The following is a 138,201-nucleotide window of genomic DNA, read 5'->3' as shown; positions in this document are numbered from 1 at the left end:
TTCCCTTGCAATATTTTTTTTTTTTTGTATTCCTCATTTCTGTTCTTTATCTCACAAGTGGGCCTGGGAAGATTGAAAGCTTTGGTTGCGACAGCACTTGGGCTGTAGAAACCGCTCTCTTGGAGAGTTTACGATTTAACTGTCAAAAACCCTCTTGCATTTTGGTATTTTAAAATAGAAGAATAAAACCAGAAATCAGTTGACTGGTCACAAACCTTAGCATGTGTGCTGCGTGGGAGTTCCTGCTAGCCTTGTGACTTTCGTAGTTTATGTTCTGAGGGATGGTCTGAGGGAAAACAGCCAGGTTCATTTACGTGTCCATGCCCATCCAAAGGCTGAGCTGTGCATTTATCGCAACATTGCTATGAGAGACGGGAAGGGCTGAAATAAGATCAGTGTTTAGTCAATGTCTGTGTTGCTTCCCCTCCCCCATATCTGCACAATATCTTCCCTTACAGCTCTTTGACCCAGAGGTTGAAGGATGCTTTGCATTCCAGCTAGCAGTTGAATGGCAGCGTGGACTAATAGAGAGGGCATTGAATAGGCCACAGAAGACTTGGGTTCTAATTCTTGACCTGCTGTGTGATCTTGGGCAAATCACTTAACCCGTCTGTGCCTCTGTTTCCCCTTCCACCTTTTATCTGTGTTGTCAATTTAGACTATTTAAGTTTTTTGGGATGATCCTTTTCTTTGTGTTTGTACAGTGCCTTGTGCAACAGGCCACCAATCTCAGCTGGGTGCTCCAGGGACTACCGTAATACAACTAGCCAGGAGACAAAAAATTGTATTATTATTAGCAGGAATCCAGTGGAAAATCTTCTTTGGCATGAAGGACATTGAGAGGCTGGGATGCAGCAGAATCTTGCATTGTGTCATACATGCTGTCGCATCAGTAACTTGCAGCCTGAAATCACTGCAGGTATGTTGAAGCTGTCCTGTGTCAAAGTCTTCAGGCTTCGCATCTTTGATAATGGTTTGTCTTCCAAAGGAGGCTTGTATGAGATGCCAAGAGCATGACACAGACTTGGTTGACCTCATGAGTTACCGTATGATCACAGACTTGCACTCATGTTTTTTATTCCATTCAGTGGGCCAGATTCATCCCTGCTATCACTCTGCTGACTTTAACTTGGCCCAAAGTCTAGAACAGTTTGCCCATTTACATTGGTTGGGCCCAGTCCATTGGCGTCAATGGGAACAAGGTTGGAATCTTAGTTTAATGAGGTAAACTAAGCCCCATTCATGGCTGCGTATAATCTAGATACTGATTTGAAACCCTCACATTTATTCTGTATTGCATTTTCTGTGACTGCATTCTCTCTCTCTATTGTCTCTGTCTCCCTGAGGTAATACCTTTATCATGCCAGCTCTACGAACAGCACATTCTAATCCCAATAAATGTTTCACATTACACAAATGAAATATGCAGACTTGTATTTAAACACATGCTTTTTAAGAATTGATTTAACTGCAAACTGTTGTTTTTTTAATGCTATTTTCAAAACTGTTGATACATCCACATGCCCCTTGATGGATCCAGTTATAATCTGTAATTATTTTCCCTTTTAGGAGCAAGTAGTGTTCCCTAATGGTTAAAGCAGGTGACTCACTGGGAATAGGGATTGAGAGGTTTTGTTTCTGGATCTGTCACTGAGTCTTTGCAACTTGGGACAAGTCTCTCAATCTCCTTACTCCTCTGTTTTCCTTCTGTAAAATAAATATAAGAAGTCATTGGGCTTAATTAGCTTTAAGTGCTATGGGATCCTGCAGTGAAAGGTGTTATAGAAGGAATAACACTTAATCCAAATTGTACAAACTGTATCCTGTACCCAACCTGTTTAATACTTTTAGCCATAGTGTTTCAGCAGAGGGAGGTGGTGGTACTGAGGGGAAGTGCTAGGGTAGTATGCTCACCTAAAGCAGAGATTCTGAGCCTTTTTCTGATTTGTCATCCCAAATCTTCCTACGTGTAACTTTCAGCCACGCCCACAGGTCCTCAGATCAGGTGCTGGGTTCCATGGTGCTTCAAAGTGTGCAGCATAGAAATAGTGGATTTCTTTATGTGCTGTTGCTGGTAGCTAAAATGGACGGGTGGAATGGTTGCATGCAAGCGGCTGAGTGAATCCATTTAATCAGACACTGGCAATGGGAACAAACTCACAACTCCTCAGACAACGGCAGGTGACCCCCTCTTGACTATCTCTGGCCTACAGAGCACTGCTGAGAAAACTTCCTTTCAAAAACTGAACAAGTGTATATACACCATGACTCCTTGGAACTTTTATAGTGGGGGGCGGGAATAGAACTTAAATCCTCCTACTCCAAAAGTACAGGCCTCCAAATCTCGTTTCCAGTTTTCGGGTCTATGATGTATAATTGAGCAGTTTTAATTTCTCCAGTAGAGGGCAGCGGCAGAATGAGATTGGAGTGATGGAGAGACTGATTAGGGTGACCACTGCCCAGATGTCCTGATTTTACACAAACAGTCCTTGTTTTTGGGGCTTTGTCTTATGTAGGCACCTATTACCTTCCACCCCCTCCCGATTTTTTACACTTGCTATTTGGTTGCCCTAAGACTGATTGATTCCTAATAATGGAGGATGACCGTTGTGGCAGCATGTGGTATATCAGCTGATGCTTTGCTAGTAAGGCAAGATGACAAAGAGGAAGTTGAATCAATGTGTTTTGGAAATGAATGTTACTTCATGTTGGAATTGTATTTAACTATTATTATTAATTGTTATAGCACCCTATGAAGTGCTAATTATGTCTCAGAACAAACAGGAAGACACAATCACTGTCCCAGAGTTTGCCATCAAGTTTTAGGCATGACACAGCTAGTAAAGATAACCAATCATAGAAAGGTAGTGTTCTTTAGTGGTTAGAGCAAAAGACTGGGAGTCAGGAGACCTGAATTCTAGTATCAGCTCTGACAAAGACCTGCTAAGTGTCCTTAGGTAAGTCACTTCTCTCTCGGCCTCAGTTTCCACATCTGTACAATGGCATTCATACCATTTATCTTCTTTCTAACGCACTTTGAGTTCTATGTAAATGCGAAGAACTAGGATTGTTAAAGAGACGGTGCCAGGAAGGGCAGGGTCAGCAGCTGGGAGTCTGCACAGCCACTCATTTTAGACAATTGTGCATCCTGATGGCTGAATTAATTTTTTAACAATAACTGGCTCCCAACGATGTTGTGGCTTTATTGAAGTGTTTGGTTTTTCATGTTGTTTTGGGATTAGGGTGAAAAGTGTGCAGCATAGACCAGTCTGGTCATTTGGCAGCACTGTCGTGAACGAAGGCCTTGTCTCTACTGGCATTTTAGCCTATGCTGGTGGCTAAAAATCCAGCATACACAAGCCCCAAAATGGCTCTCAAGCTAAACAAAAACCAAGATGTTAATGTCCTGTTAATACTCTCGATGAGATTATGTACATTTTATTGATCTGTGAGGAGAGAGTTCATTACAAGGAAATTTATGTTAAAGTTATTGGAAAGTTAAGCTCCAGTCTTTATCAGCATTGGCGTTTGTGTTGCTGGGAATTACCTCCCGATACAGGCATGTTTTCCCCATGCTGGGAGTCATTTCAATCATTTGTAACAGAGGTAGCGCACAACTGAACTATGTGGTAAAATAACATTCTAAAGAAAACCCCGGCACTCTTGCTTCAGTTACAGGATCCAACCTTTTAAATTCAAGATGAGCCCGAGCCGTGGAGTCTGGGTCCAGAGCCAAACTGGAACTTTCACAAAATTATTGGGTGACCATCACAAGCTATTGAACTTGATAATATTCACTTAAACAGCAGGGAAGATCGAGTTCTTCCAATGCAAGGATTATGGGTGGAGTTCTACGGCCTGTGCTATGCAAGAGATCAGACTAGAAGATCATTGTACGTGGTTTCTGGCCATAAAAACCTGTGTTCGACAGCTCCTCAGCTGGTGACCTCAGTGGACGCTATGGTGCTTTACACCAGCTGAGTGGTTCCATCCATCTAGGGACATTCAAGAGGAGTGGGATTCTGGTGCTGCAGTTTCTCATTCGAGCAGATCTGTTTTGCTTATCTGGTGACATCAAAATTCAGTATCTCAGGGTAGGCTGGATCAGAGCTCTGTGAGGACAAAAGATTGGCATTTTTCCTCCTTAAACCAGTGGTCTGGTAGAATCCTAGAACTAATGTAAGAGGCTTGTGGTGACGTAGCGGAGACCTAGAGATGGAAGGTGGAAGGTCCTCAAGGTTCTTGGGTAGCTGGAGACAGCTAGGAAACTGGCACAGAGCAGGGACGGGCCTGTGAAGTGAAGGAAGCTGGTACCTGAAGCTCTGTGGAAAGGCTTGGATGTAATTATTCCCCACTAGTCTTACTACTGTCCCTACCCAAGAAGGTCTGCAGTGTCTTGCTGCTGTCATTTGGAAGGGCCGCTGAGAGCTTTTTGCTACTGGTTTCCCCTCAGTGGGTCCTTCAAAGCCAGTTTGGGGTGGTCGGTGGAGGAACTGGGGGGGTCGGAGGGATGCGAGAGCGAGAGAGAGATGCTGCTGCTGCCGTGTCCCTGTTTAAGATTGCCAGGACTGTTATTAACAAGGGGCTGATGGAAGCCAGGCAGCTTCGCTGCCATGTGGGAGCGTGAACCACAGCTAGTGGCCTTACGGTCCTGCAGACCCTAAACGTAACCGTTCATCGGGCAGATAACGCTCACAAGCCTGCATGTTCCCCAGGAGATTCTTGCCTGCTCTGCTCTGCATAGTACAGATTGATTTAATTAATGTTATGGGATTAATTCGTTATTAATTATTTGCAAAGCACTTTGGAAAGCAGCCAAGTGAGAGAGAAGTGGTATTCAGTCACCCCACTCCGGCCCAGAAAGGGTTAAAGCCAGCCCTTGGAGAGGGCTGGGGCTGAGCGAAAAGCCTAGGCTGATTGGGAAGGCGGCCACGCCCCAGTCAGGCTGCAGCTGGCCCTATGAAAGGCCAGTGAGCCAGGAGCTGGCAGAGTCTCTCTCTAGCTTCTGAGAGAGGAGGACTGACTGACTGGAGAGAAAAGGGTACCTGGAGTGGGGCAGGGTTGGGGGAAGGCCAGAGGGGCTGGGGAGCTCCAGCCTGGAAAACCCGCAGGCTGCAGGCCTTGCTAAAGGCCAGAGAAAGGTACAGGGGCTGCAGAGGGGCAGCCTGGGAATAGGCAGAGGCAGCTGGTCCAACCCCACCTTGCCAATGATGAGTGGCCATGACAGACTGCAGTCTGCCCCAGTGAGTGGGGGCTAGAGGATGACTGGCAGTAGCCACTGAGGCAAGGTGGGGATAGAGGGTTGGGGGTTCCCCTGGGAGGGGAGACCCAGAATGTGGGGGCACTGCCAGGGGGCAGCACCCCAAGGTAAAGGGGCACCGGGGTCTGGGAGGGACACAGAGGCCAGCGGCAGGCAAGACACCGGCCTGCAGAGGGCGCTCTGGCTGGAGGAGCTAATTCCCGAGACAACCAGCAGGAGGCGCTGCATTGGTGAGTCATCGCCTTGCTACAGGTATCAATATTAGTACAATTATACATTACCAGACCTTCAGATTTGAAGCATTAAGCTTCTGTGTTTGCCTTTCAGCCCCAATCAAGTATATATATTTTTTCCTGATTGCCGAGGATAGATACCCACAGATGTTAATAGGGGTATTGCAGGTATGAAGTTGCAGGAGGGAAAGGGGTGTGGCTGAGAAGACAGCACTTTTGAGTTTCTCTGGAACAGTATTATGGTTTAATCTGTAGTGACAGTTTAGCCATGCGATATCATAACACAGCCCTCTTGGGCTAATAAGAATACTTTGCATGTACATAGCCTCTTTCTTCAAAGGAAGCCAGAACTCTTTACAAACATTAATTAAGCATTTCAGCACTCCTGTAAGGCAGGTAAGTGGCATCATCCCCATTTTAAAGATGGTGAAACAGAGGCCTGACATTAGTGATTTACCCAAGATTCCACAGCAAGTCAATGGCAATCTGTTTTTGGTTGGAACTGTGGTAAACCTCACAAGAGAAAATATTCTGTTACTGCGGAAAGATTTCAGACTACAAGAATTAACTGAGCTAACAGAGCTTCAGCCAAGTCGCTTTGGTTAAATGTTCAGTGCACTTAGAAGACATTATTAAACTCTTAAGTCCTTTGCATGCCAAAGCAATAGAATCTGTCTAAGCATATTGGTTGAATTAATTTCCTTACCTATTAAGAATCTTTATTATATTAATTTTACTGGTTTATAAAGTGACCTTCAAAGGTGTGTGAGATGATGTAAAAGTTTTAAGATAATAATTTGGAACAAAAGTGGCCCAGGAACCAGCCAAGCGGTGGGGGAAACTATCTGAAAGGAATATGGGAAGCCAAAAAGGATGAATAGCAAAGCCTTACTGAGCTTTGAAAATAGTCACAGCGGGGACTCCAGTTGACACACACAAGAAGAAGTCCCATAGATGGCCAACTCCCCAGTGTAACAGAAGTCACTGGAGTTGGTGGATACTGATGCCTGTCATGTACAGGACACTAACCTTTTGTAATGCTGAGCTACATCCGGTGACTGGGGTCCAGGAATAAAGAACATTCTCTTAACCTCACTCTTGACACACAGCCTGTGCCAGATTCAGCCTTGGGAAGAAGTTTAGAAACAAGTCCCGCTGTAGAGGGACATGAGAAGATGGGCACTCAGGTACATAGTTTAAGATTTTTTTTTCCTTTGGCTGTAACAAAGCCTCTTACATATTATTATCCTCTTCCCATCTAGCGTAGTGGTGCTGAGCTGGCCTTTTTCTGTGTTCACCCCAGTAGACGTGACTCCGCCTGTCTAAAAGATGTCTCAGTTCTCCTCAGGGCATCAAATATTCTGTTTTTAATTAAGTCTTGTTTTAATTCTATCAGTAAATTTTTCCTGCTGGTGGCACGTGTTGGATTGAAAGCCCTGGAGACCAAAGTGCCAGATGCAAAGAAAAAGGTAGCTGCAGTCTTCACTGACGTGCTTCAGCTCTGACTGGGAGGGGCCATGTCAATGGGTAAGACTCTCCTTGGCCTCTCTGCTGAGAACGCTACCCAGAGTGGCAGTAACTGCCCTGGTTCTGACTGATGGGGGCAGTTGTCCTCCAGGTCTGACTGAAGTCCCCTCCTCCCCCCACTTAATTTCACAGCGTTGAAAATACTCTTCTAAATAAATAACTAGGTAGAAGTAGCTACAGTGGGTTATGGATTTGCAGCGCTCTATGGCTGGATCACCCTTTCTCTCTAAACCAGGTAAGATTATCAGTGTAACCCTACCTGAACGCAAGGCAATGGGTATGATGAACCCGTTTCTTTTCCCAGCCTCTTGTCTGCAGCTCCCTGATTTGATACCATGCTTGTGAGCTTTGATACTCAGGTTGCTGTCTTGTGTTTGGATCCCAGGCATCTTCCCCAGTAAGAACCATCCGAGGCGTCTGGACGGTGGAGAACAAAATCCAGGCGGTAGCACAGCATCAGCCACCCTGGACGTGCTGCGGTTGTTCCTGGGGCTGGGCCAGATTAAACACCGCAAGGGTATGTTTGTCCCTGGCAGTCTGTGACTCGGGGTCATGGAGCGATGTCATCATGAACAGCCTGGAGAGCACATGAGGCAGATGGCCTGTCGGATAAAGCCCCACAAGGCACCCCACGTGCTCACAACAAGGCTGGGAAGACCTGTTTCTAGCTGATGACCTTCTGAGGGTGTGGGTGCATCTACAATTCGAGCTGGCGTGATTCCCAGCTCCAGGAAACATATCCATGCTAACGCCGATGGCTAAATATAGCATGTAGCCACATCGGCATGAGCCATGGGAGAGGCTAGCGGCCCTGAGTATGTGCCCATGAGTCTCAGGCAGATCATACGCCCAGGGTGGCTAGCTGCTCCTGCTGCAAATGCACTCTGTTTTTAGCGTGCAGACTCTCATTGAGCTAGTGCAAGCATGTCTCCTTGAGCTGGGAAGCGCTCCCCCAGTTTCCAGTTTAGACGTATCCTCTAGCCAGCTGGGCAGGGCTGCTGTTAGGGCAGCTGTGGGAGGGCTGCAAACCCAGCTGTCCCCGTGAAGCCAGCTACAAAGCACTGCCCCACTCTGCCAGCTGAAGAGGCAAGGTCCTGGCTGCTGCAATTGTCAGAGCAGCCAGGGAGGAGAACCGGCCATTCCCACTGCCCTGAACAAGGCCTGCTTTCCCAGCCCCTGGAACAAGGGGCTCTGCGTGAAGTGGGCATGAGCCCTGCCCCTGAGGACAGCAGGCCAGGTGGGGCAGAGGGGTTGCTCAGGAGAGCAGAGGGCCCCACTAATCTGTTCTGCGCATTGACTTTTCCTTTATTTAACATTAAAATGATGACGACTGCATTATTTGCCACGGCAGAGCCACGGCTTCTCCCATTTCCTGCCACAGCAACTAGCTTTGCTCATCACCAGTCTCCAAAGCCATCCAGCCCCATGTACCCTCTCCCTCTGCTGAACTCACAACCCTATGGTGGCAGAATTGTTCCTCTAATGCTTGAAACCCGGTTGCTTTGATGTACTCTCTGTCTAGGCCGATGTGGTTTAAAATCCTTGTTTATAAATTCCAGTGCCAGTGCCTTATTTTAACAGACATCTTTGCTACAGACCAAGTATGTGTAATTAGTGACTTGGCCCAGCTGAGCTCTCTTCTGGACATCCTGCAGCACTCGGAGACCCGCTAAGGAGAAGCTGGCACAAATCAAATGGACCTTTTTATTTCATGGGGCCGGAGAACAGTTTCGTTGTTCATCATAACAGCAGCTCGCTGCAGTGGGAAAGTGTAGTTCAATGAAGCATTTTACCTTCCACCCCAGGCTTCCCTTAGAACAGACAGTTGGCCAGTGTGGGCCTCTCTGAGGCTCAAGGAAAGCTTAGAAGTGAATGTAAGGAACCTACTCTAGGCATGCAGCAAATCTCAGCTGATTCTTCCTGCTGTATGTGCTGCTTATGCACCAAATGCCTGACTCTCTCCTGTGAAGGATCTGAGTTGGGTATTCAAATACAGAGGGGACCCTCCTGAGGGGCCCGGGTATTTGCTTGCCCACTCTGGGCATGCTCCCGGTTCATCCCTACTTTTTCATTTAGGAAATTCAGCCTATTGCCCAGGTCCTGATCCTGCAAGGGGACAAGCACTCTGGTCCAGATCCAGCAAAGCATTGAATGACACACTTAACTGTAAGCATGTGAGTAGTTAAAGTTAAGCACGTGCTTAAACACTTTGGCCTTGATCCAACAAAGTGCTTCTCACCTTGCAGAATCAAGCACGTGTGGCATACCTAGAAGAACAGCCATGTTAGTCTGTATTCGCAAAAAGAAAAGGAGTACTTGTGGCACCTTAGAGACTAACCAATTTATTAGAGCATAAGCTTTCGTGAGCTACAGCTCACTTCATCAGATGCATATCGTGGAAACTGCAGCAGACTTTATATATACACAGAGAATATGAAACAATACCTCCTCCCACCCCACTGTCCTGCTGGTAATAGCTTATCTAAAGTGATCATCAGGTGGGCCATTTCCAGCACAAATCCAGGTTTTCTCACCCCCCACCCCCCCACACACAGATTCACTCTCCTGCTGGTGATAGCCCATCCAAAGTGACAACTCTTTACACAATGTGCATGATAATAAAGTTGGGCCATTTCCTGCACAAATCCAGGTTCTCTCACCCCCTCACCCTCCTCCCAAAAACCAGACACACAAACTCACTATCCTGCTGGTAATAGCTCATCCAAAGTGACCATTCTCCCTATAATGTGCATAACTGGATTTGTGCTGGAAATGGCCTACCTTAATTATGCACATTATAGGGAGAATGGTCACTTTGGATGAGCTATTACCAGCAGGATAGTGAGTTTGTGTGTCTGGTTTTTGGGAGGGGGGTGAGGGGGTGAGAGAACCTGGATTTGTGCAGGAAATGGCCCAACTTTATTATCATGCACATTGTGTAAAGAGTTGTCACTTTGGATGGGCTATCACCAGCAGGAGAGTGAATCTGTGTGTGTGGGGGTGGAGGGTGAGAAAACCTGGATTTGTGCTGGAAATGGCCCACCTGGTGATCACTTTAGATAAGCTATTACCAGCTAGACAGTGGGGTGGGAGGAGGTATTTTTTCATATTCTCTGTGTATATATAAAGTCTGCTACAGTTTCCACGGCATGCATCCGATGAAGTGAGCTGTAGCTCACGAAAGCTCATGCTCAAATAAATTGGTTAGTCTCTAAGGTGCCACAAGTACTCCTTTTCTTTTATCTCTCTGTGTAAGCAGTGTCAGGATGAGCTCCACCCTGACATCTGGTGGTGAGGTGTGGCAAGTTGTGGAAAAGAATTTCAGGGGCCGATCTCATTTGCATAGGCACACCCACCACGCCTAGAATGAGACCATAGCTGCCCAAATGGTCACTTTGGCTGCTGTGGGATCCCCAGTGTCTCTGTTATTGGGGCAGGAAGAATAAATTGTTATTACCCTGATTATGGGAACTGTGCTTGGAACTGTACGTGGCCTTTTGTTACGATGGAGGGATTCACCATCATCTAAGTAGCACTCGCTAGGCAAGGGTCATGGGTTCCAAAACTGTGTGAATGGAGAGAGGCTGGGGACAAGTATTAATACTTGGTGGCATGGGCCCCTTGGTGAGGGCCTTACATGCTAATTGCACTTCCTCCTCTCTCCACTGTGGAATATCAGAGCTAATTTTGATTTCATTAGAAGTCTAGTTACAGGCTGCTGAGCTCACTTTGGGCTGACAGTGCACCAGCACTGGGGCTCCCCTATTATAAGCTGAATTCACCTAAGCGCTGAAATCACTGAGTGTTGTGTTAAGTAGTGGGGGAGCCTGAAGATATATTGTGGAGCAGTTTGCGGGCCGGCTGGCGAAGCAGTTCGACACGGAGCAGTGTGTGGATGGCAGGAGCTGCTTGTGGGCCGTGGAGCTGAGCGAAGGAGTTCGTGGGGCGGCTGGCGGAGCGGAGCGCAGCTGAGTGAAGGAGTTCGTGGGGCGGCTGGTGGAGCGGAGTGCAGCTGCGCGAAGGAGTTTTGTGGGGCGGCTGGCGGAGCGGAGCGGAGCGCCGCTATGGAGCTATGGGGCGGTCAGCTTCAGATCACGTAAGGTGCCTCTTACCCCCGTCCCATTTCCACCCAGGTTGGGAGGTAAAGCTCCGCCGATAAACTTTCGAACTCTGGGGCTGCCCTGACCAGGGACAGAGACTTTTGGGGCATTGGACTTTTGGGGTTGCTGGACTCAAGAACCAAAGGGAAAAGGGCATGCCCCAATTTGCCTGGGGTGGGTTGTTTTTGCTCATGGGTTGTGTTATGAATCCGGTTGGTGGTGTTTCCCCAACATAATGCCACATTGTTTCTCTCTGTTATTAAAAGACTTTTGCTACACTCAGACTATGTGCTTGCGAGAGGGGAAGTATTGCCTCTTGGAGGCGCCCAGCGGGGGTGGTATATATTTGTCCCAGGTCACTGGGTGGGGGCTCGAGCCAGTTTGCATTGTGTTATTGGAATGGAACCCCTAGATATTGAACCCGGCCCTTGTTGCTGCCAACTCTGACGGGCAGAAGGGTTACATCTGAAAGATGCCCATTTGGGTAAACCAAAGCATTTCCAGAGTTCAGGTTGATTTCGGAGAAACAAAAAACGATTTACTTTTTTAAATGTCAAAATAAACCATTTTAACAACACTGAAACAACCATTTTGATTTTTCAGGCTAGATTCACAAGGGGCTTTAGGTGCCATTCACAAAACTGGAGGAGGAGGGGGTGATGTCCCTATTATAGTCAATAGCTCAGTCACCTAGCGCACTCACCTGGCACGGGGGAGACGCCAGGTTTGAATTCCCACTCTGGAGCAAGGACTTGAACTTGCCTCTTCCCCCTCCCAGGTAGATGAGTGATCTAGTGACCAGGCTGTTGGGTACTTGGGTGGGAATCTTTCCTGTTGAAGCTGTTCCATGTGGTTTAAATTATTAACTGGGGCAGAGACTAAAACCTGAGTGTCGTCCGCCTCCCCCAATGAGCTATAGAGTCATTCTCACTTGCTCTCTGGCCCAACACCCATTCGAGTCTTTTATACAAAGTAGAGAGTCTTCAGTAGGAGAGAGGGAGAGCCCCCCACCCCAGAATAGCCGACATCCCAGTGGTGAGGGCGCTCACCTGCGATGGTAGGAGACTTGGATTCACATTCCTGCTCCCCAGCAAGGCGAGTGCCCTAACCACGGGAATATTGGGTATAAGGGGGTGCCACCACCAGTGGTTTTATGACTCTCAACCTTCATTTTCTTTACTTTTATTAAAGAAGGTTAAAAATGCCCCGAATCAAACTGTAACATTTCACCGCAGGTCAAATAGAACAATTTTTTTTCTTGTTTTCAGCTTCCCAAACGTTCCAGTTTCTGTTTGACCAGCGCTGGGTTTTTTTTTCCAGCTGGAACTGTGCCAGCGAACCAAAAAATCTGTTATTCACCCAGCACTTATTTCATGGGCTTATCGGCGCCCTCTCCTGGTGGCAGAATGGAAGATTAAGAAACACACAGCTGGGTGAATGAAACAGGAACAAACAAGAGTCCAGCTCCCTTTAGTATCTACTATCTGCCTTGCTCCTCCCAAGTGGCAGGGACAGCGTGGGAGAAAACACAAAGGGGCTTATTTTTTTTTAAATGTAACATGTGGGCATCGTGGGCCAATGAGAGGCCAGCTTGATTGTGAAAGAGAGACAATGGGGGTGGTGGAGACTGACCGTGAAGGGCCTGGAAAGTACAGACAAGGTAGTTGAGAAGCTATGACTCTGTGTGCCCTATTCAGCATTTCTGCAGTGTTAATCCCGTGTTTCTGACGTCCCCACCAAGGTAAATAAAAAGTCAGGATCTCTGTATTATTCATATAGCAATTTGGGCCTGAGTCTCATTCTGGCAGTGTACAGAGGTCTTAAAACAGGTATAAAGGTTTTAAGGCTCCTTTACATTTCCTTAGTCGTGTAAAGGAGCCTTATTGTAAATGACAGTATGGCCTTATAAATGCTTAGGGTGCTTTAATGATTAGAACTGGTTTAAATATTGGACCATAGGCGCCAACTTCTCCTGGTGCCTGGTACTCCGCCCCCTCCCTGCCCCTATTGGACTCCTTCCCCAAATCCCCGCCCCAACCCCGCTTCCTCTCCAGCCCTGCCGTGTTCCCGCTCCTCCCTGCTCCCTTCCACAGCTTGTTATGCTGTGAAACAGTTGTTTTGCGGTGGCAAGTGCTGGGAGGAGAAGCAGGGACGAGGCATGCTCAGGGGAGGAGGTGGAGGTGAGCTGGGGCGGGGAGCTTGGCTGCTGGTGGGTGCAGAGTACCCACCAATTTTTCCCTGTGGGTGCTCCAGCCCCAGAGCACCCATGGAGTTGGCGCCTATGTTTATTGTTAATGACAGTATGGCCTTATAAATTCCTATGGTGCTTTAGTGATTCGAGCCAGTTTAAATTTTTGGACTGAAAAATGTTCCTATCAAAATCAATCTTGGTGGGGGCTTCACAAAGAATTTGCACATTGCTCTCTGCTGAAAGTATTGTTTTCTGTGGCTAATCATAGGTGATCACCACCTAAGAGCAACCTTCTGACACTCACACACAATACGATTCTCCAGTTTCAAAGCACTGTATCAACTTACCCAGGTGAAGAAAATTAGCATTTGCCACTTTTGAAAGCCAGACATTCATTCTTTGTTTCTTTATGCCATAATCTTTAATGTCTTCAGTTTGACATAATCCAGCTGTGCTTTCCAGCTCTGGGTTTGTGTGCTCTGTAAAGATGAGCACTAACAGGGCCTCAGTCCTTTAGGATCTTCTGTCATGAGACGTAGGGATTGGGGAGCTGATCCCTTTTGTTACAGACCAGGCGCTGTCAAAGAAAGAGCATCCAAAAATAGAAAGTCTGAACTGTTAAAACAACCCAGATATGTGGAGAACATTATATTTTTCGTTTCTTGTGCAGTTCATCCAGGAGAAGAATTGGATCCAAATCCTTGCAGTTGGGTGGCAGTAACAATCTTGAACCTGGAGCTGCTTTTCACTAGCTTTATCTTTGTAGTGGGCTGACCCAAAATTCTGGATCCAAACATCCCCGAACTTTGGAGAGTTCCAAATCCAGATCCAAACTTTGCCTCTTCGGCATCTCTCTGCTAGTTTATAGACACTAGTAAGAGGCATAAGGGCTATTAGCCACATTCTGTGATTTTTCTGTCTTTGTTCTCATTGCAAAGGCAGTTTGTACACTCTAAAAGTTGTGAAGTGCAGAAGGTCAGAGCTTTGGAGAAAAGATGGCAAGATATGCACATGCCTAATTCTAAAAAATGGGTGGCAAGAAAGAAACAGTATCGATTTCCGCAAAAGCATGTATTGCATGATGTTGCTTTAGTTCTTGTTCCAAGCCTTCCTTTCGTCACACTGCGATGGTCCTCACACCTGTGCAGCCAACCCAGTTTTAAGACCGTTCATTCTGCCTAACCTAGACCTAAGAACTGACACAATTGTACTTTCCTGTTTGTGTGTTTGGAAGGCAGCCTTCTGGGATCTGTGTGGATATCAAGGGAGCGAGGAACCCTGAGTACTTTCTCTGGAGCAAAGAGGATTAAGAATGAGAAGGTAAAACTCCAAACAAGGTTCTCTAATGAATCACAATAGTCTACCCAGCATCATAATAAAGTAGAGAACGGGTTCCTATTTGGCTCTGGGTGTGATTCAGGATGCTGATATTATTATTGCTTTATATAGTCATAAAGAGTGGGAGCCAGTGCAAAACCAGGGCTCCACTTGAATACCCAGAACAGGGGTTAAGTGGTGCATAGCCTCATGCAAGCCCTCTGTATGGAGGCAGATTTCACAGTGAGCCTCCAAGACCATTGTAGGTGCTATACAGACAATTTAAAAAGCTACAGTCCCATCACTAAAGAGTTTACAGTGTCAGGGCCCTGATCCTGTGGACACCAGGCACATGGGACCTCAGTGAAGAGGTAGCATGAAAAGAGGCAGCAAAAGAGAGGGAGGGGGGTGGGGGATAAGGGTGACCAATACAAACTGATGAGTTCTCTTAGTGGTAGGCATTCCTCAGTAGAAATCACAGAATGGAGTTGTGGGTCGTTCTTGGCAAAGGATTGGGGTCTGCATATCTATGCATGTGTGCTCATTGGTAGGGCAACACCCTGTATGCATCCCCCTAAAACAGCATTAGGAATAGATTATTTGAGGAGGGGGGTGCTCACTGGGCTCATCATGGTTGGTATTGGCCCATGTTAACCTTGCTCCCATTTGCGAGTGGTGACTCCTGTTTCCATATGCCAGCCCTTTAAGTGTTTGACCATTTTGGACGGACTATGGCTCCCTTCTAGAAATCCTGTAAAATGTGCCATAGCCTCTGTCTGAGCTTTACTTCTGAACTGGCTTGCACAGTGGAAATGATTTCAAGGAAAAGGAGTACGATTTTGTTTTTCTTTTTTAGACTACTCCTATTCAGTTGATTTTTCAGACAGTTCAGTTGTTTTTGATTAGCAAATTTAGTGTCAACTCGATGAGTTATAGACTAGATGACCCTTGTGGTCCCTTCTAGCCCTGTGATTCTATGAATTGTTGCTTGACATAGACTGTTGGATAGATTAAACAAGAATGCAAGCAAGCGTGCTCCAGCTAAAGCCTGAAGAGATTTCAGTGTTTTCCTTTCATCGGGATTGTTACGTCGTTACACAGTGAAAATTGTCAGACCCACCAAACTGTTTCAGCTTCCAGCTGCAGACACTGCAGAATTAATGAACTTCTCTGTAAACTAGTCGGGGCTGTTTCCAGGGGTGGGGGAAAAAAACAAACCCTTTAGGCCAGTCCTGGCTGGGGATGGTGGAGGGGGATAGTGGAATTTGTAATCCCGGCCAGTATAAACATTTAGCTTTTTCCTGTCCAAAGCCCTACCCCCAAGGGTCCACTTCAGGGTTCTGTGAAAATTAACCTCTTTGCACAACTTCCAGTCAGGGCTGCCGGGCTGCAGCAGGCATGGAGATGTTGCTCAGAGAAGGGACAGCCAGGCCAGGGCTATCCCTGCCAGATGTTGCAGTATTTTAAAGGCATCCTGGTGGCTTAAACATTCAGGAGAACTGAAAAAGGCACAAAACAAAAAAAACCCAAATTTGGGCCTTTGGTTATATTCAGGCCCCTTTATGCCTCTCTGGTACTAAAAAAGGCCTTAAAGTGAATGGAAACAGTCCCCTGAGAATACCCCTCAACAGAAGGCATTCCCAGGTGGCGCAGGGATGGCACCAGGCTTCTAGTGTGAGAGATGTGTTGGGAGAATTGTAGGACAGATATTCTCTGCTTTTCTAGACCCATAGGGGCCATGGGAGCCAGTGTGTAAGTTAGTGCAGTCCTGAGGCTGCTCTACCTTACACCGTGGACTAGGATGGGGCTTGCATGGCGCTGCACAAAGATGTTTTAAAGCCACCTTTTCCGCTCCGCCCTTCCCCTGTCCCAAGCACAGTAGCGGGGTCTCTGGAGAATCAGACCCCTTGTGTTCTTATTTACTAATTGGCTTTCAAATTCAGAATCTGGGGAGGATTTTAACTCTGCCATCTCTGGCGGTCCTTCATGATACCTTCACAGAAGCTCAGCCGTGCTAACCCTCCGCCTTACCCAGAGGTCTAACTCTGGCACCCACCTTTATAAAACAGGCCAATCCTAACAAAAAGCCTTTAACATCTGAAGAGCCACGTTGACACTAGCTGGATATGGCAAAGAGCCATGAAAATGAAACTGATTTATCATTCCGCAGAGCACATAAGGAGTTTATAATAAAAATCACAGTTAATACATCGAAATAGCTGCAGGTTATGATAGAAGCAGTATTATTTAGAGCTTGCAGAGAGATCTGGCAGGTGGAGTCTGCCAGCAGCTTCAGCAGAAGTCTGGGTCTAGAGATGTCATTGCCACCCACCCACATAATAATAATGTTTAGCACTTTTAATCTTCATAGCTCCTTGCAAGTATTAACTAATTGAACCTCACAACTCTCATGAGGGCTAGGGCTAGTAGTCAGCTAGCAGCTAACTGGTTGGGCTTCTGGCTCTGCCACTGGCCCCCTGCACCTTGGATAAGTCACCTGGGGGTGAACTTTTAATTTTGGGTGTCAAAATGTTTGGGTGCTCAGCCTCAGGTAAGATGGGTGTGCAGCCTACGGTAAAGCCTGATTTTCAGAGTGCTGAGCACCTGCAGTTCCCACTGGTTTCAACTGGAGTTTGTGTGAGTTCTCAGCACTTCTTCAAAGGGGCACCAAGAAAACCGAGGCCACTTTTGAAAATCGTCCCTTTGCCTTTCTGTGCCTCAGTTTCCCCACCATGGGGCTAATCCTACCCAACTCACTGAAGTATGTGGAGGCTTCATTCATTCATGTTTGTAAGGTGTTTTGAGATCACCAGATGGAAGGTGCTATACAAGTGCAAATTATTATGTATTACCCTAGTGGATTTTTTTTTAGTTGTATCCTTAAGAACCCCGTACAAGAGTTAAGGTGGCTGATCAAAACTGGGAGATTTCTTTGAAGTCATCCACTCCAACTATGCAAGCGTTACTGTACTAGCAGGATTTTTCTGAATGTGTTTTCTGTTTTGAGGCGCTGCCAATAAGGTTAGACTGGCACAAGATGAAGGATAATTGTGTTTTATTCTGTAGTTTCCTTGGTGCGTTTTCTAGCTATAATTGATGTCAAAAGATATATTGCCTGTCCTAGTAATCATTGGATGTAGTGAACCGAAGGCTTTTGGCCTTTATATCCAGCCCAAATTGTGGCCTCAACTACCTTATTGCTAGGGCCCAACCAAATTCACAGTCCATTTTGGTCAATTTCATGGTCATAGGATTTTAAAAATCATAAATTTCATGATTTCAGCTATTTAAATCTGAAATTTCACGGTGTTGTAATTGTAGGAGTCCTGACCCAAAAAGGAGTTGGGAGGGGTCGCAAGGTTATTGTGGGGGGGGTTGCAGTACTGCTACCCTTCTGCGCTGCTGCAGGGGGCAGTGCTGCCTTCAAAGTTGGGCAGCTGGAGAGCGGCAGCTTCTGGCCAGGAGCCCAGCTCTGAAGGCAGAGCCCCTGCCAGCAGCGGCGAAGTAAGGATGGCCTGGTATGGTATTGCCACCCTTACCTCTGTGCAGCTGCCTGCAGAACTGGGGCCTCAGTCAGCAGCCGCCGCTCTGCAGCTGCCCAGCTCTGAAGGCAGCACTGCAGAAGTAACGGTGGCCTGGTCTGGTATTGCCACCCTTACTTCTGCGCTGCTGGCGATGGGGTGTTGCTTTCAGAGCTGGGCGCCCAGCCAACAGCCACTGCTTTCCAGCCACCCAGCTCTGAAGATAGTGCAGAAGTAAGGGTGGCAATACCACGATCCCCCTAAAATAACCTTGTGACCCCCCCCCCCCACAACTCCCTTTTGGGTCAGGACTCCCAGTTTGAGAAACGCTGGTCTCCCCCGTGAAATCTGTATAGTATAGGGTAAAAGCAAACAAAAGACCAGATTTCATTGGTGGGGGGGACCAGATTTTACGGTCCATGACACAGTTTTCATGGCTGTGAATTTCATTTGGCTACTCATTGCCTTCACCTGGCCTTCATGGGGGTGACTGAAGGCAGAATGTGGGACAAGGCTTAAAACCCCACTGAAGGTAACAGATGCTGTATAGTCAACTATTTCCTCCTCTGCTGCTGAGCAAGGCGTTCCTGGAGGTTGGCCCAGCTTTTGAGAAATACAGAGAAACTGGAAACTGTTTATAAAAAAAAAAAAAGAGAAAGAAAAGGGTGGCTCATGACATCTGTGGAAAAAAGTAGTATGAAACCTGAACGCCACAGCAGGAGCGGCCTTCATCAGTTCCAGCCAACTAGAAGTAGGAAACTGTAGTCTAGGAAATGTGCCCAAGTGAGTCTCTGGGCCTGATTCACTGCTGTGTTACTCCACTTCTACCCCATTGGCACGACACTGATCTCAGTGGACTCACATTGGTGTAAAATGCACTGCGGAATTAGGCCCCTTGTGTTGGAAGGAAGAAGTGTCGAAGCTGTGCTCTGAGTTACATGGATGTAGCTCACACTGATCTCAGTGGGACCTAGACATGTAATTCTGGCCAGACTGAGCCTTTAAATTGTATCATTGCCAGCCCTGCAAAATGCTGTGGGATAGGTTCTGGTCTCATGTACCACTGAGGCAAATCCAGAGTAACCCCACTGAAGTCCGCAGGTTGCACTGGGGTAACTGAAAGGCAAAATATTGCCCTTGGTCACCCAGTTGCTAAAGAAGGATTTTTCATGTTTGTCAGAACAAAACTCTAAGGAAAATGTATTACCTTTTGAGTTAGCAGGCACCATGCCCGAGCCTTCTCTGAGTTACGGTGGCATGAATCCAAAGGAACTCTATTGACTTCAGCGGAACCGTTCTGGGTTTATTGCTTTACCAGCTAGTCCTCTGGCCGACAGACTTCTCTGTGTGTTGTTCACTGCACTATATACACAGAAAGCTGGTTTTTCACAATGTGGGTTGCACCAAACCGTTTTCTTATTTTTGTGTAGGCTCGTGTAAGGGAAAGAATGAATTGAAAAAATTAACAGAGTAAGGATTTATTTTGGGGAGGAAAAGGGGAATTGCAATAGGGCCAGCCCCTAAAATCATAAGTCAGACCCTAAAAAAGTCATGAAATGGTCTTAAAAAGTCATGAGATCAGGGGTGCTGGAACAATTGTTATAGTGGGGGTGCAGAGAACCATTGACCCAAACTGTAAACCCCGTGTATGATGAATCCACTTGAAGTCCGGGGGTGTGGCAGCACCCCTCGTTCCAGCATCTATGCATGAGATTAAAAAAAATAGGTTCTTTCTATTTGCCTTCTGGTTTTTAAGCTTTTAGGGTTTGTTTTCAAGCTTTTGTCCGCAATCACTGGCTTTAATGAAAGCTGAGACTAATCAAAGGATGCCAGGAACTGGAGCTTTAAGAAAAACACTAAATATTGCAAGTCTGGTGATAAAATTGTGAGACCTGGCAATGCTAGAAATGTGTGTGTATATCTTGGTGAGTTTCTATGTTTTGCATTTTTTTGCGGGCCCCTTAGTGAAGCGTAACACTTAATGATTAAAATGTGATTGTATCTAACTAATCTCTGAAAGACAATTAATTTAGAAATTACGTAAAACGGGTCAAATCAGACATAATATTGTCCAACCCAAGCATTCTTCCATTCAAACCAGTAAACCAGAAGACCCATGTTAAAGTGGAATACTAAGAGCTGGAAACACATAGGCCACAAATGATCAACGCGTGAGTGGAAAGATCGGGAAATGAACTCTGCTGTAGTTCAAATGTCAACAATCCCTGCAGCCACCTTTGGTGGCTCTGATATCTGGGAATGGGCAAGATCTGAACAAATCAAATGCTAAAGGTTGCATTGTGGCCTCTCTCCCTGGGTTCAGCTGCAGCTGATATTAACCAGAGTTTCATGCCAGAATGTGGGTGAGTTCACCCATGACATAATGGTGGTCCAAGTTACTCAGGTCAGGTGTGAGTGGATTAGAAAATGGGTGTGTATAGGAAAATAGTATAACTTGCATCAATGGATGTGCCATCTGAGTGCAGCTTACAACAAGTAAGTATTCGTTGGGGACTAAACTAAGCCTTGGCATAAATATTGAAGTCAGGAGCTGCATATGCTTCTTATAGCCTGGCTCAATTTGGCTCTGCAAGTGATGGCGATGGGGTAGGCATACATTAGATCAGGGAGGGACTGCTCTCCCTCTGTGAGTTAAATTATCTGCTGTAACAGCCTGTTTACTCTTCTGCTTTTGTTTGCACAGGTTAACTCTGCTTAACTCTAGAATAACTCCATTGAAATGAACAGAGTGACACTCCACGAAAAGGTTAGTGAGATTAGTATCAGGCCCCTAGTGTACAGATTATTTTTAGGGTACTGGTCCAGTTTCAGATCTCAGTTTCCCTGGTGTACATCTGCACTCATTCCAGCAGCTTCAGTGGAGTTACTCTGCATTTACACCAATGTTATTGAGATCAGAGCCTGGCCCACTGAGATTCACACCAGCACACTTTGGGTTTATTTATCCTACAGCCGGAAACTGTGTTGAACCAATTTGCAAACATGGCTCTTCCCAAGCACAGTTGCAGCCTGGTTTGCCACCACTTGCACCACACTGCTGCAACTCTGTTCGGAATCTGTGCTATGGAATCAGCAGAGGGAAAAGACACAGCACGGTTTCTGCTAACTTGGTTGTTTTCTTAAGAAACCTTGTCCACAGTAAACATGGACACTGCTCAAATAGTGTTGTGAACAATTGTCAGGTACAGGGTACTTGTGACTTCGCTGCATTGTTATTTATTTCCGCAGCTGTAGCAATGCGTGAAGATATGCCTGCCACTGAATTTTGTGATAGGAAGTTAATTATCTTGCCATCTCTATAGCTCAATCTCATTCATTTGCCTCTGGAAATCTGTGGAGATGCATGGAGCTTTGGGAACTGAGCTCCCAGCTTCTTCCATGAAAGAAAGATGCAAAAACTTATCTCACTCCATTCCAACAGAAGAATGAACATGAAACCATATGAGCTGAAACATCTGATGTTTCCACTCCCCTGAGTGCAAGTAAGCCAGGCATCCTGAAATGAACAGAAACATCAGCACTGAGGTTTAGCACATCATTCTTCCCTGACATCTGGATTATGACTGCGAGGAATGCAAGAAAATGGCAGGTCATGTGACAGTCCTTCCACAAGGGGTGGAGGAATTTAGCTCTGATTTACGTACAGTTTTTCATAGAAAGTATCTGAAGATGTGTGCCTGCTATGAAATTCCTCTCCAGCTAGTATGCCTTTCCTTAAGGAACCTGCACAAAATAGACATCACATGGTGTTCTTCCAAACTAATCATTTGTCACATAGAGAACGCCAAGCTCAGCCTGCAGCCCGTGGTTCCTGTCAATTGTCAGGGCTTACGATCTAGCCCACAGGATTCTTTTCACTTTGTGGTTGCTTCCTGCTTTGCCAGAAAGATTGCTGTTTGCTTACTTGTTAACCGCCTTGCTAGGGTTGCCAGCTTTTGGAACAGGGCCTGAAGCGTCATAATGTAACGTCATGGCCTTGCGCCACAACATGAGGATGCTGTGCAAAATCATCATCGTGTCACAAGACAGTGTTGTGACTTGAAGAGATTTTGTTGGCCTGAAATAATTTTGCAGACAGTCAAATCATCAGGGTTGCCCTGGTTAAATAGGGACAATCCTCTAAAGCCAAAACAAGAGGCAATCCTCTTCTTTCTTAGTCCCACGGAGGGCAGGAGGAGAAGCAATCATCTTAGTTTGCAGCAAGGGAGATTTAAGTGAAACATTAGGAAAAACTTTCTAACTGAAAGGGTTGTTAAGCATTGGAACAGGGTACTTAGGGAGGTTTTGGAATCCACATCATTGGAGGATTTTAAGAACAGGCTAAGTGAACACCTGTCAGGGATGGTCTAGGTGTACTTACTCCTGCCTCAGCAAGCAGGGATGGATCAGATGACATGCCTCAAGATCCCTTTCAGCACTACTGTTTTTATGAGGCTATGATTATATGCTTCTGCCAATGGACATAGCCTGGAAGTCTATGGAGCTCCCTAGCTCAGGCTTCTTCTCACAGTTATGCTCTGTCAACCTGTTCCTCCCATGGAATGACACTGCCCTTTAGTGAAAGGAAGTAATCACTCTCCTTAAGAGGCTTCTGCATTTAAAAGCAAAGGCAGTTGCTATACCATCAATCATTAGCCAGGCAAGACACGCCAATTGTTCTGACCTATTTACCACGCTACAATGCTCATATTTTAAAAAGTGATATGTCAGCTGCTCTTCCATCTTGTGTGGTGTTTTCTGTCAGGTTTCAGACTAACAGCCGTGTTAGTCTGTATTCACAAAAAGAAAAGGAGTACTTGTGGCACCTTAGAGACTAACCAATTTATTTGAGCATGAGCTTTCGTGAGCTACAGCTCACTTCATCGGATGCATACCGTGGAAATTGCAGCAGATCAGCGGCACTGCTATGGGTACCCGCATGGCCCCACAGTATGCCAACATTTTTATGGCTGATTTAGAACAACGCTTCCTCAGCTCTCGTCCCCTAAAGCCCCTACTCTACTTGCGCTATATTGATGACATCTTCATCATCTGGACCCATGGAAAACAAGCCCTTGAGGAATTCCACCATGATTTCAACAACTTCCATCCCACCATCAACCTCAGCCTGGTCCAGTCCACACAAGAGATCCACTTCCTGGACACTACAGTGCTAATAAACAATGGTCACATAAACACCACCCTATACCGGAAACCTACTGACTGCTATTCCTACCTACATGCCTCCAGCTTTCACCCTGACCACACCACACGATCCATCGTCTACAGCCAAGCTCTGCGATACAACCGCATTTGCTCCAACCCCTCAGACAGAGACAAACACCCTACAAGATCTCTGTCAAGCTTTCTTACAACTACAATACCCACCTGCGGAAGTGAAGAAACAGATTGATAGAGCCAGAAGAGTTCCCAGAAGTTACCTACTACAGGACAGGCCTAACAAAGAAAATAACAGAACGCCACTAGCCGTCACCTTCAGCCCCCAACTAAAACCCCTCCAACGCATTATTAAGGATCTACAACCTATCTTAAAGGATGACCCAACACTCTCACAAATCTTGGGAGACAGGCCAGTCCTTGCCTACAGACAGCCCCGCAACCTGAAGCAAATACTCATCAACAACCACATACCACACAACAGAACCACTAACCCAGGAACTTATCCTTGCAACAAAGCCCGTTGCCAACTGTGCCCGCATATCTATTCAGGGGACACCATCACAGGGCCTAATAACATCAGCCACACTATCAGAGGCTCGTTCACCTGCACATCCACCAATGTGATATATGCCATCATGTGCCAGCAATGCCCCTCTGCCATTTACATTGGTCAAACTGGACAGTCTCTACGTAAAAGAATAAATGGACACAAATCAGATGTCAAGAATTATAACATTCATAAACCAGTCGGAGAACACTTCAATCTTTCTGGTCACGCAATCACAGACATGAAGGTCGCTATCTTAAAACAAAAAAACTTCAAATCCAGACTCCAGCGAGAAACTGCTGAATTGGAATTCATTTGCAAATTGGATACTATTAATTTAGGCTTAAATAGAGACTGGGAGTGGCTAAGTCATTATGCAAGGTAGCCTATTTCCCCTTGTTTTTTCCTACCCCCCTACCCCCAGACGTTCTGGTTAAACTTGGATTTAAACTTGGAGAGTGGTCAGTTTGGATGAGCTATTGCCAGCAGGAGAGTGAGTTTGTGTGTGTGTGTGTGTCCCCGGGAAAAAAAAAAAAAAGAGGGGGGTGGGGTGGGGTGAGAGAGCCTGGATCTGTCCTGGACATGGCCCACCTTGATTACCATGCACATTGTAGGGAGAGTGGTCACTTTGGATGGGCCAGCAGGATAGTGAGTTTGTGTGTGTGTTTTTTGGAGGGAGGTGAGGGGGTGAGAGAACCTGGATTTGTGCAGGAAATGGCCCACCTTGATTATCATGCACATTGTGTAGAGAGTTGTCACTTTGGATGGGCTATTACCAGCAGGAGAGTGAGTTTGTGTGGGGGGGTGGAGGGTGAGAGAACCTGGATTTGTGCTGGAAATGGCCCAACTTGATGATCACTTTAGATAAGCTATTACCAGCAGGACAGTGGGGTGGGAGGAGGTATTGTTTCATATTCTCTGTGTATATATAAAGTCTGCTGCAGTTTCCATGATATGCATCTGATGAAGTGAGCTGTAGCTCACGAAAGCTTATGCTCAAATAAATTGGTTAGTCTCTAAGGTGCCACAAGTACTCCTTTTCTTTCTGTCAGGTTTGTGAACTAAGCAGAGTCGCACTGAGTCATTTCTTAGATGGGCGACTTCCACAGAACGCCTCGGTAGTGTGGTGGCAGTCCTTCCAACGAGTCAGTTTTGAACTAGTTTGGAGACTTTAAGATGCTGTCTTTCAAATTAAATGTACAACCGGCGCCTATGGCTAGTACAGATCTTATGGCAGCTTTTGTCAGAGTAAACCCAGTGCCTTGATGACATTACAACTTGAGTAATTATAGTCTGCAACCTGAGTTCCCCCGGGAGAGTCCCCCTTGGATGCAGCAGTCTTCTTTCTTTCTTGTTCTAATGGTTGTGCCATGCAATGTTGCTGTCAGCTGCTGAACAGCAGCTGCGGTCCAGAGGTGGTTGCATCTCACTGGTAGGTGAAGTGAGTTGCATATAAAGCTTGTATATCCATTTAAGTTTGTAAATTATTTGGGATGAACGATCAGTATTTAATTGTAAGGCTCTTTCATGGTGCACTGAGCTTCCAGGATGAGCTTTTCTCCCATATCTTGACTCTGATAGAAAACTGCAGGCTTATAATGACCTAACTGTGGAAGAGATTAATTCAAGGATAAAGCCCTTAGTAGTTTCTACTCCATTATACACATATATATATATATATATAAACGCCACTAAAGAAAGCATTCTGTGATTCTACCACAGATAATTTTAACATTAGTCAGTGCATCACAACTTGACTGAAAAAAAAGTAAAAATTTAAATTATAAACAGTTGATTTGTACTGGAAAATACATTATATAAACTCAACTTGTTTTTCCCCTTTGATCCATATTGTCTGTGCTTCTAAACTACAATATTTGTGAGATGTTTTGCAGGAGATACCCATCCTCACAATGGATAGTTGGCAACTGATCCGGAAAATAAAGAACAATCTGTTTCCTGTTAAATGTTGCTGGTCACATTAATTTACATTGTTTGTCTCGTGTTTTACTGCTTCCGCATTGATGTTGCATTAAGATGGCTGTAGTTGAGGCAAGAAATCAAATGCAGGCACTGGCAAAGATTCTCTTACACTAATAAGGTTTTTCATGTCATCATTTTTTTTGTATGCATTGAAATACAAATACTGCAGCTGTCTCTCTAACTTCTTTAATTAGTGTGTGTTAATGCAGCGCTGGTGAAATTGCTGGATTGAAAAACCCTGGAGATTCAAGCCTCGGTACAACACAGGCGTTGGCCGTGCAAGCTTCTCCCGCTGTTGGACTTCACTTCCCTATGGGTTCATCTTTGGCCTTTCTGCTGTGGCTGTTGACAGTGGACTTAGTAAGTGCCAGTTGTGTTGATATTAGCTTTTGAGCCTGTCGTGTGTTTACTTGTCCCTGGGCAACTGAACTCTGACCTAAATTTCTCCCAAGCTATCAAACGGTGAATGGAACTTCCAATCGCTATCTGCCTTTCTGGATTTGAACCAGCATCCCACCATACGGGAAGTGTACAATATCTTATTAGCTGTCCTCTGAGTCTTCTGTCCCCCATAAGCAGTCTTGTTTGCCTTCAAACTGCAGCAACAAGTGATGGCATTGAAGGGGATTATTTCATCAGACACACCCTGCTATGTAACCACCGTTATGCGTCCTCCTACCCCAAATGGGACTGCTCACTCTGATTATTTAAAGGGAATTTAGAACGGGTGGAAGTTGCCAGTTTGACAATCCTGGAAACTAGAGGAGGCAGGTCAGTCCATGGAGCAGCTAAATGTTCATGTTTGACACTGAATGGACATTATATGCTGGGTCAAAAAATATGTGAGATAAAATTAAGTTGAGCACAGCGTCTTGTTGGGATAAAATCTGACAGGATCCAGTTCTTTTTTCTTCACTGTCAGCTTCTTTAGATTGCAGAGCTGCCTACAACCCTACCCCTGCATCTCAGGGTTCTTAAGATAAAGGCAAGATAAATTAAGCACATGGGGCAAATCCCGGTCCCATTGAAGTCAGAAGAAATTTTGACATTGACCCCTTTAAAAATGGGATCCTCGGGTTTTTAAATAAATAGGTCTTTGATCAAAATCGGCCTCTCCTCATGTGCCTGCCAGAGTCTGAATTGTCTAGTGTCCTCCAACAGCTAAACTGGTCCTTATTGTGCTGTCGTAGGTGGCTGCGGTGGCACTGGTTTGTTGGGAAAACCCAGAACTCTGAACAGAACAGGTAAGTGAAAGAGAAGGACTTGCTTGTCTGTATGAATATGTATAGTGCAGATCGGGTCTATCTGGCTGTAGTTGTTCGGTGTGTTGCAGATTGGGGGCCCTGAGCTGTCTGATGTGATCATTCATGTTGGCCGACAGGATAAACTTCTGCAGACACGTCCAATAGTTAATATCGCACCTGTGATATCTCTGTACATCACCAATAGCCTCATGCACCCACATCACCTCATTGTCTTCAGCAGAGCGTTGGGGCTTCAGCTGGTGTGGGTCGGGCCTGAGACATGCTGTACAAGCAGGCCCTTAAGTAGCCTAATGATGCCCTCCATCCCTCCCCCATCCTTCACTAGCCATCACCAGCGCTCTCCTTTGGTCCTCTTCCCTCGCCTCTCTCCTTGACTCCCCCCCACCCTTCAATCACTCCTGCTTCCTGCCCCTTCTTTTTTCTTCTTGCTGTTCCCTGGGGCTTTCTATTAGGACTCTTTTCCCGACGCTGCTCTTTCTTCTCCTATGGCTCCCCCTCTTGCTCAATTAGTCTCCTCCTTTGGCTCCTCCTCCATCCCCCTGGCTCCCTATCTTGCTCCTCATTTCCTCTGCTCTCTTCCCGGTCCCATTCACGGTTGCATTGGGTAGCAGAGCAGCACTCCCCATAGCCTTTCTCTGCGTGCGTGTGCGAACGTGTGCACCCACTGGCAAACTAGCAAGTTCCATGTAAGGGGAAATGGTTAACAAATGCCAAAGGGAAAAGCAATCACCACTTGTCACTGATAAGTTGCATTGTACTGCCAAAATGGTTGCCGTAGTCTCCTGTCCATTTTTTCTCTTGATGGTCTGACTGACTCACCAGCACTTAATATAACTCAGGTCATATGAAATAATTAATTTAGCTCATGTCTGTCTCTAGCAACACGAGTGCTGCACCTGATACAGCTGCTAACTGCTGCCAGCGTTTGCTGTAGAGAACTGAGCTTCCATAAAGAATCAACTGCTTTCCACCAGGCCCAGGTTACCTGAAGGCTGTCTGCAGCAACCCTAGAAAAGGCAGCAGAGCAAAGCCGTGATCTTGGCCCCAACTGAGCCCAAGGACTTGGAATAAAAAGGCCGGAAATAAGGACAAAAGCTTCTCACAAGCCATATTCATAAAGAGCTTTACAAGAGCTGTCAGATAGCATTGGCTTGGAAGTGTTTCTATCATTTTAAAAACTATTTTTCCCTATGGAAACATTTTATAGATTTTAATGACAGGGTAGAAACCAGTGGGGTTCTATAGAAATCTCTCTAAATCACCTATAGCCAGGGGTTCTCAACCTTTTTCTGTCTGAGGCCCCCCACCCCAAAAAAACGTGCTATAAAAACTCCACGGCCCACCTGTGCCACAACAACCGGTTTTCTGCATATAAAGGCCAGGGCTGGCATTAAGGGGTAGCAAGCAGGGCAGTTGTCCAGGGCCCCATGCCACAGGGGGCACCACGAAGCTCAGCTGCTCAGGCTTCTGCTTCAGCCCCAGGAGGTGGGGCTTGGACCCCAGGCTTCAGCCCCATGCAGTGGGACTTCGGCTTTCTGCCCTGGGCCCCAGCAAGTCTAACACTGGTCCTGCTTGGTGGACCCCCTGAAACCTGCTAGCGCCTTCCAGGGGCCCCCGGAGCCCTGGTTGAGAACCACTGACCTATAGAATGTAACAGAGAAATTTCAGCTTTCGGCAGAATTCTTAAAACAACGTATGGAGTTTAAAAGGGATCCAGTGCACAGAATACTGGAGTCAGGAGACCTTGATACTGTTCCAGACCCTGCCACTGAGCTGCTGTGCAACTGTAGGCAAGTCACTTACCCTCTCTGTGCCTCAGTTTCCCCACCTGTAAAATGGAGATAATGCTCCTTACCTTCCGAAAATCTTTTGAAAAATGCTACCAAGAGCTAGATGATTATGTTGTTTTATTAATTATATCTCTTCTTATGGACTAAAAATTGTGCCTCTCAGCTCACGAAATCTAAGGACAGAAAGTAAAATATTTACCTCATTTATCCCTCCCTGATCCCCTTCCTGTGGTGTTGATGCCAAATTTAGCCAACAGATAAGATTTCAAGTATTCAGAAAAGCTCATTGGATGCAGTGTCCAAATGATCAGAGTTTCACAAGGATATCAACATTCACATCAGAGCAAAACAAAGATGAGGAAAGGATTTTTTAAAAAAATGGGTGTTCCTCTTCTCTATCTTGTCCTCTGCAGACTTCCTCTTGTTCTCTCAGGGGATGGCCCGTAGGCGAGAACCTCACTCATTACATCAACCAGTGTCCTCATGGTGTGCATTGAAGACCTGATTTAAATAGAAAAGGCAATAAACCCTTCTGGTAATTACTGAGAACTCAGCTATTCTCCCCAATGTGTATTTATTCCTGGGCAGATCACTCCCGGGTGAGGGATGCATACTCCATGTTGAGTCTTTTTCAGAAAACTGTATTTTTGGAAATATTGCTAGGGAGCATCAGGCTAACATCCTAACATCACCCCAGTGCTCAGGGCAAGGTGCAGTTACTGAAATGCCCGTACTTGCCATTAGCTATTCCACAAGCAGCAGAACAGGAATGGCAACATCTCTGGAAAGAGTCTGAATTTGATTCTTTCATTTAACACTTGAGCTCATTCAAAAAGAGAAAAAAACAGCCTCCCCTATAAACACTGGATGTTGCATTATGAGAGGAAAATAGTCTTTGCATGCAGTTTCATCCGCTCTTATTGTGCTAATTATAATCCAGCCAGAAACCAAGCCTATGTGTATGATCACTAGTGTTGCGAATAAAGACAATGTTGTTCTTTCAGTGCTTTAAAAAACCAACAATATGTTCACACTTTTACTGTTCCTCGAAAACTAGCCAGCTAATAAAAAGAAGAGTGACTCACTGGACACGCATTGTACAGTCGCTGCTTTTAAAGGAACGTCTGTGCCTCGTAAGTGAGTTAGATGCCAGCGTATTTAGATGACAGGACGTTTTTGTTTTCAAATCTGCCTGAGTGGCAACTGGAAAGTGATAGTCTCTGATTTTTATGCTGGAGATGCTGGCACTGCAGAGTAATTCATCAGATGGCAAGCAAAGTGCAGCAGTAGGAAAAGGTTTTCACAGATGTTTCACTGCCATACTTGCAAACAGAGCTCAGTTGAATAGCGTTAAATTGATGCAAACAAAATTCCATTTCTTTGGCACTGAAGTTTTGAAACCCCAGAGCTGAGGGTGGGCCCCACTGACTAACACCCCCTCATGCCATTTCCAAGACTCAGCTGAGATCATTTCTGTATTACTGGCATTATAATTAAACTAATGGATACTTAGCTCATTAACTGGCCATTACATGTTCTACAACCCTCCATTCATCTTACATACTCAAGGCTTGTCCTGCAAAGTGCTGAGTATCCTCAGCTCCCAAAGAACCCATGGTGAACTTAGCATCTTGCAAGATGAGGCCCTTAGACAGCACGTAACTCATTTCCACCTTAGAAGGGCAGGATGGAGTGCTGGGCTGCTTCCCCTTGTGGTTAGCACTCTGCACTAGTAGATGAAAGACCCACATCAAATCTCTTGTCTCCTGGGCCAGCTAGTACTGGGGGGGAGGAGCTTTGCATAAGCAGCCCTAGAAGTAGGGGGTTCTAGAGATAGCCCTGCAGTTTGCCTGCTTGTTGATCTAGTAGCAGCCCAAAAGACTCCTAAAAGAGCTGCAGGCCAAAAGGTCTCTGTGAGGTAGAATCTTTACAGACAGAGGAGTTAAAGAAGGGGGGCGGGGAAATTGGGCCAAGGAATCTTCATAGAAAATGCCCCCCGTCCTCCAAAGCAGAATAGCGTGCAATCTGTGCACATCCATCAAGCCACATAGGCAGCTGTTTGCAAGCCAAGTATATGGAAAGATGCAAAAGAGGGGGAGCATTCACTCATGCTTTGTGAGTGGAAACATGGCTATTTATTGAACAGCTAAAGCTGCACAAAGACTGGGAAAAAGGCACAACTTCATACATCCCGAAGCACTGTACAGATGGGCGGAAAAAATCTCCTAATGAAATATATTAGATGTCTAGTTCTCCATGCCGACTCGAGCAGAGATGAAAGTTGCATGAAGATATCCATAGCATAATTATTTTTCCAGCTTGAAAATGCTAGACAGCACACGAAAAGACCAATTTTTAGCTGTCTCATATATAAGATGAGTGACATGAGATTGGGGACAGATGCAGGGATACAGAGCCTTTAGTCCAGTGGTTCTCAAACTATTGTACTGGATGACCCCTTTCACACAGCAAGCCTCTGAGTGCAACCCCCCCCCTATAAATTAAAAACACTTGTTTATATATTTAACACCATTATAAATGCTGGATGCAAAGCAGAGTTTGGGGTGGAGGTTGATAGCTCGTGACCCCCCCCCCCCATGTAATAACCTCATGACCCCCTGGGGGGTCCCGACCCCCAGTTTGAGAACCCCTGTTTTAATCTGTAGGCTGCTGGCTGTCTTGGGTTATTAGTGAGCGAAGGTCACTACCAGCCAAAGGGAGTTTGACGGTCTATGTGTCGTGAGCTTGGTGGTCTCAATCCAGTTCCTATTGAACTGGTATCCACATCAGAAAACCCATCATAACAGGTAGTGCCCCTGTTGTTGTCAGTGTGATCAGAGACACCAAGGGCTAAACAATGGACTTGGAGGCTGAACTATCCGCTCCTTTCCAGAGGTATCCTCAGCCAACAGGTTGGTTAGTATGCGGGTGCTTGCACGGCTGCTGCTCGTCAGATCTACAGATGATAAAGCAAACAGGCCTGATTCTCTGTGGCCCCACACCTTCCGCGGGATGCTGCATTTTGTGTCCCCTGTGCCAGGAGTGGGAAATTGTGCCCATGCTGTGACCTCGGTGTAGCTCTGCAGGGCATGGGATTGGAGGCATTTTAGTGTTGCCAGTACAGACTTAGCTGCCAAGGTGATCACTACGAGTTGCACTGGGCGCATAATCAATACACAAGACGGTCAGACCAGAGAAATAAAATGGGTAGCTGGGGGAAGTCATTTAAAAAAAAAAGTCCATGTGCCCCTAGAAACCAGGGAAAGACACCAACATTCTTCCATGCCAGACAGCATTTCCTAGGGTTTAATGTCTGGCAGGTTTATTCTGTCAGTAAGATGGGCTGTATTAGGCCTACGGCATGATTTGAGGCGTAGAGATGTACATCTTTAGCAGACGTTAAATGTCTTTAAGTGTGTTGTGAGGAGGTGTGGACAGATGTCCTCGAATTAATGCCTGTTGTGCCAGTTATCCCTGAGCTTAGGAGAGCATGAACACAATTCTCCAACTTTGGAGCTGATTTTTGGAGCCTGAGTTTTTCCATTGACTTCAACGGGCTTTGGACCAGGTCCTTTGGGAGCAGCCTCCTCTTCTGACTATATCTTAAAGATGAACTCAGGGTCTAGTCTCCTTGCTGAGTCTCAGGTACTTCCACTGTTTGCTTCCCTATGCTTTCTAACAAGCAGTGAGTCTTGGGGTACCCCAAATAGCAGCGCTTGCCTGATTGTGTGATTCTGGCATCTGGAGAAACCAACAGAACTTACAAGTAAGTTCCTTGGGGCAGGGATTGTCTTTTGGGGCTGTGTTTGTACAGCACCATGCACAATGGGGACCTGCTCCCTGACTAGGGCTCCTGGGTGTTCCAGTACCAAAAATAACAACAGTCCATGGCAAAGTTAGTGTGTGCACAACCGAGGGGCAGTTTAACAGGGTCCACTATAAAACAGGAAGCAAAATGTATCATTCAAGCCCCGATTCAGCCAAGCACTTAGGTGCATGCTTAACTAAAAAACATGAACTTAAGTCTATCCTTATTTGGCGAAGCATTTAAATACATGCTTAATGGAGTTGACTTAAGCATGTGCTTAAAGTTAAGTATGTGTTTGGGTACTGATTCAGCCAAGCAGTAAGACAGAGTTATGCCAGAGGCTGGTGAGTGATGTGAGCAGGTCCAGCCAAGTACGAGCGGTTCAAGTCCAAAGCAGCGATATTGGTACATATGCAAGTGGTTTGGAGCTGCTACCCTAATGCATCCTGCATCTTCGGGACAAAAGAGTTCCCTGTGCTTATCGAATAAACCAGGCCCAGTGCCAAGGATTCTCAACACCATATCGTGCCAGCACCGTCCTTCAAATTTCTGACAGCTGAGAATCTGGCCCCCTGTTCCTTAATTGTGCCTCACCCCTGGCTTGGACAGATCAGCTGCAGAGATGAGGGGAGTGGAGTTCGGTCTCTATGGACCACTCAGGCCTGGATTCTCTGCTGAAACTGACAACAGGGGCGTCAGTTGTAAGACTGTTCCTGTGCTATGCATACTTGTCAGTTAGGAACTAAACTCATATTATATAGGCCTCTGAACTGCTCTTAGATGGCAACAACTTTCAAGGGTCAGTTCTCCCCTGCAGCTGATCTTTGCTAACAGAGACCCAATCCCACTTCCCTGACTGCTCTTCTTGGCATTGGTGAATCTGAAAGCTGCAGGGCGGCGACTTGAACTTACACTGCTGCGAGGCAAACCTTCCATCAGCAGAGAATCAGGTATAGCGGAGCCTCGCTCTGCCAGCACCCCTCCATTCTCCTCCCATTTTCTCATTGACTTGAATGAAGTGAGGATTTCACCTAAAGGCTATGGCTAAACTAGGCATAGCCAAACCCAGCTTTCCTGACTCTCCCGGTCCTTTGTGTGAGCCACATGATCATTCTTCCCCTTCGCGCTCATAGTATCTGTGCATAGCATTGGTGCACGCTGTAGAACCCCCAGGCTAGAGTACTTTCACATCTGTTCAGAGGCAAAAAGAAATAAATAGTAGCCCCAGATTATTAGGTTTGCTGTCAAATAACGAGCAGTGTTTTTCTATAATTTAACACAGTGTTTATACACTGGCTTCAACAACTTCTTTGCTGAGCGTTAGAATCTCGGTTAGTATGTCTGCCTCTTGGAACAGGGCAACAGGACTTTGTGTGTATGCTGTATAATGAAACGTTTAACAGCCTAATTGACCTCTGGCTCCACTTTCACTGCAAGTGTTAATTAAGGAAGGGAAACATGGGTCAGTGTTTGGCACCAGCCATGTGCAGCGGCATTTTCATTTTCCTCTTTCCCTGGGAGGATATTTATTTTGTTTTGGAGGCACTGCTCCATTGCAGCAGACAAGCAGTCTTTAGAGGGACTGAGCATGTGAATCACAATGAATGCCGTTAAAAAACCCAACAACAGTAAAACAATAAAGTAAACTGAAAAGAGCTGTTTAATGGACTGAAGTGAACTGCCTGGCTCAGGGGACTGGTAACAGGATACTGAGTGTTTCAGCTCTAAAACACCAGTTCAAATCCAGCCCTGATTGGTTGTAAATAACATTTATTATGGCCTTCTGATGGCTGCATGGGAGCCCATGTGAAAGGAATGTATGGGCTCTGTCCAGTTTTTAGTGGACATGTGTCTGTATTACAAAAATCCCCAACCAAACACCACAATGCCCCAACTCTGTAGGTGCAGTGTGGAGACCGAATATCTAATTTCTCTTGCTACTAGTGATGAGTTCTGCTTGTCATCATTGTGTGGCAGATGGAGGAATGGCCCTGCCTGGGCACTACCTGTCCTGTTGACAAAAGAGAAAACGTAGGGATGGCAGGCTTGTCTGTACAGTGCCATTCCCCAGAGTTAAATCAATTTAAAAACAAGGCAGATTTTCAAAAGTGGCTAGAGTTTCAAAAGTGCTCAGTTCCCATTTATCATCATTCACTTGTTTGATCTGTGGTAGTGTCTCATGGCCACGCCTTCATTGTAGAAACATACAGTAGAGACAGTCTCTGCCCAGAAAGGTGCCTAATTGAAGTGGTCAGATTTTCAAAAGTGATCTGCTTCCAGCAGTGCCCTGGGATCTAGCTGTGGATGCTGAACACTCGAAAACCTGGCCCTCAGTCGATGGACCCTTTCCTAATATCAGCCTATTGCAACCTTAAAACGCCTCATTCTCTGGCATGTAAGCACCTACTGTTGCTGCTATCCTTGGTTTCTTTTTTCACAACTGCAAATAAAATGCATAGTGCCACATATTAACCCAGTATCAGTAAAGACCAATTTTGGGGCTCATTGAGGGCTCTGCCTGCTGCTGAGCTTTTTAAACACATGAATTTCAGTCGGATGTGCCTGGTTCTCCTCTCCCTTACAGCAGTGTAAACCAGGAGTAACTCCATTGACTTCACTGCAGTTACAGCAGTAAAGCTGATGCAAGTGAGACTAGAATCCTGAGCCCTGGGTATTATTATTTGTTAGTGGATAGGGTCTCATAAGAACAGCCACATCAGTTTGCAATCTGGTTAATAGTCTCAGCACATCTGAAGAAGCACAATAAAATTAATCTCTCAAAAATATTCAAGAGAGTCCTCATTTTCTACCCCTGGCAAGCAAGAGGAAAATTAGGCACACTCTTATAAATTCTTTGCGCGGCATTGGCAGCAAGAACTGGCTCATTGCTATTAATGGAAAGTATGTCCCTTCAGGCTCATAAAAGTTTTAAGACATGCTGTTGGGAAGATCTACGTTAACGTTAAATCAGATAATGGTATGTTATTAATTTTTTCATCTTCTCCTTCTTAATGGCATCAGCCAATTCAGTCATCAGCCTTTTACTGTTTCATGAGTGTCAGCTGATAGTAAAATGTGTTCCATTACTGTCTTTGGTTTTTTTTTCCACTGAATGCATCTGATGAAGTGAGCTGTAGCTCACGAAAGCTTATGCTCAAATAAATTTGTTAGTCTCTAAGGTGCCAGAAGTCCTCCTTGTCTTTGGAGTCTGTCAAAGGAATCTGTATCCTCTCACTGGGAAATTCAGAGAGTAATGCTTGTGAAACTATATTAGGGGATTTCAAATTGAAATGGCTGCATTCTGTAGGAGATGGGCCACTGAGGATGCAAATTTCAGAGTAACAGCCGTGTTAGTCTGTACTCTTTAATGATGACTAATAACCATCTTTCAAATGCTTAACTACTTAGTGCAGAGAGTGGATTTCATAGATCAGGTTTACTAGTTTTTTTATACAGGAATCTTGTTAAATCCCTCCAACCAATATTTCCTTTTGCCCAGGAACATGAATTAGGGCAGGGGACGGGGATGGGGGACGGGACATTCCCTTGCCCTTGGTCCCCGGACCTGAGCAGCCTATAAACCTGTTTCTTCTTAATATGATTCTGCAGCATAGAGTGACACTTTTGAGATGTGTCTGTGTCAGTGTATGGTGGAAATCTCCAAGTCACCTGGACTAGGACCTCTAGGGATAGAGAAGTAACTAGCACTGTGATTGTGTTACTGAGCCAGATTCCAATCTTGTTTCCTCTTCCTCGGTGGTGTAAAACCTGGCTTTATGTATAGGGTAGTGATGGCAGAATTGTGATCAAAAGGTCCCAGATATGATGGACATGTGGTCTGATTCCGGTTCTAAAGGGCAATATATCTATAAGCAGCCAGAGAACACTTGAAGAACCTTTATGATTAGGGCTCTGCCAAATTCATGGCTATGAAAAACGCATCATGGACCGTGAAATCTGGTCTTTTGTTTGCTTTTACCCTATACTATACAGATTTCATGGGAGAGACCAGAGTTTCTCAAATTGGGGGTCCTGACCCAAAAGAGAGTTGCAGGGAGGTCATAAAGTTATTTTAGGGGGGGTTGTGATATTACCACCCTTATTTCTGCACTGACTTCAGAGCTAGGTGGCCGGAGAGTCGCAGCTGTTGGCTGGCACCCAGCTCTGGAGGCAGCGCCCTGCCAGCAGCAACGCAGAAGTAAGGGTGGCAATACCCTACCATGGCTTCTGTGCTGCTACCCTCAGAGCTGGGCAGCCGGAGAGCGGCGGCTGCTGACTGAGGGCCCAGCTCTGCAGGCAGCAGCGCAGAAGTAAGGGTGGCAATACCATACCGTGCCATCCTTACTTCTCCGTCTCTGCTGGCGGTGGCTCTGCCTTCAGAGCTGGGTTCCTGGCCAGCTGCCCCGTCTCTCCAGCTGCTCAGCTCTGAAGTCAGTGCTGCCACCGGCAGCAGAAGTGAGGGTAGCAGTACCGCAACCCCCCCTACAATAACCTTGCAACCCCCCCACAACTCCTTTTTGGGTCAGGACCCCTCCAGTTACAGGACCCTGAAATTTCAGATTTAAATAGCTGAAAAAATGAAATTTACAATTTTAAAAATCCTGTGAATGTGAAATTGACCAAAATGGACTGTGAATTTGGTAGGGCCCTATTCGTGATGGAATTAAGCTCTCTTATACCAGTTCTCTTATACTCTTGCTTATACCAGACTTCTAAGAACATTTATGTGTGTATCCTTTTAATTTCATCCACCCACTATTGCACTATGCTTAGAAATGGACTGCTCAAAAGGGCTGTTTGTTTTGGGAAGTTTTTCACATCTGATTTATATGTCAGCTGTGGAACATTCAGAAGAGAAGCATTCAATGCCCTTGCAACTTTCTTTTTTCCAGGCAAGACTGGAAATGGAATGGAATTCTAATGGAATACAATGGAATTCTAAGCTTTAGACTTTTTTCACCTGCCTGTTCTATTCCTGTAATTAACTGATTGTGAGCTTGGCAATATCTTAGCCAGGCAGCACATTCTACTTGGCGTTCATAAGTATCTATTCACTTGTGGTTTCTGTGGTTGGAGCTCTTGCACTTTCTTAAAGATTCTTGTAATTCAAGTACACATTATAACTTTCTTCTTCGGATGTGGTAGTATACATTTGTAGAGTTGGTGTGGGTATATTTAGAGTAGGTGAAAACCTTTGTCATACTATCTGTTATTTTCTTGCAACGCTGGGATTCAAACATTCTAGACATCACAGTAATAGGCAATTTGTCTATAATTTTTTTTAGCAAACAGTAACACAGTTTTTCAGGATTAGTTGCTACTGGGGTGATGTTTACGCCAGCCACTTTTTGTGAAGTGGAAAACCTCTTGTGAAAAAATAAAAATGAATGAGCAGTTCAGAGGTGAATTAACTTCAGTGCTGTGATAGGTGAAGTGATTGCTGTACATGTGCCATATGCTACTTCTACAGCTTGCCATATGTTTATGTTTTAAACATTTTGGAATCTCTTGGACTGAAAAGCACTGTATAAATATATGTTATGTGATTATTACAGGAGGCTGTATTTAACAAGGTCTGAAGTAGCTGGCAAAGTTACATAATGTTTTGATATCTATTCATCCACAAGCTTTTAAACCCAAACTGTTTACCTACACGTTGATTCATATGTTTGTCCAAATCTAAATGTTGTCATCAAATTCTAGATGTTCTTCACCACAGTCATTTGCCTGTAGGCTATATTCCTGTTCATAATAATTGTGACAAGTGTCCAGGTGCTCACCCTGACCCAGCTGTTTGCTTAGATATTCATCCCAGCAAACCCAAATCCAGCTGCGTACCCAGGTGTTACATCATGGACAGATGTTGACCTAGCTGTTGCTCTAAATCCAAATGTTTTTGCCAAAACCAGCTGTTCAGACAGGTGCAGTGAGGTGCATGCTTCAAAGCCCAATCTGCAGACAGGTGTTTCACTCACATTCAGCTGTTTTCTTGGGCATTCATCCAAATCGAGAAATGTATCCAGCTGTTCACACTGATACAGATGTGCCCGTGCTCCTCCCACGTGCCGAGGGACCCTTTTTTCTCAATCGCCAGAGGGCGGCTAGAGCCACGCCCACGACCCTGGGAGCCCCTCCTACCCAGCTGTCAATCCACTGAGTCTGGCCAATCAGCCCCCGCGACACAAACCGGCCCCGGCCCGGCGTGTGGCCAATCAGGGCGTGTTTGTGATTTCCATGGCAGCCGAGCGGAGCCGCGCCGCGGGCTGAAGGGCAGGAGCTGGCAGCGGCGGGAGCTCCCCTCGGCGATGGTGCCGGCCGGGAGCAGCGGCCGGGGCTCGGCGAGGGAGGCGGCGCCGACAGCAGCAGCCGGAGCCGGAGCCGTGACCCAGCCGCCTGCCTCCCTCCCGCCTCCTTCCCGGCGCAGCGCAGGTGAGGCGCTGACCCCGCGGGGGGGACCCCGACTCCTCCCTCCGCGGCCAACCCCCCCCCCCGTGACCCGTTATTCCCAGGTCGCCCCCCTGAGCCAGCCCCCCCGTGACCCATTCCCCCCCCCCGAGCCAGCCCCGCTCGCCCCCCGTGACCGTTGTTCCCGATCCAGCCCCCCCGTGACCCCCGCCCCCATTGTGCCCCCATGACCCATTCCCCCCCCCCCGAGCCAGCCCCGCTCGCCCCCCGTGACCGTTATTCCCGAGCCAGCCCCCCCGTGACCCCCGCCCCCATTGTGCCCCCATGACCCATTCCCCCCCCGAGCCAGCCCCGCTCGCCCCCCGTGACCGTTATTCCCGAGCCAGCCCCCCCGTGACCCCCGCCCCCATTGTGCCCCCCCCCGAGCCAGCCCCCCATGACCCCGCTTCCCGTTGTGCCCCCGTGACCATTTCCCCCCCCCCCCAGCCAGCCCCGCTCGCCCCCCGTGACCGTTATTCCCGAGCCAGCCCCCCCATGACCCCCCTCCCCATTGTGCCCCCGTGACCCATTAGCCCTCCCCCGAGCTAGCGGCGCTCGCCCCCCGTGACCGTTATTCCCGAGCCAGCCCCCCCATGACCCCCCTCCCCATTGTGCCCCCGTGACCCATTAGCCCTCCCCCGAGCTAGCGGCGCTCGCCCCCCGTGACCGTTATTCCCGAGCCAGCCCCCCCGTGACCCCCCCCCCATTGTGCCCCCGTGACCCATTCTCCCCCCAGAGCCAGCCCCGCTCGCCCCCCATGACCGTTATTCCTGAGCCAGCCCCCCCGTGACCCCCCTCCCCATTGTGCCCCCTTGACCCATTCGCTCCCCCCCCCCCCGAGCTAGCGGCTCTCGCCCCCTGTGACCGTTATTCCTGAGCCAGCCCCCCCGTCATCCCCCTCCCCATTGTGCCCCCGTGACCCATTCGCCCCCCAGAGCCAGCCCCGCTCGCCCCCCCATGACCATTATTCCCGAGCCAGCCCCCCCATGACCCCGCTCCCCATTGTGCCCCCATGACCCATTTTTCCCATCCTAGAGCCAGCCACGCTCGCCCCCCATGACCATTGTTCCCGAGCTAGCCCCCCCGAGACCCTGCTTCCCATTGTACCCCCCAGAGCCAGCCCCATTTGCCCCCCATGACCGTTATTCCTGAGCCAGCCCCCCTGTGACCCAGCCTCAGATGTCTTCCCTTCCCCCCCTCCCGTGACCTAGCCCCCAGCCAGCCCTTTTATACCCCAATATGATCCATCCAGTCCCCTCCCACACCTCTGAATCATTCCTCCATCACCCCACCAGTACAGAGGCCCCTTCTCCCCCTAAAACCAGCTCCTGTCAATCACTCACTGCCTCCTCATCCCTTTTCTACCCCATATCTCCAAATCCTGGTTTAGCCCCCCCCCCCCCCCCAGCCAGTCTTCCCTCATTGCATTCTGCCCCCATCTCCACATCCTGCTTCCCTCTCTCTCCAGCCCCTGCCACCAATGTCTTTCTACTCTCCCCATGTCTGTTTTTGGCCATATGGGACTGACAGCGTTTCATCCTAACAGAATACACGAAAGTGTCAGTGGTTGCAAGGGCCAGGAATCCGGCTTGCTTGGTGTCTCTGTTTGCCTTTGGTAGCCAACCTGTGTGTGCGCACCGTTTGGAAATATAGGTGGTGCTGTGAACTCTTTCTACAGGAGGTGATTGCTCTTTCGCCTGGGAAGAAAATGTTCTATAATTATGTATTTATTATTTGCTGGCCAACACAATTTCAAAGCAGGAAAAGTTTAAACAATTTAAGATTGTTTCTTCGAGGAAGTATACAAGAGCTAGAGCTCCATTGCTGAGTAACTCTAAGGACTATGCTGGGCAAATATCCCATCTTAAATGATAAAATAAGGCTTTCTGGAAGTTCATGATTTGCAGTAGGAATGCCCTGTTGTTCTATGTCTATGTACATACAAGACAAAATACATATGCATGTTCTCTGTTTACTAGCTTTATGCTAATAAAGCTTTGTAAATTTCATCATACAATGTGTGCACATTGTCCTTCCTTTACTCACCTAATTGAAAAGGGCTTTTGGCTTTTCAACTTTACAGCCATTTCTTCCCTTCCAGAAAAGGCTGGGATCAACCATTAGAAACTGCTTTCAGTATTAGCAGAAATGCAAATGATTTTCTAACAGGATTTGGCCTCCTAGTGGCTGTCTTTGTTTTCTGTAGAACTGGTTTCACCCTTGAATCTGAATTTTATACAGCATGTTGAAACAGGCAGGAGAATGGAATTTAATGATGCTACCTTTCCATAGCTGTCGGATGCTTAGGGGGAGGAAAGAAGATATAGTTAGTAACTTGGGTCATTTTGGAGAAGGAGCTTTACTTCTGTGTTATGGAGCCAACATTATCAATTAGCAATATTGTAAGATCTCTCCTAAAATTACAGGTTCAATTCCCAAAACAGAGTAGCTGTTTATTTCTTGGTTCCTTATCAGGACAGAAATCATCCTTCCCTGACATTCTAACTTTGAATTTAACCTTTACAATTATACATAAAACAGAATATTGTTATAAAATCTTTGAGTAACCTGTATATTGCAAGACCTCTGCTGGTTCAATGTTAATACAGCAGGGAATCCTAGAATATGATACTAAATAATAATAATAATAAAAATACTCTAAAAGTAAATTGATTTATTTTAACCAGTGCCTTAGGCGTGTGGTTTTAATCTATAGGACAGATGTGACTTATTCTAATCAGGAAAAAATTCCTATAAAAATTGATTAACATGATCCTAAAAGTGCAGAGCTGTTTTAGACTGTTTGGCCAAGATTGTCAGTTAAGCTGTTTAGTAGGAAGACTGTCATATAATATTGATCTGTGGGTATTACTTCACTATCTGAAGTTGGTATAAATGTATGCATTAGGGATGTAAAAGGCAGCTTGTATATAGCTGTTTCATAATCTTTTGCAGTATTACACTTATGTGGGCATAAGTCAGTACAATTCCAGAAATTATTCATGTCATTTGTATCACTTTAGAAATGACCTAATTACAGTTACATTTATTCTGCAGACTCAGGGAAATGTACTATATAAATACAGCCCTTATAAAATAAATTAATAAACTTCTCCAGCAGAATGGAACTGTATGGTACGGTATTTGTGCACCTGGGAGCTATGCAACAAACTACAGTTCTGTAGTCGCTAATGGGTATATTGCAGGTTTACTGTTGGAACAAAATGTAATATGGGGGAGTATGATAAAAAGGAGTGTGTATATAGATGCTGCATGTAAAATATGAAATATATTTCTATATATTTTTAAATTGGCAGTAGGCAACTGTTTTAATGTGACAAGATGCAATCATCATACTATCTGATAACTTTTTTTGGAATGTAAGCATAAACAATGTGTTCTAGAACACCCAAATATGTTCCTGAGAATATGCAATATATATAAATATGAAGTATATGTAATTATAGCGGAGACTCTCACATAATGCTATAGTTAACGCTGAGTCACAAATCGCATTATATTCTTGTCTTAAATATATTAATTAAATGGGCTTATCTGCTTTCAGATGAGAAGGGCAACTCCCCCTGATCCTAGTACAGTAATCTTATGTTTGGTGCTCTGTTTGGTACTTTTGTAGTTGAATGGAGAAATCATTCGGGTTAGTTCTTCACTCTTGTTATCTGGGAACAAATAACCATAGGTAACGATGGTTGTCACAGAGTTAGTAGAAGGTAAGGGTTGTTACCATGACAGATTGTAGGATTGGTGGTGGAGAGAGATTTTATGTTACAAACTGAAAAAAAAAAAAAAAAAAAAAAGGAAAAGGTCTCACTTTGTCCTTAACCCACCGATTGACTTTTTATGTATCTATAGCATATGTGATACATGCACCTTTTACAGTCCCTGATTGTTATGGGGCAAGTTACATTTAATGGAATCTGGCTATTTCCATGTATGTGTGTGTCTTCCACAATATGGAAATCTCAAATTCAGCGGTGATATAAATTGGCAGTGGAAAAACTTAATTCAGGTTTTCCTAGTTATGGTCAATTTTCTCACCACTTCAACAATTTTAAGAAACGTTTGTCTTGAGTATAAATGTGGTACTTGGATCTCTTTTATGTATATTGTAAGAGAACTAGGAGATTAGAACAATACATAAGAAAGTGATGGAAAGAGGCCATCACTTTTGTGTGTGTGTGTGTGTAAATTAGATAGTTTTCTCACTAGGAAACTGGATTAAAGTGGTTGTTATGTACTAGTCCTTTAAGTAAACAAAATGCCAGTGCCATGTAAATGGGGAAAGAAAATCAAAAAGGAGAGACGACAATATGATGGAAACAATCATAGAGCTTGGAGAGTCTGTATGGTCTGGAAGCCTGAGCATAGCATTAGAACTCAGGATCTCCGTATTTCTAATTCTGGTTCTGCTTTTGATTTGTGACCTTGGGCAAATTACTTAATTTCTCTGTTTCTGTTACTCAATCTGTAAAATTGGGATAATACACATTTAACGGCACTGCAATGATGTAATGAGAATTAATGTTTGTATAGTGCTTTGTACATGTATAATGCAACTGAAATATTTATTTTTTCAGAGTGAAGGGGAAGGGTGGTTTATAATGTCCCTCATTGGAATGGTCTGTTAAAAGAACCTTTCTTGAAAGGAGCAATTTGTGCAGCTGTTTTAAGTGGTATACAATAAATATTTGACTTATGTTTCTCAGTGTAGTGCTATAACATTTTGTTTCAGTTAACTTGCCTATACATTCTTCTTTGTGGTGAACATACATGAAAAATCAAAGGCAGGTCAGCTGATTGAATTAGAGGATCTGTGGAATTCCTTTAAGCCCTTTCTTTAAGTGTGCCTTTTGGAAAGGTTGCTATAAACTCATACAGATATGTGATTGTTCCTAGCATTTCATTACTGTTTAAATGGGTTTAATCTAGATCAGTGGTTCTCAATCAGGGGTACGCGGAGGTCTTCCAGGGGTACATCAACTCATCTAGATATTTGCCTAGTTTTACAACAGGCTACATTAAAAGCACTAGCAGAGTCAGTACAAACTAAAATTTCTTACAGACGACTTGTATGAAATGTATGTACGTTATTTATATTTCAACTGATTTATTTTATAATTATATGGTACAAATGAGAAAGTCAGCATTTTTCAGTAACAGTGTGCTGTGACACTTGTATTTTGTGTCTGTTTTATATGTATGTAGGTAGTTTTTAAGTAAGGTGAAGCTTGGGGTACACAAGATGAATCAGACTCCTGAAAGAAGTACAGTAGTCTGGAAAGGTTGAGAGCCACTGATCTAGATCACTTCCACTGATACCTGTAGGTACCTTTTAAAAACAATATTCCAAAAATATTTTTGTTTCAAAGGGATTTCTTAGGGATCTTCAGTATTTCTTGCAATCCTAATGGTCTTACTGTGTGGTGATTCCTTATACAAAATACTGAGTCAATAGTAATGATCTGAGGCAAAGTAGGGAAGCAAAAGGCTGGCTGTACAAAGGTACAAAAATAAAGAGCCAAGTTCCAGAAATGAAATGGCTGAGTTTAAACAAAGTGTAATTTGGATGAACGTTTTTCCTTTGGAGATGTGTTAATGAGTTCTGGGGAAGGGTGAAGCATGGTGGGCAGAAGAAAACGTGTCCCAGTCCAGTATTTTACTTCATGTTAAAATGGCTAATGCTTGTAATTAAACTCTTTGTAGATGTACTAGCTCAATACAATCTACATTTTGGTTCACCAGGTAACATTTTTGTTACATTAGCTCGGTGGTTTGAGCATTGGCCTGCTAAACCCAGGGTTGTGAGTTCAATCCTTGAGGGGGCCATTTGGGATCTGGGGCAAAAATTGGGGGTTGGTCCTGCTTTGAGCAGGGGGTTGGACTAGATGACCTCCTGAGGTCCCTTCCAACCCTGATATTCTATATTCTATGAACTTGTTAGTAATTTTTTTTGCCTATTGATTAGTCTAGTGCAGTGGTTCCCAAACTTTAACAATCTGCGAACCCCTTTCACAAAAATACCAGACCTCACGAACCCCATCCTAAAAATGAATATTTCCAGGGATTTTCTCCCTTACTTAAGCATAAATGATAGAAGCAGTGATCTTGGCAATAATTTGTTTTTTTTATGACACGCTTATTACACACTGTTTATTATTATTTATCATTACATTATGAAAACGGCAACACTCTTCCAAGATTTCACTTTTGTAGCTCATATCACTTTGATTAAGCCTCCTACATGTTTCATCAAGGAGTACCAGACGTGAAACAGCATGAAGGTATTTAAGAAGCCAACTCAAATAAAGAGTGCCTCCCACAAGCATTTGGGTCTTGAGCAGTCCAGGCAAACAACGCATGACTACAACAAAGCTTAAACTTGTTCTGCAAGGAAGTCATGGTCGCGGAGGTCGGACTGCTGGCCTCCGCGCCCAGAGTTCCTAGGGACAGTTCTATACGCCATTACAGAACTTTTTTCTGAGAACCCTGTGATACATTTCACAAACCCCAGTTTGGGAACCACTGGTCTCGTGACTTCTGTAGTGCCTGATTTCCTGCTGCCCACACAGTATTTGGTGGTGGGGTAGAACCTTTGTTCTGCACAGGAAGGTTTAAGAATCCTTTACAATAGGTTTTTTGCTTGCAGCTTAAAGGACAAAACTGGACTTGGGCGGGACTGGAAGAAAGGGTATGATCCAAGCGGCTGAGGAGCCTGCCAATTCTTCTGTGTTTGTTACCTCAGCTAGAGGCAGGTTTGACTAGATAGGCTTCGGCTCTTTAAGTAAAATAAGCAAGGGCTGTCCCAGCCAGGGATTACTTAAGCCTCCCTCTGTTGAGCAGGGAAACAGGCTGGTTCAAAGAACTAAGTGTCAGCAAAGCAGAGGCTTCTGGGGATTCCTATCTCATTTCCTCTCCTGCCTTCCAGGAGGTCTGGCAGAAGTAAGTTGCTGTTAAGTTGGATGGAAAGAATGCATAACTGCCCAGGCATATATCATCAGCCATTGCTATCCAACCGTCTCTTTTCTTAGCTCCAGAACATGGAGGAAAGGGTGGGAAAGCAGCTTGGACCTGAATGACCAAATAATTGGGGCACTTGGCCCAGCTCATCCTTTCAATCCACCCCTTCCTGCTGTATTTTTACCAGGAGATTATTTAGCTCCTTTATGATGTCACTCTCAAATGGGTTTCCTTTTACAGCTTCTATGGGAAGGTTTAGCCCAGCATCTCTGGGTAAAAGAGGTTAACTTCACCAGAATGGTCACCGGACTGCTCCTTGACCTCAGACCTTGCAGGGTTGAGATTTGTAACCTCTCGGGATGTGGATTTGTGGGCAAGAGCAAGTCCTGTTATTCCTCAGAGACACAGGCCAGGAGACTAAGGAGCAGGGGGAAGACCTCTTTCTAAGAAGGAAAGTGAAACTTTAGGGTGTGTGGGGTAGAAGTTTTCCAAGACAAAAGTAAATCCTCAGAGAAGTTGGAGAGCCCTATTTTTCCTTTGCAGTTGGAGTGGAAATCTAATAGGCAGAGACATAAACCAAAGAACTGCCCAGAACAGGGCAAAGCTATCTTGAATTGTCTATACCTGCTGAGGGAGAAACTAGTCATTGTTCTCCTGCCTCAGTCCCCTTTATCTGAGTCATATCAAGGGAATGAACGGGCTCCAGGGAAAATGACCAAAGGCTTGGTGGCCTGATAAAACAAAGCCAGATGCTATATGGCAAACCCTCCTCCCAACAATTTTCTTCAGAAGCACCTTGCCAAAAAACTATAAAGCATACCACTCAGGAAAAGCAAGATAAAACCCATAGAAATCTAAACAGTCATAGACGGCAAGTTATATGTCGTTCCTGTGCTCCACCAATACTTAGGAAAGTGGGCCCGGCTCCACCAATGTTTGGGCTTACCACGCTTCAGGGGGACGCAGGTTCCAGGGCGGCCTGGGGGCACTAGTGGGAGGCCTGGCGCCAGCAGTAAGTGACCCGGCCACAGCCCGCTCCACCCCGCCAGCTCCCAGTGTTGCTCAGGGGAGGGGGCGGAAGCTGGACATAGGTGGGGTGGGGGCTTGGGGGAAGGGGTGGAATGGGGGCAGGGAGGATGCAGAGTAGGGGTGGTCTGGGGCCGGGTCACTCGCTTCTGCCGGCACCATGCCCCCTCTAACCCCCAGGCTGCCCTGGACCCCGCGTCCCCTTGAAGCGCAGGGCCCAGGGCAGTTGCCCCAGTCTGTGCTATGGATGGGATGGCTCCGTTCTGGGCACCACCAAAAATTATATAAACCTGGTGCCCATGAGTACAACTACACTTTGTCTTTTTGGGAAGAGGCCCAGTTATCAGAATTTGATCCAGTGGTTCAAAAGAAGGAAGTGGAGGACAAGCTAACTGTTCCAGAATATTTCATAGAATCATAGAATATCAGGGTTGGAAGGGACCCCAGAAGGTCATCTAGTCCAACCTCCTGCTCCAAGCAGGACCAATTCCCAGTTAAATCATCCCAGCCAGGGCTTTGTCAAGCCTGACCTTAAAAACCTCTAAGGAAGGAGATTCTACCACCTCCCTAGGTAACGCATTCCAGTGTTTCACCACCCTCTTAGTGAAAAAGTTTTTCCTAATATCCAATCTAAACCTCTCCCACTGCAACTTGAGACCATTACTCCTCGTTCTGTCATCTGCTACCATTGAGAACAGTCTAGAGCCATCCTCTTTGGAACCCCCTTTCAGGTAGTTGAAAGCAGCTATCAAATCCCCCCTCATTCTTCTCTTCTGCAGGCTAAACAATCCCAGCTCCCTCAGCCTCTCCTCATAACTCATGTGTTCCAGTCCCCTAATCATTTTTGTTGCCCTTCGCTGGACTCTCTCCAATTTATCCACATCCTTCTTGAAGTGTGGGGCCCAAAACTGGACACAGTACTCCAGATGAGGCCTCACCAATGTCGAATAGAGGGGAACGATCACGTCCCTCGATCTGCTCGCTATGCCCCTACTTATACAATATACTTATACTTATTTGACGACACCTTTAGAAGGGCAGCAGCAATGCTGTTCCCCTGTTAATTCACCTTTGTAGAAAGTTGTCTCTGGCCAAAGAGTAGCTGCAGCAAAGGATTAAATTTGACGCTCACTTGCTCCTTTCTCCTAACTAAGGTTTGAACTTTAAAATGCACTGGACTGCTTAAATGCCTTAGTGAGCACCGGCAGCTCCACTTCTCTTAAACAAGGAAAGTATTATTTTTTAAATTGTTCTAATGTAATACAATGGGAAGTGAAACTTTGTTATCCTACTAACATTAACTTGCCATGTACTGGACTTCGTGGAGTAACTCCACTTACTGTGACTGAATTCATGACTGCACAGAATTTAACTGACTTCATATTTGTAGATATATTCAGTAAGTGCAATGTGAGAGAGTTAATCACTCACTTTGCTTTGTTAGCATCCCCTTGTGGATTCCTGGCTCTGGTGCTCTCTGTGAATAAATTCATTTATTTGTACTTCTGGCCAAAAGTACAAAGTGTGGCTAGGATTACAGGGGAGAGAGTTAAAATAAGCTCCACAAGTTTCAGCAAAAATTGTGGAATATATTCTGCAGTAGGCTTGATGTATATGTGGGTTTTCTATAAATAATATTCCAATTGAAGACACCTACAGCAAACTAATGCCTCCGATGGTTCGTATTATGGTAACCAGAAGTCCCTTAGGACAATCAGTACTCCTGACATGTAAATTAGACTATAACCTAAACCTTAAATAGCACTCATTATTCAGTTTGTGCAGGGCATTTGGCATACTATGAATATGAAATATTTTACATTCTATTTTTCATATTTAGATTTTCTGCTAATTTATATTTGATTTACCAAATCAATTGTAAAAGTACATGTAATGAGTCTCTCTATATATGTATATACATATGTGTGTGTGTATATACATAAAAACTTCCGTACATAAGAATATATTGTATATGTTCTAAAAACCAGTGGTATTTACTGGGTAATATTTTACTTACAATATATTTTTGAATTTAGCAAGGTTTAGACTATTATTAGATATAACATAGGGAGGGAAGGAGTGGTTGGAACTGAAGCCATCAGGGATCTGAACAGGCCCACACTGGCTTGTTTTAAGTCTGTTAATTGTTTTTGTTTTCTGTTACATACTTTGAAAGACACATGATATTTAACTATAGATCTTTTTGTATATCTGACACCCTGAGAGGCTCAATTGAAGGCATAACTTTATTCAAAACTAACCAGTATCTAATATGTATAAATAGACACACTTTGTGACTTTGGGCAAATCATCTAACCTCTCTGCACCATTTTTCCTTCTTTAAAATTGAAATAACAATTCTTGCTTCAGAGGTACTGCAAGACTTTAAAGCTAAAACATTTTAAGATCCTTAGTTGACAGACATTATATCAGTGAAAAGAGTTATTTACACTCTTTAAAATTTGACTTTCCTTCAAATTATAATCTGGAGAAGAATGTGTTCTGGAGTATATATCTTTAAAAAGAATTCTATCTGAGTATTTTACACATCTAATTGGCTTTCAAGAGTTGAGTCATAGTATGACTTGAGAAAATTTATTAGAGCAATTGAGGGGGAAACAAGTATCTAGCCAAACCACTGTTGCTTATGTACTGGTACTGCAAATCCAGCCTGGGAAGTAAAGTTTAACTGTTTGCCTGCAGGACTGGGTAGGGTCCTTCAGTAACACTGGTACTCAAACAAGAAAGTAAAAAAGAGAGCCAGTTTGTAACAGGGAAAATATCATTGTTTATCCATCTCCATTTGGTGAAATTGTTACAGAAGGAAATGATGCCTTTAAGAGGGTGTTTAAAAACTGGATTGTATAAAATACTTCAATACATAGCATGTTTCCGAACCAGAAGAGGGATTGCGCTGTAGTGCGTTAGTTTAATCTGTTTTGACAGCATTCATTTCTGTACCTTGACAAAAGTGAAATGACTTAAAAAAAAAAACAAAAAAACAAAACAAAAAGGAAACTCCACAAATAAGGGCTTTCATGCTGTCTTTAGAGCCTGGGGAGATCTGTCAGTGCTCTTGCTGCTGCTGGGCTAATTGGTTTTCTCATGTTTGTCATATGGGTGCTTGCCCGAAGATTTAATGAAAAGCAGCCATGTATTCAGATTGCTAACCTTAGGTGATGGATTTTTGGCAACAAAGGGCCCTCCTCTCTTCTTACACGTAAATAGCATGAATGTGCACAGATGTATGTACATGAAGCTCAAGATGGGCTAAAAAAAGGAAAGAACTTGCAGGTGCTGTTCATAGAGAATCTGAACATTATCTGATATATCTTATTCCACCCAGGGCTCAGCTTCACTTTCTGTTTTGGTAAAGCTTTATTACATAATTAAATATTAAAACATTATGCAAGGTTTTAGCTTTTCATATTGAATGCTGAATCTTACATCAGGATTTATTATACATTCTCCCCCTCCCTCATTTAAATAGCTGTTTAATATTGTAGCTGAACCTCAGCTGAAGTTTAATACATTCCTACTTCTGTAAGTAGTTTTTCAACTTGCAGCATGGTCAATTGATAAGTTTAACACCAGTGAGAATATAAATATATAATTTCCCTGTACATCAAGACAGAATTCAAAGCTTTGAAGATAGTAGAGGAGTAAAGGACAGATTTAAAACCTGTCTAGTGAAGAACATTTTAAATAGAGGAGGGGGAAATGACTTGTTCTAGAAGCTGTGGATGTGCAAAGAAGAAAAAAATCTGAATATTGGGGTGGGTGGAATTCTCCCATTTAAAACCTGAAAAATTATTTAATCAAGGGCCAAGTCTCACCACATTGGCACACCCAAAGTTCCCCTTGAAGTAGGATTTGAGTGCTTGTTTACTTGTTGCTGCTATGTTGGCTTTTTTTAGTGCCTGGAGGCCCCAAACAAAACTGAAGCCCCACTCTGCCAAGGTGCTAACACAAAGTAAAAGATAATCCCTGGCCTCAGAGCTTTCAGTCAACAGTATTGCAATCAATTAAGTCAAAACTTGTATTTTGTGATTATTTAACAAATAAATCTGACTCACTAGCACAGTTGGAAATGTAAAATGGCTACATATTTTCTTTATATTTAAAAGTAGTTTACTGGATCTATTATTTCCATAATCTTTTGTTGATAAAATAAACATATTTTTTTTTAAAATTACGATTTTTTTTTTGGTACAAACAACAAGCATACATTTGTAAATAGATGTGTGTTTACATGTACCACTTGAGATGGTTCCAGTTCTCTCTCTACCTCACAGATAGCGAATTAGTTAAGTTTCTTCTTCGTTGGTGCCTGAGCCTTGGTACTAAAGCTGTTCTTTGCTCCTGGCACTTTCTTTCCTGAGGTCAGAATTCATTTGCGCTGTCTGAGTCACCCGTCAATAACTTCTTCAGTTGAGAGGTCCATTTCAGATTCTCATAAGCAAAAGAATACTTATTTTAAAGTTTATGGAAATAGAGCACAAACAACAAAATAAAAATAAAGATATTTGACGTTCCACATTCCAAACCCAAAAAGAAATAGAAATATTTTTGTGGGTGTATTTTGTTTTGACTGCTTTATGAAAGTTCTTCCTCTTTTTCCCCCTCCAAAGCAGTTTTCCTGAAAGCTCTAGAATTTTTTTTAATTGCATTATTTAAACGCGTGTTTTTATTAAGGCATTTGCAACATGTAGAGTTGCATAAACTTGACAAAATTGTTGACAGTCAATTAGTGCCACTAATGATCATTGGTTGCCATTTTCTTTAAATGATAATATTAAATTTATGCTCTTTTTAATTGGGAGCATGCACTTTACGTTCAGATTGTATGCTAAAAATACCTTATGTCTACTTCTAAATTGATTTGATTCAAGCTCCTTACTGAAGTATAAAATTTAATTTATTTTTACCTGATGTCAGTTTTCTGCTGATCATTTCACCTTAACAATTTTATTTAGCTTGGTCTGTTAAACAGATATAATGCAGTAGTTTCTGTCATTGTTCGGACTGATTACATTCAAATTGCTTTGCTGATAACAGAATCATGTTATGAGCCCATTCCTGCAAGTCTTCTATGCGTGAAGCTCCCATTTATGTCTGAGCTCTCATCTTGGAGGGTTTGCAGAATCAGGGTTTTTATTTGATTTACTGAAACATAAAACTTGCTTCATTCCACACAAATTTTACTCTTCTCAAAAAGAGTAAATGAAACTTTCACATTATTTCTGTTGAAGAGGGTTTCCATTAACTTGAGGTATGTTTTAAATTTTTGGCTGATAACAACTGGTGTTGATGCCCTGGCAGCACTCAGGCTTGAGTCCAGTGTTGACCCTCATCCTGTGCCTTGGTCCCAGATCCCCACTTTGTTGCCTTACATACAGTAGAACCTCCTCGGGAATGGAGGTGGTTTGTAACTCTGAAATGTCTCTAACTCTGAACAAAACGTTATGGTGGTTCTTTCAAAAGTTTACAACTGAACATTGACTTAATACAGCTTTGAAACTTTACTATCAGACCCATGAATAAAATGCAGAAATTGAGCTTGTTTTTGGCTTAATTGGCTTGTGAGTTGCTTGTTGGCTAGTTTTTGGCTTGTAACTTGTTGATTGTTTGGCTTGTAGTTTGTTGCTGCTTTTTTCGATCTGCTCCCGGCAAGGAGGGGCAAGCAGGGGCAAAGGGCAAGCAGGGGCAAGGGTGGGAAAGAGTCAGGGATGCACAGCGGGCCCACCACAGTCCCAGACTGCAGGCCGGGGGGATCTAGTTACATAGAGTGTTGGGGTTCTTAGGGATTGGCTTGTTTTGGGCTTGTTTTAAAATGGGATTAGCTTGTTTTTTGACTTATTATGAAAGTCGGGGTGCCTGTTTATTGTGTGAAAGTTGGCAACTGTGTTTTCTATGTAGAAGAAAAATGCTGCTTTTAACCATCTTATTTTAAATTTAACAAGCACAGAAACAGTTTCCTTACCATGTCAATTCTTTTTTTAAACTTTCCCTTTATTTTTTTTTTTTAGTAGTTTACATTTAACACAGTATTGTAATTGTTTTGGGTTTTTTTTGTCTCTGTTGCTGCCTGATTGCGTACTTCTGGTTCTAAATGAGGTGTGTGGTTGACCGGTCAGTTCGTATCTCTGGTGTTCGTAACTCTGAGGTTCTACTGTACCTCAGACTCGCTTAACCTCATCTTTTCTGTTTCCAAGGAAACAGCCCCTGTACCCTAAAATCACCAGCCAAATGCAAACTATAATTGCATTTTAACAAGTCTCTTATTCGGCTTAAAGAATATAATGGACTCAGTTGTACAGTGTTGTACAGGTGTATCTCCACTGACTTCAGTGGTATTGCACCAATGTATCTGAGAGCAGAATTTATTTCCTTCTCCTTTCAATGTGTATGCAATACTCCAGAGATGCGTGGAAAGACTTCACTCCTATCTGTACTGGGTAAGATGTCTGAGTGAGTCATATATTGTATCTCATATGGTCATAAATATTGTCTATGCAGCACTCTTCTCTCTCTCTGTCTCCTGCATTGAGATATGTAGGAAGATTTTTAAAAAGCTGTATAGGATTCCATGCTTATATCAGTGGCTCTATATTGAATTTTAAAACTTTGCAAGTATAAGAACATTCTTTCCTGTCAGCCCTCTAAACTCAACATGGAATCTGAAAGTTGCATCTTTGAGTAATAAAGATGTTGCCTCTGATTTATATCTGTGCAAATCCACTGGAGGCAATGGGGTTTCACAGATATGATAGAAGGCAGAATGTATTTATGTATCTGGAAATGAGACGTGACATTACCTGTATATCTCATTCCTGAGACCACATTTTCTGCCGTTTATCCATCAAGCCAAAATTATTCTAATATTCCAAATTTTTCAGCAGCTTCCAACAGCTGGAGCCCAGTGGGCCAGCTTACCTGTATTGTATTTATTGCTTTATCCTGCTTTATTATATTTAGTAGTAATGCAAGGAACTTACAGGCTTTTATTCTGTAAGATGTGGCTTTAGTAGATAGTGTGAGGCTTGAGATCTATAACCTTTGGTATAGATAAACTTAAGTAACTCATAAGTTATAGGGAACTGAAAGTGGCATGCCAGAGGGGGAATTTTGTCCAGAATACTGACATCAGCCACTCACAGAACACAGGTGACCCCAGCACAGAACATAGCTGACACCAACATCCAGAAAGTTCTGGACAGGACCTCTGACCACAAAGCTGCCATGACAGCAAATTGACGTGTACGTTAATAGGGTAACATCATACATATACTAACCTATAGAAAACGGACAGCTTAAGGGGAAAAATACAAATAAGGACCTCTATTGTATATGCATTGGTCATGGCAGTGTCAGCGTAACCTACTATAAAAGTAACATCCAGGGGCAGCAGGGAGGTTGGAAAGATATAGACCTTGGGAGGGGCCAGAATGATGGCCACCGGGGAAGATGAGGACGATGACGGTGATGAGAAAGATAATGGTTAAGTATGAAAGATAAGGGTGTAAGTATGGACGTCCAAATGTACTTTCTGTATTATCTCTATCTGCTTTGTTGAGTTTAAGTGTGTGAATAATCTTTGCTAAATTATTAATAAATCACATATATATATATATATGGAGAGAGAGAGAGAGAGAGATTCCTATAGTGTGAGTGTTGCACCTGTGCACGTCGGGGTTCCCAAATTATATAACTTTACAATAATCTTACTGGGACAAGAACCTGTTAATCCTCAAGTTAAAATTATATTTACCCAACTTTGGGTCAGGCTACACAGCCAACTTACATTTCTATTCAGGTTTGATTTAAATTATATCCTGCTTTCCCCAAATGTGAAATTGTATCTATTGATTTATTATTTGTTTTTTATCTAGACAGTTCTTGCCTCAAGGAGCTCTCAGTTGCTCTTTTTCCCCCTTTTTTTTGAAGTACTAAGCACACTGTTAAACTTCAGCGAATAATAATGAAATACGTATTTTGAATATTTTTCCTTTCAGTTTGCAGACACTTACATAAGTGACATCTTTGCTTGACCATACCTTTTAGTAGTAGATATCCAGTGGTTCAATTTATTCTGAATATTTTCTTGATAATGGAGCTGACTATTTGTCTTACTAAACAGTGATAATACAGTCATCTGGCTGGCTGTAGACCACACACCGCTTTGGCGCTATCACAGAGAAACAAAAGAATTGAACCAGTCCTCATGGAGTATATCCACTGGAGGAGATGATGGGGACTCATTAATATAATGGAAGTACATGGTATAACATGGAATACATATTCTGTTTCAAGAATTTCTATATATGTACTACGTTCAGTGGTATTAACATCACACCATGGAACTTGTAATTTATCTCCAACTGAAATAGCTGGCATCGTGATAGATATATGTTAATCTGTAATAGTTCCTAGTGCAGTTGTAATTTTTTCTTTTATTCCCACCAGATCTTGATCATCTTGGACTATAATCTTCATGGCGTGAAAATCTGAAGATAATCCGGAGTAAAAGATTGGTTTATTTAAAGTGACTATTGTATCAAAATGGTTGGAAAACTCAAACAAAACTTGTTATTGGCATGTCTGGTGATCAGCTCAGTGACGGTGTTTTATTTGGGGCAACATGCTATGGAATGTCACCACAGAATAGAAGAACGCAGCCAGCCAGTGAGGATGGAAAGTGGGAGAACCACAATAAGAACTGTCTTTAACTTAAAAGCAAATAAAACCTTTGCTTACAATAAAGACATGCCTTTAATATTTATTGGAGGGGTGCCTCGAAGTGGCACTACACTAATGCGTGCCATGCTAGATGCTCACCCCGATATCCGCTGTGGAGAAGAGACTAGGGTAATCCCTCGAATTCTGGCAGTTAAGCAGATGTGGGCCAGATCAAGTAAAGAGAAAATCAGACTGGATGAAGCTGGGGTGACAGATGAAGTTCTGGACTCAGCCATGCAAGCCTTTTTATTGGAAATCATTGTTAAACATGGGGAACCTGCTCCCTATTTGTGTAATAAAGATCCTTTTGCTCTGAAGTCCTTAACTTATCTTGCCAGAATTTTCCCCAATGCCAAATTTCTTCTAATGATACGGGATGGTCGTGCATCGGTGCATTCCATGATATCTAGAAAAGTCACCATAGCTGGGTTTGACCTTAACAGCTACAGGGACTGTTTGACCAAGTGGAATCGTGCCATAGAGACTATGTATAACCAGTGTATGGAGGTTGGTTTTGAAAGATGCATGCTGGTACACTATGAACAACTTGTATTACATCCTGAAAGGTGGATGAGAACTCTATTAAAGTTTCTCCACATTCCATGGAACCAAGCAGTGCTACACCATGAGGAAATGATTGGGAAAGCAGGTGGTGTCTCTCTTTCAAAGTGAGTACAAGTGTTTCTTGGTGTCTTGTATCGATCTAAACTTCACTGTTTAGACATGGCTTGCATTTTGATGCCAAGTATAATTACAGGTTATTGTAGAAATACAAGTGCTGACAAGTCTCAGCAGTAGTGTATTTTCTTTAATCACTTTTCACTATGGCCGTTTTAATGTTCCTGTAGATAAAGAGCAGAATACGCTGCAGCAAGTTGGACCTAAATTCTGCAACAAAGCTCTGTGTCACCAGAGTGGCTGACATGAAATTTTGCAGCAGCTTCATTTGGATTGAAGGGTTTTACTGGATTACGTAGGAAATGAAATAACCCGTACAATTGTCCTTTTTTAGTCTTTTAATTTTGACATTAAATTCAGTTTTTTTCATTGGCCTCAAAGTGTTGTGTGCTTCAGATTTTTATATTGAAAATGCATACTTACCTTGTAGAAGATATCAAGGAAAGTTGTAGGATTTTGCTCTGGGTAAGGGGCAGTTTGGGCTTTTGACCCCCAATAAGGTATAGGAAGTTGTTTGGGATTGTGAGATGAGCATGCTGGATGTTTCTTCTAAAGGTCCCATCACCACTACTAGTACAATCATGGTTTTTCTAACCAGTTGGTGACTTGACTTGCTAAAACAAACACAGAGTAGTTTGCGCAGCAGCATCATTGTGTCATAGCTGTAGCTAACTGTATATTTGCACCTGCCATATTGCCTAACCATGTTTGTATTAATGCATTCTGGGAAAATGTAGGCAGCTACCCTGTTATGCTATACCTCAGCAAGGAATATAGGGTACCTGGACAATGCACACTGAGTGGAACCAGTGCACGTAGGTCACTACGCTCTGGAATATCTTCCTTCCAGCTCCCTGTGCAGTAAGTAGGCCTGGCTACATTGGATTACTTAGGTACAGTTATGGGGGGTCCCATCTCCACTATAAAATGTGCTGAACTGTTCACAAGAAGCTATTGTGACAGCCTAGGCCTCTGGCAGTAGCAAAACACACTACAAGATGCCACATTTACTATTACTATTTATTTATCATAGTTAATGTGAACACAAACCATGTATAGAGCAAAGAAAGCATTAACTGGTTACAAACTCAGTCAAGAATTATGTGGACAGGCTGAAATGATCAGCAAGGAAATAGTTAACAATGGATTACAGCTAAATTATTTAGATTTCAGAATTCATGTCCTTGGATGACTGAAGCAGTTCATTCACATCTCAGAGTTTTTGTTAAGGCTATCTGCAGTTTGGGAAGATTATGTATCAGTTTATATTTCACTTTCTTAATTTTAAATATTTGGATAAAAGCTGATGATGAGCTATGATTACTTAGGTATGAAATCCATCTTTGCATCGGATTAAAGATAATGCCTATCTTATTGACAGTATATACATTTTTTAAGAGATTAGTTATATCTAGGGTTCAATCTTAAATGATTTAGTAATTCCTCAGGAAGCTGAGTCCTAATGTAGAGTGTCTCAAAGAGTTTGTCTACATTAGAGGGGTTTTTTTTAACCTCAGATTCATGGATTCTAAATCAGCTTGAGTTTGTTACCACAATCCAATGTGGAAACTCCACAAATGTGTGTGGAGTGTCTGCGCTAGCCTCTACAGACAGAATGTATACCTCACATTAATTAACAATCTGTCAATTAACTTGCGGTTAAAAGCCTCTCATGTAGACAAACCCAAAGGGAAAGCTGACCTGCTCTATTTGGCATGGCATTATTTTGTAAGTAGTTTTGGTTCAGGTACTGGTTAGTATATTGTCAATACAAGAAGAGTCCTGAAGATATATCTGCCAAGAATATAATCTTTCAGGAAATTTGAGGAACTGTTGTTCCAGTGAAGTAAGACCCAGAATTGGCATACTTTTTCTTTTGGCACAGCCTTCTGAGAGGGTTAGTATTTTGAATATAAGAAACCTGTTGTAGACCAATCTTTTACTAATTGTCTTTCATGCACACTTTGCATTTGACTTCCTGAGTAGAGCTGGGTGAAGTATCCGGGTTTTGATATTCTTGAGGGAGCTTAAACGATTTAGTCTTTCCTGTGATGTCTAACTTACTCTTCACCGACCAGCTCTTTTGGTGTGTCTACCCATATGTGTAGCTGGAGTTTGAGAGAAGTGGAAACTCATTATTCATAATACAGAAAAGTCTTTTTTCTTTCCCCCTCCCATCCTCTTCCTAAACACAGTTCTTTCAATATGTGAATCATGTCTTTTTTGCTTTCCTGATTTTGCAAAGCTTTTACCGTATTATGCCATCTCTGTTGGACTGCCAGAGGGACTCTGGTTACTTTTTATATTAATTAAAAAGTGATGTCCTAGCTGTGGGATGTGCCCAGTTAAATTTCTTGGCCACAGTGTGTGTAACTACCTGTCTGTGCTCAGGTACTCTTGCAGTAGAAGAAAGAAAGAAGGAAGCTCCTCTCATAGTGAGTAGGGTCACTACTTTTTTCAGTTGATTCAAATAAACTAGTAAGATTAACTGAACAGTGGAGAGGATAAAGGCTAACCCTAAACAGTTGGGTAAGCCAACAGGCAAAATCCTCTCATTTACACTGATGAATCCTTCAAAAACCTACAGCAAAGTAATTTTATATTAAAAATTGGAAACGAGCTATTAATGGCTACTTGTTAGATCCGTAAGCCAGTATTTAGTACAGAGTGGGTTTTAAAGACTTTATATTGATTTCTGGCATCCCCAGTAAAATATCAGGCTACTGATGCTGCTGCAGAGGAAATGGTTGCCTTTGTGGCAAGGGAAGATGTAATGCAAAGAAATTCACTCTTCTGTGCCACTGTCCATACTTTTGATTGTCATCATTAATGAACATTTTATATTGTGGTAGTGTCTGAGGTCCAGTTTGCTTGTGGTCTTTATTGTGCTAAGTGCTGTACAGACATAATCAATGACAGCCGGTGGCCCAAATTGCTTACGGTCTAAAAGGTTGGATAATACTTTTTTTAAATATAAGAGCAGAGATATTTTGACATGAGCCCTTTTATTTATTAAAAAGGGTTATCATGTTGATTGGAAAGATGGGTATACAAGTTTGCAAAAACCCCGTTGGTCTGAGGAATAAGCTAGATATGGGAAGTGGCAATGGGATGTTTTGGGGAACAGGCCATAAAAAAAATGCAATGGTAAACTTACACTACCATTGAACTAATGGTTTGAGTCACTGGCATGTGGATTGCATAGGTACTCTTTGCAGATGCCTTCAGGTGGCTGATGGAGACCAGTGGTCCATAAAATGGAAGATAATGAACTGGGAAGTCCTCCTCACATAATATACAGTTGGTTCAGAAACAAGGATTGGAAAAGATGAGATTGGTATCTAAGTGCCTCATAAGTATTTAGAAATAGAAAATAGACAGCTTTCTAATGAGTCCCTGCTTATGTTGGAACCTTGGGAAGCAATTGGATTTTTCAGGCCCACCTCTGTTTGTTCTGATACACTGTAATGACTTTGAGTCAACAGTAACGTGCCTGAGTCACAAAAACTAACAAACCATTAGAACACTCGTGTCTTCAAGGGTGTTAGTCTCTATAGTGTTAATTTTACTCTAAAGGTAGTCGTTGTATTTTCTGTTGGAATAATGATTTTTAAACTGGACACTCCTAAAAATGTGGGAGGATCCAAACCAGCTTTATGTGCAATATCACTTCAGTGTACTGTGCAGGGATTGATTACTTCTTATTAATGTAAGGATTCTGACTTCTCTATCTCCCTTGCACTGATTTATTTAAAAAAAAAGGGGGGGGGGGCTCCAGTGTGATTTTTATTGCTAGTTTTGTTTTTGGGAGTAGTACTATGTCTCTTAACCCTGTTTCTTAAGAAGTATTTATACTTTATCACTTGATTACCAGTTCTGTTCATTCCCTCTGGGGCACCTGGGATTGGCTGCTGTCAGAAGACAGCATACTGGGCTAGATGGACCTTTGGTCTGACCCAGTTTGGCCGTTCTTATGTACCAACATTTATTGAGCATTTGCTCAGAGGTGTAGTTAATGCAAACATTTAATGTGTAACTTCCAAACATTTGCATGGGTGTTCTCCTGACTCAGACCTCTCCACAAGGGATTGTGAATTGTGTACATGTTTGTAATAGATTGAGCGGGTGCAGATGTCAAAATGCTGCCGGAACACAAAAGTAGACTGCCACCTGTGACTTCTCCTGAAGTAATAAACCCCACCTAGTCTTTCGGGCAATGGCAGGATGGAACCAGTTCCCCAGCTCCCTGTAGCTAATCACTAATTCTTCAGATAATTTCCCTCTCTACTAGATCACCAGTTCCAAATAAAATATTAAATTATTTTAATGTATAAAATACAATTTAAAAACCCTGGATCCCTGACCAAGCAGTCTACAATATCAAACTCCAAACAGTTTATTGCTCAATGTTTTTCCCCAAAACTAAATTATCAATCTTATCTGATGTGATATTTGATCCCATTCACTCATGTCATTGGTTGTGCCATTTCAAGGTAGTTGAAACAATAAACACTTAATAAGTAGTACTGATAAGTTAATCTGTGTCCTGGTCACTTAAATAAATTGTTTTAAATAAAGTTGTTTTAAATAAAGTAAAACAAATCAATACAGTTCTATTGGCCATTTTCAATTGTATTTAGTTTTATGGGCTTTTTTCCTGTACACTGAAATACTGAGTACAGTAAAGTGTGATCTTTCCCTTGGCATATCTTCCATTGTAATGGTTGTAGTATAACAGCTTTCTCAAGTGTTTGATTTCATTCAATATTAACATTACCTACTATCTCTCATTTTATCTTTTTTTAGTCAATGCAGTGATGTAAATATAGGGCAAGTGTTCTCTGTAGCAGCTGCTATCAAGGGTAGTGACTTTGGGAAATGTGCAGACCATTGTGGATGGCTTTAATACGCTGGGGTTCCCTAACTGCGGTGGGGTGATAGATGGAACGCATATCCCTATCTTGGCCCTGGAACACTGGGGCGGCCAGTACATAAACCGCAAGGGGTACTTTTCCATGGTGCCGGTGTTGGTACATAGGTAGCATAACTGAGATTATCCTTCTATTCTGTATAAGGAAGGAGTTTCTGATCCTTCACAGAATTAGGCCATATGCACAAATGGAACCCCATTCTTACTTCAGTTCTGCCATATATTTCAAACTATTGTCTGATAATGCTCTAGAATATAGTAGTTTCCTTATTGATTCTCTTGTGTCAGTAAATATGTTTGTGCTTTTTCTCCTTTGTCTTATCTTCTAGCTATTATTTAACAGCCCCATTATCTTATTCATAAAGCATCACATCCAGTAATGACTAACCATCTGTTCCTTAAAAAATGACCAATGGCTTATGTTAGTAGTGAACAAACCGATCAAACGTCAATATCTTTGTGCATTGATTGGTCTTTTACTGGAATATTTTCTTGGCCAGAACAACACAGATGGAACTGGTAACGTGGTCTTGATTATTACAAAGGCGTTCATATAGGCTCTGTAACAGTTGTTTCCCTCATAAGTCAAAGTTAGTAAGTATGTCATGGTTTGATTTACTTTTTTATTACAACATTGTGTTATGTACTGTTAAAACTTTTTTGCTTGTCAGGATATTTGACAGTATGTACTACTGCACCAAAATTGAGTGCATGGTGCGTTGTAAATTGGCAGTAATCAACTTTTGTTCCACTTAAGAACTGGCTCAGAACCAAATTATTAGTATTAGATAATTATTCTGGAATTATAACTGAATTGCAAAATCTTGCAGACTCTATCTCCTTATCCTAAACCTTCTGATTGAGTTGGAGTAAATCAGTGCATCGCTGTCTGTATATCAGCAAATTATGTTTACTGTTGTGACCTTTGGATTTTAGGTTTCCATTTCATTTTGTTACTTCGCTAACATTGCTGCTTAATTGTGGGATCCAAAAAGCTTCCTTTTATCAGCAGAAATATGGGACTAACATGAGCTTTGAATTGGGAGGGAGGTTCCTAATCTGCAGAAAGGAGAACGAGGAGGTACAGAGCACTTATGCACCCTCGATGCCATTATTCAAGATTCCAATTGCACATAAATGAGGCACATGGATATCTGCAATGCAGTGTACACCCACATCATCTTAAAGAACCAGTTACTGAAGGATAAGTAAGAGTTCTGTATTGAAGGAGACTATGGCGTTGTCTACATGGTGCAGGAGTGTGCGCCAGTGGGGCTCTCCCTGCTAGAGCAGGCTTTCTTCGAGTGCACGGAAAGACTACTCAGAAGCCGACGTAGCCGCCTCATTGATATTGTGACTTCCTCTTTCTCAGGTGATCAGTCTTGGAGTTCTGGAGCTTCAGTCTTCCCTTAGGGGGTTTTTCAACCTGAAAGGCAAACCTTCTCGCCCATATCCTTGATTTCTATAGCTTGTGAACTTCGCTTACCGAGCCTTGTAGCATCTCCTCCAAGATCTTTGGAAAAGTCAGATGCAAGGCCTACCAAGGAGCCATGTAACCATGTCCAATCAGGTTAGAATTAAGTCCTTTTTAGCTAGTTGTCAATTCCAGAAAAGTCCCATTTAAACAAAGTATTTGGGGTTTTACATACCACAGAGACTGAAAGTCCATGACATCCCCATTCTGTGTCTCATCCCCTCAAAAATCAGAATTTGGACATAAAACCTCTTTGAGGAAGAGGGTGCACTTTGGGTGAAAAATCTGATGATGACACATCACTACTTTACAGAAAGTTCAATTAGCAATTATTCACCCAGCAAAAAAATAGGAAATAAATTGGAACTTACGACAAATTTACAGTAATCTTCCTGTTTATAGAACTAGGCTACGAGTGACATAGGTTATCTCCTGAAACTTTCACCATGATAGAGGGAGCTTACTTTAAAACGTCTGAATATGAAACTCATTTAAGATTTTCAGTTTTATATAGAGCCTGTATTCTCATGAAGGCTGTTTCTCTCTCACAGATATATTGGTCACTTTCAGATAAGTGGTTTGCAGAATCCTGAGGCAAGGACATTTTGCCTTCACGTTCTTTTCCCCTCCTAGTTTTTGGCTGAGTTCCATCGTCCATGCTCCGCTCTACTAGTGGTAACTCGGGATACGAGATGCATCTAATGAATATTCTGACTTTTTGTTTTGGTTCCGCTGCTGCCTTGAATGGGCAGTGATTATGGGTGTCTTCGACTGCATTTGCTTAATAATCTTCATCTTCATTCTTTAGTTTCTTATGCTGATGCTGCTGGAGCCTCATTATTATTAAGAGAACAGGAATAGCAATTTTATTTCAGTTTGGCTTCTATCTAACTAAGGCCTTTAAAGATGTATATTGCAGGATTTGTAGTAGCACAAAACATTCTGTGGTTTGAAGTGTAATAGCCAGCATGGCTGTTGAAGGAATGTATTGTAGTATGTAGTAGTCTAGCCATAAGGAGTATTGTTAATATATCCCTGGCATTTGCCACCTAACTGAAAGCAGCTGTAGTGACCACAAATGCAAAGAAATGCCATTCCTTTTTCAATGAGGATTTGGCAATGGTTTTTTTAAACAAATATTTTTTAGGTTATTGTGAAAATAGCTGAGTAGGCAGAAATAGTACTGGAATATTCTTTTTTTGCAGATCAATTTTTTTTCTTTGTTGCTGCCATGCAGAGACAGAAGTGCTTGTGGTTAGCTCTGGATTACATGCTGTCAGCTGTTTCACTATCTCAACTATTACTGCACTTTTCAAGTAGCACCTGGAACTGCTATCGTGTGTGTCTGTTTCTCATCTCCCTCCCTCATTTTCATGACTTCCTGCTCAGATGCTCTAGACTAAGGTTCTTTTCCTGGTTTTGTCCTTTTTTTCCTGTGTTAAATATTTTTCTGTGGAGACGTGATTTACTTAAGCAAAAACAAATTTGGTACAGTATTTTCTGGGAATTAATGATTTCTGGGAGGTGCTAATGTGCTTCTAGCATTAGCCCAAAGCAGTTGTTAACTGCCAGGAAATGTCCTGTGCTGATGTTATTGCGGTAAGCGATGAAAAAGGCAAGGGGCAGGACGTGGATTTTTTTCTTTAAAGTTTGAAGTGCTGTTTGTCATGTGCAGGGCATTCAGTAAGTGCCCTGTATGTTACTTATATTACAATAGCCCTCTGGGGCCTCATCTCTGATTGGGGTTCCATCATGGTTCTGTACAAACAATTATTAGCCAATCCGATTTACATAGATCTTATTGCAACACTTCTTGTTTTGTAGAGTCAGAGTGCAAACACAAGTGCAATCTTTGCTAATTTTGAGAGGGGCATTTCAGTTTTGATCTGTTGTGTTTTTTTCGCTCTGTGAGTCTTTGAATGTCTGAGAACCTTCAAAAGTGTAACGCTAGTAAGAGTTGACTTCAGTGGTTGTGCTCATCTTTTGGGTCCTGTCCCATCTCTGCGGACTTCTTTTGATGTCATGACGCTTTGTGCTGTATTCCCTTTGCCATCTCAGTCCTCCTAAAATCCAATTCTAATGATTCTCTAAGGATATGTCTACAGTACGAAATTATTTCAAAATTATTCTATTCGAATTTTCGGAAGCTATTTTATACATTCCGTCTTCTGTGTCCCCACTAAAGCATGTGAATTCAGCAGATTGCGTCCACAGTACCAAGGCTAGCGTTGAATGTCGGAGCGGGACACTGTGGGTAGCTATCCCACAGTTCCCGCTGCCCATTGGAATTCTGGGTTAAGCTCCCAGTGTGTGATGGGGCAAAAACATTCTCGCAGGTGTTTCTGGGTGTGTGTCGTCATAAAGCTATGGCAGACAATGGTTTCGCACCTTTTTGGCATGCAGACGCCATACTGCTTTCAGCAGACGGTGCGCCGCTGCTCTCCATGAATCCACCTCTCCAACTCAACTGTGGTTGGCCATCGTGAACCGAGCAGCACAGCTTCCGCCGCCAACTCTGCTCTTCCGCTATTGCCACGCTTCCGAGCTTCTCCATGTTGTCTGTCCTGGGCTCCCACCTCCGTGAAAGCCACAGAAGACAACCATTTTCTGCCGTTGTTCGGCTACCATGAACCGAACTGCACAGCTTCCGTTGCCACTGTGATCTCCTACATTTTGCCCTCTTTTCCCAGGATTACCCGTGTAGGCGCCATAGCCATGGAGCCCGATCAGATCTCCGCTACAGTTTTGACCATTGTAAATACCTCGCGCATTATCCAGCAGTAGGTGCAGTACCTGCAAAACCGGGCGAGGAAGCGACAACAGCGCGATTACTATACCGATGAGGACACAAAAACACAAACGTTCCTAGAAGCACAACATGTGGCGATTGGGAGATTGTGGTGCTGTTGGGCCAGGTTCATGCTGTGGAACGCCGATTCTGGGCCCGGGAAACAAGCACAGACTGGTGGGACCGCGTAGTGTTGCAGGTAAGGGGTGATTCCAAGTGGCTGAGAAACTTTCGTATGTGTAGGGCCACTTTCATGGAACTTTGTGACTTGCTGTCCCCTGCCCTGAAGCGCAAAGACACCAAAATGAGAGCAGCCCTCACAGTTGAGAAGCGAGTGGCCGTAGCCCTGTGGAAGCTTGCAACGCCCGACAGCTACCGGTCAGTTGGGAATCAGTTTGGAGTGGGAAAATCTACTGTGCGGGCTGCTGTGCTGCAACTAGCTAACATAATCATTGACCAGCTGCTATCAAGGGTAGTGACTTCGGGAATGTGCAGACCATTGTGGATGACTTTAATGCGCTGGGGTTCCCTAACTGCGGTGGGGCGATAGATGGAACGCATATCCCTATCTTGGCCCCGGAACACTGGGGCGGCCAGTACATAAACCGCAAGGGGTACTTTTCCATGGTGCTGCAAGCACTGGTGGATCACAAGGGACGTTTCACTGACATGAACGTGGGATGGCTGGGAAAGGTGCATGCCGCTCGCATTTTCAGGAACTTTGGTCCGTTTGAACAGCTGCAGGAAGGGACTTACTTCCCAGACCAGAAAATTACTGTTGGGGATGTTGAAATGCCTATAGTTATCCTCGGGGACCCAGCCTGCCCCTTAATGCCATGGCTTATGAAGCCGTACACAGGCACCCTGGACAGTAGTAAGGAGCAGTTCAACTATAGGCTGAGCACGTGCAGAATGCTGGTAGAATGTGTTTGGACATTTGAAAGCGCGCTGGCGCAGTTTACTGACTCGGTTAGATCTCAGCACAACCAATATTCCAATTGTAATTACTGCTTGTTGTGTGCTCCACAATATCTGTGAGAATAAGGGGGAGATGTCTGTGGCGGGGTGGGAGGTTGCGGCAACTTGCCTGACGGCCAGTTTCGCACAGCCAGACACTAGGGCGATTAGAAGAGCGCAGCAGGGCGCGTTGCACATCAGAGAAGCTTTGAAAGCCAGTTTCATGACTGGCCAGGGTACGGTGTGAGAATTGTTTGTTTCTCTTAAAGTTACCTGCCCCATATATATATAATATGAAAGGAAATAAAGTCACAATTGTTTAAAAAACGTTCTTTATTATTTGTTGCACAAAACATTGAGAGAAATCAGAAGCTAGATGGGGGTGGGAGTTGGGTTAGGGCGGTGGAGAAGGGGGGAAGGACAAGTCCAGAAACCAAATCAAAATTTAGGATATGCCAGCTTTCTGCTGCTTGTGCAATCTTCTGGGGTTGACTGTGTGGGTTCCCGTAGCCTCCCCTGTTGTGTTCTTGGGCGTCTGGGTTAGGAGGCTATGGAACTTAGGGAGGAGGGAGGGCGGTTATTTGGGGGCTGCAGCAGCAGTCTGTGGTCTTGCTGCCTTTCCCACATTAGATCCACCATACAGCGGAGCATGTCAGTTTGCTCCCCGATGAACTTGACCATAGCATCCTGCCTGCTCTCATCGTGTGCGTCCCTCCTCTCTTTGTATTCATGTAATGCTTTATGCGACTCCGCAATTGTTTGCCTCCATGCATTCAACTGGGCCCTATCAGTGCGGGAGGACTGCATGAGCTCGGCAAACATGTCGTCCCGAGTTTGTTTTTTCTGCCTTCTACTCTGGACCAGCTTCTGGGACCGAGTAGACAGGGGCCGCATTGAAACGTTTGCATCTGCTGCAGGAGGAGAAAAAGGGAGGGTAGTATTTTAAAAGATACATTTTAGAGAACAAAGGGGACACTGTTTCTCAGTGAAACAGGCAATTCATAGTACACAGCACATATTCTTTCTGTACAAGGTCTCATTTTGCCTCCTATACTGAAGTGCCTGCCACTTTGGTGTGAGTAAGCCATCACATGCGGCCAGGCAACAGAATTCAGCTTGCAGGCAGCGGCCAGGCAACAGAATTCAGCTTGCAGGCAGCCTGCGGGCTCTCTGGGATGATCGCTCCATGCAACCCACCCCGCCCCCACACACACACCGCGGGGCTCTGATGAGCCTCTGAGCAGGGATGAGCTCTTTAAACTAAACGCAAACAGCCCAGCGTGGCTGGGTTTTCCTCCACCCCCCACCGCGTGGCTCCGATCAAGCTCTCGCTCACCAGAAGTGCCTTCTCCAGGGTCATGGCCCGGGAGCATACTTTGGGAGTAGGGGGAGTCTATTGGCTCCAGTGTTAAGAATAGTTCCTGGCTAGGGGGGGAAACAGATTCCCCACTTGCCGCCTGTGCACTGTCCTCCTCCTCTTCGTCCTCCAAAAACTCATCCTCCTCGCTCCGTGCTACTCCCCCCTTGCAGGTGTCCATGGACAGTGATGGGGTAGTGGTGTCTTCACTACCCATAATTGCATGCAATTCACGGTAGAAGCGGCATGTATGGGGCTGTGACCCAGAGCACCCGTTTGCCTTCCTGGCTTTTTGGTATGCTTGCCTGAGCTCCTTGATTTTTGTACGACACTGTTCTGTGTCCCTGGAGTAGCCTCTTTCCGTCATGGCCCTGGAGACTTTAAGATACGTATTTGTGTTCCTTTTTTTGGAACGTAGTTCTGCCATAACAGATTTGTCTCCCCAACATGCAATGAGATCCAGTACCTCCCATTCGGACCATGCTGGAGCTCGTCTGCGAATCCGGCACTGCATGGTCGCCTGTGATGGTGGACTCTGCATGGTTGCCTGTGATGGTGTACTATGCTGATGGTCACTTGTACTGATGGTGACCAAACAGGAAATTCAAAAGTTCCCAGGGCTTTTACTGCCTACTTGGCTAGTGCATCGGAGTTCAGAGTGTTGTCCAGAGTGGTCACAAGGGAGCATTCTGGGATAGCTCCCAGAGGCCAATATCATCGAATTGCATCCACAGTACCTGTAACCCGGAACTGTGATCTCGATTTTAGTGCTACTCCACTTGCCGAGGTGGAGTACAGAAATCGTAGTAAAGAGCCCTTTAAATTGAAAAAACTGGTTTGGTCGTGTGGACGGAACCAGTTTTATTTCGAGGTAACTCGGCTAATTCTGAAATAACTGCATACTGTAGTCCAGGCCTAAGTGGGAAACTCATGTACACTCCATTTAAAACTGCAGCAAAGTAGAGAAGGACCAAAACCAACCTGTTTCTCACTGGCATCCCTTTTGATGACTTACTTCAAAACTAGAAGGGATTCTCACAGCTTCCACTTGAAAAAATAGACGTTCATTAGTTTTCACTGTAATCTGTGGGAGTGCTTGGTGTTCAGCGTCACTGAAAATGAAACTACTTATTTGGTTGCTTGAGTATGAAATTAGTGGTCTCGTTTTTAGGCATGTGCTTTTGAAAACTTTGACCTTGGACCCCAGAAAATTGGAAATTTTAATAGAATACTTCTCCAAACCAGACATCCTCAAAGTCAACTAGCTGCTTATGAATCAGTAATTATAATCATTACCTATGAGGCAAAAACTGTTCAGTCTCTTCTCACAATTATCAGATTAATTAGATACGCTCATTATTATTGTAAAGTGACTTAAGTCAATGAAGTTATGGCACTTTGGCTCCCTATCTTGAAGCTACAGGGACTATTCGATCAAATTTCCCTTTATTTTTCTCAAGAGATATCTGCTGTCTTAATTCTGAGTCAGTTACCAATTGCTGAGTCTTACCTGGAATCTCCATGCTTCATTAACTTGCATTGTTTCCTGTTTGTTCTAGTAGAGAGGAGTCTTTTTAATAAAGCAAGAGTTTGGCTAGTGTTCTTGTGTTTTGGTTTTTAAATGTAGACTAGAACTTGGTTTTATGGCCTATGCGATGATCATGGGCAAATCCCTTTGCCTCTTTGTGCCTCAGTTTCCCTACCTGTAAAGTGGGGGGAATGATAATTACTGTCTTTGTAAAGTGCTTTGAGATCTACTGAAGAAAACTTCTGTAACAAGAGCTAGGTATTAGAGCCTAGGTAGAGCCTTTTGTGCTTAAAATGCTTTCCATCAGTAAGTTAGGTACAGGTAGTGCATTGACTGTAGGCAGACATGACAGCTATGTATTTAGCAATAGTTCCCCTACATGTTTAGCTATTCAGTTGGAATTGCAGTTGTATGATGACATACCACGTGGTGTTACTTATGGTACAGGAGTTAAATATCCCCCGAGGGACTTTTTGTGGAAAGGTTTTGATTTTAATCTGTTTTCACAGAAAAAAGATGAATACTAACATCTAAGGAGCTGTGTACTTTTCTAATTAGGAAGAAAGTTTGGAAAAATGAATCAAAGTATTTTACTTCATGGTAGAGTCTAGAACTATTCAGTCTGTGCTGTGGACCATATATTAAATAGCTGGGAGTCAACATTTTATTAGCACATAGTGTGTCAATTTTCCTAAACCCATAATAAAAAGCTGAGTTGTACATGATCTTATCCAAGGAAGAAGTGACCATAGAAAAGAGTGGGTAACACAGGATTTTAAAAAAATCCTTCTGAGTCCTACTTATAGTCCAGGAGAAATGATAAACAACAAACCCTGATTTTTCCCTGTTTTCTTGCTGTCCCTGTGTATGTATGGACCAATGTCTTATCTCCTAACAGCTTTATGTAAACATGCAATTATGAAAAGACCTAAAGATCTCAATGCCAATTACACAGTAAACAGTGGTTGAGTGAAAAATAGTAGCTACTTCTTTTTCTTTTTGCAGAGTTGAAAGATCTACAGATCAAGTAATCAAACCAGTCAATGTGGAAGCTTTGTCCAAATGGGTTGGAAAAATACCTTCAGATGTTCTACAAGACATGCCAGTGATAGCGCCGATGTTAGCAAAACTTGGCTACGACCCATATGCCAATCCACCAAATTATGGAAAGCCAGATCAAAAAGTTCTTGAAAACACACGAAGGGTAATGTATTTTTGTATATGAAATCTAGTTGGCTAAAAGTGTATCTTCCGTTATGAAAGAAATGTTGAGGAGATTTTGTTTTAATGTGGACTATAAAACAGTAATTTATTGCTTTCCTAACTGCAACTTTTTAAAGAGCTTTTGGAGGAGATTTTCATAGGCACTATGAACAGTTAGGCCTCCAACTCCCATTGACTTTCAATACGATTTGGGTGCCTAATAGCCCATTATGCCTTTGAAAATGACTCCCTTCATTGCTGCCTCCAACATACTGGCATGCATGGAGTTGTTAAAGAGCTTCAATGTTGAGTATTATAGGAAAGCGTATAAGACTATGAGATTTACCATTGCAGATCAGACCATTACTTCTGCCTCCCAATGGTTTTAGAGAAAGTGAATCACTCTCCCACATCCCATGATGCACTAGCTAACTGAGTATACTTAAGGGAAGAAGGAAAATCCTTCCTGAGCTCCTCCGTGACTCATCTGCAAAGCAGGAGAATGAAATACTCCTGTTTTAGGTTTCTCAGATACAAATATTCATTGATATAAATATTTCTAGCTCCTCTTTAAAGATCAAACTACAGAGATTTTTTTAAAACTCTTGTTTTTCATTAACCATTTGTTTCTGTACTATGGTGAATCTATTGCTGTGTCAAGCTTGGAATTGCTTTGTATCTTTTCTTTTGCATTTTCCAAATCTCAGAAGCAGGAAAAAAGTTTCTTTTTTCCTTTCTCCTGTTGGCACTTTATAGTTTTGTGTGATGAAGTGTAAAATGAAGATGCTCCCAAGACTCTCCAAGCTCAGTGGCAGAGATTTCCTTAGGCTCTCTCTCTGAGGGCCATTTTTCCTTAGGACTATTAGCCAACTTTTCCCTCTCGCTCCAGTTTGATCTGACTGGCAAGGGGTGGGGCTTTGGGGAAACACTTGAAGAAAGGCTTTGGACTTCCCTAATGTAACAGTAGATTCCCAGTTGATTCACTGGTTGAGTAGGGTCCTGTTTACAACATTAAGGGACTCATAGAATCATAGAAATGTAGGTCTGGAAAGGACCTCAAGAGGTCATCAAGTCCAGGTCACGGCACTGAGGCAGGACCAAGTAAACCTAGACCATTCCTGAAGGGTGTTCATCCAACCTGTTCTTAAAATCCTCCAATGATGGGATTCCACAACCTTCCTTGAAAGCTTCTTCCAAAGCTTACTTATAGATAGGTTTTTTCCTAATAGCTCTCCTAAATCTCTCTTGCTGCAGATTAAGCCCATTACTTCTTGTTCTATTTCAGTGCATGTGGAGAACAATTGATCTCAGTCCTCTTTATAACTTTGATTCCTGTGTTTGGTTTCCTCATGTAATTTCAACTCATCTTCTACATCATCACTTGGGATTCTTCTCTTCAGCAGATACTTGTCTGTTGGCCATATTCCCTGCTCCTCTGCTCCTCCTGTTCCAGTAACATGGCAAACAGGAAACTCAGGTTGACAGTTGGAGAAGACGTGGGCAGGCCCCCGAAACTGGCATGATGGTTGGCTTCTGTTGCTACGGTTAAAACTGATCCTATGTGCTTTGTTTAGCCTGATGTGCGTGTCCCTACATTCACTTATGTGTCTTCGGATGTTGCCTTCACTCAGAGACCTTTAACCTGCCTCCTTCTGTCCTCTCTTGCCTTCCCACAAATTCAAATTATTCAGAGATCCTTGGTCTCCGATACCTCCCTACTTCCTTGAATAGTTTCCTTCTCTCCTTCTTGCTCTAAGCACCATTTTAGGATCACCTTTTTCAGATGGTCAAACTAAGGTCCATAAATGCCAGCCTCTAAAAAGGAAACTGTTCTTTTCATAAAAGAGTTTATCCTAGATTTAGCAGGTATTTGCCCCAGTACTCTAGCTTCTTCTCACACTTAAGTGCTCCAAATGAGATGATTTGAGTTACCTATTTGCTAATGAAGATGTGGAGCACTTGGCTGGATTAGTTAATTCCGTTTTCAAGATAGCCAAACCAGCAATCCAGTCTCTCATCTGCCAACCCCCACCACAAAACAGGTATTTGCTTCCAGAGAACTTGGTTCTGGAACCCTTTGGACTGAAACTTTTTTGGCAAGTCCCTAGCAATGGCCCTAAAGGACTCCTCAAACCTGAATAGAATTTCCAGTCTTGCCCAATCCTTTTGATCCACCTGAGCCAGGAAAATCTTCACCAAAACTAACCGTAGAAACACTCCCAATGAAGGATTTTTTATTTTATTTTATTTTTTTTGCAAGATAGTGGAGCTCTTGTAGCTCAGCTGTACTATTTCCCCTTATAGGTAGGCTCAAGAATTTTTGTCTGTCTGAGTCAGTACCACTATGAATGAGCCTGCTCTCAAGACTTTTAAAGAAGGAATTTCAAGAGCTATTCCCTGCTGTCTCTTTGTCTGTTTAAAAAAATGAAGCTTTCTAGACTGTAGCAAAGTTTTCTTTCTCTTGAAGCAATATTCCCAATGTCCTCAAAAGACAGACACTGATTTCTGTTCTTGATTCTTCACGGTGATGAAAAGAACATAAGGTTTTATCCATTCCATCCTCCATCTCTCAGTATGCAAAACGTACTTCAGAATGGAGACGTTGAACCAAGCAACAGACTCTCCTCCTACTCTCCGTCACTCAAGCTGTCTTATGCTTCACAAATCTCAAGAAGGCTTATCTTCATGTGCCAGGAATTCCATGCCACCAACATTTCCCACACTTCACAATTGGGAATCACTTCTCAGTTCCACACAGTACCATTTGACTTATCTCGTGCTCCTCCATTGATCATAAAAGTTGTTGGTCATCCCAGTAGCCAGCCTGAGATGTGGGCTTCCAGGTCTACTACTAGCTGTATGACCTACTGATGAAGGTACAATCCTATGTGGTGACAATTTGCCATGCCCTCTGACCCTACGTGTTCCTGGGACATTGTGGATTCATAATGAACTATAGAATAGCTGAAACTGTTGTTTAGGCTTGGAAGGATTAGCTTTCTATCAGTAAACGACTGTAAACTTTGATTTCACCATACACATACAAGGACTGAGTGGACTTGTAGGCTCTGAAATTTTACATTCTTTTGCTGTTGAGTGCAGTTTTGTAACCAAAAAAAAATCTACATTGGTAAGTTGCAGTTTCACAACAAAGAGATTGCACTACAGTATTGTATGAGATGAATTGAAAAATACTATTTCTTTTGTTTATCATTTTTACAGTGCAAATATTTGTAATAAAAATATACACTTTGATTTCAATTATAACACTCAATACAATATATACGAAAATATAGGAAAAACATCCAACATATTTAATAAATTTCAATTAGTATTCTATTGTTTAGCAGCGCAATTAAAACTGCGATTAATTGCGATTAATTTTTTTAATCTCAATTCATTTTTTTGAGTTAATCGCTCATGAGTTAACCGCTTTTTACCTGCTGCTTCTATAGACTTTCCATTTTTTGGAAGATGCACCACATTCAAGAAACTCCTTCACACTCTCTCATTGCCTAGAAAAACAATGTAGTATTTCTAACTTCTACTAAAATTGTATTTTCTGACTCTGAAGTTTGCCCATTTTTATCCATCATGTTGACTGAGAGGATTAATAACCTTTGTGGCCATTTCCATAAAACAGTATTAAATTTAAACTTTCCCAGTTACAGCAGTTCTGAGGTGTGCAGTGGACTCTGCTAACACAGAATTTCTCTTGGGAGAAAATACCGTGTCCTCTTTTTGTCAAGATCCCCCTTTCATTTTGAAAAAAACTATGTACTCTCGGTCTGGTAAGGACAGTAAACATTCTACTTGCATAGAACTAAACTGTGGAAGAAATCTGATGCTCTGTCGGTACTACACAGGGAACCTAGAGGATTTGGATACTGAAGCACTACTTTCTGCCTTCAGGCTTATAAGTAGGGCCCTACCAAATTCACGGCCATGAAAAACGCATCACGAACTGTGAAATGTGGTCTCCCCCTGTGAAATGTGGTCTTTTGTGTGTTTTTACCCTGTACTATACAGATTTCATAGGGAGAGAAGTGTTTTTCAAATAGGGGGTCCTGACCCAAAAGGGAGTTGCAGGGGGTTGCAAGGTTATTTTGGGGAGGGGGGAGTCACGGTATTACCACCCTTACTTCTATGCTGCCTTCAGAGCTGGGTGGCCAGGGAGCAGCGGCTGTTCGCCGGGTGCCCAGCTCTGAAGGTGGTGCCCTGCCAGTAGCAGTGCAGAAGTAAGGGTGGCAATGCCATACCATACCATGCCATCCTTACTTTTGCACTGCTGCCTTCAGAGCTGGGTGGCTGGAAAGTGGTGGCTGCTGACTGAGGGGCCCAGCTCTGCAGGCAGCAGTGCAGAAGTAAGGGTGGCAATACCATACCGTGTCATCCTTACTTCTGAGCTGCTGCTCGCGGTGGCTCTGCCTTCAGAGTTGGGCTCCTGGCAAGCAGTAGCCACTCTCCAGCTGCCCAGCTTTGAAGGCAGTGCCACCAGCAGCAGTGCAGAAGTAAGGGTAGCTGTACTGTGCCTGCCCCCGCATCTCCTCCCCCCACAATAACCTTGCAACCCCTCCACAATTCCTTTTTGGGTCAGGACCCGTACAATTCCAACACTGTGAAATTTCAGATTTAAATAGCTGAAATCGTGAAAATTATGATTTTTAAAATCCTATGACCATGAAATTGACCAAAATGGACCGTGAATTTGGCAGGGTCCTACTTATAAGGCAACAAATCAAGAACTTCCCATAAACATAGTTATTCACTCCACCAGGAGTACAGTGCTGAGTAGTAGTTGTGGTTTTATTTGCCTATTAAATTTAAATGTTTATTGGAAGGAATAATCTCCCCTAAACTGAAGCCTAATAAGGTAGTTAGTAAGTTCAATTCCAAAAGCAGAGCTAGAATGGACTGTTCATATTACTAGAACACTGAAATTAAATGACCACCTCTTTAATTTATGTGCATATTAGCAGAAAATTAAATAAGTATAATTAAAAAGACTAATCCCTCATGCTCTGTCATATATATTTGCTATCTCACGTTTCCTTCTTTGCCTTTCTGGCCTGCCTCATGGTTTCACTAAGGCTCGGCACTTTATTTTTAAGCAATTTATACTGCAAAGTGTAACTTATATATTAGAATACTGATATCTGTTCCACCTATAGAATGTATGTATACGTGCATGTATATGTATCTGTGTGTGCATATCTATATAATGTAAAAATGGCATAAAAGTAAGCCAGTTACAGAATTGCAGGTCAGAAGACTATATTCCTCAAATTTGGAGCTTAGTAGAAAGCAGGAAGACGTTTGACTACTGTGAAAATTTGTGAAACAATGTATTTTGTTAAAGATGAAAAGGCATTTACATGTAAATATTTAGGTAGTCAGTTAGGATTGTTTGTACAGTCTCTGAACTAATAGGAAGAACCTTTTTCCTTTATAAAATAAGTGAGGCATAGTCCATAAACCTGGCCATTTACATATCTGAATAAGTGGTATTTTTGAACTTATACATACATTAGATGGTAATGGTTTCAGTAATATTATATTGAAGGAAAATTTCTTCAGAAGCTTTCCATAGCTTTCTCAAGAATAAATCATAAATAGCAATAAAATTGTGTAATATTTGGTGATCTAGAAAATATTCCATAAACATACTCTAAATATCTTAATATACACAACTTATTCTGTTGTTTGGTATGAAATTAACATGAAATACTGTTTGTTGTTAGAAATAGTATGCAGTGTGGCCTGTGTAAATTACTTTTAAGACTTGGCTAAGTTAGCCAAGAAATTCATGAGTAGAATGGTGTTAACCCAACTCTGTGTCTTATTTAGACAAGGGCTTAGTGATTTAGGTGTGAAAGGCACCCCCCTTCAGTAAAAAGCAATTATTTGGAAGGCTGGTGCTCCGTTTTAAGTAAATAGACTTTCTTTATCTTTATCACTTAAGAAAAGTCTATCAAGTACTGATACTTTGTGACATTATTATAGTTTGTAAATCAATTTTGTTCACAATTGCTTCAAGATTAGATTTTTTTTTTAAAAAAAGCCTTTACTGTAATTTGGCAGCTCATTTTTTTTTCTCTTCTGTCATGCATGGGGTTTAACTTTCAAGCTTTAGCTTATTTCCTTTGTGTAAGTAACCAGACTTAAAACTAGTTCACTAACTTTAAGGACTGTAATCTTTAAAGCTGGCTGGCCTGGTTGCCAAATTTGAGTTTTGAACTGAGTCTTTTGCCCCTGGTTTGGCAGGAGTAGAGTGCTACAGATATCCTATGTAAATTACTTGGGGTGGATTTAAAAAGCAATCTCTGGAAAAAGTCCCAGGATGACTGAAATGTCAGGTTATCATATGCTTTGCTGTCTTTTTGAAGAATAAACAAAAGATGCCACAGAATCTGAAGTTGATTAACCCAAACACTGGGATTTTAAGTTTGCCGCCTGATTTTGATTCTGTTGGAATGTAAGTAGTTAAATTAAGTAGTACTGCTTATCTCTGGAGGTACCTGGTTAAAAATAATTACAGCTGCTTGTAATAAGAATAATTACCTCTCTACTTCATGCTTGTGATAATTTACATTGTTAGAAGAGGGTGGCTTTGCTGCCCCAGTGACTTCTTCTGTTTGATTAGGATTTTTGCATTGGTGACTCTGAGGGCTTTTGTCTTCATGAATAGTAATGCCCACTCGCCTTTTAATATCTAAAACCCATTTGTCCATATGGCTGAATAGAACAGATTATAACTTGTGAAAAGTTATTTATTCACAAGTTAAGGTTAAGAGAAACCCGAGAAAAGTTTCATTTCAACAGCAAGAACTTTGTCCTGTGTACAGTATCTGGCAGCGTAACCTCAATGGCAATCTATTCCAGTTGTTGGGAAAGCATCCAAAGAGCGACATAGGAAATGGATGTTAACATTCCCAGCAAGTGAAGAGATATGGTGAAGACAGAGGATTCAGTTGTAGGTGTTGCTGAGCTGGATGTGAATGATTCATATTTGTATAAGGAGTTTGGAAATGAAGAAGATATAAAAATTGAGGATGATTATCAGCCTTTCAGTAATTTGGGATGCCCTTCTCTGACCTACATCAGTTGAAAGAAATAGATTATTATTAGCACATGCTAAGAAAAAAAAGTTCTGTGAAGGAGCATTTACTAGGACGGACAAGACTACAAACACATCACATCTACAGGGAAGAAATAAGAGTAATTTAACTTTTACAAATCTTAGAAGTTTTGGTTTTTTTAAAAGTTGCGTTTGGAGAAGCAAAAACCTTCCATAGCAGTTTTTCAGTGAATTATAATTTGCCATTCCTGGCAACGTACAGCTCATTTGAATAACATTTCACAAGTTATGAGCTTCCCTTAAAATAGCTTTATTTTAAGATATTTCTGGTAATAATAAATTATTGGTCTTGCAAGCAACTGTTTTTCATTGTGGACTAATTGCTTCATTAATTTCATGTTGGGCCTTGCATGCTTGTACTGTACTGTGTGGATGCATGCAAGATATCCATTCTTATGCAGGGCATTGGGTACGGAGGTGGAAGATGTGTGTCACTAGAGTCTGAATAGTGCTGGATATAGATCAGTGCATGCAGAGGGACAAATAAATAAAAATACTTCTGTCCCTTGATGCATACATGGCACCTACTGACTTCAACACTTCAAATGCCTTCTGGGCATTTACGCAGAATTTTGCGCTTTATTAGTGTTTTTTTTATAATATAAGCAAATCTTTTGATATTCTTGTTGTGCTCATCCACTTTACTTTAAGGATCGCCTCACAGTGACTCAAGTTTGGTGTGTTAATAGTTAACCTTACAGTGGCTTTTTCTAGAAATATAAGAGATAAACAGATTCAGTATCCTCACACACAAAGGAATCTTTTGTAATTGTGTTCATATGTACACATAAAATATTAATAATTGGTGTTTTCTGAAATGCTACAAACTAGTAGCCCATTTACCAAGTGAAGAATATAAGGTATTAGAATCACTTCATTATATTTTAAGAATATCTGATGTGCCTGCAGCTCAGTCAAAATAGTGAACTTGCACAGAGGCATCTGTTGAGTTGAATAGAGTATAGCAAAAACTGGAGGATTCCTTGTGACTATTAGATTTTGACTTATGCCCAATTGAAATTGGCTTATTCTTGTATTATGACTGGCTGTGCAGTTTCCTCTCACATCTGTAACATATTACTCTAGTTTTTCTTTGGCACACACTCCACACTGAATTAATTTGTGGACACAGTGTTACATATTCCAGTCATTTCTTTTGACAATTCCTAAAGGTTCTGATGTTCACCATAAAGAGATTGTGAGAAGAAAACTTACATGTGTTAGAGGAAAAAGCGTGGGGGTTCTGCCTGACTACTTACTGGTGGGCCTTCTTATAATAACTTCTGCAAACTATATTTTTCTCTGTCATGTCACAGAAAATTCTGTTGACTAGTCATAATAGCTGGAGAAAGAAATTGAGTCTTATCAACCCTTCTGTTTCAAAGACACAGCTTATCTGCAGCTTGGATCTTGAAGACATTTCCTCAGTGTTATGCTAATGTTATCAACTGAGATACACTATATTAGAGATCATGTGTTTGTCCTTTTTTTTTTTTTTTAAAAAGGACATATGTTCTGCAATAGTGATCTGAAAGCATTATAAATAGTGCATATGACACCAGTGTGGTTGAGCAGCTCTCTATCTTGTATAAGATGTAGTGTATATTTGTGTAAGGTATGCAGCAATGAGATGTAGCTGTGGAACAGACCAGAATGAAGGCCATAATAGTGCTATAGCTAAGCTGCGAATGGATGGTGTTGGTGACCACAGAAGCGTTTTGCAGTGTGTATTTTGGCTTGTGTTCTTTGCTCTAACTTTTAAATTGGAAAAAAAAAATTCCATCTTGGTTCTTGTATTATAAGTGGTCACCCATGAGAGAAGGGTTTCCTTGAAGAGAACCCACAAATCTCCCCTGTGACTCCTTTGGTAGAGTCTTTATAGTCTGTGTGTGTGTGTGTGTTAATTTTCTTTGAGCTTTTTAGATATAGGATACTCCACTGCCTCCATGCTCTCATTTTTCTACAGAAATATCTGTATGGTTTGAAAAAAATTAACACTGATTAATAATAGGAATATTGAGCTATTCACCACTGGAGTATAAGTTTGTTAATTACTATAAGTTGCCATCTGGTGACTGTTTAGTGACCTATATTAAATGAGTTTGCTCTCTAGTTCCTACTTGGAGTCAGCAGTGTGATTTTTTGCTTTTCTAAAATAGTTTCTTTAAATGTTTGTAAACACCTGATTTTTAAAAAGGTGAAAAGGCTTTGTTATAGGTATGCTTTACAAGACAAATTCTACAATGGAATTTGCAGAAGTTTATAAAATAAAATTAAACAAAATCAATTTTCTTTTACATGTAAATTGCTGCCCTGCTGTTTTGTATTGGAACAGTTGTTTTCTGAAATTGCTGCAGGTACAGCCCCAGTTTGTGGATTTTATTATGGAGATGTTTATCCAGAAAACAATCCATCTCAAAGTGGAAGACTCAGTATATTTCTGAAAGTTTCAGAAATATCAGGTGCCAATTCTCTTCTTAACTTCTTTAATATTCTGCTGAATATTAGTTTCTTGGAAATCTTAACAGTGACAGTGATCACACAGTTAAAATATTGCATAGTAACAGATTTAATTTAAGAAAATGAAATGATTCCATTTAAAGTAAAACATGACACCCTTCTCTAATGACCCCACATGACTGAAGAAGTGGTTTTGACTGGCATTTGAAGGAGATTCCCAAATCTCCTTGCTTAGTAGATTGCCATTATACAGGGTCTTGATCAAGACACACAGGTGAATGAACCACAGACACACAGGATGGATTTAGGAGGCAGGCTACAACTTTATTACTAGTGGGGAATGTCACTATGTGCCCATATCCCGCTCTCACACACCAGGCATTTAACTGGTTCCATTGTGGAATTACACGGCTCCCACCATATTACCAATAGCTGGGGGTAGACCTGCCTAGACCAGTCTCTAGAACTTAGTTTGTTTCTGAACCCTGTCTGCCTCCCCTTGTGTAAAGGAAGGTGCGTGGGCAGAGGTTACCAAGGGGTGAGGGCAGCTCAATCCACAAAGACTTCAGGTTTCCCCTTCTTCTAAGTCTCATCAGCTAAATCCCAGGTCTCATTTACCTTGGGAGCTGACCCTTCTAGCTTATCTGCACTGGACACTACCACAAATTGCGACAAACTAAGCAGTCTTACCTTTCCTAATATTAAAATTTAAAGTCTTAATGCCTACAGCCCAGCTGTGCCTCCATGAAGCTGAAGGGAAGGTGAAAAAACCCACCAGAACTGTCAAATTTGTCCAACAGGAAAAATTCCTTCCTGATCCCAAAAGAGCTGATAAATCACATCTGCAGTGTCCTAAACACAGCTCCAATAGTACAACTAAGATGAGAGCGGGCTGAGCAGCTACCAGAAGGAAGAGGCTTTTGAAAAGTCTGAGAGTTTGGCTCCCTCCTTGTTCCCTACATATTTAATTCGCTGTCCCAATCACCCACCCCAGCCAATAGAAAGGTGGCTGAGCGGGGGAGGGAGGTTATATGAGGCGAATTGAGTTATGATGGCGTCACAATTCTATTGTACACAACATTGCGTTTAAGTACATCATTTTGGTCGTCTCCCGAAAATTCATAAACTGCAGAAGAGGACTGAAATCTAACGTGATTTAGACTCGGCTGACAGCATAAAGTAAACAATCTTTTTCTCATCACAACTGTAGAACATAATTTCCACAGTTTTACATTGACAAAGTAAGTGGTATGTTTTACTTCAGAACATACTTCCTTCCCATTCTAAGCAGAGTAGTGGATCCTATGATGAGAACAGGTGAAATTAGTTCCTTGCCTATCATTTTAACTTTTTGAAAGCGGGATCCACTACTCGGGACAGAGTTGCACTTTTCAGGTTTTGTATTTATAGCTGTCTCAAATTAAATGGCAAGGAGAGATGTTTTTTCTAGCACTCTTTTCTATGTCTAATTTAGCTGATGGATAAAAATAAGACCATGTTACTCTCTAGTCTTGTTTATTTTCTATCGCTCTCAGATTGTCTGCTGCAAACCTGTTGGTAGAGCTGTTGGCTTGCCAGCAGGGGAAGTTGACAGTGTCTGGAGAGTTGGTGAAAGGAGGTCTTAGGACCTGTCCCTAAGGTAATGGAAAGGGCAAATACCCAAAAGTAATAGCTAGAGCACTAGTGTTAGGTTATAAATAGGTAAGAGAACTAAGTTTGAATGCCTTCATTTATTGCTACTTGCCCTAATACCTACTGCAACATACAGACATTTGGCCACATCTTTGTTTTAAATCCCTGTTAGTGGTATGAGAAAACCTGTTAGAAAACCCTGTTAGAGGGTGAGAAAACCTGGATTTGTGCTGGAAATGGCCCACCTGATGATCACTTTAGATAAGTTATTACCAGCAGGACAGCGGGGTGGGAGGAGGTATTGTTTCATATTCTCTGTGTATATATAAAGTCTGCTGCAGTTTCCACGGTATGCATCCCATGAAGTGAGCTGTAGCTCACGAAAGCTTATGCTCAAATAAATTGGTTAGTCTCTAAGGTGCCACAAGTACTCCTTTTCTTTTTGCGAATACAGACTAACACGGCTGTTACTCTGAAACCTGTTAGTGGTATAATATTTATTAAATCTGCCACGGGTTCTATCACATTCTGTGCTTTCTTGTATCGTGTGCGTTTGTGTGCACACATTCATCCACCCAGCCAACCCCATAGCTGAATGACTTATTTCCATATAGCATCACAATAGGGTCAGAGTGAAACTTATGAAGAGTGGGCACTTTTATTTCACATTTTTGCTAATGAACCTTGGTAAGTATTACTGTGGACCACATACCTGCTTGTGCTGGGTGCTTCTCTGTGGTTGCAGAGGAAAAGAAAAGAGGGATACTGAAAAGAAAAAGAGATTCAAACACAGTGACAATCTTAGTTATAAAAAGAAAAGGAGGACTTGTGGCACCTTAGAGACTAACCGATTTATTAGAGCATAAGCTTTCGTGAGCTGTAGCTCACGAAAGCTTATGCTCTAATAAATCGGTTAGTCTCTAAGGTGCCACAAGTCCTCCTTTTCTTTTTGCGAATACAGACTAACACGGCTGCTACTCTGAAATCTTAGTTATCAAACCTATGCTCCCATGGCAGGTGCAAGATAGCCTTACTCTTCATACAAGTTCTTACCACTATTTCAAGTCTTCATGCTTACAACCCAACTGTGTCTCCATGAAGCTGAAAGAAAGACACACCCCCTTCCCTCCAGCATCTGGCAAGTTGGTCCATCAAGAAAAATTCCTTTCTATCCCCCGACAGGTGATAGATGGCTCATTATTTATTGCTCATTAATCAGTGAGAACTTCTGCTTTCTCTAAGTCTGCGAGAGAAAGGGTAGCTACCAAACATTGGTTTCTGATCTGCTTGTGAAAAGGGTTTCTAGTGAATTGTTGCTCAATGTGGCATGTGTACAACTCAGAGTAAATGCACTCACCTAAAAAACGGTCCCTACGCTGCTGTCTCTTGTTCTACTTAAGAATAGTGAGCTCTGATTTCCGTGCATAATAAGTAAGGCTACGATTTAGTCATGGGTACTTTTAGTAAAAGTCATGGACAGGTCACAGGCAATAAAAATTCACTTATACTATAAATACCTCTGACTAAACCTTGGGCAAGGGTGGGGGGTGGAGGTCATTGATGGGGAGGCGCCCCAGGAGGGTCGCTGCTGGGAGGGGTACTCAGGCGGAAGGCCCCGTAGCATAAAGTGCTGGGGGCTGCTGACAACAGCTGCTTTGGCCACCCCAGGGGCTGCCGACAGTGGCTGCCCCTGGGACCATTGCTCAGGCAGTCCCCAGGGCCAGCCGCACTGGTGCAGTTGGCCCTGGAGCTGCTCCAGCAGCAGCTAGTGTGGCTGGCTGTGGGGCCGCCCGAGCAGTTGGCTGCAGAGCTGCTCCAGCTTGGGCAGCCTGGGGTCAGCCACACTGGCCTCTGCAGAAGTCTCAGAGGTCATGGAAAGTCATGGAATCCATGACTTCTGCGACCTCTGTAACAAACACGGAGCCCTAATAATAAGTATTATAAATCAAACTACTGATCGTTGAAGCAGGTGGTCTTCTCAACAGTAATTCATGTCTATGCAGCAGTAGCTGTTCCTAATTTTCTTTTACCTTGTGCCAGAATAACTTTTGCTTTGGTGTGCTGTTGATAGAATATATACAGCTGTTTATAGTATGGGTTAGATTTGTCTTTTTCACTGCCAAAGACGTGCACACCCAAAAGTGTGGATTTTTTTTTGACTTGACATAATTCATGGTATAAAAGGTTTTTCATCCCCACTCCATTTCAAAAAACCAAGATGTCAATCTTTCCTTGATTCATGTGTTTCAGTCAAAGCTTTAGCCCTTTGTTTGCTTTACGTATGCTTAACCTGCTTTTTCCCATCTGCCTAACTTATGAATAGGTATGGATGAAGAATAAGGGAAATAATATTTTTATAAAAATTATGCAAATTATTAAATAAATTATTTCGCTACAACTACAGCTCACTCCCGCTTTCTTAAAAACTACTGATGGTGCAGTATGCTGACATGTAAGAAGCAGAGAAATTATAAAGAAGAAAGGTGGGCCAAACCCAGATGCTATATGTTGCACATTCTGGCCAAGACTCTTGTAGAACCGTCTGGAGGTGCAGTACCAGAGGTGCAGCTGAGAGTGACAGGCAAAGATTGTTTAAAGCCCTCTGAATTTTCTGGGCTTCTCTGGAGCCAAAATGGCACCGGATGTAACTTAGCATCTTGGCAGCCATTCTAAGTTATGGCATCTTCCTCAGGTCTGCATCTGGTTTGCTGCACAAGCCAGAATGGCCCTATATTGGGGCTTGCAGGGGCCAGAGCAGGGCTAACTTTGGCTGCACAATCCTATACCTGTGTTGGGTGAATGTCATCTGGCCCTGTTAGCGTCTGCTAGGATGGAATGGAGAATCTCAACCATTTTTATATCTAAGAAAAATTGGTGCATAAATTCGATGCTTCTAGAAAAGCTTAGCTCCTACCTCTCCTTACCATGATGAGTAGTTAACTGACTGCTCAGCTACCTCAGAAAGGAATATCTAATTTTTTCCTTTCAAGTTTTTTTCAATAAATCTTTTAAAGAACTTTACAAGGAAACTGTTAATGTTAGAGCTCCATCCTGTTTCCAAATATGAGCTTACATCTGGCTATTTTAAAAAAATTGCCAAGTTTTATGTGAAATTCAAATATACTGTTGTAAAACCCACCCAGTAGCCAGTGTGTACTTTTATATTTTGCACACTGTTTAAGTAGAATACTGTTCATGCAATTCTCCTGTTCTGTGAGGATTGAATGTTTTCTGCCATCTCCGTGGGAGGGGTTAGAGGAGGTGAGGGGCCATTTGGATGAGAAAATTGAACAAGTTTATAATAGATAGTTTTAAGGTCTTTAACCAAACCTCTAGGGGGAGAGAAAATGATATCTAGATAAGCTTCCTGACTTAAGAAGGTAACTTTGTTCAGGGCAACAGGTTCTGCATAAACTAACTTTTTAAAAATTAATACTTACAAGTGTTGTTTAAATCTTGCAGCTCTAGTTCCTTTTCGGCACTACCGCTTCAAGTGTTGAAATACAGGATTCATCCTGTTTTATTGGCTGTCTGGCGTGTAGAGTGTATGTATTAATATGAAAGAGCTTAATATATAAAAACCCTCCCAAATTCCTAATCTTTAAAAACTCCAAATCTCCTCTTGCATCATATTTTGGACTATGTTGGAATATTGGTGCTTTTTGTGTAACATCACATGGGCATTTTGGTTTAGATTATCTGTTTTGTGGATAAGAATTCACATGATCGGAAACTGACTGTTCATGACAGATGGGAGCAAAGAATCCCCTAGGTTATGAATCTTTAAAATGTCTGTCTGAACCAAAAGTAGTTTTTCTTCAGTATCTACATAACAAAAATGAAGTATGTAGCAAATTACAATATCACTCTTATCTGCAGTAATCTGATCTGCTGTACCCAATTATGCTTATGGAAAATTGATAATGCTGTGTGACTAGAGGCTTTGTTGCACCTTTGATTCTGCCATAATATTAAAATACTATCTGAGATGGATTTATCTTTGGTAGTATGTGAATAACTGCACAGCTGTCTTCCAGGAACCTGCTGCTGTATCTCTGTGCATGAGAATTTTATTTTGTCAAGTTTTTAACATTGTACACTGAACTGACCAAATAGAACATTGCAAAATATAACAGGGAGAGAATTATATCTGCATTAAAATCCTGACCCAACACTATTATTAATCCTGTTTCGATGGGCTCCTTTTCATTAAACAAATATTGAGTAACATAGTGGTGCTTGGACTATATCGACTTTTTAACTTGCAGGTTGGAATATTTAGTACCTCACATGAACTCAGTACACTGAGTTAATTAGTATTTGGGCATTTTAGAAATAACTGAGCTGATCATTTTGGCTATTAGTCTTTTCCTCTTTGTTGCTAATTTTGATTGATGTAACAAATCTCTGTATTGTTTTCATGAGCTATGTTTTCTTCTACTAAAAATTCACGTTAATATGGGACTTCATAGCCTAATGCTTCTGGGGGAGTTCAGTTTCTTTCATGGATATGAAATTAGCCAAAATGATTTCATGTTGTGGATAGGTGAATAAATTGTTCGTAGTATTAATGTGTCAACATTGTTGATGCATCACCTTCTTAGCTGCTGTCTGGAGAGATGAGCTTCATTTTAACAGCTTAACTAAAAGATAAAAATCTGAAGTAGTCTGCTGAACTTTACAATACATTTGGGATCTCATTGACCACACACTGAATTTTTGACCAATGAAGCTTTCATTAACGTTATTGTGGGAAGCTATGGTTATTGTGGGAATGGCTTCAAGAATGTGAATGAGAGCTGTGTCTATCGTGGATCACCATTGTTCTTCTATCTTTCTCCACTTCTTTTGAGATAACAACTTTTAAGGTTTTGCAACATATATAGATGATTCCTTGCTCCCTGATTATATTTTTAATAATGTCTGGGTCCTTGCATGTGTTTAACCAGTCTAGTTATATAAATAGAGTAGTGAAAGCTTCCAGCGTGCTTAGGCCATTCAAAATGAATCATATTGTTTAATGTTGCAGTCATATTTGGCGTGAATTATTTTGTAGACAGGAAACTCTGAGCTGACTCAGCTTCAGAGACCAGGCCACTGCAGTGTACTGACGTAGTAATTATTTAAGACCATTCTGCTCCTAATCTGAGCTCATGATCAGCGTAAGATACTGCAGACTTTTATCTAGTTTAGACTCCCATTCAGAAAAGACAGAGAAACTGTCAATTCTGTAGAGACAAGATCCGTCTATTCAATATTAGCCATGTCAGGATAACCTGCTGCAAATTGTACTAAATTCCTCTTATTTTTTAAGTCAGTAATTAGTCATTGGTTTTAATTTTGGAGAGATTTTTGCATGACACCACATAGTAAGGAAAGACGGACTTAAAAAAGACAGTATTTGTGTAAGTGGTACTTTTTTGTGTGATGATATCTGATGTAATTATCATACAAATTATGTATCTTCATACTAAATATGCTTGTCTGCTCCTGACATTTCTGGATACACACACACACGCACACCCTTCACAAACATTACAGGAACTAAACATCTGCATTTGAGAATTGCAGGAATTGATGCTTTTGAAAAGCATTGTTGATCATGGAAAGCATTAGTTCCTATGTAAGCTGTTGTGAAGGTGCACCAAATGCAGTAAAAGCCATCCTTAATTCTAAACTGTAATTAAGCCCCAAAGAGTTGGAACTATTCCTTACAAATTCTATTCATACACTGATGTTTTAGTAAACTTTGGAGAATAGATTGTTTTGTGGTGAGTTTATAAATATTTAACTTCAGAAGACCAAATGAGGGCGTTTGTTACACTGAACTATTCCATTAACAGTGCTAATGGTCATGATGCTTAATCATAGTGTAGAGGTTTAAATTCCAAAAGTCTGTTTCTCTATGAAAACAGAAAAGTCTTATATTAGTATATACTTAATATATAGTGAATACGGTATATCGGACTTGCATCAAACATAATTTGTACCCTGAGAAAACTTCAAATGTAATGTAAGTTATAAGATTTTGCCATGTATTAACCTAGTGCATGTTTCTTAAATAAAAATTGCATTAAATGCCATTTACTTCTCACTCTAACAGAACAGTCAGTCAATATGTGACATTATTGTTTGTATTACCATAGTGCCTCTGGGCTCTAGTCATGGACTAGGCTGCCATTGTGCTAGGCACTGTACAAACATGTAACACAAAGATGACCCATGCCCCCGAGAGCTTCCAGGCTAAGTGTAAAACACGAAATAACAGATGGGTAGAGACAGATTGGGGAGCACAAGAAAATGCTACAATATTGGTCAGCATGATAGGCTGTGGTCTCAGTGCATCAGCAGCTTAACTGTTCTCAGGCTTTTTGTAGGCATCATGGAGTTATAAGCTGGAGAATGTATGTAAAGGTGTAGAACTGGATCAGACTAACACAAATTCTCATTAATGAATTAAAATTAGAATTTTAAAATAAGAAGTGCCACAACCTGATGGATAAAAATCAATGATTTAAAAGATAAAATACAATCAGTTTTTTATAGTTTTATTTTTTTAAATAAACAATTTAAAATTACATTTGAACTTGACAATCCATGTTAAGGCTTAAATTTAGTATAATCATTAAAATTATTTAAATATAAAATATTAACAAGTACATGTTTGAACTTCATGACGAAACATCTAGAATCAGAGTTTACTGAAGTACTAAGCCAGTTACTCAGGAGTGTCCTCTTCTGGAGGTTCAGAGAGAATATTTTCTTCACTTCAGTTTATTCATATTCAGTTTCAGGTTCAATGACTACTACATTCAAAAATAACAAACCAATTGGGAGTTGAAAAAGCAGGAAAGCTTGTTTTCCTTTTCCAATCTATGAATAAAAACTAGTTGTGAGAATGAAATCTACTAGTTCTTAAAAGAAGCCTAAATTTAGGCTTCAAGGGCTATATTTAGTTGCAAATCAATGTTTTAGTGGTTACCAACCCACGGGACTCAACTTTTTTTTTTTTTTTTTTTTTTTAGGAAAATAGCTAAAGTACAAATGCAAAACTTGATTACAGTAAATTATTTAAATCACGGTTTCCTGTTTGCTGATTTAAATCTTGATTAAAATAGTTGATTTAAATCAATGCTCCGTGCTCCAGGCATGTCTGATTAGCATGACTAGTTCCAGATGACCCAGATTAACCTCTCTTTTATTGAACAGAATTTCTGTTAGCAGTTTGAACATAACATAATGAAAGCATCTGTTTAAAGTTTTACTATGCTTTTTTTCCCCCCAGGTCTATAAAGGTGAATTTCAGCTTCCTGATTTTCTTAAAGAAATGCCACAGGTACAGTATTGGATTGTATTCCTTCTCTCTGGTGAAGTGATATGGCGAAAGTGTGCGAGTGCGAGAGAGAGATGTGACAGACAACTTTATTAACAATCACTTTATAGAGAACTGATTTTTGCATTTAAGTGCGATTATATATGGTTGAGTCATAGGTAATATGTCCTCCTATGAATAGGTGGGCCTTACATGACAGAAGTTCATTCTAATAATGGTCAGATTAGTGAAGCCACATAGTGCTTTGTTTCCCTCTGAAGGAATGCTTGAATGATCTGCGTTTACAGGGCATTACATTTTGCTTCTCTTTAGAGAACTTCCTAATCTGAATTAATGAAGTATGTGCCATAAACTGGGCATTGTATATAGTTTGTCCCACTATCTAGAGTAATTTGATTTTTTTCCCCTCTCCATGCTGGGGCCTTCTTGTATCCTACTTCTAATTTTTAGTTCCAAACCTACTTTTTCTACTTGATGTCTTGTTTGCTAGTGGGTGATAGGAAAACTATGTGCCTAGCAGCTTTCCCACGGAGCTTGAGACCTTCATTGCTCTCCTCCTTCACAGTTCTAGAGCACGTCTTGACTAGCAATGTTAAAGCGCTGGTGCGGCAGCACTTCAACTTGGCTAAGTAGTCATGGCACCAGTGCTGGGAGAGAGCTCTCCCAGCGCTGTAAAAAAACCAACTCCAAGAGGGCAGTAGCTACACTGCCACTTTACAGCGCTCAGGAGTGTGTTTTTTCACACCCCTGAGCGAGAAAATTGCAGCGCTGTAAAGTGGCAGTGTAGACAAGGCCCTAGAGAGTCCTAGCATGCCCACACTGTTCCTGAGCCTGTTTGCATCTCTGATATGGAATGTAGCATGCTAGATCCAAACTAGACAGGAGTCCAAGACACAGTGCTAGATCCAAACATTCCTGGAACCTTGGGAAACTTCAGATCTGAACTTTGTTTCATTCTAAATACCTCTAAATGGAATGTTGTGTATTACTGTTGGTAGTAAAGAAACTTAATCTGCTATCTGTTGCCTTGTTCTGAAACATTCTACATCAAGTACAGAGCAGATAGCATGGCTATCTCCAGAGTGTTCTGGCACACTTCAGGAAAGCAGTTCAGTCCTGGGCAGTAAAGATAGATTATCTCATCAATTACTAAGAACATTGAACTAGTTAATCTACTTCACAACTTCAATATTGGGTACATTAAGATACATTATTCTCATTGGCTAACTAGTTCAAGGAGTTTTGCTGACCTTGTAATGCAATTAAATTATTTATTTGGGGGGGAGGGATTATCCCCTCAAAGTAGTCAGGTGTATTCTATTCTATAGTAATATAATTATTTGTTAAGCACTACTAATAATGTGATGCTTATTCATGGCACAGTCCTGTCCCAAAGGGTATTGAAGAAGTTAGAATAGGGGCTATGTGAGCAATAATAAGTAGAGAAAGTATTTCCTTGTTGTTTCAATAACAGACTTGAGGTCCTTCAGACATAAATTGCCAAGAGAGCACCTTATCTAGGATTGGTATCAATATAAACCCAACAAAGGTTTATTCGATCTCTATGTGCGGCATCTCAAACACTGGGTTCTGTTGCTGGTATCATTACTGGTCTTCTGATAACAATTTAATGACCTTTACTTTTAATCAAACAGAAAGTAGGACTTAATTCTCAGAATTCCATTAGATTAATATGTAGATGTCTTGTGACTACAAACAAGTTTTAAAGAACTAAGCAATATAAATCTGTCAAACAGATACATTTTTTCAACTGATGAATCTACACTGAGGAATTATTTACAATAAATGTACATGTTATAAAATTATCAACCACATTTTTTCATTGCTTTTAATATGGGACTCTAATGACAAAAAAGAGAAGAAGACTGCATCTAAATGTGCCGTGTTCTATTCTGTTAATCTGGCCTTGAAAAAGCATCATGCAGATTCTCTCACCTGGAGCAAAACATGCTCACTCACCTTTACCATGAAGATAGTAAACATATTAATGATATTTTACTTGCCTGTTTTACAAAACCAGAACAAACCCAAAAGAAAACAAAACACTGTCCCTGATGAGTGAGAATTTTACAAGGTTGGATTGAAAACAAAAATTGATCATGTTGTTGTTTGTAGGAATGCATACAAATTATGAGCTCAGTCCTGACCTAGGTAAAATTCCTAATGACAGTTACATGAGGGAAGATTATAGGGTAGGACCCCTGTAGGCAGCACTTCTGGTGATGTATCTATATACAAAGTGCTTGAGATACCAAAGGCTGGAAGTGCTTGTTGTTGTTGTTGTTGTTTTAGGGCTTGTTCATGAAAAATTAATTAGAATAATACAAAAGTTAAATTGAAAAAGATCTAATGTTAATATGATTCTGCCCTATAAAAACGGGAGAGGAATAGTCCTGGAGGGGTGGGAGATGAATTGATGGAGCCTTTGGGGCTGAACTGAGCGGGGTGGAGGCTGATGGGATGGGCGTCTGAACTGAATGAAGGGGGCTGGACTGATAGGGTGGGTGCTGGGGGTGGTGGGGAGCAACTTGTAGTGGGGTTGGGGGACAAGATTAATTGCTGGGGTTGGGGCAGGCGTGTTTGAGGCCGAGAGCTCCTGCAGCAGGGGCCAATACATTTGGCAGAATGGCCAACATTAATTGTCATGCCCCCACGCATTGGGGATGGGTAAGTGGAGTTCAAAAATCAAGACAGCCTGGAAAAACACACTATAATCTTTTCTGTAAAAATCTCTCATTTTGAGGGGTGCAAGTCATGATTTTTGATTTCTTGAGGTTAGCATTACTACAAAAATGGTGGTTCTAAGAACCTGGGAGCCATGCAGAATTGCATATTTGGGGAGGACCAGGTAATTAGGTAACTCACTAAACACTTCATCTTTTCCCACTTCCTCACACTGATGCCATAAGATAATATGTACTAATGTCAGTCAGATAAGTGGCAATTTTAAAAAGTTTGAGTGCACACAGGACATTGGTTCAGCCCAATGTGCTTATGAAATTTCATTTCACTCCAACAGTATTTCTCAAGTGGTGAGTTGTGACCCAACAGTGGGCCATGGGCAGGTTCTAGATGGGTCTCAGGTCCAGTGCTAGGAGGAGGGGGTTGGAGAGTTAGCTTGCCATGCACTCGCCCTGTAGCTGTGGCTCCTATCCCACGTGGTTGGGCCTTGCTCTGGGCGTTGCAATCTGGCGCACGGGGTCACTGCGCCACACAGGGTTGGCCCAGCCATACCTGAAGGGCTCATGTGATTGTAGCCCCATGTCTATTTGGCCCAGTCATGGTGGAGGGGTGGCTGAGTCAAACCTGAGTGGTGCTGTGACCCTGCATGCCTGGTCACAATGCCCAGAATGGGGAGCTGGGCCCAGCTTCGTATGAACGAAGCTGCCACTGTAGGGTGAGTGTGGAGCAGACTTGCTCTCCATCCCCCTCCACCTGGGCCAGGATTAAGGTTGTGGTGCCAGGTTGTAGGGAGCTGCTGCAGGCTCTGTGTCCCCTTTGCAGGGTGAGGAGGAGGACGGTGGTCTGTGATTTTGGAGATTCCCCATTCATTTGTACCCTGGGAGGGTCACAAAAATAGACAAATTGCAGTTGGTGGGTGTCCTTAGTAAAAAGCTTGGGAGCCAGCGCTCTAGAGGGGGTATTGTTACCCTGTGGAATAGTGGGGCGCTGGTAGTTAGGACATAGTCACTTTGCTCTCTTACTGAGTTTTCCTGTTTTTAATAATATACAGGAAAAGCTGAGCTATCCAGCACTCTACCAACCGAAAAGCTCTATAAACCGGCATTTCTGATCTTCATTGTAAGTCCGGTTTATAGTTCAGTTGGTGCGGGGCCAGCAGCGTGGGTGGCAGGTATCATACTTGGGGGAGGCTGTGCCTTCTTAAACAGCCAGGTGGCCCCACCCACGTCCCACCCCCAGTGCGCCACTCTGCAGCTCTGGTGCTCCTGTGCGGTGGCCTCGGCCCTCCTGGGCCTGGGGGGGGCTGGGGCCATGGCACCCATCCTCCTAGCACTCCAGGCTGCGGCTGCAGCGCTGGTGCTCCGGGGGTGGGGCGCTAGCCTGGGGCAGGGGCTGGCAGCTGCAGTGCGGTGTGGGGGGCCCTAGGCTCTGGCGGGGGGGGGGGGGCATAGAAGGGGCAGGGCCTCAGGTCGAAGGGGCAGGCTAGGGGCTAGTCTCCCCCAGCTGGCGGTTCACGTGCTGTCCATGGCTGGCAGGCTCCCTACCTGGCTCTGCGTGGCTCCCTGAAGCAATGACATGTCCTTGCTGCTCCTCGGCGGAGGTGTGGTTAGGCAGCTCTGTGTGCTGTCCCCGGCCCGCCCCGAGCGCTGGCTCTGCAGCTCCCATTGGCCGGGAACCATGGTTCTGCCTACCCGCACCTCTGCCTAGGAGCAGCAGGGATATGTCGCCGCTTCCGGGGAGCCGCCCAAGGTGAGTGCTGCCCGGATCCAGTGCTCCACACCCACTCCTGCACCCAAACTCCCTCCCTCTTAGTTAACTGGAATTTTTCACTTACTGGCACCCTCCATTGCCCCAGCATGCCAGATAAAAAATGCTTTTACTTGCTTACCTCCTAAGGTCATTGGGAAGGTTAATGTGATGTTTGCAACCAGTTTTTCAGAAAATTTACTCATGTTTTCACTGTCATGCTCTCAGGATAAGAGAATAGGCACATTTTGTAATTCCACATCCAAAAATATAGGAACAAACTATTTTTCTTAAGGATAACCTTTAATTATTCTCGCTATGTTAAAACTAGAGATTCAGGAAAATACACAGAAGAATTTCACATGTGAAAATTAAATCTTTTGACTTGCCCCATCAGTTCAAATTAAAAATATTTTTTTATTTAAAAACCAAAATTGGTTTCTTTTGTTCCAGCCAAAGAAGACAGTAGAAAGGAAGTCCCGTGGCAAGATAAAATGAACGTGGACCAGTAAAGTAGAGTAGCTGTGGTGTCGGTTTCATGTTTTCAGAGCATAAAACTCTTAGCTGTGGGCACCTTGAATCTTTCTGATAAACTTTCTTTGTGTGCCATCTCTAACCTGGGCTTTGCTCTCTTACTGGGTGTTTGCCTGTTCTGACATTTTGAACAGTTAGTGTTCATGCTTTGCAAGCTGTGCTTAGCTAATATAAAGCCATTAAGAACCTGACACCACTAAGCTAAATGTGCTGTTGCTCACAGTATTCACGGTATTGCTCAGTTCTCAACTGCTGGCCAAAGTGTCTATGCAGCTTAAAGGTGAAAAATTATTTAAATGTCTGATTTTTAGCAGTAGTACTTCGGCAAACTGATTTGAAGAAGTTTGCAGTGGTTATTTCATAGAACCAAATGATGACAAAGGCTTGTTAAGCTACAATGTTACATGTGTAGTTTTAGTATATGTAGTACATGTTGTGTCTAAAGAAAGAAAAAGTTAGCAGTACCTACCTGCTTGTTCTTGAATTTCTGAATAGCAGAAGTTAAGCTATTTAAAAAAATACTTCATAGAGCACAGTAAATAGGCATGGTGCTTCATAAACTCTAAATTTTCATGTTTCCTGAAGCCTACAATATCAGTTATTTAAAGTATAAATAATTCCTATTTTTAAAAAATTGACCTGGTGTTAAGTCAGCAGAATTTGGTCCTTAACTTGCAGCAAATGTCTGTTGTGTTCCAAGTGAGATGGTTAAACAGTATTCAAAATGGAACTCTTCTAATTCTTAGTAGTAGAACTGATACAGTTGCATTTAAATCTGCTTAATTTAAAAAGAAGTAATAGTTTTGGGTTTCTCCAAAAAGAGAAAAACATGTAAACTGAAGTCATAAAAAAATCTTGAGAGACGAGGTGGATGAGGTAATATCTTAGATTCACAGACTTGAAGGCCAGAAGGGACCATCATGATCATCTAATCTGACCTCCTGCACATTGCAGGCCCCAGAACCTGATTTATCTGGCCGAGTTACTGAAGTCCTCAAATCTTGACTTAAAGATTTCAATTTCAGAGAATCCACCATTTACTCTGGTTCAAACCAGCCAGTGACCCATTCCCCTTCTGCAGAAGAAAGCAAAAAAAAAAAAAAAAAAATCCAGGGTCTCTACCACATACTTGACCATTACATTGATTACTTCAGAAAAAAAATCAACTCTGACATTCTTAACAAACAACCCATCCACCACAATCTCTCCACTGTGGAGAGGACAGCTGTGCAGTCCCTAAAAGCCAACCACTAAATAGTGATCAAACCAGCAGACAAAATGGATGTCACTGTAGTTCTCAATTGTGATGACTTACATCAATTAGGCCAACTGACAACTCTCCGACACCACCTACCATAAAGAATTCAGAGAAGACCCCACATCAAAATTCACACAGAAATTTAAGGATCAAATCCTTCCCCGGACAACTCCAAGACAAACTCTACCACCTCATCTCCCACAAACCCACACCAGTAAATTCTACATGCTTCCCAAGATACACAAACAAGGGAACCCAGTCACACCCATCATATCTGGCCATGGCACTCTTGCTGAAGGAATATCAGGACTCATAAACTATCCTCAAACCACTCTTTACTCAAAGGACTGACTTCTTCCAGAAGCTCCACACCATCAACAACCTCCCCCAGAACACCATACCTGCCGCTATGAATGTCGCCTCCCTATACACCAATATCCCTCACCATGGCTGCTTCAAATATCTGTAAGACAATGGACAACATTAAGATATCTACTTTAAACACATTGCTAAACTCATCCTTTTCTTCTTCACCCTTAACAACTTTACATTCAACAACAAACTCTCTGTCCAACTCATGGGAACAGCCATGGTTACTAGGATGGTGTCCCAATATGCCAACCTCTTCCTGAGCCAACTCAAAGAAGAATTTATAGAAAAATGCAACATGAAACAAATGATCTATCTGAGATAAATCAATGACATTTTCATCCTCAGGACAGACAACCTAAACACCCTCATAGATTTCTACCACAATTTCCACCGCTACCACACAACCATCAGACTCTCTTTAGAACACTCCCACAGCAGCACAATCCTAGACACCACAATCTACTTCAGCAGTGTAACTCTACAGATAACTATATACAAGAAACCCATGGATCACCACACTAACCTCCACAGATCAAGCAACCACCCCAAACACAGCAAAAAATCTATCATCTATTGCCAGGTACTCAAATACCCCGGAACATGCTCCAAGGAGAAAGTCCTGGATACACAATTTAACACACTTTAAAACTGTCTTCACCAAACAAGGCCACTCCACTAGAGAAGTAGATTGCATCTTGGAACAGGCCACCTTAATTCCCCAAGAAAACCTGCTTCAATACAGGGGGGAAAAATGACTCAACACCCCAAGTTGTCACTCATCACCCCAAACTGGAATGCATATGGAGTTAGCAGCTAAGAATTAAACCCCATACTTGATGGGGACCACATCCTGAAAGAAATCTCTCCTGAACCCCCTCTTTTGGCCTTCAAACAACCCCCCAACTTCACTAAGCTCCTCGTCTGAAGCAATCTCCCCACAGACCAAAACACGCCAACTCATAGTGGCACCAGACGGTGCCATAACAATTGCAAAACCTAAAGCCATATCTCTACTGCTGCAATGATCAATACAGCCCCTCAATATACCTTTCAAAATCCATGGGTCATACACATGTCTATCGCAACATGTGTTGTACCTCATCCAGTGCGTCAAATGGCCCAGCTACTGTGCAGGTAAAATGAGACGCTCACTACAGACCGAATAAACTCAGGGTATTTTTGTCTTTTATCGTTTTTTCTATCATCTGTAGGTTAACACTTTTCACAAAATGATCACTTCAAATCTGATTTCTCATTCCTCATCCGTAAAGGAAACCCGCATAATACCTTCAAAAGACAGGCCTGGGAGTTTAAATTCATAACTCAGCTAGACACCAAAAATCATTGTCTCAATAGAGACACTGGTTATATGTCTCATTACAAGTCTGCAGCCCAGTAACTCTTCTTTGCCCTATGACTGCAGAGGTTTTAATTGCCACTTCAGTTTGAATAGTTTTTTGCAATGTGTTATCTCCTTATGTTTAACAATCTGTTCCACCTTTTGTTTAGCTGTAACACTCTGAGTACCTTTCCCAGATCTGAAAAAGAGCTCTGTGCAGCTCAAAAGCTTGTCTCTTTCACCAACAAAGATTGGTCCAATAAAAAATATTACCTCACCCACCTTGTCTCTCTCATATCTGGGGACCAACACAGCTACAACAACATTGAGCATAAAATAACCTTTGTGATATAGCAGTAGAGTTAGTATGTTTCATGGGCAGTATATGCTAAAAGAATTATAAAATATATATGATTGCTTCCCTTTTGGAAAATATGAAGCTGGAGTTGAAATTGCTTTTATTAAATTAGTCTTACTACTTAATATTTTGTTCTGTTGATTGAGTCTTGAGTATAATAAAAAGAACCAAACAACTAAATGGCACTATTAGTGATAGTTTTATTTTGTAACGGAAAATAACTAATTTTGTTTTCATGGGTGGTAGCAGTTTATATTAAGATATGTATATATTTTCTTTGACAGACAGAACCAGTGGAGTAGAATATCTGATGGACTTACCTTGCACATAAGGTAATAATATGGAGTATCACAAGGTTATTTATCTGCTCCAGTTATTTCAGTTAATCTGGTTAATTGTGATCTTTTTTTAAAATCTCAGATCATTAATGGAAGCTTCAGAGTGGAAAATTGTATTCTGCATTAATATATTTGGGGCTTTGGGTGGGAAATAGAGGAAGGTATTTAGTCCAGATTCAGAAGTAATATATATGAGTCAATTTGGTATAATTCAATATGGTGAAGAGTTGAAAAAGTGTAAGTTACATCATTTCAGGCTTGCTAGACAATCGTACATGATATCACCTCTGAATTTAAACCATTTTCTTTATTCTCGGATTTCTCTGCATTGTGTGTACAGCTGGAAGTACAAAGGAAGATATAAAATGAGCAAACTATTTGGCACTTTTTAGTAGATCTTCATATTTTTAATTTGTGTTAAAATTAATATACAGGTGACATTTGTACATCAAATTGAAAGGCATTTTTAACAAGACAAAGGTTTTTAGAATAAGCTTTTTATATTTTTAAAGACACTTCTTTAGCGAAAGAAGGAGATAAGACGTAACCAAAAATAAGCTAACCATATGTGTTTTGCCTATAGTGTCCCATACATCCTGAATCAGGAAAATTGCATTTCTTTGTCAGTGGACCAAACCAGGATATGGAATGCGTATTTTAGTGCACTTGTACTGGGACACTGGTGAATGGTGAAGGCATTACTGCTAATGCTATAATCAATAATGATTTTATTTTTAGGGCACTCCTGGCTTAAAATATTCTGGGTGCCCACCAAAATGCAACATCCTTCTTAAATTAAACCAAGGCAACATAGTGTTATAAATAAATAACAAATAACATATGTACATAAAAGGATTAAGTTGCATTATAAAGAAATAAATTCTGTTTGGAAACATTCTTAATTTAGAAATCTATGTGGAAAGCATTCATTTAGTATTACATAAGATAAACATTTAAAACTTTTATGTCTCAGATAATTTTACTTTCATAAATAATTGGCATTGGAGTTTGATTTAGTGCTGTTTTTTACATTTCAAAGCAGCAAAATCTCCTTGAAAGCATCCTCAGAAGCAATTTCACTGTCAATTTGTGATGGAAGAGAAAGTTAATAATAAAAAAAAGAATTTGCACCATGTAGCTAAAGGGTTTATTGAAACTATACAGAGATAAAGTTTTTCAGTGTCTTTGCCTTACAAATGACTTACTTCTGACAAGGTTTCATCGTTTAAAAATATCCATATGGGGTCGAAGGAAAGGTTTAAAAGTGGCTGTGCCTAGCTTGGATGGTAATTTTGGACCAGTTGAGATTGTTGCCATTCCATCTGTGAATTATTCTTTGTATTTGTGAAAATGTATGGGGCTGCAAAATGAATTTTAACAAAATGAGTGCACAAATTCTAACTTGTTTAATATTATTTTCTCTTTGACATGACATTATAAGGACTGTCTTACCGAGATCAGTGAGGTGTACCGCTCATGGCCTGCTTTTTACAGAATCTTCTCCCATTTGCCTTCAGACTGTGTTTTTTGTTTTGTTTGGGGCTTTTTTTGTTTTGTTTTGTTTTTGTTTGGTGGTTTGTTTTTGTTTTTTTGTGAACTTAAACCTGTAACAATAAAAGCACTTTTCTGATATGGTGAACACTTTCACTGATGATGATGTAGTACTGTGTTACATTTATACAACTGTTTCTACAGTTTGAAAATGAAATTAAAGCAAAATCTGGCCTATGTTGAAACTGCTATTCTGTCTATATCTCTGTTTAATTCCAGACCTTAATTTTAAAGGGTTTGTAAAAATGGTTTGTGAAACATTTGGAATTTAAGTGTATGAAATTTTGTAAAAGTGGCCTGTGCTTGTCTTAATTTGTGGGTTTTTTTGGTACAACAGTTGTGCCTGTTTCAATTTTATTGACGTGGGAATTGTTAAATATCTATCTTTTAATTATTTAAAAAATCACTTCTGAGATGTTGATAAATTACATGTACATTTACAATGCAGTGATCTTTTGTATTTTATTTTTCAAAATAAATGCTTTAAATGTGATTTTTTTTTGTTTTGAGTTATTAATGTAGCTTTTAACTTAAAGTTATCAGAAACAAGGTGTTACTGTACCATTCAGGTGAATAGCTGTAATAATGAAAGATACAATCTGAGGCCCTGAAACGTCAGACATTTATGTATGTGCTTAGCTTTAATATGTGACCAGTAGGAGTACTCATGTTCTTAAAGTTAAGCACATGGAGATTTGCTAGATTGGGGCCTAATATAATGGAATTTTGTTTCCACATATGTAAATTCCGTTTTTCTAAATTTCCAGCATGAGCTAGCTTGTTTGTTGATTTTAGCACAGGGATGCTAAGCTAATAAGACCCTAGTAGATACTTATTTAACCTACTTAATAAATTATTTTCTTTGCAAAGATTCCTCTAATAAACAGTTTAATACCTGTCTTCTATAAAGCTATTATTCTCCACTCATAATAATTCAAGAACCCCTGAAATGTCATTTACACTTTTTTTTCCACTCGGAGGAAGTCATCTTGGTGGTTGTGTGACCGCTGAGTGGGAGGATCTTTGTACTACAGTTACAGCTGCTTATTAAAAATTGTAAATGTCTCACCAGAATATTTAAAGGACTCTGTCAAGGCATTAGTCATCATTTTGAAAATATTTTTTCTTTTATTTAAAGTAACCCACTATTTCCTTGCTAGACAATGTTTTCCCTGCATTTCACATGCATTTGCACCCTGGGTTATCAATAGAAGATTGCTGGGGACACTTGGCTTGGGGTTTCCTTGGTAGAAAAAGACCATTGCTTCAGCTCTTATTGAGGAGAAAGAGGAAAGCAATGAAGGACTAACATGGGGTTTGCAAACAAATTTATAACAAAAGAGGTAGATCAAGTTTTGAGTCTACCAAATATGACACTGTCCCTTGAACATTAGCAGTTTGCCTCGAGAGAGGGAAATCCGAAAACATGTTTGCTTTTGAACTTTTTGTTCATAAAGTATTGAAATGTAAATTATACTGCTAAAAATAGAGAGATGATTTGTCATCAAATCTTGTCTGGCAAAGTATTTTAAGAATGATTATTCAAAGGAGTTTTGTCCACTAATTTATTTCCTGGTCAATTGACTGAAACTTTAAAGTTTGAGGACATCTTCACTCTTTTCCTCAAATATTCATTGTGGGCTCTCATCAGAATTTTTCTCTATTTAGCCTAACTCTCCCTTTTTTGTGACCGACAGGGACAGATTAATTATTTTTTATTTTTATTGGCAGTTTAGGGAGTTTCCTTTCCTTTTACTGCAGTGCAAGTAATTCAATTTGAATTGGTTAAAATGGAATCTAGTCTTACTTTCTAAAAATCTATATTGAAAGACATTTTTATAGATGCAAACAAGGAATGAGACATGTTTCTTTCACAATTGTTGAGTTAATTTGCTATGCTCGATGTGCAAGGAAAATTCTTCTGTTCCTGATAGCTTAGTAGAGCCAAAGAAAACACAGAGCATCCCCTAGTGACAGAATAGAGAAGTGCAGCTTTGTAATTTCTGGGTCTCAACAATCTATTAGCAAAGTCAATGATAAAACCAGTTTTGTCTTGAAAATGGTCTTTGTTATTTTCATATTGCTATAAAACTATTAGTCTTTTCTGGAACAAAAGCCCTCTGTTAGCCGCAACATTTTTTTTCCTCCTTTCACGAGCAACAACAGATTTATTTATTTATTTATTTTGCAATGTTCTGGTATGTATTATAACTGCTGCATTACACCCAAGTTCATGTACTTCAGAGCAGTGATCCATGACATATGTTTATTGTCAGTTTAAACACATGAAATGATTTAGGAACTTTTAGAATGAAATGCTATATAAACATAATAATTTACAGCTAAAAATGTATAACTGTAAACATTGTCATTACATGGTGTCCATTGGTCAGATAATGAATACTAGTCTATATTGTCAGATGTTTGACTTGTATGTTTTTCTTCAATTGCTTTCTCCTTTAATAGCTTATTCATAGAAACGTAGGGCTGGAAGGGACCTTGAGAAGTCATCTAGTTCTAGTCCATTACCTTGTGCTGAGGCAGGACCAAGTGTATCTAGACTATGCCTGACAGGTGGTTGCATATAGCCTGTTCTTAAAAAATACCCTCCGATGATGGGGATTCCACAACCTCCCTTGGAAGCCTGTTCCAGTGCTTACCTATCCTTATAATTAGAAAGCTTTTCCTATTACCTAACCTAAATCTCCCTTGCTGCAGATTAAGCTGATTACTACTTCTCATGCTTTCAATGGACATGGAGAACAATTGATCACCAGCCTCCTTATAACAGCTCTTAATATATTTGAAGACTGTTAGCAGGTCCCACCTCAGTCCTCTTTTCTTAAGACTAAACATGCTCAGGTTTTTTTCACCTTTTCTCATAGGTCAGGTTTTTTAAAAACCTTTTATCATTTTGTTGCTATACTCTGGACTCTGTCCAGTTTGTCCACATCTTCCTGAAAATGTAGTGCTCAAAATTGGCCACAGTACTTGAGCTGAGGCCTCACCAGTGCGCAGTAGAGCAGAACAATTACCTCCTGTGTTTTATGTATGACACTCTTGTTTCTGCACCCCCAGAATATTTGCCTTTTTCACAACTGCATCACATTGCTGACTCATATTCAATTTGTGATTCACTATAACCACCAGATCCTTTCCAGCAGTATACTAGCCAGTTATTCCCCATTTTGTATTTGTTCAGTCTAAATATTTTGTGGCCTGGAATGAAAGAGCTGTCATTAACCATGCAGTGAGTGATGTAGAATGTTTGACTCTACCTGATGGCTATTTAAAAAAGCTCTTACACAAAAGATGCTGTCCCCATTTGACTTGTAAATATTGTACTTATTGCAAGTGATCCTTTATATGCCTGCGTATAACTGTCATATGTAAAGGTCTTGCACTTTCTCTTACTGGAGATGGGACTGTTAAGTATTGGGGTTGAGACTGGATGGCCATTGTTTGCATCTGCTGTCTTTTTGGTGGCCTGTTTGAAATGAGGTGATGGTTTCAGCCAATGCAAGTTCCTAGTGGACAGGTGATCACAGCACAAAATGCATCACCACAGTTGGTGCTAAATGAGCATAAGAACAGCCAGACTGGGTCAGACCAAAGATCCATCTAGCCCAGTATCCTGTCTTCCAAAAGTGGCCAATGCCAGGTGCCCCAGAGGGAATGAACAGAACAAGTAATCAAGTGATCCATCCCCTGTCACCTATTCCTAGCTTCTGGCAAACAGAGGCCAGGGACACCACTCCTGCCCATCCTGGCTAATAGCCATTAATGGATCTATCCTCCATGAACTTATCTAGTTCTTTTTTGAACCCTATTATAGCCTTGTCTTTCACAACATGCTCTGGCAAGGAGTTCCACAGGTTGACTGTGTGTGGTGTGGAAAAACTTCCTTTTGTTTGTTTTAAACCAGCTGCCTATTAATTTCATTTGGTGGCCCCTAGTTCTTGTGTTATGAGGAGTAAATAACACTTATGTACTTTCTCCACATCAGTCATGATTTTATAGACCTCTATCATATCCCCTTTAGTCGTCTCATTTCCAAGCTGGAAATTCCCAGTCTTATTAATCTCTCCTCATCTGGCGGCCGTTCCATACCCCTAATAATGTTTGTTGCCATTTTCTGAACCTTTTCCAATTCCAATATATCTTTTTTGAGATGGGGCAACCACATCTGCAAGCAGTATTCAAGATGTGGGCGTACCATGGATTTAGAGCAGTCTATTAGCAATGCCAACTCTGTCTACCCCCTCTCAACCCTACTTTTTAAAGCACATTGGCAGAGAACCTACTGAAGAGAAACGTTTCAGAGTAACAGCCGTGTTAGTCTGTATTCGCAAAAAGAAAAGGAGTACTTGTGGCACCTTAGAGACTAACCAATTTATTAGAGCATAAGCATAAGAGAAACGGTCACCTATGTTTTGTCTGGACTTCAGATTACATTCTTTAAAAAAAAGGGGTAGGTGCAGCCTTTAGCCCAATGCGCATCATCAATCTGTGTCCAATTAAAATGTTTAAAGGCTGTAAATAAGGGTCTTCCATTTGTCATCTTAGTTGTGCTTCTATTACTTCATGTTACTTTCAGATGCCTCTCCGCCTAGGGGGGCTTTGAAAAGGCTAGCTGAAATCGTATTTTGAAATCCAGTTTACCATGCAAATGTAATCATAGCTAAGAAACTGTAAGTCTACAATATGGGGGTGTGGAAAGCTTGACCCAGGCACTGACTGTTAGCCAAGATGGAAAAGCAGGATGGTGGGTAAGAGCGGTAAGCAGCCAGTGGTCAACCACCTGGCAGGCAAGGTAAAGCAAGGCGCAGGTGCAGCTTTTAAAAATGTATTACGGGGCTGCCACCCCGGCTCTGTTTCCGCAGCGCCGTTTCAGGGCTCGCTCCCGGCCTGGGGCTGGGTTTTCTCCTTGCTTTACTTCCCTCCGTGGTGCCTGGGGGCGACACCTCTCCCCAGCGCGCTCTGCAGCGAAGCCCACCCCGCCCACACGTTGAAAGAGGCACGTGAGCGATGGGGCGAGACCCTGCCCCCGCACCCCCCATTCCAGGGGCAGGAAGGGGGCTCCAGCACGCAGCCAGCTCCCAGGGGCTGCAATCCCGGCACGCGACCAGCCCCGCCCGTCGGGGGACAGGCCACGCCCCCTCCTCCGGCCCTGCCCTCGCTCGGCCGGTCGGAGGAGCGCGTGACGCGGCACGTAGAGCGAGGGGCACGGGGCGGGGCTGCGGCTCATCCGAGGCGGGGGCGGGGCTGCGCATCCCTTCGACGGCCTCCGCAGCTGGGGAGCCGCCACCGCAGGTGAGGGGGAGGGGCGCGCGCGCGCGCGCGGCGGCCGCCCCGTCCGTTGGGGGGCGAGGGGCACCCCCGGCTCTCGCTGGGGGAGGGGCTTCCCGGGCCGGGGCGCCGCCGGGCTCTGCCCAGGGGGGGAGGCCACAGCCCGTCTCCGCCCAGCCGGGGTCCCCATGGGGGCGGGGGGACGCGTGTGCCCACCCCCACCGACCTCCCCCGCCAGGGGCTGTGGCAGCCTCGGGAGTGCGGGGCTGGCCGTTACCCCGGGGCTGTAGCAGCCGAGCAGACAGCCAAGGCATATCACCAGCCCCGGGGGGGGGGGGGGGTTTCCTAGCTGGGCGCCCTCAGACAGGGCTCCTGAAAGGTTGGCGGCCTGGGCGGAGTCTCCCCTCCCGTCCCCAAAGCCTGGAGCAGGGACCTTTGCAGCTGCAGCCCCGCTGCATAAGGGTCACTGTTCACCTGCATATACTTGGGTTTGGTTTTTTTCCCCTGTGGTGCCCTGAGTGCCTTTCTCCACCTGGATGTAATCCGAGTCGTTTACCAGGGATGTTTTCTCCCTTGCGATAGTGGGATGCCTGCAGGCAGATGGGTGGATCCAGTAGTGCTTTTCTAATGGCTAAAAAAAAAAAAGGGGGGGGGGCGGCAGCCCAAGGGTAGACACCTACACGCTGTGGTGATGGATGTCGTTTTGGCAGGTAGCTGTTTATTTTGGTTCTTAAAAAGCTGTCACTCCCAAGCATCTAAGTGAGGAAAGTTGCAATAGGGTGAGACAAAATCAAAATGGAAACTGTATAGGTCTAATTGAAATGCACAGCAAAATTTTTTAGCTGAGAGCAGTACTCCCAAAACTGCCTTAAAATTACCACCTGGCAAGTGGGGAAACACTCCCTCGAAAAGGCCTGGTAGGGCTGCAACAGGTGTTATAGAAACCAACAAAAATAGGTTCCTTTGGACTGTTGCCACCAGGTGGCATAAGAATGGTTGTCGCAGTATGCTGGCCCATTCTTACAAATAGCGCTGCTCCTGAAGACTGCAAGTGCCAACCTGTCAGGTGAGAAAAATAATTTTGTAGGAAGAGCTGTTGAAGGGGACAATGTGCAGGCTTCTGGTGTTAGTCAGTGTTACTGTCAGCAAATGCAGAATGGGCAGTACACACAGGCAGACTTCATCTGTTCTCTGGCATCCTCTGGTTAGTTTGGATAACCTCTACTTCTAATGCAATTTCCCAGTTAGGGTTGTTACTGCTGGTGATGCTGCTTCCAGTCATATCCACCTACACAGTATGTCTTTTGTTTTAAACTGTTCCTTCTGGTCGAACCAGACAGAATTAATTAATGGTATGTGTGCAAGATACCCTTTTGTCTTTTGCTAAGCATGTCTCATGTACCCAGGCCTTTACATTTACAATCAGTTCTATTACTGACATGTTAAACTGATTTGTAGCATTCTGCTTACCACATGTCAGGGGTTCTTTTGCTGTTTGAGAATATTCTCTCTCTTGTTTGGGGGCAGCTTTCCTTTCTCAGACTAAGGTAACTCTTCTTCCCCAATTTCTCTTCTCCGCTCAGTACACACAAACCCTTGACCATATGGGATTCATTTCAAATGTTACTCCTGATCTTCCAGTAGGCTGCTGTTCAGCCATGCACAACATTCTGTCCCTGCAAAAACCAAGGTTCCCTTGAAATCTTCTAAATCCTCTTAAAATTCAGCACAGAATACTTTTTTACATTTGAATAGCAGTGCTCTGGAAATAGGGTTGTAAAATGAACAGGCTAACTGATCCCTTGTGTTAACTTCACAAATGATACTGGATTATACATTGTTTATGTCATTTTTCATGTACATAACTTCACTGACACCACATCTCTGGAGTACTCTGCCTCGGAAGCAGTTAATTAAACCAATCTGAAAAGAGCTGAGAAAACAGCAATTGTGATAGCATTTGTATGAAACACTACACATACTCTTCCTTCAATCTGGGTTACAATAGAAGGTGAGACAGTACTAGGCATGTTGTCTTCCCTAGAGAATGAAACAAAACTAGCAAAACAGGATCATTCAGTAACTCTGAGATTAAGGAAAAAAACATATCTAGGGGAAAAATGTCAGTTAACAAGTTATGGGGAAGTAATCTTGTCCACTAAGTAGAACAGCAGTTTGTAAATTGGGAGGATATTTCTTTATAATTGGATTATTAGATGGGTCTAAGGTATCTGATGTCTAATTTAGAACAATGATACATCCTATTAAGGAAGTGTCTCCATTCATTTTCTTTTCTAGATTTGGCCTTAGTATAATGTTCTAGAAAAATTAAAGGGGCCCCAGCTACTTAATTTAGGTCCAAAATTTGTTTTTTTAATGTAAAAAAAAAAACGATTTACAAAACCTAATGTGAACATACTTTTTTAAAATAATGAAAATATTTATCAGTTAAACAATTAAAGCAGGATTTTATGAAGGGAGGAGGAGTTTGGGAGCAAATTACTTATTCCCCTGCGCTTCTGTGAACCCAAACATAAGAGCATTGGATTAGTGCCTGAGAATCAGAAAGTGGAACCACCCACTCAGAAAGATTTGCTTATCTTTTTTTCTTTTAGGCAGACTTCTTGTTCCGGTGCTGGTCAACAGTGATAGTGATGTCAGTAATCCATTGCATGCAGGGGTGTCTGAGGGCGAGCAGGAAATGAAGCAGGTTTAGAGAATAACTTCAGCTGCCTATAAATGAACATCAAAATTCAGGTTAAACAAAATAAGAATATAATTTTAATTTTTTTCTTCTGATCATTTATTTGAGTATTCATCTTCTTTTACTAATGACTGAAGCATCTTACTAACAAAATCAATCTGTTCACCTTTTAAAAAAGATAAAATAAATGTTATTACAAATCCTTGTTCTTGGGCTCTGATGATTTACTCTGAGCTTCATTATAGAGGCAATTGTATTGCTGGAAAGTTCAAATGGAAATGCTAGTTTTGTAGCCAAAGTTTTCAAACTTGGGTGCCTAAATGAGAACACCAAATTCCATAATTGGGCAGTCAAACAGGATCCTGTGGAAGCATATTAAATACTCATTTTAGAGGCAGAATGGAAATAAACATAGAAATAGTCTCTCAAATATAGGTGCCCAAGTTTCAAAATTGAGTTCAAAGTTTGAATGTTATCGCTGTGAGTAATCCTATAACTAAGTAACAAGGACTAAGGTAATATCAGTATTTACCAGTTTAGAATCAACTGGGATAGGTTCTACCAATTTTTCCTTTGACTGACAAGTGAAAGCTGATCTTTAAATAACGGATAGATGGACTGTCACTGTTGGATTGCTATTATATGTCTGGATAGAAGCATACTTTTATTTTTCTCTTTCTAACATTTTTTTTCTTATAAAGTTTGGATGATAAAAGTTGATTAAAGGCCTTTGGAGATGGAGTAGGGAAGTTGCAGAGAAACACTCCTAATAATTCCTTCTTCTCAAAGCCTTACTTTATTGGAAAGAGGGAATTTTTAATGAGATTTTGTCACTATTGGTACTTCACAGATTATGATATTCCATGGTTATCCAAAATTCATTCTTTCTCCCTGAAAGTGACATTCATATAGAATCTGAATTTTGTTAATTCAAAACAAACTCCAATGATCTGAAAGATTTGGGAGTCCCCGGAGAAATGTGGATAATTATCGCTTATCAGTAATAACTGTACATTATTATCTCAGCTTCTGTGAGATAAGAACTGGCAATATAGTAGCCAAAGCACTGGCTTTCAAATGGCAGTGTTATAAATAATACATTACCTGTAAATAAGATTGAAAACCTTTCTGTGGCACAGTGCAAGATGTAACCATGCAGCTGAAGGCTCTTGCAAGCTACCATGCAGTTTTAGGCATGTGAAGAAATTATCATTGAAGGAGTCACTACCAACATTATTTTTTGCTTGAACACTCTTGTGCATTTGGGGGGGGGGTGCAGTGCACATGACTTTTGAGTATCAATTGTATTAGATTAAAAATAGGTCTTTATTTCATAACAAGATTTAAAATAATTGCCAAAGCCAAGTCCTTCTACCTTCATATATTTGCCTGTGCATTTTATATTGTGATGAAAAGAGGGTTATGGAATGAAAGCTCATCATCTTTGTAGTTCTAAGATGTTTTTCTAATTACAGTCAGCGCCCATTTCTACCATTTGCAATGCAAATGTTTCTTATTGTGCATATGAGTAATATGTGGCATGGTCTCTAGGCCAGTCCTGTTTGTCAGACCAAGAAACGCGTTACAATCTGATAAAGCAACAAACCCATTTTCTGTTCTCAGAGGCCATATGCTCTGGGTAAATGAGGTTGGATCGTCTTAGTTTAAAAAAAAAAAATCATCTGATCAGCTAAACACAGATAGATACCACTGCCAAGGAAATGAAGTATAATTTGTCTTTGCGGGGTCTGTCTGTAAACTCTGCCAGTGATGGAAAATAATCTATTTTAGGGTTTTATTCTGCTGCCCATCTGCTGAGTATCTGAGCACCTTATGTGTAAGATCAATAGCAATAATAATACTAGCTCTTACTTATCATTTTTCATCTATACATCTTGGAGCACTGTACAAAAGAGGTCAATATCATTATCCTCATTTTGCAGATGGAGCAAACTGAGACAAAACAGAGGTATCCTGATGTGCTCAAGGTCACTCAACCTGCCAATGGCAGAGCCAGGAATAGAACCAGGTCTTCTGACTTCCGGTCTAGTGCTATATCCATTATACAACACTGTCTTGTAGTGCCCAAAAGTGAAGTCCCAAGTGGACTTCATGGACTCATTTCTCCCTTTCAAGGGTCAAAATTCTCTTAGGAGTAAGGTTTTTTTTGTGGGGGTGGAGGGTCATCAGAATTTGGGAATCAATGTGGTGTTTGAATTGCGAGTTTCATTTGTGCGGAAAAATCATTTACAAAATTTTTTTTTTAATGTTTCCTGAAGATGGTCAGATTGTGGATTCATTTGATCTCCTCTGGAAGATTGTTGCATAGTTGTATCCACTCTGTAATGGTGGTTTTATAGCAGCTTGAAAGAAGGAACTTGGAGTGATGCAGAGCTGTATAAAATATTAAAGAAGTACATTTTCTTTGTTGGGATGATATTGTGTAGTCAGATACACCCACAGCCCTGCAAACATAGGGACCTCTGATTACACCAAAATGTAGTAGTAAAGGAATAGCAGTATTTCTAGCAGAAATATAGGATCCTCTGCTCTCTATTTCTCACATTCTGCTGATTACTCTAGTTTGCAGTTTCCTGGCTTGTTATTAACCTATTCTTTACCACGACTGATGCTTCCCCTTTGTCCACCTCCACAGCCTGGGCCAACATGCTTTTCTTCCAAGCTCCAGAAGAGGTAACAAGATATTAGATGACTAACTGCCTCTGTTTCTACCAGATTGTGTCCAATTGTCCAGATCGCTCTTGGTCCTTGAATGACTTCATAATACTTTGCCTCTGTGCTGCAGAGCCGTTTTGTCTTACGTTTACTGAGGCAAAATATTTTGAATCCAAGCGAAGATATTGTTAAACTTGAACAAGTAAAGTCACAGGTTGTTATGATGCTTTGCTCCATGTGTTGACCACATAGGGCAGCCCAGAGCATCACATGGCACCTCAGTGCTGGAAGCTGAATGTAGTTCTTTAGTCTGGTCACTAGTGTCTCAGACTAATGTGTTTCTCTCAGGTGTTGTCAAGAATGATCTCTAGCCACTAGATAATAGTGACCGCAATATAGTTCTTCATCCTTGGACGTGGAATCATAAAACAATGACACTAAACTTTGGAGAAAAAAAATTTTTTAAGTGGAAACTATTGAAAAAGAATCTAAAATCAAACATAAATAGATTAAAATCCTTGGATTTAGCATGGAAGCTACGATATCTTTGCAGAGTTCCAGAAGGAATGCCTAGCCCTAAACAAAAAAGGAAGCTGCAAGGCAAAGACATCACTAGAATGCCTAAGTGGCAAGATTCAAGAGGTAACTCAAGCCCAACAGTTACCCTTCAGATAATGGAAAACCAATAGGAAAGAGCATAGACTATTGCAGGTAAAATGTAAGATGGAAACTGGAAGGGTTAAGAGAGAACAATTAACCGAAGACATGAAAACCAATTAGAATAAATTGGCTCTGGACAAAAGACTAGAGGTTGAGGATAGTTCCCTTGATTACAAGTCTTCTGAGGGAGCTGTTCTCCAAGGAAAGGGTTCCTCTTATTACTTTCCCACCTTTTGTTGCAGGACTCTCTGTGGGAACAGTATATAAATCTCAGTAATTCCAGCTCCTGAATGTTACTAATCCCAAATCTCCCAATGGAGCCTCTACCATGATTTCTTCTTTTACGTTTGCAGTGTTTGAGCTGCAGAGAGCAAACACAATGTTTTAGGGTCCCAGTCTGATCTGCTCCATTAGGCAAAACTGATATGCTCCGTCAGGCAAAATCACCTGGATATTCAATATTGATGTAGGGTCTAGGACTGCTTTTAGCTATCTTCATTACAAAAAGGGCATCTGCTCCATTGCTTTAGCTTTCACAGGTCTTTAATTGAGGATGCTACATTTTGTTTGTTCGGAGATCTTCTGCTAAATCATCTTGCCCATTTCCTGGCTCCAACAGATGAAACTTTCCCTGGCATTTGTGGTGAGTGTGGAGTTAACTCTGTTCCTGTTGTGCCTTTTGATGTAAAACACATTCCACTAGCATAAGACACTTGTTATAAACCTTTATGCTGTACTCTTTAAAATAAGTTGTGTATCTTTTTGTAATACGCACGATTGTAATCTGTTATCTTCAGTACTGTATATTTCCTCCCTAGGATGTTTATGGAAAAGAAATACTGACAGTTTTTCCTATAAACATGTTAAAAATATGTGTAGTCACTAGGCAAGAAATGACCTTGTTAATTTCAACATCCAATAAAATATTGGTGGTAGGATCAAGCAGTTCTTAGGGAAATCTGATTAGGGAAAATGGAATATTTTCAAGATAAGAGGCTACAAACAGTGGAATATGAAAATATAGTAGCTAAGTGACCTTTTAAGGTACTTACCCCTCCTTTTGTGCTAAAAGTGAGTTGGGAGAATGGTTAATATCCCCAGTGGAATGCACATGCAAAGTATTCTGGTGTGTGTTGCTTTTGGAGTAGTAGAGAAGGGAATTCTTTGCAGTTAATATAGCTGGAGCGTTCAAGTAAAAAAATATTTGGCACCAAGAGCTATTCCAAAGCTAAAAGTTGAGAGGTTTATTAATGGATAATACAGTCTTCTGTTAGGTCTGTATTTCCCATCATGAATAATTAAAGATTTTTATTTTGGGGCTGGTTGGGGCTCAATTCTGCTTGCGGTACATCAACTGGCAGAAAAATTAAACTGTTTCCTTTTCAGAAGAAATAGAGGCCAGTTGGTTGCTTCATGAAACGCTTGTTTTGATTGTTTTCATCTATTGCCGTGTCTGTCAGAAAGACACTGAGGTGGCTGTTGCTATTATAAGCCATGCTTTCCTTTTTGTTCAGTCTTTTTAAAAACACTTTTTTAGGGGGTTGGGGATTAATGGAAGCTAGGGCCAGTGAAAGGTGTTGAACTGACAACCCATGGAGACTGCAGTTCTCCAGCTGCAGGACAGATATAGTATGGGAGGCTTTCTACCCTCAGCATTCCTCAAATCTGAGCTGGATGTATAGACTCACCTCTAGAAGGTATTTTGGTATCTATGTCCATTAAATCATTAGTTGTTAATGTTAACTGCCCACTGCACCTTGAATAGTCTCTTGCAACATGTTAACTCATTATTTGTTCCACCCTTGTATTAGCTGTGACACTCTGAGTACCTTTCCCAGACCTGAAGATGAGCTTTGCGTAAGCTCAAAAGCTTGTTTCCTTCACTGGCACTAGTTGGTCCAGTAAAAGATATTACCTCACCCACCTTGTCTCTCTAATATCCTGGGACCAGCATGGCTACAACAAGGCTGAGACTGCCAACAAGATTGCTAGTTTTGGTGATTTTTTTAATTTTTTTATAATGTTTAAATTCTATTCTCTGTGGGTTCTTATGCTGTGTCCATCACTGTAGTGTCTGATGGGATCCCCCGGAGATCAGGAGTTAGACCACCAAACTCACTTCACATAGCCTGCTAAGTAACCATTGATGGTGGTTGAAACTCTCCTACAGGAATAATGTTTCAGTGGTTAGGATGCTAACTTGGGAAATCTAGCTTCAATTACCTGTTCAGCCACAGACTCCCTATATGATCTTGGGCAAGACACTTAGCCTCTCTGATCCTCTCTTTCCTCTGTGTAAAATCGGGACAATAGCACTGCCCTTCCTCACAGGGATATCATGAGGATACACACAGTAAAGATTGTGAAGTGCTCAGATTCTTTGGTAATGGGAGGCCATATAAGTATTGTAGTACATAGCTAAGTTGAGAGTGCTGGTGTATCTGACATTGGGGGTGCTGATGGTTGCAGTTTTTTAAAAAAAAGCTGTTGTAGACATACGTGGACACTATCAGGGATAGCTGGTCCAAAATTAGGGTTTTTTTGGTCAGGTGGCAGAGGGTAAAGTCAATTCTCTCACTCCCTTTCAGATAAATGATTTGGTCATATTATTACTATTAATTTATTTTTTTAAATAACTCAGTGCTGGTATCTGTTACCTGTGAGCAGCTTGGCTTTGATAAATAAGTGACATCAGATAAGGAAGCAGATCACTGTTAATGTAGAAGCTTAAAAACAAGAGACACTTGAAGTGCTAGGTTTTGAAGGACTACTGCAGACGGGATCCGAGAATGGAGAAAAGACTCCAGGAACTCATGCTCCTTCAACCAGAAAGGGTAGGAATGTGGGGTGGAAGCAGATGGTAGCTAATTACAAAGAGCTAAATTGTTGTGGGAGAGGCTACTGGTAGCCTGTTTTCCTGTGAAATGGAAATAAAAACTGCTTAATAATACAGTTCACAGGTTGGTTATACTAAAAACTGCAGAGTTGCTTTATTTTACTTTCTGACAGACTGAGAGCAGTGGTGATGGGTTTTGAAGGGAATTCAGTCCCCAGGCTGGAGGGATGATGAGGACACCCTGTGGATGTGTTGGAAATGAGGCTAGAATGCCAATGTGAGAGAAAGATAAGACCTGTAAGCAAAGGTCCTAATATTGGAGTGATGCTTGCTGCTTTGAGCAGTCCTGTTCGTGACAAAATACCAGTGTCCAGCCCAGAGTAATAACGTAAAAACCAGCTGCAAACTTAAGTGAGAATAATAGGATAACAAAGTGTGCATGCACTGCTAGAAATCTAAAAAGTTGTTTAAGCTGTGGTGTTTTTCCACTTGCAGAATGTACACAAGTCTTTTTAAAGGAGCAAAAGACCACAGCGAGAAAACAAAGTGTAGAGAGTGGTGGCAAAAGAGGAGGATTCAGTGCTGCCTGCTGTCTTCCCTGTTCCCTCCCTTACTAATTCCCCCCCACACTGCACAGAAGAGAGCACAGTATTTCCACCTGGTTGGCCTTGCTTTTCTGCTACATAAGATGGGCCTTTATTATCCACATCATGCTGCATCGGTCTAAATTCACAACAGTGTGAGACTCAATTCACAGGAAAACTTCGTCAACGTGTTTGTGGTTAGAATGCTAGATTTGTAGCTCGTTTTTTGGGGTTAATATTTTACATGAGTTGGTAGAACTGCACCAGAAGCCTTCAGGTAAGGCACAATGTGCAGAAAGCCCTGCTATAAGCATCTGAAGCTACTGCACTAACACACAGCAGAGCCAAAACTGCTTTGAAAGATGCAAGATGATTAAATGACTTGACAACATTATTGTAAACAATGACGGGATTACTACAGCACAGTCCAACCAATAAGAGAACAGCTTTCAGAACACAACTCTGTAAACAGCCAATTGCAATTTAGCGGCAGGTGAACCAATAGTTAATTGGAATTCAGCTGGGAAATGACAGCTCTGCTGCTGAAAAGAACTAAGCCAATCAAACACTGAATTGGGCAGCGTATGAAAATCAGCATTTTATTCAGCCAGTGACAGGGGTTCTCCTGCTCTGAGTCTGACAGGAGATTTCTTGGCACTGCTGGGCAGACTGCATTCCTCCAGATATATGTGCATCTGTGAGCTTGACTCACAGCACAATAATAATCATCCCTCTAATGATTCACTTCCCAATAATAACAGTGTCCTAAATTATTTGTACAAAGCAGGACAATTATGTCTCTCTGTCAGCCCTGTGATTGTCTGCAGCTGGTAGGGAAAGTATCCAGATAATTTGGGTCTTGTCTCTCATTTAGCATTGCCACGGCTGTCTGCCCGGCAGACCTGGTTACAAGAGCCAGAGGGATGGTGGTAGTCACAGCGCAGAACAAAGCCAGTGGAAATCTGGACGATGCCATGTCGAGTTCAGATGCAGAGGATGATTTCCAAGACCCTGGCACTCCTACTGCAACTCAGGCAGGGCACTTGCTGCCTCAGCAGGTAAGAGTGGTGTAAGACTGTTCTCCTCTGAGCTGGTGAGGTGCTTACATTTGAGCCTCCATTGTACAGTATCAGGGAATCCATTATTTCTCATGCTGAAGTCTCAAGAGTTTCTAGTTTAATTTCTATTGCCAACTAGCTTGGTGAAGGAAACTGAACTCCTTTTTTGCATGATAGCCAGGCGTATTACCCGCGAAACCCGTACCCTCCCCTCATCCACATTAGGATTTATCTGCTGTCTTCTACCCTAGAAAGAGAAGTGCTTGCTGCCTTATTGTAAATATAGGTAATTCTTACCCTCTAAACTCAGCACAACTCTTCCTTGACCTATATCTGCCAAAAGTTGTTACCCGCTCATTTCTTTCTCTGAACTGCTTCCTTCATTACCTTGTTTCACTCTTGGGTTATTGCCTTTCATGCAGCGGCTCTATGCTTGGAACAGTCTCCTCCTTCCTTTGTGCCAGGAGGTTCCCTCTCCCTATTCCTCCGCTCTTTATGAAACCTTCAGACTTCGATCTCCTCGCAGACTGTGTCTTTGTGCCATCTTGGATCTGTAATCTTATCCTGTGTTTCGTAGAGATTCTCCTCTGTGTGGGTCAAGGGATCTTGTCATATACATGTTTGTGAAGCACCACAGAATAACTTTTAAATAGTGATATGATTGCTTTTCCAGTTCCCAGAAGTTGTTCCGCTTAATGTAGGAGGCATGTATTTCACTACCAGGCTGTCAACACTAAGACGCTGTGAAGATACCATGTTGGCTGCTATGTTTAGTGGAAGACACTACATTCCAACAGATGCTCAAGGCAGATATTTTATTGACAGAGATGGAACTTATTTTGGGTATGTGCACTGTCCTTATTACTCTAATTTTGAAACTGTTACTGTGTTAGGAATCATTAATTTTAAGAATGCAAATGAATTCTTGCCTGTCTTCTGATTCAATCCCATTTGAATTGCATCTTTTTATCAAAGATTGGTGTGATTAACATGCAACTACAGTTTTTAAAACTTCTTCCAGAAAACTGTCAGATTTCTTGGTATGTTGTCGTGCAAAAAACCCTATTATTTAAAAACTAATTATTGTAACTCACTTTACAAAAAAACCTGAACAATGTTTTAGTCCTCAGCAGAAGTGTGTGTACATACAAACACACAAAAAAGCTCCATCCAGGGAGCCAAGTTGCTTGTACATTAAAAGTTGAGTATTTGACACCATTTCTTGTAATAACATGATTGTGGCCTCTTTTTTGTGATTTTTGTTGGTATTATCTTGTTGTTTTTACCCTAAAAGGGGATGGCAGTGATGTTCCTAGGATATTTGATAAAGTCCTCTTTTTGGTTGTTATGATTTTCAAATGTTTTATGGAACATTTGTAGAGATTCGTCCAAGTTTAGAGTATAACAGTGCTGTTAAGGAAAACACAATGCTAGTTGTCTGACTAATTTACAAGCTTGACTTCAGTGTAAAATATTCTTCCCTGTTAATCATACTATAATACTTAGAGGGGCCAAATCTTGTTTTGGATAAAATGGCAAATTTTTATCTTTTTTTCTTCCTCTTTTCTGTTGTCTGCGTTTTTATTTGCCTGAATTTCACATATCTGAATTTCAGGTATATGTAAATTCAGGTGAACAGATTAACACTACATGCTGATGAAATGTGTGGCACTGTTTCAAGCCTGCAGATATTTATTCACCTCCAAAATTGCCAGATTTTCTCTGAAAGAGAAATTGTTGTTTGAAATCTGGCCCAGCTCTAATTATAATGCACTTTAGAAAGCTGAAGGTTTAGGTAGAATCTATGCCTTTCGGGGATTTTCACTTTCCAACAAATAAATTCTGCAAAATGTAGTAGGATTAATCTTTGTTTTGCACGTGGACCAGCTACTCCCTGGACCAGTGAGAAAGTAAGCATAATAATTTTTTATTGTTTTAAAAAGACCTGTTTACATATTATAGGTGGAAAAACAATGCAGGGGTCAAAGAACTTCTTTTAAATTGCTGATGTCTGGTAGTGTTATATTCAGAGCTCTGTTATAATCCTTCTAAAGGTCTCAAACAAGATAGTAGCTTTCTTTTTATTATTTATTTATTTATTTTGAGCATGATTCTGCTAATATTTAGTTCCACTTGTTGGCAGTAATTGCTGCTCCAAATAATAAGCTTTTTCATGATCAGATCTTTGCTTGTAGAAATATATATTGGACATTCTAACCTCATTTCCAAAATACTTTTCCCAGAGGGATGTTCTTCATCTATCCAGTTGAGGACCTAATTCTCTTCAAAGCCAGTCAGTGCTTAATCCACCACAAAGTGCAATCTATATCAAGACAGAATTTCCTAGTATGATTAAGCTGATTTGTTTATTTGAAAACAAGTGTTGGCATTTGTGAGTTTCTTATTGCTGGCAACTGTCTTATTGGAAATTGAGTTAATTGTGATATACACTATCGAACCAAACCAGCACTTTATATATTTCCTGCAACATTATAAAGAAGGGCCAAGTAGCAGGTGTGTTCTTTGTTTTAGGTCATATGTTCACTAATAGGATTAATTAGTGAATGTTTGTAAAGTGGTTTTTCCATCTTCAAAGCATTCTGATCTAAACCATTGTTAAACACATTCAAATGAAACACTTTTTCTGTTGTCAGAATAATTGCAGAAGGCCCTAATCCTGTAAAGACAACTCCACAGCCAGACATTACAACCCCACCTGGAGCTCTTCAATGTTAGTGAGGTTTTCAGTGGGCCGAGGGATCTGCCCACATAGTTCTTTAGCAAAATCGGGTACTTAATGAATACAATTATCACTGTGAAAAGAAAAGGAGTACTTGTGGCACCTTAGAGACTAACAAATTTATTTGAGCATAAGCTTTCGTGGGCTACAAAAAAACTTCAAAAACAGACTCCACCGAGAGACTGCTGAATTGGAATTGGGGTGGGATCTGAGTTACTCAGGAAAGAAATTTCTGTAGTATCTGGCTGATGAATTTTGCCCATATGCTCAGGGTTTAGCTGATCGCCATTTTTGGGGTCGGGAAGGAATTTTCCTCCAGGGCAGATTGGAAGGAGGCCCTGGAGGTTTTTCGCGTTCCTCTGTAGCATGAGGCATGGGTCACTTGTTGCAGGATTCTCTGCTCCTTGAAGTCTTTAAACCATGATTTGAGGACTTCAATAGCTCAGATATAGGGGAGAGGTTTTTTGCAGGAGTGGATGGGTGAGATTCTGTGGCCTGCGTTGTGCAGGAGGTCAGACTAGATGATCATAATGGACCCTTCTGAGCTTAGTATCTATGAATCTATTTCCCCATGTTTATTCCCCCTCCTCCCCCTCAGATGTTCTTGTCAACTGCTGGAAATGGCCCACCTTGATTATCACTACAAAAGGTCCTGTCCTGTCCCGCCCCCGCTCTCCTGCTGGTAATAGCTCACCTTACCTGATCACTCTGGTTACAGTGTGTATGTTAACACCCATTGTTTCATGTTCTCTGTGTATATAAATCTCCCCACTGTATTTTCCACTGAATGCATCCGATGAAGTGAGCTGTAGCTCACGAAAGCTTATGCTCAAATAAATTTGTTAGTCTCTAAGGTGCCACAAGTCCTCCTTTTCTTTTTGCGGATACAGACTAACACAGCTGCTACTCTGAAAATTATCACTGTGTTCTCAGTGAGAGACTATAATCTGTGTCCTGTTTCAGTTTAAGAGATTAAACCGTCCTGAATGTTTTGTTTGCTGTGTTTTTAAACTGGGATCCCAACACTCCTAGCTTCACATACATCACATTTTCCCGCTGGAGGCTCAAAAATGCCAAATGCAACTCAAAATGTGCATTTGAAAATAGAGTTCACAGTTCATATAAGAATGAGAGCTGCTGCTTACCTTCTGAATTTGAAAATTGCTGGACTGAGTAAAATGGTGTCTCCATTTCATGTCAGATTAACAATTAAATTCTTTTTTTTCCCAAAATTTTTTTGAAGACTTGTTATTGAATAATATTTTCCCCCCTTCTGTTTAGAGACATACTTAACTTTCTGCGATCTGGTGACCTGCCTCCGAGAGAACGGGTGAGGTCAGTTTACAAGGAAGCTCAATATTATTCCATAGGACCATTGCTGGACAATCTAGAGGAAGTCCAGCCTCTTAAAGGAGAAAAAGTTAGACAAGCTTTCTTGGGCTTAATGCCATATTACAAAGGTAAACTAAAGAATATTGACAATGTATATTGTATCTTAGTATGTGTAGTATAAATAATGCTCAGAAGACTGAGTTTACTTTCTTCCTGTTCATGAAAACCCCCTTTGCGTATTTACCTCAGAACACTTAACACTATTAGAAAGTCCTGCGGTTCTGATGCTATTTCCTCTACACTGGAGTAATTTTGACCCAGATCCTCAAACTTATTTAGGCTTCTGATTTCCATTTCCAAGCTTCAGTTTTTGGCTTTGCTTTTGGGTAGTTACGCTCTAACATCCTAGCTCTTGACATCTTTGAAGCCCCCACACAGCACTTCCACCTGCATCATTCAAGGTGATGAGTGTTTTTCCTTAGACTTGAATGAGAGCAGGATCAAGCCCATAAAGTGTGAGAAGAGATTCTTGAACAAAACTATTTCTTTGAATCTGCATTGGTGGTTCTCTTGAGGCCTGCATCTCTTTCCTTGCATAAGAGGTTGTGCGTTCAAGGTCTTTAGGAAATGTTTCAACAGCTATTTATTATTTCATGTATTGTGCCTAAATGGGCTAAATACTTTATGGACATACAATAAACAGGCCCCTGCCTCAAAGAGCTTACAGACGACAATCAATTTTTTTGAGACAATAGCAAAACTACTGTGTTTTGCATTGTTCCTTGTAGACACATAATAACATTACCAACAGATCTTATCTGAACACAGCTTATATTAAAAATACGCTAGTCTGAGACCAGCCTTGAACTGAAGAGAATAATGCCATACATGTGACTTCACACCTAACTTAAAGACCAAAAAACCGGAGTTTTCTCAGTCTTGTGATTCTTTGGTTATTTCACAACTTGAACTTTTGGCATACTGCTCAAGCAGTCGTTATAAAGCTTGCAATCATAAGGTTGTGTATAACTGGAATTTAAAGTAGGGGTATATACATGCACACATAAGATATAAAATCAATATCACAGACACTAAACTCTCAATATGAATATGGATAATTTCATTATTGTAGGCCGTATCTAACTGCAAGCAACCCTTGAGTATATCTTTTGTTGCCTCTGGCATTGTTTTAAGAATAATTCATGCCACTTTGATGCAGTAATTAGATTCCACATGAAAACATTGTGTTCTGTTCCTCGCATGACATTCACTGTTTGTAACTTTTGTTGTTGTTTAGAACACTTGGAACGGATAATTGAAATAGCTAAGCTTAGAGCCATGCAGAGAAAAGCAAGATTTGCAAAGTTGAAGATCTGTGTTTTCAAGGAAGAAATGCCCATCACCCCATATGAGTGTCCACTTTTCAACTCTCTACGTTTTGAAAGAAGTGAAAGTGAGACAAAACTGTTTGAACATCACTGTGAAGTAGATGTATCTTTTGGCCCCTGGGAGGCTGTAGCTGATGTATACGATCTTCTGCATTGTATTGTGACAGACCTGTCAGACAAGGGAATTGCTGTGGATCATCAGTGCATTGGTGTGTGTGATAAACATCTGATAAACCATTATTACTGCAAGCGCCCCATCTATGAATTCAAGATTACTTGGTGGTGAGTTATTCTTTTCAGAAAGTGCATAAAAAGTCTTTTCTAGACAACAATTGCTTTTAATATTATCTTTTGCAATATGTCTCTGGAAGTGCATTGCTGCTGAGATGCACTGGAATCGACGTGCTGAAATGTTGGCTAATGCTTAGCTGTTCAGCAAATGGGAACCTGTTACATGATAATGTCTTGAAAAAACGAGCCTGAAACAAGATTCTTGGCTCAGGTATCTTAACTTGACACCTTCTGAAAGGTCCCCACCTGCTTGGTGCCTTTTCTGTAACAGCAGGGTCTGAAAAGTGGACAGTGCAACTTTCACTCTCTTTGGAGCAAAGTCATGGCTCCTGGTGGTGCTAGCACCATTTGAGAACATCTGTGGCTTCAATTTTACCAGCTGGTGTAATGGTTTTAGTCACTTCTGCTAGATTGATCACTCTATAAAGCCAAATACCACTCCGGTACAAAGATATTGATAATGCAACTCAGAAATACCTGATAGTTTAAATAAATAAGGGAAAAATGTCCTAAATGTTAATGTTGGTTGTGATTATTTCAGTTTTTCAAAAAATAGCTTTATTGAGACTCTGCATTACAAATATGTATTATAATAGTTCAATTATTTCCATTTTTATGACCAGAAGAACATCTAACAAATTCAGGCTACGTTCCTTAATACATTTAGGACAAATTACAATTCACAGAAAGCCTGTTCTCAGCATTAGAAATTCTAAATGTTTATTACACCTACAAAAAAGAAGCTATACAGTATACAGTAAAAGTATATATATATAAAAAAGTATACAGACGGGTCATTTGGAAAGGTTTTTGGAAAATGGGAGAACCCTACTGGTATGCCCCAATTAGCAAAGATAAAATGGGCACTCAAATATATGAATTACTGTAAACTTAACTCTTCCAGATCCAATGATAATTCCACATGATTCTGAAATGGAAGCTGGATGGTGAGACTTTATAAGCCAAGCCCTGAAAAAAAAAATTAAGTTACATGATGAATTTCCCTGTTTGTAGCAATAAGAAGTGTAATTGTTGACTTTGTAATTAATCTTTAAAGATTTCTCCGGCTACCAGCCAATGTGTCTCTGTAGCAGATTTCCTTTTAGACTGAAAGAGGCTATCCCAGGATCATCTTTCTTCCCTGAAAGTGATAGTTGAAATACCGAAATTTGTAAATGTCTCTCTTGAAAGCTCAAATACATCATTTTATCTAAAATGTAGGAATATATTTAAATCCTGGAAATATTACTATTAATATGGAGTATCTCAAATCATCTCCACTGTTTCAGGAAAGTCACTTGGGTTGGCCTCAAAATTTAATCTTGGAAATATTTATGTAAATTGTAGGCTGCTGTGTTACATTTCATTGGGTTGATTAATCTAATTTGTTGACCAGAAAGATCTTTGGGAAGGCAACTTGCATGTAAAATGTTTATCAAGAATTTCAGTAAGAGTCTTTGAATAGCATGTTCTGAACAAAAAAAATTGATTAGCCCTCATCCATACTGTTTAATTTAAGAGATTAGTGTAATCTCTTCTTTATAAGGCTGTACTTGGGGGGCTCATGACTTTGTATCTTTGTAAAGGAACAGTGTCAAGTGCTCGGGTTTAGGACTAGAATTTAGGTTTTGGAAAGGAAAAGGGGGAAGGGAGATAAACAGATTTTGTCCCCTTTTTTGTTTTTTTTTTTAATTTAGTTGAATCTTTTTTTAAATGTTAGGATTTCCCTTCAGTCTGAGAAAAACACCACCAACCTATTAGTGCATGAGAATCTGAAACTGAAACAATCTAGAAATGGCAAATGAAACTAACCAAGGTAGTTCACTAAGGCCTGATCTACACTGCAGAGGTAGGTCGAAGGAAGCCACCTTAAGTTGACCTGTTAATGTATGTGCCTACGCTACCGGGTTCTTTATGCTGACCAAGTCGCCTCTAATGTTGACTTCTGTAATCCACTTCTACGGGAGGCATAGCACTTAATTTGATTTTCATGGGTCGACTTCAAGGTAGTGCAGACGAGGCATTGTGTAATTCGACTTAATTGGCCTCCAGGTGGTGTCCCACAATGCTCATCTGTGACCACTCTGGAGATCATTCTCAATCTGCTGCACTGCAGCCAGGTACCCAGGAAACAGCCCCTCCCTTGCTAGAGCACCGGGAATTTTTGATTTCCCATTTCCTGTTTGATCAGCATTGGGAGCATGCCAGCTTAAGCACAGCTAATCATGGAGATTACATGCCCCAAACGTGCTCCAGCCTGGTCTGCACAGGAGGTGGTGGATCTCATCGCTGTGTGGGGAGAAGTCTGTGCAGGCAGAGTTCTGATCCAGCAGAAGAAACGCTGACATCTATGTAAAGATCGCTCATGGAATGGGGGAGAAGGGCTACATGAGGGACACACAGCAGTGCCGTGTGAAAATAAAAGAACTTCGCCAAGGGAGGCAAACAGTCGTTCTGGTGCTGAACCCCACACATGCCAGTTCTATAATGAGCTGCATGCGATTCTTCGGGGTGACCCTACCAGTTCCCCCACAAGCAACATGGACACATCACAGGTGTGTGAGTCTAGGGACAACAAGGAGGACAATATGGTGGATGAGGAAGAGGAGAATGGGAGACAGGTGAGCGGTGGGTCCATTCTCCCCAAGATCCAGGAAATATTTTTAACCCTGGAGCCCTGTGGGTTGCAGGACATCATGGTGACCCACCATGATGCTGGGGAAGGCACCTCTGGTGAGTATACAGTTACAATCAAAGTCCAGTTAAACTTTAGCGGGCGCACACATTCAGTGGTATTGCATATTTACTCTGAAGAAAAAGTGAGGTGCTGTGGCTCTTTGCTTACAAGAGGCTGCTCCAGCTACGCAAAGGGTGGCCCCCGGAAGTGACTGTTTGTGTGGACTGGGCTAGCCCGGGAATCATCCATGGATATCTCTAGGACACTTTCATGGAGGTACTCTGCAATCCTTTGCAGAAGATTTCTGGGCAGGGCAGTCTTATTTCTTCCACCACAGTAGGACGCTTCCCCATGCAACTCCTGAATTAATTCTGCTGGCATCATTGTGGTACACAGCATAGCAGCATAAAGACTGGGTACGTACCCAGACGCTTGCAGCATCTCCTTCCTTTCCGCCTCTGTTACCCTCAGGAGACAGTTAGCACATAGGGTCACCTAGGGGAAACGGTTGAAGTTCTCAGTAAAAGTGCTCTTACAAGGGGTAAAAAAGAGCATGTAGACCTCCTCCCCCAACCCAGATGCCAAATCGCCAAACCACATGGCCGCTAATGTGCCTTTACTGTTCTCGGCATGGATTGACAAGTAGTTTAAGTGGCTGATAGAGGATTGGGGCCCACATGTGAGATTCTGCAATTTGAGAGTGAAAATGCCCCCCAGCCCCTGTTTGTAAACAGCTTCCCGTGGTGCTATGGGGAAAGGCCATTGTTTGACTAGCTACCTCTGCTTCCGACATGAGCCTGCCATAAACTTCATTAAAAGTGCGGTCACCCGTGACTTGGGGGGCTATTCACCATGGCTGGAACAGCAAAACGCACAGTTATGGATTTTGATTGTTCTGGCTTGCACCTAGTGTAATAAAAGTGGGTTGGTTTGTTTTTTTTTAATGAAAACAGCTTTGCTATGGAAACATTTTATGCATGTACAATGGCTCCTTTCTTTTTTCCCATGACTGACCCCCAGCTGGAAATGTGTCCTTTGGCATGTCATCAACACCTGAAAGCAGACTTTCGCTGATTAGAAGAAGGTGAAAGAGAACACGGGAGGACATGTTCACCGGGATAATGAACACCTCCGGGACAGCTGAGACAGAGCTGAGAGCGTGGAGGATTTAACTGTCTGAGAAGTTAGACGTGAACATGAAGAGCAGGAAAGCTTCCAGTGAGCAAGAGTGTGCGGTGCAGGATGAGATGCTTTGGATTATGAGGGACCAATCAGACATGTTGAGGCATCTGGTTGAACTACAGGAACAGAAGCAGGAGGGTACAGTCCCTCTGCAGACTCTAGTGGACAGCCAGCCAATATCGCCTGGCACAGAATCACCCTCCGCCAAGCGTTCCATTAGTCATGGGAGAAAAGTCCATTATCCCTTTCACTTACCTCAGGAGGAGGGTACAAGGAACAGAAGGTGCTCGTTCACAGATCTTTAATGGTCTAGAATGCAGTGTTACGTTAAACAGCTAAAAATTTTACTCCTGTTCCAACTTTACAACCCCTTTTCCCCAAGGCTAACTTTTTTTTCTGTTTTCCATCTTTACTTATGTTTGTTAAATAAAGTAAATGGATTTGAGAAATACATGTTCTTTATTGAGTAGAAGGAGTGGGTGGGGGGTTGGCTTTGCAGGGACAGTGATGCAAGGCAGGTGAAGGTTTGGGAAAGCACAGTGCAGACAAGCAGCTCACATTACTGTGCCTCATTATTGAAACGGATTTTCAAAGCCTCGTGGATACGCAGCACCCCATGCTGTGCTCTTCTTATTGGTGTGTGGCTCTTCAAAAATGGCTGCCATGCAATCTGCCTCAACTGTCCACCCCTGCGGAAAATTTCCCCTCCTTTTTCCCCCACAGATATTATGGAGCACACAAAAGGCAGCTATAACCATGGGGATGTTCTCTTCACTAAGGTCCAACCTGGTTAGTAAACTTCTCCAGTGCCCTTTTAAACGACCAAAGGCACATTCAACCTCCATTCTGCACTTGCTGAGCCTATAGCTGAACTGTTTCTTACCGCTGTCCAGACAGCCGGTGTATGACTTCATGAGCCATGGGAGCAAGGGGTAGGCTGGCTCCCCCAGGATAACTATAGGCATCTCAGTGTCGGTTTATATACTCTCTGGCAAGGTGGTCTGGTTCCAAGATGGGAATATGCATGCCATCTATCGCCCCATTGCAATTAGGGAACCCCATCACGGCAAAACCATCCACTATGTCCTGCACATTTCCCAGACTCACTACCCTTCGTAGCAGAAGTCGATTAATAGTCCTGCACACGTGGAACACAGCAGCTCCCACGGTTGATTTTACCTACTCCAAATTGTTTCTGCACTGACCGGTAACTGTCTGGCATTGCAAGCTTCCAAACAGCAATCGCCACTTGCTTCTCCACTGTCAGAGCAGCTCTCCTTTTTGTGTTGCTGAACTGCAGGGCAGGGGAAAGCTCTGCACAAAGTTCCTGGAAGGTGGTCTTCTGCATTTGAAAGTTCGGCAGCCACTGCTCGTCGTCCCATACCTGCAAAACGATGCATTTCCACCAGTCGGTGCTTGTTTCACGGGACCAGAAACGGTGCTCAACAGAGTGTAGCTGCTCTGTGACTGCCAGCACCAACTGTGAATTTTTTTTTATTTTATTTTTTTTAAAATTTTCAGTGGCTTGCAGCAGGGCTGCTTGCAGGACATCGCGATGTTCCGCGTGGCGGACCCTACTTCAGCTCTGGAAATACTGCAGGCAGAGGCGTGAGGTTTTTGAGATGCTCACAGCAAGAGTGCACAACTAAGCAGGCTCCATGCTTCTGGGGTTATGGCTTACGCGTGGCAGTTTTAAGGTGTGAAAACCGCTGGGTTGTTTGCCATTGATATGAGGGAGGGAGGACGGTGCATCATGGGATGCCGACGCACTGTTCCCATTCTCCTGTGCAACATTTTGGTCCCATGAGGCATTGCACAAAATTCCCAAAACACACTGTTGCAAGTTGCACTTTGGGATAGCTCCCCACAGTGCACTGCTTTGTGCATCGATGTAGGCGCTGCTAGTGAGGGCGCACTCCATCGGGACAATGAGCATGGTGTGGCCACACACAATTGACTTAATTTGGAGGCTTGAGGTTGAATTAGACAAAGTGACTTAAATTTTGTAGCGTAGACAAGCCCTAAGTTGAGTGAAGACTTGAATGAGTTCTTCACTTGTCAGCTCGCTCCTCAACTTTGGTTTCTTTGTAGGGGAAGGGATCCTTAAGCCACAGACAGAACTTTTTACTAAACAGCCTCCTTCAGATCCAAAATACGAAACTTATGAGCCTAAGCTTCTTGTTAGGAGAAATGCTTTATTTAATGACTAAGTAGTCATCATGAACTGGGTAGTTCAGTGGTGCTTGCCCAATTCTCATGTCTTTGTATAAATGGAACATTGCTGTGGTCTGAGTTTCAGCATTGTTGACAGAAATGGGAATCTCAGCTGCAGTGATTAAAAACATACTTTTGGGCTTGACTATCTTCTGATCACATTTTAGAAATTTCCAAGAGAAGCTATGATGGGGATTTTGTTCTTTTTTATCATGTTTATTTCATGAGGTAATATTCTGGCACTAACATTTGTGCCAGTAGATTACATGCCAACTTATTCTGGTTCACTATATTAAAAAGAAATGGACAGGAGGAAGAAAAACTTGTTCTTGTATCATTTGTAACTTAATTAAAGCCCTACCACATTCTCTACCAGACATTGAAAACTTTAAGTCCAGTTTAAAGAAAAGCCCAGACATAAGAACCATTGTGCTTTCATTATGAGCATACTTTCTGTGTCTTGTGATTTTAATTTGTGAGAGTTGACAATATTGCTATTGGCTGGACTTGTTCTAAACAAAATCTTTTACCGTGATTTAGATGTTGTTACTGCCTAATATGTGTTCATTTTTTGACAGAAACTGAGAAGAATTGTGCAGGAGGATGTCAGGGGAGTATACTCCGATAACTGCTTTAAATAACTTTATTGACTTAACTTTTCTTGGCAGATACCATCACATTTTGCAAGTTCTAAATTTGAAAAATAAAACAAAACAAAACACTGATCAGCTAACCCTCATATATATTTAATGAATGATGTGTAGTTGTATAATGACTCCAGACATCTGCATAACACTGAATTTTTTTCAATGACTTTAGAACCTTTCTTAGGGCTTATACCCAGGCACATCCAGGAAAATTCATCCAGATAATTAAAGGTGTGATTTTAAAGTGGATTAGTTAAACTTCATTAAATCTCTTTGTGGGCGCTGTTATTCAGAATTAAAGTGGCCTTAATTCAATTTAGTTTAGTTAACTTCCAAACTGAATTAAGGCCATTGCAAGTTTTGAATGAAGAGGTTCTTGCAGGATTTTAATTTGGTTTAACTAGTCCACTTCATATTCACAATTTTAGCTAATTCAAATTAATTTTTCCTGGATGTCCCTGTGTAGACAAGCCATTAGTTAAACACTCTGTCTCTATTCAGTTATGTCCCTGCACATCTCTCCGCCTATCTGCCTATTTCTCTATCTCTGCCTAGTCTAAAGGCTGGTCTACACTAGGAACTTACATCTGTATAGCTACATCTCTCAGGGTATGAAAAATCCACACCCTTGAGAAACATACTAACCTAACTCCAGGATAGATAGCGGTAGAAGAATTCTTCTGTTGACCTAGCTACTGCCTCTTGGGGAGGTGGATTACCTATGCCATCGGTGTAGGTAGTGTCTAAACTGAAGTGCTGTTGCAGTGCAGCTGCAGCATTAAAGTGTAGACATTGAGTATTTATACCATTCTGTCACTGCAGTATCTGAACACTTATAAGGTATATTTCCTGTGCAGAATCTCTCGCTTATCTGGATAAACATCAGGGCCTCTGTTCCATTCTGATAAATGGATCATGTGATTGTTTCATGTCATCAACATCGTTTTGTTATGAATGTCATGCTGCCCTGCCTGTTGTCAGAGGAACGGTAAGTGCAGCCTGTTTAGCCCCCAAATGTATATACCTAGAAGTATGGTGCATCTTTCGCAGCATCTTTGGAGAGGACGACTATCATTTTTTCGTTCTCCAGTGATGCCGAAGGGAACCTGCTAACAGTGAGTGGAATATTTCATGTAAACCTTCCAATTGTTTTCAGTGTGCAAATTGCAAAAGCTGGATTACAGTGAAATCTCTGCTAATTGTGATGACTTAGGGGAGAGAAATTGTTAAGAACTGAGTTCTGTTTAATTATTTTTTAGGTTGCTGCATGCTCAAATATTTGCATTAAAATTATTAGCCTCTTAAAAACCTCTGTATATGCATTGGCTAGTGGTCTGAACAGAGCAGAGAGACCTGGATCCTGTTATTGGTTTTCCAGCTGACTTGTTGTGTGGCCTTGGGCAAGTTGCTTAACCTCTTCGTGCTCCAGTTTCACATCTGTAAAAAGGGAATAACGATACCTCCTCATCTTTGTGACATACTTTGAGAGCTTAATATTAAAAGTGCAAAGTGGTACATTTTAAAATGTTGTATCTATGAAAGGCACCCGCCAGGAATGGGATGAGGTTTATTTTACTTTAAGGAAGGTATGTTTTAGTGTCCCAACTAGTTGACAATTGCTTCTTGAAAGGTAACTACAGATTCGTAGGACCTAAGAATGTAACAAAACGAGACAATGAGCCTTCCTTGTGCTGCTCATAATGGCCCTTTTTGCCTATATACCACAATACTACATGAGGGTTGCCTGGCTATGATACAGAGCAGAACACATTAGCTGTATAGGCAGCTAAATAGTGGATTAAAATAGGTGGTAATTAATAGTTGGAATTTTTTGGGACATAAATTATACATTTTGTCTCATGGGTGTAGAGATTTTGTTCCCCTGGTGCTGGCATCTTTGTTGATTAATGATGCAGACTGGCTAACAGCCACTGGCACAGTTTACTTCTTTCCCTCCGCCCTTCCGTGTTCCTGTTTTTCCTTTGAGACCCTTGATTTGTTTTTGTAAACTGTTTTTAAACCTAGTTCCTGATCTGTTCTTTACACTCAACATAGCATGTAACTTTTTTTTTTTTAAGTATTGCCATTGGTAGAAGCAATAAGATTCAGATTTGCACAGCAAAAATGTTCTGGAGTCGCCCTGACAGATTGAGTAGAAATGTAGGGAGTCTATCAGGGGAATACTGTACAATCTAGTAACAACAAAGAATGAATTCATTAACCTGAAAGCTGTAGGTAGGCATCTTTTCTTACTTTGGCTTTCCCGGCTTCAAGCACTCACTGGAGCGGAGACTAGCACAGGGGCTTGGGGACACTCTTGCCAGACACTCAGGGAGGACGTTTATAATTTATTTTTTCCACAGGGGACACCAATGAACCCTAAAGCCCTCCACATAGCAAGCATCAGTGTTGTGTGTGAAAGATATTTCAATGTATCTAAACTGAGCTGCACAAAAATCCACAGTAAATGGTGTGTGCATTTGTTTGAGGGAATAAATGAAGAATGGTGCATTGACCGTAATTTTGTATTTCTAGACTTCTTATCTTTCTTTTATTTAACACAGTTATTATATACTAGGTCTTTTCTATAAATATTTAGCTGGGTCATTGAGAATGAGCAGAAGTATCAATTTACATTTGCAGTGTAATTCAAAAGGGGGTAAATGTGTCTAAAATGTAATTCATGTAGGCCCCAATCCAGCAAACAAGCCTATAAACTTTGATGGGATATATTTGACATTAAGAACGTGTTTAAATGCTTTGCTGGATCAGACTCAGACTGAATTTTAAATGTGCTATTGTGACTTTTAAATATGTAGTTCTTAGAGCCTGGTATGGACATTTCGAGGTCTCTTGTTTCTACACATGCATTACTCCTGTTACTGTCAGTGGGAATTGTGCGTGTAAAATAATTAAAATACATAGCCCTGAGTAGTGGTGTTTAACCTTCAAAGCAGTTTACAAATATTGACAACTGAATTCTCACAATAGCCGTTTCATGTCACGAGCTAGCCTTTCTGTTTTACAGATAGGGCAACTGAGTCAGGTAGATTAAATGACTTGTCCAAGTCCACAGATCGTGTTTGAGCTGGAGTGAGCATATAGGATATCCTGGTTCCCTATCCTTGTGCTCATACCTATCCCTAGACTATAGACTATCCCTATTTTATTTAAATTGCTTATGTATGTCAACATTATTTGAAATCTTGATCACTGACTTTCTTCAGTAACAATTTTCCTTTTGAACGTAGTTAGCCAAGATATGCTGCAGAAACTGAACTTTCTGTATCCTAATGTATGTGTGTTTGGCTGGTACAGACACTTAAAATATTCCATATATGGTCAATTGTAAAATATAGTTCAACTAATCATCCATTCTGGAGTCTCAGAAGATTCAAATGCGTGGCACAGACGAGCATGTGGATATTTGGGACTAATTGGATTAATGCTAACCCATGAAAATGATTGTGAACACTTGCCAGGGGAATGCTTTTTAGAGCATGTCTCTCCTGTGTTTAGGAATGTTATGTGTGGAAAACTTCCATTGAATTAAGTAATTCTATCATGATCATCAGCAATTGGTTTCTGGATTCTTGCAGTGAGGTTTGCTTTAGCTTATATGCCCCCCCCCTCTTTTTAGACAAATAGGCATAACCTGAAAGCATTCCAACAAATACAAAGTTCAGTCTGTTATTTACAGGAACTCTTCCTTGATTCTTAATAAGCAAGTCCCTAAAGAGGATCTAACCATGTACTTGGCAATCTAATTGAAATGTATTTCGACAAACCTTTGCTTAGAATGACGATTGATTAAACCGCAAGACATAGCAGTCAGCATAGTGGAGCTGGGTAATACAAGTCCTTGAAAGTAAGAGCCAAAGCCTCCTGTGTATCCAAGGATGCATTAATTTTACTGAATACACAGCCTGGCTAGCTTTAGTGCCATTTTAACACAGACACTTTGCTAAACTCAAAGGGTTAGTGGTACTTTAAGGTTATTTTTTTTAAATGGTTACTGTGTTAAACAGTAATCAAATTTTACTGAAACTTTTGGGGGCAAATTATCCTGATTTATACCCTGTAAAAGTCATGGCAGAAATTAACCAGTTTTCTTGTTTACGGTTTCCAATATATTTTTATGCTTCATGACTGAATATCTATGTTCTGATGTATTTTTCTATAATGCATCCTTCCCAGTGCTTTTAGCATTTTTAGCATTTTAGCACTTTTTATTACAAACACTGGAACTGGGAAGGTTTTTTTATTTCATAACTTATTTCCCCACTCTAGTTATGAATGACAATTTCAGTGAGATACTGCTCCCCTCCGCCCCCCTTCCAGTTTTCCAGCTTTAAGAGGCATAAGGAGATCAAGTGACTAGCCTGAGGACACACATGGAAGTAATGACTGTGACTGGATTCTTCCTTGTTCCCTGCTCTTTGTTCTAACCTCTAAATCATACATATGTAGTCTACTTAAATGCTCTAGGTTTAGAAAGTTTATCTTGTATGCAGGAGTTTCAATATCTACAGTGAGAGCCAGAATACACCTTAATTAAAAAAATCCCTGAAGTTATTGGTTGGCAGTTGCTATAGAGACACTGAAGAGGTGTCCTTGAGTCAAACAGTGTCATCTTATTTCTGTTGCGTCTCCCTTTATTTCACCACTCTCCTTTTACTCCCTATAGAGCATTAGTAATTTTTTAAAAGTAACATCAATTTACACATAAGCGAGTTCATAGTTTTTGGAGGTTGTTTTTAGTAACGTAAAGAAGTTAGGCCAAGGATGCCCATACTTTGGGATTCTGAGGGGCTTACTGGTGGACTTGCCAGATCCTGAGGACTACATCATATGTGAGTGTCTCTTCCTGTTGTTCATCTTAAATTAGGACTTGATTCTATAAACATGGTGGCAGGTCATGATCTTTTGGCCTCAGTCAGCAATAGTGGTCAACGAGGCACATTCTTCCCCTAGCTTTATCTTCACAGGTCACCCTGGCTTATGGATGACCTGGGGAAAATGACATGATAGGGAAGACAGATGCACTGGTGGTGAAAGTCTCATGCCAAAGCTGATAGTTTGCATCATACAGACTTTTTGAATTCTCATGCTGTGGTAGTGCCGGAGGCAAAGAAATGTTTGTCTCCATCATAGCATCTGTGAAGTCTGTCGGTGGATCTGTTCCTGGTGGTGGATAGCTTGGCTAATCTGGGTTGTCTGCACCTGGTTGCCAATGTGAGTCTCTTCTGTTGTAAGGTTTCAGAGTAGCAGCTGTGTCAGTCTGTATCTGCAAAAAGAAAAGGAGGACTTGTGGCACCTTAGAGACTAACAAATTTATTTGAGCATAAGCTTTCGTGAGCTACAGCTCACTTCATCAGATGCATTCAGTGGAAAGGTAATGCAGGTTAGTTTGGGGGCGAAATGGATCAGATTTAGACTGAACTATGTCCATGGAGGCAGGGTTTCCCCTGCTTGAGTTTCAGCCAAGGTCGCTTAGAGTTTGTGGATGTGTTGGAAGAACTTCATGCCATATCCTGTGCTTAGGATCCTTGTGCTTCCTGGGTGGCAAAGATCAGTGCAGAAGTACTGGGTCATACAACTGATCATCAGCCAGAAAGGGCAATGATACAAAGCACAGAATATAGCATGAAGTTCTCCCAACACATCCAGAGCCTCTGTGAGCTAGTGCCCGGGACACTTTGGACACAGGTGGCTTTAAGTAAGCACTGGAAGTACTGAGCCTTGTAGTTATGCTGATCTATATAGTTACTTACAGCTTCAAAAAAGAATAAATTTTTGTAATGCTTTTTAGATTGTCCCTTGCACTATAGAGGAGATCTAAGATGGCTTTAAATTTTCTAATTGTTTAACATTTTTAAAAACAAACCCTCAAGGTTGTTTCATTTTTCTTTCTGTGAATGAGCTGAGTCTGATCTGGGAATTCTATTTATTTATTTTATATACAGATCTTCAGATGGATGTTACTTTCCAGGACAAGAATTTTTGGTCATTTTACTTTCACAGGTTTAGTATGAGTTTACAGATAGTGCTTTTATAAGGATTTTTATTTTGTCATGTTTTACATTTTGTCAGCAAGATGTTGTCTCTATGCATTATAATCCTGAATGCCTTTGAAAAACCAATCCTAGATACTGATTGAAAGTTGGAGATATTCAGTGTCTGCAAATGTGTGGGGTTGTTTTTACATTTTAAATAAGTTTGTGAATAATGTTAATTTAATATTGTGGATATTGTAGCACTTTGTCTTATGTATTTTCAATTCCATGTAAACTATGTAATCTATGTATTTCATTTAATGTGTAAAAGAAAAAAAATTATGTATAGTCTGTTGTGAAATAAAATATATTAACTTGTTTTTTTATAATCTGAACAAATATAGATGTGCACAAAAGCCTCTCAACCAAAATCTGATTTCAGAAAGTTTTGAACAAAGTATTAATCTATTGGATTTTATCTACAGTAGAGACAGAAATGGCCTTGCCACACACTAACTAAAACATTAAAGGTATTCATAGGATAGGTAGGGTTTTTCTTTGACTTAATGGATCCAGTGCTGCTCCTGTTGTCGTCTTTCTGGATATGTGTTTGGTTTGAGCTCTGGTATCTTGGGGGAGGGGGGGATCAATGGCTGAAGTCATAGCCTTGGAACTCTGCCCCACTACTCACTACTACCTCCTGAAATATTGTTGAGCATCATGACTAATTGACATCAATGGCCTGCTTTCCTCTCTTTGGTATGCCTATGTTGGGGCTGTTGTGCATGAGAGATGCTTCCCTTGCTCTGTTATTGCAGTGCCTCCTTCCCCAGCTTATCAAGTGGAGTGGATGGAACCTAGGGTCCTCTGTGTAACAGACGATTGATTATGGGTGAGAAGTAAGACACTACACAACCCGTTCAAACTTACTTAGGTGGTGGCGATTCCCACTAGAAGGATTAACGCAGTGTTTACAGTCTCACTTTGTGATGGAAAGAGTTTGCCCTTGTTTCAATTAGACATTTACAAATCCCTCCCCACCACCTCATTCAAATTCAGTTGATAGTTCTTTTCCTACCTAGCCACTTGCAGCTCTTGCCACATGCTATACAACGCTAAAACTAGGAGCAAGAAGCTTAATGGTAGTTGCTGAGCTGCATGTACTCAATAAGTCAAATGCAGCTCAATTCATTTAACCGGAATTTACCAAAAAACCCACACCCCATGCACAACCAACCCAACAAGCACTGCTCATGTCTGTGGTGAGAGCTGGACGGTTTCAGACCCAAAGGTGAAAGTTAGAGCCTTTGTCAATGAAAGGCAGTTGGGGAGGGAGGGAGGAAACTGTTTTTGTTTGAATAGAAGTAATCTTAACTATTTTTCTCCCTGAGGCAAGCACCATAAATAAAACATGCCTCCTAAGCATTCATCGGGCTGCCCAGTCTGGAAAATGCCAATGTTCTGATTTAAAGGCTAAGCAGCTGTGGGAGTAAGGCCAGTTGCAGACTGTAAGGGGAGCAGGGATGCCATTTCTGATGGTTTTGGAAAGAGAAAAATGTGAGCTTTGCTCCTGCAGAGAGGTCAAATTCTGAGTGTGGGTCTCTTCCCTCATTCATACACTATGTAACACATGTAGAATAGCATCAGAGGGGTAGCTGTGTTAGTCTGGATCTGTAAAAGCGGCAGAGTCCTGTGGCACCTAATAGACTAACGGACGTATTGGAGCATAAGCTTTTGTGGGTGAATACCCACTTTATCGGCTGCGTGTAGAATAGTGAGAGGTAGGTCTCTTGACGTTATCACATTACAAGTCAGACACAAGCCTGGGGTCACCTCAGTATTATCGCAGCAACAGGCTGTTCATGATGCAGCAGCCAGGATCATCCTTTCCCACTTCCCTCACCATGTCTTTTCTTACTTGAATCTGCAGTGGCTTTTTTCTCCCCTCTGCATGAGTCAAGCTTCTCCTTGTCTACATTCATTTTCTCCATCTGCCCTCCCTTATCTGTGACACCCACTTCTGCTTTCTTTCATGTGATCCTTGGAGAAATTTCCCATTAATGTTCATAAAGCAGCCCTCCTTTCCTTAGTTCAGCAATCCTTTTTTAAAAACAAAAAACAAAAAAAATCAAATATGTTTCCTGAAGTGTAACAGCAGTTCTCAGAACATGGTCTTCTGGGGTCTTTCATGCTGGCCTGCAGAATGAAACATTTTGAGAATCATACATTGTGGTACTGGATTGGTGGGAGAGGGACGTGGCCCATGATGGGATCTTTCTCTTATAAAATGGCCAGCAGTGTGAAAAACGGTAATACCCTTTCAATATCTGTTTGTTCATTCTGTACTGTATTTCACCCACTTGTGATTTTAGACTGTAAGCTCTTGGGATAAAGACTGGTTATTTGCTTGGCACAGTCCATCCAAACTGCAGTGCAGCATACCCTTCTGCAGCTGTTGGAGTAAGTTACTTATGTCAAAAATGAATATTCTTTTAATGAAAGTAATCATTTATAGGCGCGTGTGTGTGTGTGTGAGAGACAGAGAGAAAATTTGGTACTAGTGAAAAGTGTGATGGCTTTGGAGACTGAAGCACATTTATTCAAAGAACAGATACCAAACTGGCAGCCTGGAGCAATCACTATTAAATGTTGGATGAGGGAAGTAATTTTGTCTCCAGGATCTGTTCATGTCTGGTGAGATGGTCAGCAAGGAGGCTGATTAGCCCCAGCTATGTGCATGGCTTTCATAAGGGGGACACCTTGTCCAATAGGAAAGAGAGAAAACTTAATGTATGTTAAAGAAACAAATCTGGCATCAATTGAAGCTACTACTTTCCTGATTTTTTTTTTCTCATCACTTACTTGGTTTTGCAGATAGTTGAAAAGTAGAGAGAGCAGGAACTCAGCATTGTTGGTTATATTGTCAAGATTCTGATATCAGTGTGGGCTTTAATTTTGGCTGCTTTGTGGAGCAACAGAACATGTATTTTTACCATCCATTCCATTAGCTAAATTTCACTTAATATTGTAAAATATTATTTGAGTGGTTTTCTTTCATAAGCTCTACAAGGCTTAAATCTATTAGCAGTTGTCATGTTTTATATCCTTTTGTCTTCTACAGTTTTATACAGTAGAACCTCTGAGTTACGAACACCAGAGTTACAAACTGACCAGTTAACCACATGCATCATTTGGAACTGGAAATATGCAATCAGGCAGCAGCAGAGACACCTCCCCCCCACCCCCACCCCGAAAAAAAGCAAATACAGTACAGCACTGTGTTAAACATAAACTACAAAAGAAGAGAGAGCACCATTTTTCTTCTCCATAGTAAAGTTTAAAAACTATATTAAGTTGATGTTCAGTTTTAAACTTTTAAAAGACCAACTATGATGTTTTGTTCAGAATTATGAACATTTCAGAGTTATGAGCAACCTCCATTCCTGATGTGTTCTACTATATAAACTTTTTTTTACTGGTGCCCCCTTTCACCTAGACAGCCTCTGAGTGTGACACCCCCCCTTCATAAATTAAAAACATGTTTTTATGTATTTAACACCATTATAAACGCTGGAGGTAAAGTGGGGTTTGGGGTGGAGGCTATCAGCTCACAAACCCCCCCCAATAGACTCCTGAACCCCTGTACTATACACTCCTTAACTGGTGGGCTTATGCTTTTAATAGTTTAAATTACTTTAACTATGCTGCCTGACTATACTGTAGAAAATAACCCTAGGTTCAAATTGCACATGAACATTCTTTAGAATTACAATAACAATCTTACAGACTGTTATAGCCCTTTATTTCTGTCCTGGTATAGCATATGCAGCAAAAACAGTAGTGACTGACCTCAGACTTGAAAAGCGCTGTAATAACACGCTCACTCTGGTAAATCGGATATTTGTGATGTGAGCATTTATGTCCACACATTGCAGCTCGGAAACAGTCAGCAACCACGAGGCTTTGTCAATGGAAGGATCAATATTCCGCATGATCTGCTTGGTAACAGTGCTAAACACATCCTCTTTTATAGCCCCGATGAGCTATTGTGGCAGTCCTCTTCGTTAGCTCATTTGCCACCGTTCCTTATTTTAAGGGCTATTACAGATCTCAATGAAACTGTCTCCATGTCTGGCACATCAATGAAATGTCTAGGGGATTGTTGGCGCTCTTAGGAGGGGACAGATGCATCACACTATGGTGACATACATTGTGATACAGAAATTCTTTGGGGCAGCTGGAAACCACCCTGTGCCCCCTGAAGGAGTAAGACTTGAGTAATAGCCTCATCCTTGCCAACACCACGCCCATCACAATCGGACTCTAGGCCAGCCGTTCTC

General features: G+C 42.0%; 2 protein-coding genes across 14 annotated transcripts; both read left to right on the top strand.

The window, feature by feature from the left end:
* Positions 1-38,919: 38,919 nt before the first annotated feature.
* TPST1 (tyrosylprotein sulfotransferase 1) lies at positions 38,920-100,045 on the top strand. Of its 2 annotated transcripts, XR_012155480.1 has the most exons (7): positions 38,920-39,152; positions 55,638-56,578; positions 70,628-70,826; positions 89,341-89,391; positions 94,291-94,350; positions 97,983-98,030; positions 99,478-100,045. XR_012155480.1 is itself a non-coding variant. In XM_073315996.1 (6 exons), the coding sequence occupies exons 2-5, from the start codon at positions 55,734-55,736 to the stop codon at positions 97,998-98,000; spliced, it is 1,113 nt and encodes a 370-aa protein (XP_073172097.1). In that variant the 5' UTR covers positions 38,922-39,152; positions 55,638-55,733; the 3' UTR covers positions 98,001-98,030; positions 99,478-100,045. The 2 variants fall into 2 exon arrangements, 1 of the variants encoding a protein (XP_073172097.1); XM_073315996.1 differs by lacking the exon at positions 94,291-94,350 and having other exon boundaries at positions 38,922-39,152.
* Positions 100,046-104,826: 4,781 nt separating this feature from the next.
* KCTD7 (potassium channel tetramerization domain containing 7) lies at positions 104,827-134,210 on the top strand. 12 transcript variants are annotated; one of them, XM_073315065.1, is made up of 9 exons: positions 104,836-104,900; positions 107,492-107,633; positions 110,237-110,274; positions 111,447-112,913; positions 115,211-115,394; positions 116,068-116,237; positions 119,416-119,594; positions 120,764-121,136; positions 122,866-134,210. In XM_073315065.1, the coding sequence occupies exons 5-9, from the start codon at positions 115,260-115,262 to the stop codon at positions 122,948-122,950; spliced, it is 942 nt and encodes a 313-aa protein (XP_073171166.1). In that variant the 5' UTR covers positions 104,836-104,900; positions 107,492-107,633; positions 110,237-110,274; positions 111,447-112,913; positions 115,211-115,259; the 3' UTR covers positions 122,951-134,210. The 12 variants fall into 12 exon arrangements, with proteins under 12 accessions (XP_073171173.1, XP_073171166.1, XP_073171168.1 ...); XM_073315067.1 differs by lacking the exon at positions 110,237-110,274 and having other exon boundaries at positions 112,728-112,913; XM_073315066.1 differs by lacking the exon at positions 110,237-110,274 and having other exon boundaries at positions 111,456-112,913.
* Positions 134,211-138,201: the final 3,991 nt, after the last annotated feature.

This window comes from Lepidochelys kempii, chromosome 17 (genome assembly GCF_965140265.1).
Source record: "Lepidochelys kempii isolate rLepKem1 chromosome 17, rLepKem1.hap2, whole genome shotgun sequence".
NCBI lineage: Eukaryota > Metazoa > Chordata > Testudines > Cheloniidae > Lepidochelys > Lepidochelys kempii.
The sequence above is the reverse complement of the archived record's forward strand: the minus strand, read 5'-3'. Positions and strand labels throughout refer to the sequence as shown.

What these genes read in the sequence shown, in the direction of transcription:
- TPST1 (XM_073315996.1), top strand. Translation starts at nt 55,734, where the DNA reads ATGGTTGGAAAACTCAAACAAAACTTGTTATTGGCATGTCTGGTGATC. An exon ending in GGTGGTGTCTCTCTTTCAAA is followed by an intron (nt 56,579 to 70,627) that starts GTGAGTACAAGT and finishes TTCTTTTTGCAG; the next exon opens with AGTTGAAAGATCTACAGATC. An exon ending in TTCTTGAAAACACACGAAGG is followed by an intron (nt 70,827 to 89,340) that starts GTAATGTATTTT and finishes TTTTCCCCCCAG; the next exon opens with GTCTATAAAGGTGAATTTCA.
- KCTD7 (XM_073315072.1), top strand. Translation starts at nt 115,260, where the DNA reads ATGGTGGTAGTCACAGCGCAGAACAAAGCCAGTGGAAATCTGGACGAT. An exon ending in AGAGATGGAACTTATTTTGG is followed by an intron (nt 116,238 to 119,415) that starts GTATGTGCACTG and finishes CCTTCTGTTTAG; the next exon opens with AGACATACTTAACTTTCTGC. An exon ending in CTTAATGCCATATTACAAAG is followed by an intron (nt 119,595 to 120,763) that starts GTAAACTAAAGA and finishes GTTGTTGTTTAG; the next exon opens with AACACTTGGAACGGATAATT.